Genomic DNA, 123,432 nt, shown 5'->3' on the forward strand with positions numbered 1-123,432 from the left:
TAACATAAATCTCCAAGGGGAAACTGTACGCATTTTCACGATAACTTGAAAAGTTTTTTGCGTATGGTAATAAATAAGGTATCAAATTGTTCAGAATTAAATTATGCATAACATATATTTTTTCAAGAAAATTGAAAATTTTGAAGGTTAAGAGACCTTAGACCCCTTAAATTTAAAAGAAGCACAGCTAAAAAAAGGGCAAGGGGGGTCTTACATGATAAAGTATGTAAATTTTTGGTGTGATTTTTTTTTTTATAAGTGCATCCATTTATGAGGTATTTACTGTCTTTTAAACCTGTTTCACGGAACATTTTGAAACGAAAATAAAACAATTTCATTTGTGAAATTTGTTAAAAGCCTTGTGAAAATTTGTGAAAATTTTATTTTTACAAACGTGAAACACATATGTGAAAATTTTATTTTCACATACGAAGGAGTGTTTAATGAACGTAATACATTTGATTAAGCTCAATTTGAAAAAAAATTGGCAAAACTATAAGTTGAAAAAGGAATTGGAAACACTAAATCGACTGCGTTTATGTAAAGTTAGCTAAGAGGAAGAACCATTATCGCTTCATCCTCAAAAATTATTCCAACATCATCTGCACTATGCCAAGATGTCACTATTTATATTCGTTCTTGCAGATTCAACAGTATTTTTTATTTTGTATCATCGATTTCCAACATTAGACCTACTTAAATCTTAATGATTTTCTTTCATGTACGTTTCGCAAATACATAATCACCAGCTTTAACAGTTTTTGTAGCTGAACTACCAATTTCAACAAAGTCGTTATAGTTGTCTTGTATTTCACCAATACAAATATTTAATCAGTGTTGCTTTTTATTTTGAAATCTCCATTATTATAGGGGGACCCACTTACCCCGTATAGCAAAATGTACGGGGTAAGTGGGACCCCTCCTCTTAAACACTTAATAATATTTTATGCAAAAATTATTGTTGCTGTATGAAATTTAAGTTAAACCATACGTGAAAAATTTATTATCATAAAAAATAATAAAAACTAACCTGGAAACGCTTCTTTAAAAAAAAATGTTGCTTAAACTCGCTAAAAAAATATTCATTTTTTTTTTTTTTTTTTGACTAAGTACTATGACCTAGAAAAAAATTTCACGAATCCCAAATATGTGCAAAATCAATACCAACTATGAAATTTGACATTATCTGTGCAAAAGAATTGAAAACTTTCTCCATTTCTCAGTTTTAAGGGGATGGCCCACTTCCCTCAACCAACCATACAATTATTTTTTTGCTTCATTTTGTAGGTATTAACAGCAATTTTAAGCAGATCAATTTAAAATAAAGTTATTTTTTTTTATGAAAATTTATGATTTTTTTCCCCAAGAGAATTCCTTAATTATCCTTTTTAATCATTGCCAAAACAAAAATGAATTTCATAGCTATTTAAACATTTATTGCCCAAATCAAGATACATATCAATAATCTTTAAAAGAAAAATAAATCATTTGCAGCTTTCTCATGATTTCAATTCTCCTCATTTTTATTCAATCAACCAATCATCAACTTTTGTCAATGCTGTTAAATCAACAAGAAACCACTTCAATTAAAGAATTTAAAGCCATTTGTCTATTTTTCAAAACTTAAAAGTTATTAATAATAAAATAAATAAAATTAAATTAAAAAAAATCCCTTTAAACATGTGCCTACTTTCTGTAAATATTTGCAACAAAAAACTACTTTTAGCATAGTTTTATTTCTTAAATAAAGGATCCAAATCGGCATTGATGTTAAAACACTTTAAATTTCTCAAAAATACCCTTAGAATAGCGAAATTAGACAAATACTTTTCGTACGCCAAGCTCTCTTTTTAATAAGTAAAAAATCCCTTTAGTTCAAGATTTATGTTTTTCTTTTAATTTTCACATTGGTGCTTATGTTTTATTTTTGAACCATTGGGGGAAAAGAGGGAATACGATGAACCCTCACCAACATTTTTCAAGCAAGATTTTATTTTTCAACAGTGGGGGCGGATGTGAGGGTAAGTGATCAGACCAACAGACATATTTCCTCATCTTAATACCTTACTTTCAAAATTTTTATTCTGTAGTATTCATTAGCTTAGTTATTTATTAGACTATTATTTCTTTTTAAGAACTTTTTTACAACAGACTAAGCACACATTTAATTTTTCTTAAAAATAAGTAGGGTTAAAAGAAGCTAACAGCAAATTATTCTTATTTAAAAACTTTACCAGGTTGGTAAAATTAGGCTGCAGTATTGGCAATGTCTCACTTTTTGCATTTTATAAAGAACACAGGAGATGGTGGAAAAATTCCACTGCCGATATTTTTCTTAAAATGAATTCTTCGGCAAATTCGCAGAAAAATACTGACTTGACTGACTAAATTTTGAAAAAACTGACAAATACTGACGAAGATGAAGAATACTTACTTGTACTGACCAGTTTTATGCACTGCTGCAGTTTTGTCCTTGTTATGGATTCATCAGTCTGGGACAGTCAATAAATTAGATGAAGCTTTCTACCTTCAATTTGTAAGCTGAATAACACCATTACTTGCGGAATCTCGCTGGTAGACTAAATTAGTTTTCGCTACCAGTTTCTAGAAAATCTCAGCTTCACTGAGAAAACATGTCTACAGCTCGGTTATCGAGTTCAGAACAAGAAAAAAACAGCATGCTCTGGATGTCATAACCGAGCTGATGGTATATTTCATGCACTCTTATTTTCTTTACCGAATTAAAACTTTATTAATTTGTCAGAGGAGAAAATTCTCGATTTTTTGTTAACAGATAAAGTATCATCAAGCTTTATTAACAGATGAAATTTGATCACTTTGTCTGAAGCACAGCATTCCTATTTGTTAACAATGAAAATTGTACTGATTTGTCACAAGTGAAGACTTTTTTTTTATTACCCTATTAAAAGTAGATAAACGATCATTTATTACAGGAAAAACTGTAAATGAATGAAGGTGTTAGTACCTTGTAAGGCCACCTCAAGCATGAATGAACAAGGAAGTACAAGCAAACATTAATGCATAGCATCTTAGAGCAGGAATTAGTAAATGGAGGGAGCAAGTCCAATCATTGACTTAGCTAAAGCTGAGGCAAAGACGCCAAGTCATGTGACTCAACAATGACGAGTGGTTGACATGTTTTGCTTAAAACTAGCAAAAAAAATCCAATACTTTGCTTTAAAATCTATCAATTGACTTGGGATTTTTGCTTCACGAATGAAAATCTTTACTACCTCCATTGTATCTCAGATCAATGCATAGCAGTCTCGTACGAAGTCCTACGTCATCTCGTACCAGTTATTGTAAAGGCACCACAAATTCCATCAAACTAAGAGACCGTCCAACGTAATCTCAGATAGGCTCGATTTGTAACAAAGCAGGGTACCCAAGCAATCCTCAGAAGGTGATAATGCGGAAGAGGACGGTACAGCTTATTTTCAATGGGGTACGTCACTTTAATTTTCCCATGAACATCTTTCTGGTGAATGAATTACTTACACGATGTAACATTTTCTCGAGACTATCTCTTCCCATTTCACTAATATTCAGTAGGAAACACATTTAACAAATCATGAATTTGAAACCTTGGCATTTGTAAGGGAAAAATTGGCACGAAGGAAATATTTTTAAAATGCATACTGATTTTCTGAAAATATATCCAATAAAGACAAAATCAAGTTAAAATATATTTATTTATCGTTTACATTTTAAAAAATATCACACAGAAGGAGATAAAAAAAATATCACACAGTTGATAGCATTGCGAATACTGCTAAGTCAAGTGACGTTGCAGTTTAACTTGGCATTTAGAGGTGAAATTTCTCCTGAGTAGTTACCCATCACGCCTGGTCAGTTTTAGTGATTTTTGGACTGTTACGTGAAGAATTTTGGATTTTTTAAACATCGAAGATAAACTGAAAAAAAAAAAAACAAAAACTGGCATTTAGAAAATACCGATTTTACTAAGGACAAAATAAGTGATTAACATCAAAATTAAGTTAACGGAACTTTCAGGACGCAAAATTCGTTTCTCTATTTCCACACATCATAGTAAACGTTGAGTCGAGTTACTGATTGATATTCCTACTTGAAAGATTTATGATGAGACAGATAGGGTAGACTGACCAGTGAATGAACAGTTAAGCACAATTTCATTTTTTTAAAATCCTAGTAATTTTAAATTCTATACTATACAGATCGTGATAGCTAAAACATTTTAATTGATCTATGTAAATATCTCTAAAAAATCGCGGGAACTTAAACGGTACCGCTTCCGACTTTTTTAGGTGTTTAAAGAAAAAAAGGCACAACGACCCAGTGAATGAACACCTCGAACAAGTAAATGAACATAAATTGGTCCAGTGAATGGACATGATAAATTTTGATTCAAAAAGAAACTAACTTTCTTTGAGATCTATCTATCTATCTATATAACTATCTATATCTATTTATATAACTATCTATATCTATTTATCTATTCATATAACTATCTATACCTATCTATCTATATTTATCCTTTTATATCTCTATCCATCTATCAATATACCTTTCTATCTATTTTTCTATCTACACGTCTTTCGGTCTATCTCTATGTCGATTTACCTATTTATCAATGTACTTATCTATTTTTCTATCTATCTATCTATATACTTATCTATCGATCTATCTATCTATGTATGTATCTATATATCTATCTATCTACTAATCTATATACTTATCTACTTTATCTATCTATCTATCTATATGTCTATCGACCTAACTATCTACCTATTTATCTGTCTCTACATTTAAATATCTACCAAACTATTATCCTAATCAATCTATTTATCTATTTATCTACCTGCTTTTTTACCTGTCTATCTATCTACCTATCTATCTATGTATCTCCTTATCAGTATATCTACCTATCTACTTATGTATCTATCTATCTACCTATCTATCTACTAATCTATATATTTATCTACTTATCTACTTATCTATCTATCTATCTACTAATCAATTTATCCATCTACTTATCTGTCTATCTACCTATCTACCTATTTATCTGTTTGTACATCTAAATATCTATCAATCTATTATACTAATCAATCTATTTATCTACCCGCTTTTTTACCTGTCTATCTAACTACCTATCTATCTATGTATCTTCTTATCTGTATATCTACCTATCTATATCTGTCCACCAATCTATATCTATTTACCTATTTATCAATGTACTTATCTATTTTTCTATCTATCTATCTACTTATCTGCATCTATCTATCTATCTACTTAATTTATCTACCTATCTATCTATCAGTTTATCTATCTATTTATCTACTTATCTGTTCAATTATCTACTTATCTATGTATGTATCTATATATCTATCTACTTATCTATCTATCTGTCTATCTACCTTACTATCTACCTACCTACTATCTATGTCTATATCAGTCTCTCTACCTATCTATCTCTATATTAGTCTATCTACCTATCTATCTATCTATCTATCTATTAACCACTACCTATATATCTATTTACCTCTTATTTTTTATATCTATCTCTATATCTTCCTCTATCTATTTATCTATCTATCTATATACAAACATACATACATATCTACCTATCTATTCTCTCTCTTTGTATATATATTTCTATTTCTCTACCTCTCTATCTACCTGTCTATCTATCAAGAGAGATAAAGATATAGAAAAACAGATGTAGGTAGGTTAATATACAGATAGAGATATAGATAGATAAAAGATAAAATTCAGTAAAAATTGCATTGTTTACAAAGACAAAAATAAAGAAATTATAAAATATATAATGAAATACATAAGTAAATAAGCATATAAAACTACCCGCATTACAAAGAAATACGAAAATGAAAATATCTCAAAGGAACTTCAAATTTCTTTTTAAATCAAAAGAAATTTTACCATTGTTCATTCACTGGGTTTTCGCAATTTTTCGTACCCAGTGACTGAACACCCCTCTACCTGAAAATCTACGCATTCTGCATTGACTGAAACAATTGAAATCCATAGCCTAAATATGTATACTTAATTTTTCTTTCGTAGAGTTAAAAAATAAAATTTATCGATAAAAATAATATGCATCAAAATAATTGCTAGCACGAAACCAGCTTTATTATTTTGAAAGAGAGAAAGAACGATTCACGGCAGTAAAAATTTCAATTTTTTTCCAGGAAAAAACTGCGTATCAAAAGTAACCAATCAGGTGTCAGATAGCTTAGAAGATCAATAAAGAACGCTTTTGTAGTGAATTTATTCAGAAAAAAATTTTGGAAGCTTATTTAAAAAAAAAAAAAAAATGACGCGCTGTTCATTCACTGGGTGGTGTTCACTCACTGGTCGGTCTACCCTATCTAATTCTTTTGAAGAAATAAGTTCTATTAAATCCATTCATTAATAAGTAACTCCATCTGATGCAAATAATAATGATAATAATAAACCCAGTAAATAAACCGAAAAATAGTAGAATTCGATTTACTGCTTTCACGCGACATTGAATACAATGAAACCGAGAAGGACTGAATGAAGAATCATAAACAAAATAAGAAATCACTAAAGTAACAAATTAGTTATTGTTGGCCACTAGTCATTTTCGTATTCTACTATTGCTATTATTAGTTTTATTTTTATTTGTTTTATTGTTAACTTCATTCTGATCAATTAATATCCAAATTACTCCGTTAAACAAAAATTGCTAACATTTTTGTCTACTGTGCTACTTTTTTCTAGTTAATCCATTTAGCTAACTTAGGTTTGTACTTTCCTAATATTTCGTTTCACACACTTTTTAAATATTCATGTCATTTAAAAATCAATTTACGTTCTTTCGGAGAAATGAAGGAAGATAACACTTTTTACTATAATGTATGAAGAATTACAGAATGTCAAATTTGTTTCTTGGTAAAACTGCAAAACACGCAAAATGTCTTTCGGAAATTGTAAGATTGCATGTAAAATTACAAGTTTTTGAAACAGGGAGTAATATCATATGGCTGCCTTACTTGAATTCAAAAACTAATTTACTCAAAGCGAATCTCAGTTATACTTCGTTCACATAAATTTTGAAGCATAAGCATTCTGTGACTCTGTAATTGGAATGCTATGCACCTTATCCTTTGCAACCCCAATTACATGAAGAGCTTTTGATGTTTCTCATTCTGACGTCGTGAAAGTTTTTGCTCACTTAATTCCATCCCTCAGCATTCAGTTCGATGAAAACCTTCACTTATTTTGTCTTTGCAGATGCAGAACAGTTGGTTTTGTTTTTACGTATGAAAGAATAATACTGTACGAAACATAAACTGGTGGCGAAGACAAACTAGTGGTTTAAAAAATTAGTATAAATACATATATGCATAATTATGCTTAATGTATTTATACTAATACATTAAGCATAATTATGCTTACTGAGTGGCCTATGCCACTCAGTAAGAATGCGCCTTTCATAGAGTAAAAGAATTTTTCAAATAGTTGCAATAGTTCCGGAGATTACCTCCAACATAAACTCCTGTTTGTGAAAATTGCAACACACCATGAAGGAAGCCTCATAGTTGAATGAAATTTAATACGCAGTTGAGTGGTAATAGTACAAATAAATGATTGCATTTTCAGACCAAATAAACAATAAAAAGGGATAGAAATTAGTATTTTGTGTGGTCACCACGCGCCGCAATAAGAGCTGCTACACGACTCGGCTTGGAAGGAAACAAAGTTTGAATATCTGCCTGCGGAAGAGTATTCCATATTGTTTGTATGCGTAACCGAAGTTCGTCTGCCGAAGCAACAGGACGAGGATCACGAGCGAGACGCCGCCCAACGAAATCCCACACATGTTCAATCAGTGACGTATCTGGGGTATATGCAGGTCAAGGAAGAAGCTGTACCTGCTGCGAATCAAGGTAGGATTTGACAGTCCTAGCGACATGTGGACGGGCACCATCCCACTAAAATACAGCCCGTGGCAATTCTTGCAGGAAAGGAATAGCTTGGAGCTGTAAAACTTCGTTTATGTATCGGGTACTGTTCAAACTGCTCACATTTCGCAGTAATTGTGATCATGCGTGATATGTTATAGCACCCCAGACCATAACTCCGGGTGTTCCTCCACTGTGGCGTTCGATAATGCACTCCGGAATGTGCCGTTCACCAGCATAGCGCCTGACACGAATTCGGCCATCATGGGTCCATAAATTGAAGCGGGATTCGTCAGAAAAGACGACCTGCTGCCAATCAGCACGCCAACTCCTACGCACATTGGCCCATTGTAGCCACAGGCGGCGATGATTTTGCGTGAGAGGAATCCTGTATAAAGGAATCCTTGCGCGCAGCTCACGTCTCCGAATTGATGAAGCACACGTTGAAATAACTGTAGCTGTTAACCACTGTGCTGACAATTGTCCAGAAGAAGCTGTGCGGTCCGTCAGCGCCATAGCACCAGGTGACTGTCATCGCGAGCTGACGTCATATTTCGGGGTCCACTCCCAGATTTCCGAGCTGTCCGACCCTTGTCCGTCCACTTTTTCCAAACACGAATGATTGTGCTTCTGTTATGCTGCACACGAGCGGCTACTTCATGAGGGTTGACGATTCTGCCCCGGTCAAACTCCGAAATTTGCTTAAATTTCGCTTTCTTTCGTCGAAGAAACATAGTAAAGATTAAGTTAACGTTTACTCTAGCATATAAATACCGATAATCATACACGCCTCGCTACTGCCGTCTATTTATATTCGGTTCGATCCGCCATTCAGAGGACGCTGCTCGGCATACGCATGCGCTACCGGTCTGCAATTCTTATCATTTGCATATCATGCCCTACTTCACATTTTCAGCAATTTCAGCTCACTCGCGTAAGTCCTTCGCAGTGTTGCAATTTTCACAAACAGGAGTGTATAAATATACAAAATCTGCGCTCTCTATTTATACTATTAGTATAGATTTAAGTTAGAATTATTCTTTGCGACAAAGTGCCTGAAAGATATCAGACAACATTTAAACATTGTCCAAAATTTCCGGATAATTTTAAGAATGTCTTACGCCTTATTCAAAACTTTTTTTTCATCAATCACACTTTAAATTCATATACATCCCGAGCTAAAGAAAACAGCATAAAATAAGTGCGGTATTTAATCTGAAATGAAGTGAAAGTATCTCTCAGATGTTTAACTCTTTCAGGCTCCAGAAAAACCTATTTTTGTTCATATATGTTATTTTGATGAAAAATAAATTTGAGTGTTGTGGTAGGAATCATCAGGTAACTGTGGCAGGGTTCTGGTCCTAAAAGCAATCTCAGGCTTAGTGTCAACCTACTAGTTGACATTGTATTGCAGTACTCCGATACATCTATGACACAGAATTGCAGTAAAAAGAGTTAAGAGCGAAAACGCTATTAATAAAGTCTAATATAAATAAAAAAGCCTTTAATTTTTGAAGACTGTCTCACATATATAACATGAAGTTGAATAAAATAATGGAGTCAATTGATTGTTTAAGACGGAAAAGACATCCCAGGATGTCTTTTCCGTCAGACGGAAAAGACGTTCCGACAGACGGAAAAGAGTCCAGAGGATAGAGAATTCATAGAGACTATCTTCGACTGTCAGGAAAGAGAAGAAATTTCTACTTACCCACTTTTTTTGTATTAGATTTCTTTAGGGTGAACACCAGATAGGAGAATAATAACAAAAAATTAATTTCGTAAATACTTGTATACTATTAGACAGTTGCCGCAGGAAAATTGTAATAAAGAAATAGCAAAATTAGCCTAATTGCAATATATATATATATATATATATATATATATATATATATATATATATATATATATATATATATATAGTGGTGGTAAAAAATTTGCATCAGCCGCGCCGCAAAGGAGAGGAATATCATCCCGACTGCATTCAACACACAGTCAAGCATCCCGTATCCCAGATAATTTGGGGATGTATTTCGGATCAAAGTGTTGGTGGGCTTCACTTTGTGCAAGGAACAGTAAACGCTCAGGTGTATACTGGCATTTTGGAGGAGAAATTGCTTCCTACTATCCGGGATCACTTTACTTCAGTTCCAAACGTCATTTTCCAGGATGATTCTGCTCCGAGTCATAGGGCAAAACTGGTAAGTAACAATTTAAAAACCTTTATCCTTCCATTAGACTTAAATTGACATGGGATTAAGTAATTTTTTTTTTCTCTTAACTCACACGCAGGTTCAGAAATGGAAAAACGAGCATGGGGTTAGCAGTTTGCCTTGGCCCGGAAACAGCCCCGATCTACGTCAACAATTATTGGATTCCGGCTGTTAAATGTTTATTTCATAAATTTTGCAGAATTTCATATACATTCATCGTTAATCGGTCGACCAAAATTTCTCACATAATCCCACTGTTGTGAAAATGCGAGGGTGATGCAATTTTTTTACCAGCACTGTATATCCCTAGAAAGTTACAAAGTTGTAAAAAGAGATAACTGACGTTTTGAATAAATTGTGGTGTTGAAAATGATACACAGTTGTACTTTTTTTTTGTTAGATGTAAATACAAAAATCAAATGCTACAACTTATTCAAAAAAAAAAAAAAGAGAAAAAAAAAGGAGTTTTTATTTTCATGATTCGAACTAATTCTATTCAAATAGTTTTTTTTTTTCTTTTTCCACTGAACAGTTTAATTTATCTTCAGATTGAAAGCTCTCTCGTTTGCCCCGAGCTACATACTACTTTCTACTACAACCTGAAGTATTTTAATATGAATAGACAGAAAAATCATCGAAAATACGGCACAAACTCTGAAGAAACTATTTCAAGGATGCAGATGCAACAGAGCCTATTTATGAGTGCAAACAATTCTCAGGCCTTTTGCTGCAATCGCCAGTATTTTTTTTTTTTTTAGAAAACCTAGGACCTTTAACAGTAGAGCAGTACTTTTGTCGGTAACTTCATTTATCAATTTAGTTTTTTCTTTCAACTTTTTGACCATACACTTTTGATTTTTTTTTTGTCCACTTTCTTTTATTTTTACTTTTCTGCATTTTATTTCGGAATTTCAGCAACTAATTTTGATTTCTCTCTGGCATCAAGATAAAGCTGATATGAACATTTAGTATACTAATATGATTTGCAATCTAGGCACCAAAAAGAGATGATTAATGCAGAGAAGAGACACTCAAATTTTGTTTAGCTCAATTTTTGAAATTTTTAAATCAAAGTTTTAGCGAAAATAAAAATAAATTTAATTTATTTGCCTTTTAATTAAGATTAATAAATATTGAAATGGGGAACATATCGATTTTGCAAAATTGATGCAAAAAGATAGTATTTTTCAAAGTAGAAGAAGACCCTAGAAGCGTGAAAATGTTTTTAATCATTAGAATCGTGGTTCTTGTTTGGGGAAAAAAATATTTTCTGGGGAAATTTTGCAAATTTCCCGCATCAATAATATTTGCAAAACATTAAAAATTTTGGACGGTTCTATGGTTTTCTAGTACAGTTACCATTCTGAATTATTCACATAAAAGAAACGTGAGTACTAACACAACGGGAAATCCCAAGAGTGAAAACATCACAGTGTCAGGAGAAAAATATTTAATTTTCAAGGGCTTGAGTAGGAGCAAGAAAATTTAGAACTTAAAAGTACTTTGAAAGCTCTGGTATCCCAGTTTACTTCATGTTGATTTAAGTAATTTTCCTGTTATATAACAATTTATAAAAATATTATTCATTAAGTTACTTCAACTTTCGTTTATTTCAACTGGAGGGTTAGGCATATGCAAAAACCAATCTCTTTAAAAAAAATTTAAAAAGAAAATTATAAATTTATAACTCGGAAGCTGATTAAAGTTTTAAATGGAATAGCCTTCTACTTCAAATTAAAAATTGAGCAGTTAAGAGCTCACTTGCCTAAATATTTAGTACATTCTCAGAAAATACTTAAATAAAAATCAAGTTTAATCAAACATGAATAATCTGTTGAAAAAAAGACATATAATATGCAGATTGAAATGAACATCGTTAAAAGAGCTTTCAACTGTAAAAATAGTTGAAATATTTACAAGGTGCAAAAGGATTAAAGTGTCAATCACTGAATGCAATTTTTGGCAAAGCATGTGCTCAATTTTAGCAATTTTTTATATGCATGTTTCTATTGAATTAGCTAGTTATTGTTAAAATTAGGTTAAAGGAAAATCTTAAATAGATCAGTTAATTTAATCCACTGTATTTTATGTCATTTTGTTCTGAAAAGAAAGGTCTTTCACAAAACAATGGTATTTTTTTCTCGAAAAAAAAATCATTAATGGAGTAAAAAAATAAAACTGGAAAAACTCGGGGATTAACGGAGAACCTGGCTGATATGTCTATTGAGCAAATTTATTTTCAGCCAAGAACAAAAGTAGATAATAGGTTATGTCATCAGTTAAGCTGCTCTCTAAACGCTGTTTAAACATATTGGCGACGATCGGTTCATAATAAATGAAAAAGCGTGCAAAGTCATCTAAACTTAAAAAGTGGAATTTAAATAGCATGTTGTATCAATGTATCAGTGCAGAGAAAAATACATACAAGGTTATAGCAAATAGCAATTAAAATTTCTTACGTCATCGAGAGTGAGATTTCCGATTCCATAACGATTTTCTTTAAAATAATCCATTAGCATTAGCCATCACCATCAGGATCATCATCAGCATCGCCATTAGTTCAGCATCTTCAAGGTGCTCACGCTCGACTGAGGGCACTCTTAAGATGCCGGTCATATCTGAAAGAGTTTCGTCAAAACTGAACATCTGTCGATTTTTTTCAAGTCAACGCAAAAAGTAACTGAACGCCTGTCTCTATACATTGATACATATCATCTGACTTCTCACAATGTCTACATGAAATGTGATGACCGTAGGTTAGTGCACTCTTTTCTTCCGATTTTATAAGGAAAATTCAGTGTAACATAACTTCTGGCAGATTTTTGTTCTGAACGCGCGAACTATTCACCCTAGGGTAGGCGACTTAGGCGGCCGGCAGATTTTAGGGGCGGCAAATTTCGAAAATGAAACTTTTTTTTTAAGTGTTTAATATCTGTTTCAGTTCCATAAGATACGCAGCTTTAATGTGAAAAAAAATAATAATTTAGAGCTTGTACCAACATTTGAATATGCAAAATATGTTCGGAGTTCAACTAGAAATTCAGTTTAATTTGTGGGGCGGCAAATTATGCGATTTGAAAGTCTTTGGAAAATATTACTACATGTTTCAGTGCCACAATATGTGCTACTTTAATGTTAAAAACTAGTTTTAAAAGTGTGTATCAGTGTTTGGATATACAAAAACCAGTTTGGAATTTAATAACAAACTCACTTTAATTTTAAGGGCGGCTAATTACTTGATTTATCTACTAGCGACTTTGCATGGTCTAACTCAAAAATCAAGTGACGCGGTTCAACAACTGGGCTCAAATAATAGAAAAAAAAATATACTGTAAAATTTCCCGTCAAAAAATGATTCTTAAATTTTGTTAATGGTTAATCTTTAAGTCCTGGATAAATTAAATGCAACCCTCCATTAATGCAACTAAAATCCTTGATTATCTTATGCTGGCAGTACAAAAAAACAGCCTAAAAATATGCAAAAGGGGAAATTTTTACCTCAGAGCAAAAGCAAGAATTTTGTTTTTTCATAATCGAGAAAAAATGCCAACGGATCCAAAATTACTTTATTCACGTTAATGTAAACTGAGCTTGTTGACAAACTATAAACTTCCGACTTGATATGGATATTCCATTGGGCTTAAAAATGCTTTTAACTCTTTTCTTGGTGATTTACAGACTAGGTAATTTTTTTGAAATTGGAAGGAAGTAAACCAAATTGAAAGGTATTTTTCGTGGGCTTTCGAATGAGACCTAAATCAAGAAAATCGGATCATTATTTCGGGTAGAAAAGAGCCATTTAATACAATTCTGCTTCACAAAATGTTTGTGAGATTCTTGGCGACAACAAACATACACACAAAAAATTTTAACACATATTAGTCGTAACATGTTACCATCAGGGATGTGCCATTTGGCGTCGAATGTACTCGTATTATTTTTGGCGATTTCATTGAATCCTCCGGTAAATTGGAAAAGAAGTTTTTATTCCAATATTTAAGAAATCCACTATCAATGATTATTATAACAAACAATTTTGATTATTTGTTTACAAAACTAATGAAAAATTAAATTTCGTATTAAACACTTCGTGCTGTTACAGATAAATATGCATAAACTACAGAATGAGCATATGTTGCATTTAAAACATATTCGCATTTTCTCAATCGATTTTTACAAATGCGTAACTATTCCGTATGTATTTGCATTTTATTAACAAAATCTCAAACTGGTTTCTAATTTCTGTAAATTTGAACATAAGGAACCTTTATGTACCCCAGTACAAAGTATCAATTTTCCAATGAAAAATGTAAAAAAAATAAATGAAAAGTGTTAAAAAAAAAGAACCAATCGCGACCACAACACGTACAAATCATTATTTTTGTAATACAGTTTAAAACACTAACTAACTTTATATTATGATACATACTGGTTCCTTACAGTCAAATGCATGAAAATCAAAAGCCAAAAATTTTAATTACGAGAATAAAGTGTACTGCATATATGTAAAAATGTCATACCAGTACATAAAACATTAAAAAAAATGGAAGCACATAAAACATTTTTTAAAAAAATTATTTTTAAAAAATCTGCAAACAATAAATATGTAGGGGAAAGGGGGGCACACACGTGAGCATGCTACGTTTTACTAGAATAATGTCAAGCAAAAAATCTTGAAAAATTCTCAAGTCAAGGCAGTACCAGTCCTACTTCTTGGCCAAACGTTTAGAGCAATGAACCAATTTATGCTTTCTGCGGTGACAACTACTTTGCTTTAGTAGGTGTTGCATGTAATTTTATCGCTGTATTCTTCACATTGAAACATATTATAAACTAACAAATAAGCCAAAGCAAACCATTATATACACATTCAAGTAAATTTAGGACAATATTTTAATTTTTTAATTACATTAAGAATTTTTTAATTTTGAAGATTAGTTCTAAGGTAGATGACGGGGCACTGATTAACACAACATATAGGCACACTTGTAAATAGTTCTCATATCCTCTCTGTAATACAAATAGTTGAGTAGGGTTCCGTGTTAAAAAAGGTGAAAAGATTTAAAATTATTATTTTGCAACAGTCAGTTTGTAAATTTTATTGTTAATTATTATTACATTATAAATAACTAATTATTTATTTATGTTCTTATTATTTTTATTGTTTATTTTATTTCTAAATAATTGACCAACGGTTTAGTATTATATAATATTTACAAGAAAAAAAAAGGAAAAATTTTCTCCTTTACTAAAAACGAAAGTTCAAAATAATTTTAAAATTCATCATGTTCTCTAAAAAGCTTAAATGCACTATTAATCAAGAATTTACTTTACACAATAAAATATTCATTGTATTTTTTACTCTTTTTAAGGTTTTTTTGAGCAATCACATTGCTTATTTTTCTCACTTGACTGTTTTTGGCGTTTCTATGATTTTATTCCCCCCCCCCCCCGCCTCCCTCTGCAGCACCACCGTCGACCGGCCCCTCCCGATGCTGTTCCTCTAGCGGACAAAGTCTCCAGGTTGCGTCCATATCCAACATATACATGCATTCATACACACACTCATGCCTGCACACAGACACACACGCACACACATACACACACACTCATGCCTGCACACAGACACACACTCACACACACTCATGCCTGCACACAGACACACACGCACACACATACACACAATCATGCCTGCACACAGACACACACGTACACACATACACACACAATCATGCCTGCACACAGACACACACGCACACACATACACACACTCATGCCTGCACACAGACACACACGCACACACACACTTATGCCTGCACACAGACACAAACACACACTCATGCCTGTACACACACGCACACATACACATAACCTATACACACACACACTCGTAATTGCGAAAACATAATTTGAATTCAAAAAGCCAAAATTCATTTCTTTTTTTCTTTTTTTTTTAATGTAATGATTAGAACATGCTACGAAACTATAAAATTTGACAGAGTATAGGTGACGAATCCTTTAATGTAATTAGTATGTATGTGTTTCACATTAAAGAGTTTTTCATTGAAATATGATGTTTGCTTTGAATTTTTTCAATCGTATTCATATGTGTCCCAGGCTTGTTCACGTGTATCCTCCTATAGGGGTACATGTGAACAAGTTAAGACATTTTTTTTTTAAAAATCATTAAAAAAATATTTTTTTAATAAGTAAAAAATCCAGAGCACAAAGAAAAGACGATTCAACCATAAAGACACTTTTACTCTGAGAAATTGATTTTTTTTTTTTTTTGAGAAATTATGAAAAGAAAAAAAAATGTTCACACGTGCGCCCCTTTCTCCTATCTATCTTTAAGTTTACCCGCCAAAGACTTATTTTAAGCGGGCATGTTATGCAGAATATCAACATCACTTTTTTATTCTTTAGATGAACATTAACTATCAAAAATTTTCTTTTTTGTACACTCATTATAGCTTAGTTTGAAATAATACACTTTAATTTCATCAATACAAATATTTTTTAACTGACTGAAAAAAATATTTTGTACAACTGCTCTACTAAAACATTGTTAGAGTGAAAACATTTCCAGTGATCACATAAAATCACCGCTAAAAATATGTTTATCTAAAGAAAACTTACTGCATTGGCTGTAAACCTCAGTTAGCATTTGAATGATTGCCGCTGAAAATAAACTCAAGAACACGATCGCCATGCTTTTGCTATTAAAAATTAATCTAAATATCTTCAAAAGAAATATTTCACAGCAAATATCTAATTCCAAACACAGCAATGGCGTCAATGCTTTATCTAACGTAATACTGCTGCAAACGTGGCAATTTCTCTGTGCCTCTTCTTCTCCGCTGCAACGAGACAAGGGTTTCGTTCGCATAGCGCTACCGGTCGACCACGGTTGGTTGATTAATGACGTCAGCGGATGACATGATGACGAAAGAAGATGTTTTGATTGCTTTTCATCTACCGGTAGCTCTATTAGAACGCACCTGGTTTGTTACCGGTTAAACGACCGGTCGACTAGTTGCTCTTTGCGAACATAGCCAATTTTTTATACCTCTTGTTTGCGCGTCTCGGTATCTTTTTCGAAAGGAAAAAATTATATTTTCTTTAAATTCTAGAGAAAACTATTAGAATCTCTATATTTCGTGTGAGACATTGGTGTGTTCAAATTAAAACGCACAAGTTTTTTTAATTCTATAATTAGCCCGAAATGAGTTTCTATGATTGAAGTTGGCAAAAGGCATTGTTAGATTTTTTAATGAAATTTAATCCTGCATTTCAGTTAAATGATTTTACAAAACCTATTTATTTTGACTAAAGTTTTGAGAAGTGCGCCAACTTTGAGAAACTAATTTATACGATTAAAATCAATGTAAACTTTTATAGCGCGTTGTATTCTAGTTATACGCATGACATGTCAACTACACCAAGAACATGGAATACATAAGCCGAAAGTAAACAAAGAGGTTTCCAGAAGGTTTTCCGCTATGCCACTTTTGGGGACTTTCTCCTGAATTAAAAAAAGTCAACCAATACGAATTGTTGTTGAAGGCCAAATGGGGCAATTCTTTATATAGTCTATCTTTATATAGGCTAGTCTATCTTTCCCAGAATTTTTTTTTTTCTTTTCCTAGATCCTTGCCGGGACCCTAGGGGCCCTTGCCCACCGGGCGGCAACTTCCCATATTTCTGCTTTTTTCTTTTTTTTTTTCTCCTTTGAAACTCAATGGAAAAACTTGAAGGAAGAAGGAAAGGTGCGGTCTTGGAAAAGTCGTATATTTGGCACTGACCAGTAGTAAAGATCACTAATCATGGTTTTGTAGCTTTTATCTTCACTTTAAAAATGTCAATTGAATTTTTTAGTTAACAGTTTTATTTATAATTAAAATTAAAATGCAATTCAGTTCATTTTTTTTAATTGAATTTTGAAAAAAAGTGGGACTAACTTCGAGTTAATTATGTTTTCTCAGGCTCAAAATGAGGATTGTATTAAACTATCATTACTTATAGAAGAATGTGTAGTTATTGCGCAAAGATATAAGTGCTTCCCGCTACGAATAAAACTAAAACTCAACTTAACACGGAACATATTTCCAAATTAGCTTTGAAGCAACTAAGAAGTAATATGCTTTATCCGTAATTTTTTTAACGGAAAAAGCCAAGTGCGTTAAAAAAATTTTAAAAAAAATAAAAAAAAAAACTTTCATTCAAGTTACCGCGCAATTGGGTAAAAATTTCAAGCAACTTAACTTTTAATGACATGATCACTTCAGATATAAGGATCTAAAATATAAAACATGAATCAGATTTTCAGGAAATGGAGAGGATCGATGATGAGCAATGAGCCAGTATGTGTAAAGATCGCCAAACATGTTGAACAAAAAAGTCAAATAGAAATGATATGATACTGTAGTTAAAGTCGGCGCTATTTTGAAAATAAGATGAGAAAATATTAGACAGAAACTAAATATTTTAAGTTAAAAAAAAAAAAACATTATACAAGATTCACGCTTTATGCTTTTTAAAAAAACAATCAGATTGGAAGGCAATTAATCTGATTAATTGCTTCCAAATAAGCTAGAATTAATTTCGTCTGTAATCAAGGATATTAAATGTTTCTTTGATCACATATTAATGATTAACTTCCGTTTCAATGTGATATTTTACCGAACTATAATAAGAGAGTCAAGCAATCTAAAAATCTATGTGTCTAAGTAGCATGAAGTAACACAAGTAGTAAAATAAGTAGCGAGAGAGAAATTAAAACAAATGGAAAAAAAAAATATCGAAAGGTGAACTTACATGCAATTATCTGAGGCTTGAATATTTGCCATAAAGTAGTCTTCGGAAAAACTCTTCAGCTGGTTTTATCCTGGAGATACGATACATACACACACACAGGTGGCACTATATAAGCATCGAGATTGAGAAAAACTCCAGAATTGCTCCGCTTGTAATTATTTCTGTCTAAGACCAAGATGTAGGTCTTATCTCTGAAAGTGAAACAATTTTCGTAGGAATTACGCTCCGTCACCTGAAAAGGCTTCCGTTGCAAAGTCCGAGTAGTATTCATTTTCTTTTACGCTAAAGGTGATGAGTGGTATATTTCCATCGGAATTCTTCTCCCTAGCCTGGACAGAATATTCGAAAAGAAACGACAAGCTTACACGAAGTTCGAACTTCCTTTTTGAAAAATTCAAAGCAGTTAACCATTCACAAACTGCTCTTATCTTTAACACAGTTCATCGCAACAATAAATCGTTGAAACTTGCATATAACGTCAATTTTTGATACTTCAAAAGGATTTTCCACCACCTTAATGGAAGTTCATACTTCGTGTGAAGCTAGAATTGAAAGTTTTATCAGTTTCTCTTTCGAAGCTTGAAGTTACTTGTTTTGTAAATCAAAGACAGGATAATCCAAACGTCCATATAAACATTAAAAATTCCTGGAAACCGGAAAAACAGTTAAAATAAAAAATGGTTTTCGAACTGAGTCTGGTTTTGAAACTACTGTTTATCGCAAACCTTTTGCTGTTTCTTTACCTCCTCATAGACTATCGTCTCATCCACCTAATCAAAAATATTCTGCCTTTAATGCTCTTGTTGATCGTGCTTTAAAGACTTGTTCTTTAGAGGAACTTCTTAATGTTGAACTTAACTATCTTAGAGCTGTGGCAATTGATAGAGACTATCCGCCCACTTTGATTGATTCCATTTATAAAAAGCCCAAAGTAATGTTCGAAAAAGAACTTACATCACTAAGAATTTGGTCGTACTACCATTCTTTCCTTCTGTTAGTTTTCAGATCGCTAAGATACTTAGACGTTTCCAATTCCATGTTGTGTTTTCACCAATTAATAAACTTTCGTTCTCGACTCTTAAGGATTCTATTGATCCCCTTAATGATTGTGGAATTTATAAAATTGATTGCATTTGTGGCCTTGCCTATATTGGACAGACCCGCCGTTCTTTGAAATTTCGTTTAAAAGAGCATAAAAATTATGTGAGAAAACAACAATTCAATAAGTCTGGTATTACTCAACACTGCTGGGACTCAAATCACTCCTTTGATTTCAACTCATTTAAAATTATACAGAAATGCCCAAATTCATCAGATCTTGATTTTTGGGAGTCTTTCCACATTCTGAAGAATCGTTCTAATCTAGTTAACGATCTTAAATCCATTCCGTATTTTTCTGCAGTGTGACATCCATTCATTAATTGATAGTCTTTTTTCGCCCCACTTTGATCTCATATTTTTTCTTCGTTGCGTTGTAGGTGGTTATAGACCAAGAACTGACCCCCCAAAACGCGATTTATCTCTTTTATGGCTTGTGGCCGGTTAAAATAATAAAAAAATGCAATTAAAAACTTTGGCTCGAACCCCCCCCCCACTAATTTTGGGTCACACGGCTGCGTGGGTGGATGAAAGGTCAAAAAAAAGAAAAATATTAAAGTGATGAGTTAAATAGCTAAAAATTATATAATAACATTAAATTAATAAGAAAAAACACGTAGCTAATTTCTGCCATAGCTACGTTGGGGCGAACGTGGTGCCCCCAGGGTTAACTTTCGATTATAAAACTTTAAAAAAAATGATCACTTTCGTGGGGGGGAATTTTACAGGGTATTAGTTTCATTATTTTGAGTGCCAAAAAAATTCCCCCCCAGTAACTATGGGTCAATTTGTCAAAAAAAAAATTTTTTTTGTTCCTCTTTATTTGGTCCACGTCGAGTATTATTCAAACTTACGCATGACTGTTTAAATTGCAACCCCCCCCCCCCAAAGTTTGAACGTTAATTCGATAAAAAAAAAACTTGTAGCAATCCCCCCTCCACACCTATGGAGGGGGTTGCTACGCGGTGCGCGGTTTTACAACGTGGTGCCCCCCCCCCAGGGGTGAATTATCGATTGATTAAATTAAAAATAAATGATCACTTTCGTGGAGGGAATTTTACAGAGCATACATTTAGTTGTTTTAATTGCAAAAAAAAAAAAAAATCTCCCCTCCCTCCCCCTCTAGTAATTATGGATCAATTTGTCAAAAAAAATTTTTCTTTTGTTCCTCTTTATTTAGTCCGAGTCGAGTACTATTCGCACTTTAGCCTGTCCGCTTAAATTGCAAAAAACAAAGTTTGAATGTTTATTCGTTAAAAAAACTCGTAGCAAATTCCCCCCATCTATTTGTTAGGGGGTTGCTACGCGGTGCGCGGTTTTACAATGTGGTGCCCCCCAGGGGTGAACTATCGATTGATTAAATAAAAAACAAATAACTGTCGTGAGGGAATTTTACAGAGTATACATTTAATTGTTTTAATTGCAAAAAAAAAAAAAAAAATCTCCCCTTACCCCAGTAATTATGAGTTTATTTCACAAACAAAAGTGATTTTATGTTAAAATTGCAATAACGATTTTTTTACTTGTAAATGTTAATGCGTTAATCCGATGCGTTAAATGAATATCTAAAATAATAATTTGGAAATTCATATAGATTTATTTACCTTCGGCATATTGGTTGTGATAGTGTCTATCTTGTTTGATAAAAATGTTCCTGCAATCTCGATGATATAAATCTGTTTTTGTTAAGAACTCGGAAAAATCTAAATCACGGAATTTCAGTTTTCAGTGTTTTCGAATCTTTGAAACTTTTATTCCTTCAAATAAAGTTTCTGTCATAACATTATCTTTTATCTGGTGGCTGGCTACACTTAAAATTACCCTTTAAAACACTCATAATATAAAAACATCAAAATATATTTTTGAAAAAAGGATTTTTTTACGTTTTCAGTTTAAGGATGCGGTACAGCGTGCTCCGAAAAGAAAAACCAACAGCTATAACGACTTCACTGTGTTGGCTACAGTTGATCACTGACGAAACTGCCCTCGAAACAGCAAGAAGAAAATCACCACAGGCGTATACTTCCCCCTTCTTTCTTTTCATACTGAGCCCACAATGGTAGAAGCAGATGTACGGACGCTGAATTGCTTCCTTTCATTTTGAAAAAATATTTCAAAATTTCTAATTTAAATTAAAAAAAAATTTTTTGGGGATTTTTTCCCCTGCTACAATTCAAATGTAAACTCTGAATGAAAATCCCCCCTCTCTACGAAAGTAATCTTTTTTTTATTTAATCAATCGATAATTCCCTCCTGGGGGGCAACAAGTTCGCCCTAACATAGCTGGGGGGGGGGATTTTCTACGTTTTTTTTTTAACCGAATAAATAATTGCAATTGTTTTTTACAATTTAAGAGGTCATGGGAAAGTTCGAATAGTACTCGACTCGGACCAAATAAAGAGAAACAAAAAACTTTTTTTTTTTTACAAATTGACCCATAGTTACTGGGGGGGGGGGGGAGATTTTTTGGAAATCAAAATAATGAAACAAATACCCCTGTAAAGTTGACCATCTCCAACCCCACGAAAGTGATCTTTTTTTTTTTTTTAATTTTAACACTCGATATTCACTTCTGTGGGGGGGGGGGGGCTCCCACATTCACCCCATCATAGCTGGAGGGGGGATTTGCTACGTGGTTTTTTATTAATTTACTGTTATTATATAATTTTTAGCCATTTCACTTATGTTAATATTTTTCTTCCTTTCATCCACCCATGCAGCGTGTGACCCAAAAATAGTGGGCGGAGGGGGGGGGGGGGATTAGAGCCAAAATTTTTAATTACATTTTTTTATTATTTTAACCGACCACCCGCCATAAAACAGATAAACCGTGTTTTGGGGGCTCAGCTCTTGGTCTACAGGGACGACGGGTTCGAACTGAAAAATTCATTTTGTGTTAAATAGTCCAATTATTGAGAAGGCTACAAGCTATATAACATAGCGCTTTAACTAATAGGAGTGGAGCAGCAATAAGAAATGTAATGAAAACAGGAAAATTTATATAATTGTATAAAATGCTTGGAACGCGGAATACACGTACATTTTTAAGGTAGACCGTGCAACGCCTGGCAATGCAGCTAGTAGACTCATAATTGCTGGGGAGGAGAGATTTTGTTTTGCAATTAAAACAATTAAATGTATGCTCTGTAAAATTCCCTCCACGAAAGTGATCATTTATTTTTAATTTAATTAATCGATAATTCACCCTTGGGGGGGGGGGGTACCACGTTGTAAAACCGCGCACCGCGTAGCAACCCCCTCCATAGGTGTGGAGGGGGGATTGCTACGAGTTTTTTTTTTTATTGAATTAACGTTCAAACTTTGGGGGGGGGGGGGTTGCAATTTAAACAGTCATGCGTAAGTTTGAATAATACTCGACGTGGACCAAATAAAGAGGAACAAAAAAAATTTTTTTTTTGACAAATTGACCCATAGTTAGTGGGGGGGGGGATTTTTTTTGGCACTCAAAATAATAGAAACTAATACCCTGTAAAATTCCCCCCCCCCCCCCCCCCACGAAAGTGATCATTTTTTTTAAAGTTTTATAATCGAAAGTTAACCCTGGGGGCACCACGTTCGCCCCAACGTAGCTGGGGCAGAAATTAGCTACGTGTTTTTTCTTATTAATTTAATGTTATTATATAATTTTTAGCCATTTAACTCATCACTTTAATATTTTTCTTTTTTTTTTGTCCTTTCATCCACCGACGCAGCCGTGTGACCCAAAATTAGTGGGGGGGATTCGAGCCAAAGTTTTTAATTGCATTTTTTTATTATTTTAACCGGCCACAAGCCATAAAAGAGATAAATCGCGTTTTGGGGGGTCAGCTCTTGGTCTATTATGGTAATGTCTTTCTTTGGAACTTTTTTTTCTGTCTTTGCGTTTCCATTGCATGTTTTATTTTGTACTTGTTTAACTTTTTGTTGTTTTCCAACCTCTTTCTGTTTTCCTGAATTGTGTTTATTCTTCCTTTCGCTAAATGTGGCAGTTGATTCGTAGTAAAATTTTTTCGGACATAAATTTATTGCTAATTTATTAATAAGCGGTTTCATTTTGACAGCAACATGTATTTTATGGGTCTTTTTACTGAAATTAATTGCTTAACTGTTTTCTCTGGGAGGGAATCGTGCAACAAATCTTGACTGAGTTCCGTTTTGTCTTGTTTTGCTTTTGTTATTGCTTATTTTGATATTTAAACTGTCTGCCGTCCATTTTCATTGCTTTTACTGGGTATCTTTACATCTAGTAGCTCACACCTTTGAATTGAAAAAGGGGTTCCTTGAAACCTCGAAACACGTGTATTCTGAAATCGATTTATTTGTGCTAAACAACGTTGGATATTTCCTGTTATTCCTCGGCACAAAGGTATTTATTTATTGCTTGGTTTTCGGATTGTTTGATCATGGGATTTTATTTATTTATTTTTTAATCTGAAAAAAAAAAGCTGTTGACTGATGTTCAAATAAAAGAACTTCATTAATATGCTATCTTTGACCATGGCTGGTAGGTTTTTGACAGGTGATAGTTTAAACTATGGTTTAAAATTTTCATGCCAAAAGCTTCCTTGTCAAAAGTGTTAAATACTGTCTATTTAAGTTAATGAGAAAAAAAAAGACCATTATCAGTATTATTAAACTATAAGTATGCTGAAAAGAAAATATCACTTTAAGTTGTTTGTTGGGGGAATTTAAAAATTTAAATGAAGAAAGATATTCAACGTCGTATTATCTTTAAAAGTACACATTTGAAGTAAAATGCAGTGCAGTCATCATGGTCAATATAAAATTAAGATAGTAAATTTCAAGGCAAATGGAATTGCATAACTGAACAGAAAACAACTGAACAAACCTGAGAAATGCCCTCCGAAATTTTTCGAGTTAAGTTGAGTTGTATGCTATCAGGCGTTTTTTGAGTGTAGTTGAGATGTTTTACCCCCTGGCAATTTTCGATTTGAGTTGTTTTGCTTTTAAGTGCTTTTGAGGAGAGCTTTGCTTTTCAAAGTTCAGTTATTTTTATGGCAACCTTTTGTAGTTTCGATTTTTATTCTACGCCTCCAAGCGGCGTGTAATGAAACTGCTATACCACTGTTACGGTGCTTCAATTAGAAAAAAATGATTTTTTTCATAAAAAGTTTATATTTTAGGGATGGCAACACCTTTTAGCTTTCGTTTAAGACTTGGATGCCTTGTAGGAAATGAAAAGGCGATTGCTGCGTCATCTATGAAAACAGAATCGAACTATTATGGAACTTGCACTTATTTTAGTGTTTTTTTTTTCTTAGAATTCAATTATTATTTTGTATTCGTTCTTACCTTAATTAAACTAAATTCAATCTTACAATTATTGTTTTATTGCAATTATTTCTTTATTTACAATTTTTTCTTCACACCAGTATTGGTGTTGGTACCGTCTCAACAAATAAAAACCAAGTTGTTAAGTGGCTGCTGATTACATGTTAAGAAATTAATAATGTTATACTCTATAAATTAAGCTTATCTGCACGGAATTGCAAAATTTCCTGTTCATTTTGAGTCGTTTTCTTGCATCAGAGTGTAATAATATCAGACAGGAGTTGCAATATGTGTTTTGCACTTTTTCACTTGCAAAGAAAAACACTTGTTCGTTTCGAAAATTCATTTTTTTTCTCACTCCAATCTAAAAATAAGGCGGCTCTAATCACAAGTTGAGTCGATTTGATTTGGACTCGCGTAAAGGAAGGTAAAAAATATTTTTATAATCCAAAAGTTTTAACTAGTAAAAAAAAAATATTTGCTCGTGTTCAGATTGTTTGTTAATTTGACTGCCCCCTTACTGTATAAAAACTACAAAATAGATGTTTAGCAAAACCTCTTAAATGTAATGTAATAAATTATCTGAAAAGGAAATTAAATATATAACTGATGAATAAGTTTAGATTATTAGTTTAAAAATATTTATATTGTGTGTACTTGACTTATTTTTGTTTCGCAAGGTCGTATGAAAATGGAAGGGAAAAGTTTATTTTTAGTTTATTTTGTGGCTTTTTTAAAATTTGAAGAAATTACTCGATTGAGCTGAAACTTCAAGGAGATATTAACCTTATACAGAGCTAACATTTACACTTCTAAACATTTTCAAAACTATATATTTTAAATTTCGTAAAAAGTTCAAGAAAATATCAAATTTTTGCAATTTGGGCATTTTTTGGGGCGATTTAGGGACTCAAAGATAATATCTTAGGAGCTTAATATTTTAAGGGCACCCTATTGACGGTAAAAGGTACACGGTGGTAAAAGGTGAACCGCAGTTCCTGTGATAATTAAAGATCGTTGTCTGTGGTGACATTGAAGAAGAGATACATTAAATAGAACGAAAGAAAAATGTCTTTTCTCCGAAGAAAAAAGTTACTTACATTAAAGTTACAAAAGATATAAAAGTCCAAAAAGTGTCCTTTGTGTTTCGTTATTAATTTGTCACAAAAGAGTATAACCTCTTAACTTACAGTTAATAATCAAAATTTCCTTCACTTGTTAGAAGCGCCGAAAACTATTTTTCCATTCATTACCATAAATTCCATTAATGACCGCAGCGCATAACTTTTTTTCTATTAGAGAACACTTCATTATTTATAGATATTTCCCGCCCCTCTTTTTTTTAAACCTATAAAATGTAGTCTACTAATATCAATTGCTGCAATGAACAGCCTTGTGGATTGTTATTAATCTATCGTAAGAGTAAAACCTCCTTTATTTCCACTAATAATCAAAATTTTATTCATTTGTCAAAAGCGCAGAGAAAACTTGTATTTTCATCTGATTACTACACTTAAATTCCCTTCATTATTAAACTGATTTTTTTTTTTTTTTTGAAAACCTGTGAACAATTTACTAATATAGTCAAATTCGCTTATAACGACACCTGATTTAACGAGAATCCGGATTTAGCAAGGAAATTAGAAATACTTGGTTGGCAAAGTGTTAAGTCGATTGGAGTATAACTCGCTTTTAACAAGCAAACCCCGCTTAAATAGAGCAATATTTTTGCGATTCATAAAATTTCTATTGAATTTCAGACCAGCTTAGTCATTTTTCGTAAATGTTCTTTAACATTCCAAAGTCAACCAAAGTTAGTGATAAATCATAAGTCTTGAAAACAATCGATGAAAGCACTTTTTTAAAAGAAGCATTTGAAAATTAGATATGTGTGCGTATATGTATAGTCCTCAAAAACAATGACAGAAGAAAGATACATTTAGACTATTCAAAGAAAAGTAATCGATTTCTTTGGAATACAGTGATTAAAAAGAAGAAAAAAAACTATAATGAATTTTAAAGATTTTTCTCGCGAACTCGTTTTTTACGAGCACTCGGTTATAACGAGCAAATATCACGGTCCTTCATTATAAGCGAAATCGGCTGAATTATGTACTGGAATAAAAAGCTCCGTGGACGTTAGGAATAAGAGAGAGGCTTGTATCCCAGTTAGATGGAAGGTGAGAAGCACAAGGCTAAAGAAAAAAAGGTAGAAAGTAATTCGTGCCAAATTTTGGCTCCTACCACCATCAATTGGAAGCGCGGGAGAGAAAGAAAAAAGAGTCTCGAAAGAAGCCAAATTCCTTCAGTCGCTCATTCTTGATTTGGAGTTCGTCTGTTTGTTTTTACCTCATCCCTCTCCTTTTTTCACTACTACAGTGCTTTTGTGGTTTCTGGTGTTCTTGGTCCCTTGCCTTGTGACAGTGGCGGCTACAAGTCGCTAACATTCCTCAAACGTCTTGCTGGATAAAGCCAACTGTTTGCACGAGCTCTTTAAGGATTCACTGAAACTTTTTCTCTTTGGATACGATACTTGTCATAAAGGTAAACTATTCACTAATATGTTGCTTGCGATGAATGCTATAGATTTAAGTATACTTTATGGAATATGCTCGGAAAATTGTCTGAGTCATAAGACATGAAAATATCTGATGCATGAAAATGAATAATAACACCCATGGTAAAAATAAAACGTAGAGTAAAAAGCTGATTCTCAATGAACTTTCAACTGTCAGAAAAAATAAGTCGTACACGTCAGTCATTGATGAAAAACATTAATAAACTTAGTTTCGTTTATTGACAAGTGTAAACAAAAAAAAAAACAAAATACCATATGTTAATGACGTTTTCATTCGTTAAAAAAGGGGGGGGGGGAATCTTCGCTTTTGATACATAACTGGAATTTCAACCGAAAAAAAGTATATTTCATTGAATTTTCCTTTAATTGAAAAATTTCTAGACAGGCATCAAATACGAAAACATCTGCATGAATAATAACAAAAGCAGCATAAGATGTAAATTTGATGAGCGAAACGTGCAAAGAGTACAAAAATGCTACTACAAAAAGGTGTACTAACTATCCATTTGTTTGACCACATGACCCCACACGGGGGAGGCTAGAGGCTACAAGAGTAACTAGAGACGGACGGAAAATGGTCCCATGCGATAAAAGTGAGACCAAACTACTTTTTAAATGTAACATTCACAAAACTTCAGGGAGAACCGCAGCATTATTTGTCAAAAATGAGGGAACTCCGATGTTTATCGCTTTTAAAATGAAAGTTTGAGAAACAAGTACTTTTCAGAGCCACTATGTTGGTTTCGTTTCCGTACGTAACTTGTGGCAGTGAAATTATGAATAAATAGAATTGTCTTTCTTAAAAGTGATATTTTAGACTCATATAAATGACATTTTAATTCTTTAACAAAAAAGGATATTTTTCGCTTTTAATACGTAAATGGAATTTTAACTGCAAAAAAACTACATTTCATTGAATTTTCCTTGGATGATAGAAAATTTTCTGAACCGGCATAAAACACGAAAACATTTACATGAATAATATTAAACGTAGCATGAGATGAAAATTTGATGAGTGAAAAGTACAAAGTGTATAAAACGCTACTACAAAGAGGTAAATCAGAAGTAAAGATATACTAACTATAAGTACTAAATGAATAGTCTTAATTAAAATATATATTTCAGACGCTTATTTTTCGAAGTTATTTTTTTACTTAACTACACATCTAATTCATTTTAAGAATTCGTTTTTCTTTTTTGTTTTCTCAATACAGTAGACACTCTACTTCCCGCGCTGGTCGAGGGTCAGTAAAGAAGCGCGAAATTTCCGAAAGCGCGATGTGACTGAAGCTACCAAAACATCGACTCATCTAGCGTAAAAGTAACTAATTTGCAGATCTAAAAAAATGTTAGTTTATTTTTGTTAAAATGACCTAATAAAAACAGAAAAATACAATAAATAGCTTCATTTTTTTTTCAATTTTAAACTTTAAATAATGTTTTGGTTAAACAGGAATCCAAACTTTTAAGTAAATTTACGATTCCAAATATAAACAGAAAAACATCTCAATTTCATTGGTCGTTGACATAAAGAAGAAAACGTCAACATCTTCTAGTATCTCACATTTAAAGTTTATTTTTAAACCTTTAATTGATTGGAAGGCAGAGGAAAAGCATAATACATCCGAATTAACTATATAGCGAGGAGCTATATAACGAGGGATCGCCATACATTCCATTCTTGACTATTAAAAAAATAGGTTGTATATGAGGAATTCCTCACGTTTTAAAAAAAATAAATTCTTTTAAGTCTTATTTATCTATTTATTTATTAATATGCATGTAGCGCAAAAAGTACTGTGTAGGTGATAAAAACAGCCCAAAGCAAAGCTCTCGACAAAACTCACCACTGAAAATTTTGTATAGATTATAGGTTGTCATAAATTCTGAACAAAGAACATTTCAAAAGCTCATACTTGGAATTCTATTAGGAAAGTAGTTGTTTTTGAGATTTACAGTTGCAAAGCATAAATATTAATTTTGTGAAAGATGTTGGAATCCAAAATAACTCTCAAAATTATCTCCATATAAAGTAACCTGTTCCTGCACATATGTTCAGTTTATGCAGCACAGAATCATATAATCCACCCAATCCTCCAGTGTTCAAATAAGGACATTGGAGGAAACATGGTTCAATAAGGCCTTGGTTTCTCAAATAAGGGGAACCATGGCCTTAATTGAGCTACAATTCACTTTTCTAGTATATTAAATCACAGGAATAAAACTTGTACACTACGATATTTTTCCTCTTGAATTCACTAACTACACACATTAGACTTCAAAAACCAATAAACTACTTTTTTTTGCACTAATTGCAGTGAACCATGCAGAAATAAAACTTACTGTTAAACCTGATTAGATCGATAACAATTCGTTGCCTGATCTTAAGCCGCTTGTAACGCTTCATCATCAGTAAGGCTTTCTGATGATGATAAAGTTGCGATCAAGTTATTTTTTGCTATGTCACATCAAAAAATGAGGCCGGAGGGGGTGGGGGTGGCTATATTATTTACTTCATCCCATTTGGCAACCATCTTATTATGAATAACCGTCACCATCTTATGAATAACCCCTTCTAAGTTATTTTTACGCTGCAACTTATGTGTTTCCCTTGACCCTATGCATACCATGTTAAATGGAAATTATAAAGCTTTTAAGATTTCCTTTCTTTTTGAAAGGACATATACATTAGAGTTTGATGTAATTTGAACACTTGTATATATCCTTACCAGTATTATAAATGCGAAAGGGACTTAGTTCGTAATGTTTTCACTCCTTAACTACTCAAACAATCATCATGAAATTTTGCGTAAACGTTGTCAGGGGTGTAAAATAGACCATAGGGTGTCTTTCATCCAGAAAAATCAACCGAAAGGTTCAAACTTTTTTTAAGGACCCAACAATGGCTTGAAATGGGTCTTTCTATCCGAAATAATTATCGCATCGTCTCGATTTTAGTTTTATTCGAAAGCTCGTGAAAAATACCCACTAAGAGGAATTTTCTTCTCTCGAATCTGAAACCACTAAATGCCTAAATTCATCTGGAGAATAGTCATAGGCATTTTTAAGTAAGTAAAAGTTAATTTTAAATTGGATATTTATCGTCCGTATGAGCTCAGATTAATTAGCGTGAATAAAATCATTGAGAAGAAAGATCTCTTGCCTTTTTTTCTCGTGTGTAAAAAAATAAAATTATTGCTTTTTCTTTGAGGCTTTTCCTGTAATCAGGGGATTTAAAATTTTTCCCATTTGGTTATTTGTCCCCTATTTATTATTCTTTTTTACTGCAGGCAGAAGATAATCAAGGATTTTAGCTATGGAAAGACTGTTAATGGAGACTTATTGTTAAGTTTAGTGTAATCGGGACTTTTAGATGTACCGTTAACGCTATTTCAGTATGGTTGATGCTGATGTGTACTTTGAGGGACTGACGTTCATATTCTAAAGGACTTTTAGAGAATTTGTTCAAACGGGAACTTTTTAAATTCCATCAGAATTGGAACGATAGCTTCAAAAAACCAGACTGTGTGTGTTATTTTGAAAAAAAATTCTCATACCGAGGGTGGGGGAGGCGGAACTATTGTCCTTATCCAGATAGATATTTGTGGAGGAACTGTTGACGTTATTTGAAAGCTGTAACCCTTATTCTAACAGGGAATTTTAGAAACTTATGTTACGTAAAGATGAGTAATATCAAAGGGATGTTTTCTTTGTTTTAACATTTTGTCTTAGGTAAGTATTTTTATTTATTTATTGAGTCTTTTAGGCGCCTTAAGTGTTGCAAAACACACTTACTGCATGAGGAAAAAACTGTTTAGGGTGTTTACTTATAGGGTAATAGTGAGAGAGTACCAAATAACAATTCAAAACTTTCAATCTGTACAAACAAGAGCGTTTTTTTTGGATACTTTTTGTGAATCTTAAAAGTAACGACTTTTTTTTTAACGCATCTTGGTTTTTATAGCTAAAATAAGGGTCAAGCAAGTTGCGAATCATCATTTGCTTCTTCAACAAGTTCTCTAGAACTGTAGTTATATTTACGTTCCTGCGGATCCTTAATACTTTCCAAAACAAAGTTTAAGTTTTATGAAAACTGAAAAAAAAAAAAAAACTTTTTGTTAATCTTTTTGGAGTTTTGGGAATTAAAAAGTGATCTGCAAGCGAAAAGTGTTTATACAGTAGTATCGGGTACTTTTTTTGCTTTATAGCACTGAAAAAAATCTTGATACTAAAGTACAAAATATTGGGTGAGTGCAAAAGTTCGTGCGGAGTTTGTGAAAGAAAGTTATACAGTGATTAGGCAAGCAAAACTCTTTATTCAATCAATGATATATTCTCCATCGTTGTCTATAATCTTCTTCCAACGTTCTGGCAGCATACGGATGCCCCGATCATAAAAACTGCGTGGTTTAGATTCGAAGAACGAAGACACGACGTTTTGTAAGGCATTCAAAGAGTCAAGTTTTTTTCCATTTAAATGATTTTGCAATGACCGGAATAAGTGATAATCCGATGGTGCGATATCAGGAGAATATGGTGGATGAGTTAGGACATCTTATTTCAGGCTGTTCAGTTTGCGTAGCGTCTGTCTTGAAACGTGTGGTCTGTGAAAGACTACGCCTTTGCGATTTGACAAACTTGGACGTTTCTGTTTGATTTCTCGGTTCAGATTAGTTAATTGACGACAGTGCTTGTTCGAATCAATCGTTTGGTCGGCGGGAAGAAACTCAAAACAAATTATACCCTTGCAATCCCACCAAACACAGAGCATCACCTTCACCGGGGTCAAACTGGCCTTTGCCATTGCGTCACCATGTTCACCTGCCTGTTTCCATGTGCGTTTGCGCTGAACGTTGTTGTACAGGACCCATTTTTCATCGCCCGTCACTAATCGATCCAAAAACGGCCCGTTTTTGAGCCGCCCGAGTAAAGATACTGCAGCAGAAATTCGCTGGATTTTGTTGCTCTCTGTCAACAAATGGGACACCCATATATCGAGCTTTAAATCAAATCCGATTTTTTTTAAACGCCGAAAAGCGGTTGATCGGTCAACGTTAAGTGCTGTAGCAACTTCGTCTGTTGAAATTCGCGGAGTATTCTAAACTAAAGAACGCAAAACGTCGTCATCAATATCGAAAGGTCGACCTGAGCGTGGCTCGTCTTTCAGCTTAAAATCTCCGCAACGAAATTTTGCAAACTATTTTTCCAAAGTTCGTTTAGCTGGTGCTTGATCTTGATAAACGTCTTGAATGTTTTTTACGGCTGCTGCAACGTTTATTCCCTTCCGAAACTCGTAAAGCATAACATGCCGTAAATGCACTTTATCAATACTCATTTTAAAAGTAATCTTTCTCGAAGCAGTTTGTATCTGCACAAATTATTTTGATTGGAACGAAAGCTGCACATGTCACCTTTCCAACGATCTGACTTACGTAGATAGCGGTATTAATGACAACACGTTACGCCCGTTCTAACGCCATCTATTGCAACTCCGCACGAACTTTTGCACTCATCCAATAGAAACAAAGAAACATTTATTCTCCATTTTTTTCAAATATCCAGATTCGCTGCGCAATTGGAAGATATTATCCAATGTCAATAATTTTTTTCTCCTTTTATTTTTTTAAATCTTCACCAATTACAATTTTTCCGTCTTATAGTATTCCAAAACATTGAATCAAAAGGGCAAAACAGCAGCAAAAAAAAGTAAAATTCCCATTTTTTTTTTTTTTTTTTTAATTTTGAGCTTTGTTGCGGTATTGAAAGATATTATGCGTCATTACCATTATATTATCCGTTTGTGTCACAGTCCTTGTAACATTTGAAACATGAAGGCTCGTGTCAGAGAGACATCTTAAACAAAAACCATAAAACTAATATTTAGAGTGCTGAACTAATATTAGTTAATGATATTGATACACGTACCACATTTATAAAATGAACCATCTTATTTAAGATTTATTCAATTTTTCGTGGTTTTCACTAGCCTAACTGAACTGCCTTCTCGAATTTACTTTTTTTTTTTTTAAATTCTAATGCTTTCAACTTCCTTAATCATGTCGCTTTGAGGCCATTTGCCTCAAACATTACCCGTGATTACCTTAAAAGCAAGACGAAGGCTTTAGTAACAATCACAATATAAATAACAGATGTCATTCACCACCCGAAAGATTGGTGTCACGATACTAACTGCATTATAGAGCAAAAATAAATAACACTGTCTTCTGAAAATATAGCAGTTCTAAATATGTACTGGTGGGTAAAATTACAGGCTAAAGATTTTTGATTTTGTGTCCATCATAACTTTGACTAATTTGTCTAATCTTTGACTAAACAGAGAACTTGAAGAAAAAAATACTTCCAAAATCAGCATAACTCATGAATTGAATTTTATGTTAAAAAATGTGCAACTTTGATATTTTATCATTGCATGAAACCGAAACAACAGGAGAAACTCGGAGATAAAAAAAATCTTGAGTTACAGTAAGAATCATTCGAATAAGTTAACTTAAAGTCTAATGAATAAATGTTGCATTAGAGATTCTTAAATTTTTTTTTTTTTTCAAATTTATGGCAGGCATTAAAATACACTCTTAGGGAAAATTCTAAACTCAAATAATTTTAACCTTGTTTTAATCATAACTTAACTCAGTTTAATGTTATTTTCTCTTAAGATGACGAACTGACAAATAGTTCTGAATTCAGTATAGCTCTCAAATTTGATAAAACATTTAATGCACTTTTTTAAAAGGGGCAATTTTAATTTATGCTATTAAAACCAGTGAACGTCTATCTGTGTGTGTATAGTGCAGCTCTGGTTAGTTGAGCTGTGACCTTGACTATGTTTACCTGTTTTAGGGGAGTTTAGTGAAAAATAGTCGTTTTATTGGCTCGGATTTTAGTTGGAATATTTTTGAAAAACTACTAAGAAAGTTTCTCTACTCAACTTAGCGCCAATTACCTCTCCCTATTTACCGAAACAGGGGTAAACATTGTCAGAGTCGGAGCTCAACTTCTCAAAGCCTCACAATATGTAACCCTATCTCCTCCGGACTGTGAATGTCTACCAAATCAATACTGATGGTACCGTTGGATACAAGATATCCAGGGAAAGCCATTCCGCTCCGTCTCATCTTTCTAAACCTTAAGGGGCTGGGCATCCAGGGGTAAAAGCGTTCAAATCGTCAATTGTCATCCGCCGCAGATGGCATTGAGCCACCACAGGTTGCGAACGGGGGTTGGCGAGTGAAACGAACAGAAAGAGTCCCTTAGAATCTTATTATTATGCGAGACCTGGATAAAAGCAAAAGATCTACAGTAAAACCCCTGATTACAGAACAAGTTTGTTCTATTAAATCGATTTTAAGCCAGAACATGAATCAATGTTGCCGTTAGTGATCGCTACTTGCTTTTTTTTTTTTTTTTTTTTCAAAATTAGTAAAACAATTACCATATGAATTGAAAGGGATAAATTTATGCATGCAATTCTGTATTTCTGGTTTTCTCTCCAAAATTGAGTTTTATGGCTGAAAAAAAAAACAATCAATCTTGTCATTAGGTATTGTTGGTTCCCCCTTTTTTTAAAAAAATTACATCAATTGATAAAATGGGGCTGAAATCAAAAAAGAAAAATATTTTCTGACCAACTATCGTTTACCCATTCTCTGGATAATTCAAGGAAAACTTACTGTCTGCTTTTATGTTCAGAATTTTTCGAGGTTTTTAAAGGCATGTTTTCTATTTTGTTGGGTTTCTAAATACTGTCAAACTGACATTCAAAGCAAGGTTTTACAGAACAAATGGTCAAAATTATGGGCTGAAAAAACCCTATGGCAAATTGCTAGCAAAATGCTAACTCAACAATTTTTTCTCGCTCCTTGGGAGCATTTAACTACAGCAGTAATTTGGCTTTGGTTTTTTGAAACACCTCTAAAGGTCATATATTTTTTGAAATCTTGTCGTTTTGTAAGTTAAAATTCTAGGCATTTCAAATTCTTTTGAATTTTAAAGTAAAACTAATAGTATTTTCAATAAGTTACCGCCCTCAGTCCTCGGATGGAATGATTGAGCTGGCGGTGTATTTCATGTAAAACTAATAGTATTTAACGACTCAACAAAATAGAAAGCGTGTCTTTAAAACCCTCAAGTATTCTGAACATTAAATCAGACAGTAAAATAATGTCCTTACGAAATCCAAAAAAATAAAAATGACAATTGTGTAGAAATTAGCAAATTACTTTTTTTTTAAATCTTATTTAAAATCGTTTGACATAATTTTTATTAAAAAAAAAGAAAAGAAAAATATCAAATGATTACTTGTAATACTTTTTAGCTATAAAATGTATTTTGTTATTATTGGGGAGAAAACCAGAAATTTAAACATTTCATACATAGGAATTTACATTGTCAAGTCATATTTGTATTGTTTATCATTAATTAAAAAAACAGCAACTAATGACCACTAATGACACATTTCAATGGACTTGTTCGAACAAAATTTTACTGCAATCCAAGAATTTTTACGTTTGACTTTGTACTTTTGTTCAGGCATCACGTATTGATAAGGTATTAAAGTTGCACATTTTAAAAAATTATATACATTTTTTTAATTTAATGAATGACCTATAACAAATCTAAGGCCAATTTTGTCAGTTATTAATCTTTACTTTAAAAAATATTAAACTGGGTTAGGTTGTGATTAAAAGAATCATTCCACGTCAACTGACCTGATTTCTCAAATCGTTTCTATCCAACCACCTCCGATTTGGATGAAATTTTATAGAGGTGCATATGTGCCTTTGAAATTAACCTATGCAAATTTTCAGCATCCTAGATCCAAATCTTGAGGATCTAGGATCCTTCCAAAAAAAAAAAAAAGGCTTCCAAAATGGTGGATTAGCTTTGTGAAACAAAATGCTTTATGTTTAGACATAGTTAGAACAGCTCGTTTTTTTCTCGACGTGCTTCATTCTAAGTCTTCAGTTTTCTCGTTATCGAACTAAAATACGATGCAATTTAGTAGAAAAAAACTTACTAATATGATAAAGGAAAGTATGTAGCTGAATTAAAAACCCTGCTGAGTTAATTTACTTTATTTTTCCTCTTTTCTTACTATATGAAAGTAAATCAAAATTGAGTGCTTAATTTTACCTAAAGTGTTTAGATACAGGTTTTTGTTTACTTTCCGTAGCGTGTCGGGCTATACTTTTTTTTTGGAGGCATACATTTCAGACTATTTGTTATGATATTCTGTGAAAACATCTTCCGCCATGAAAACAACTTTAAAGTTGGTGAGTAAAAAAGGCGTAATTACTTCAAGTTTGGACTTTTTTTCTTATTTCTTTGTAGATTCTTCTGAAATTGTTAGGGTTTTTTTTTTTATTTTTTTTTTTACTAGAATAGAAATATGCATGATATCCTGAAAGAATTAAAGAACTCCCCGTCCACGATAGTGGATAAAAAATTTACACTTTCAGAATAAAACTTGAGGATCTAGGGAAATGCGGATGAACTGGAAGCGGAAACAGAACACTTCATTTTGTAGGTAGGATAAGCGAGAAACGAGCAAGCAGTAACTTTTTACTACCATGCGAAATCTTTCTGATTATCCGTACTGCCAAATCAAGTATTATGCATCCGCTTCCAGTTCATCCACCATCTCTCCGTGGCGCAATAATACATTGGTTGGAAAAGATTCAGAACTCTCTGCCGTAAACTATATCCTCATAAGACGGATGTTCCATTTGAAGGGTAACTATTACGAGGGATGTTCCATACCTGTATGGAGCATGACGTTATATACAGGGTGTTCCGTTTTAACCTGCAAAGACCTCTATTTTCGCAACCGTTAGTCCTAGATGCATACTTCCAATTTCAAAAATGTCCAAAATCAGATGCAGAGTTTAGATATTGAAAGTTTGAAGTGAAAATAAAAATTAGTCAAAAAATACGAAATTTAACTTTTTATACGGGTCCTAGGTCCCTAACTTATATTTATGGAAATAATCTCCATTGAAAGATATTACTGATACAAAAATTTCACATTTGTGCGACCAAAACTCAAGGAGATATTAGAGTTAAAAGTTTTAAGGGACCATATAGAGAGATTGGACAGAGATAGATGAGATTGGAACATATCGCATTTTCAGAAGAATGAGATATTGTCAAAGTAAAAAAAAAAGTATTTATATTTTTCATTGCGATTCAAAAATAAATGCAAATGTTACGCATTAATATGAAAAAACGCTACAAAATCTCAATCAATTTGAAAAACCACACTCTATACAACCATATAATTTTAAACTCTTGTTAACTGCTATATTTTTTCCCCAAAAGTTGTTATTGGCGGCGAGTGTAAAGTGGTGTAAGTCACAAAACGCTGCGTTTCATGTCTCGGTGAATATTGGTCGTACTAATACTTTTTGTGTTGGAATTATTTTTCAGTGGATATTATTTCCCTGAACATAAGATAGGGGACCTAGGACCGTATAAAAAGCTAAATTTTGTATATTTTGACTCATTTTTATTTTTGCTATACTGGTTCGAGTATCTAAATGAAGCCTTTGCAATTTTAAAATTTCTCTTTGTGACCCCAAATAAGGTAAGTTACCCATATGTTAAGAGATGCTGCTTTCACGACTATTAATATTTATAAAACTTTGAATACTAGGAATAAAAAGAGAAAAATATTATTTTCCCGACTAATAGATTACTATTTTTGCTAAATACATATTAAAATCCAAAATTTAAATTATATCAGAATTTTAATTATATGTTTTGAAAGTTTTTCCGGAAAGGTATTTTCTATTTCTGGCAGAGTCAATACTTTTGTAGTAGCGGCAAAAAAAAAACATTCCTCACTCGACAAGTATCTTTTTATCTCTTTTCGTCTGCAATTTTGCTCGCCGTGCAAAACTTTGTCTTGGCCAAATGTTACTTTTAGCAACCGTCGTTCCATGCGAAATGGTTGTATTGTTGTTCCAAACACAGAGTGGAAAAGGGGTGGCACTGGGACCTGCTATTACTCATGCGGTGAAGCTCTCATATTTGGCACTTTTCCTACTTTACAAGCACGGACCAACTATTTATAAGACCGCACCTATTTCTTAAAATCATTTACTTCAAACGCACTTTGGCGCTCATGATAGAGTTAAAGAGTTTAAAGTAAGATTCTCTCGGACGATTTCGTCACAGGTAGACAAACCAAAGTAGAACCTTCAATACTTTGAAAGAGGAGTGCTACAGCAATAGAAATGTTTTGAAATGAAACCCCCAAACTTTCAGGGTTTTTTTTTTCAATTTCATTGCTTTTTTTATGCAACATACATGTGATTCTTTGTCACTGCAACGCACTTAAACTTTTGGGAAGACGGAAATTCTCAATTTCCCAAATGGAATTTTTAATTTTGCCGAATGTTGATACTTTTGCCGAACGAACTCCAAACTTTGCCGAATGAAACACAAAATTTTGCAGAATGAAACTCCAAATTTTGCCAATTTTTTTTTTTATTTTTTTTATTTCATAAACTATTACACTTACCTCTATAAATGATACATAAAAACAAAGATAAACTCTGAAAGTTTTTTTGAACGTAAGTAACTACGTAAACGTGCACGTTCCGCACTAGCGCAGACAGAAATTCCTTCCGGAAGGGGTTTTTTTGGTCACAGCAGTCATTTTACGTGTATTAACTACTGTATTAGGATTGGCAACGATGTTAAAACCAAGGCCTCTGGGGGGTGTTTTTAGCCCCCCTCTCTCCCCCCCCCCATCGCTGTGCCAAAACGTTCCGCAACAATGGGTTGGCCGTGCAGATGGTGATTAACCCTTTATGCGTTTGCAGCCATATCCCCAAACCTAACCCAATGTGATTTCTTTTTGTATGAGGTCTCGTCAAAGACAGTGTTTGTATACCATTATCATTGCAAGAATTGAATGATCGCATGTGTGTAGCATTAAGAAAAATCGACAATGAAACACTCCAAAATGTATGTTGCAGATGTGTGTCGCATTACGAAAGACGCACACATCAAACATTTGTGAGTTTCAAAAAAAAAAAAAAAAAAAACTTTCGCAGTTTATCTCTTTATTTTTATGTATCATTTATAGTGGTAAGTGCAATAGTTTATGAAATATAAATTTTTAAAACCGGGATAATCTTTCATGCTAACCCTGTATCAGTGGCGTCATTACGGGGGACGGGGCGGTCCGCCCCGGGTGTCACCCGACTGGCGGGTGACACCCTGAGATTAATTGCAAAATTTCGAAAAACATGAAGTTTAAATGCATTTTTAAGACTACTAATTTGAAAATATTTCGGGGATAAACCCCCGGACGCCTTATTTTGATCTGTTTTTTTATACATTAGCCGACTTAAAATTTTGTTATGACACAAATTTAGTTGTTTCATAAAAGCATGAATTTCATGTTTACGTATATATATTTTTTTTCTTTTGCGCCTGTAGAGGGGGGGGGGGGGTGACACCACAAATTATCACCTCGGGTGTCACCTATGCTAGGTACGCCACTGCCTGTGTTTTCCTGTTTTATTCATGGAACGGTGCAGATCTAGGATAAGCACTTAAGAGCAGGAAATACACCGCCAGCTCAGTCATTTCCAGCCGAGGACTGCAGTTTCGTGCTTATTAGCACTCATCAGCCCGGCATAGGAAAGTGACTGAGCTGGAGATGGAAAACCTCTTAAGGAAGCCAAGAGTGCGAAACAAACTGGTAGCTAATATAGAATTAGCAGACCAGACGAGTGACCGAAGCAATGGTTCGGTTCAACTCGAAGATTGAACGCGAGGCAAGGTATATTACAAGATACATACAGTTCAGTATTTACTGAATACTGAACTGTATGTGAATAAGCACGAAACTGCAGTCCTCGGCTGGAAATGACTGAGCTGGCGGTGTATTTCATGTATTTCTGCTTTAGCCCTGGCTAATGGGCGGTAATTTACTGAACTTAAGAGCAGTTTAGTCGTACACTGTCGTTCATAATAGTTAGAAACGATTCGGTGCTGCATCTTAATTGCAATTAGCTTTTCTTTTTCTGTATTTTACTTTTCATTATTCTGTTTCATCATTTTTCTTTAGAAAATTTAAACTCTTTGATTTTTTGCTATACTTAATAACTATGCCATAAGAATGAATGAAACAAATCTTTAAAAAAACTGTTTCTAGAAATGATTTTTAACACCACTCTTTCAAAATCAAAAAATTATACTGCTCCTATCTGCTTTCAAAACTTTCTGTGCCATTAAACGGAAAAGCGGACATTTTGTCCCGCAAGTGATATCTAATACATTTCATTAAAAATGATAATTTAAAAAGGAATTTCACAAAATTTTGTTGCTTACGAAATTACAGATGTCAGCGTGATTTCATAAGCAAAAAATGTGCTCATTATTAATTAAAATTATATACTTATTTATTGGTTATTCCTTTCACAAGTGTCTCATTTAATAATTGTTTAAGTATATTTATTTTTTTGATATTGTGTTTTAGTTCGTTTTAGTAGGACAAGGAGTCATGTCACACAATAAATTCTCACCTTTATTACCTAAACACCAAATGCCATTCCTCATTAACAAGTGGCAGTAATGACATCAAATTTTATTTTCCATAACAAGGAAGCCCCCTTCTTTATTTTCAGCCGTAGTTGAAGTTGTGAAATTTTTGTCGAAAAACAAGAAGACAGATTTTATTTTAAAAACTTAATATGATTGCTCTGACTTCTCAACTCCGTGAACTTGAATTTCAGAGATGTAAATTAATGAAAAAAAAGAGAAGAAGTGATAATGCTTTCATATGCTTAACATGTGTAGATTGTAGCAACGAAGGAAAAAAAATCCCTGGAAAATGTATCTATTAGGCCTATATTAATGGAAAATTCCTCACCTCCATGACAGACCTTATCAATATCATTATTTCTGAGGTGAAAATAAATGATGGGGGGAACTACATCAATAATAAGCATTTTACCAAAACTATAAATTGCCAGTATATCCTCAAATTTACTAAATACTATTTTTAACATACATTTGAAACTACTAATTAAGCCGTACTTTAATTGAAAGAGCTTAATATTATATTCCCACTAATCATTAAAATAGTTGATCATTTGCACAATTAACAAAATTACTCCTTTGATATAAAATTGGCCTCGATTTTTAAATAATAAAATTGTTTTTCTTTTTTTATGTAAACAAGGCATTTTTTAAAAAATTTTATGTATGAGTAAAATAATTGGAACTTAGCTGGGCCATTGTTTATGTTTACGTCTAGCCTTCTAATAAGTAACACTTTCATGTAATAATAAAAAAAAGAAAGAAAACAAAAAGGTTTCGAAATTGAAAAATATTTTCGTTTAAAAGTTACGATTTCTGGAGAATGACTCTGATACTTTAATGTCTAACATAAAACAGTCAAAATGCTTATTATGTAAATTCATATTTTGAATGGTCCAGAGAACCAGCGAATCTTTTTTTTATCCTTTTGAGCTCGTGCATTGTAAAAGATGTAGGGAAATGTGAGGCATAGCGAAATAGTTAAGATAACCTCCTTTTTATGGAAGTTTGTTTCGAAACTATAGTATATAAGGAAAGAACTATATTTTATATTAAAAAAAAACTTACATTGACATACTATTGTTCGTTTTTAGCAGTAAATATGTATCTTTAAAGGGGGAAAAAAAAGGTGAACATTTTTCACTGTGGGGCAGGTGAAAATTGAAATATTTTTCTGAGGGAATATTTTCTATTAGGTTATTAAAAATATTTTTAATTAAATGAATGAATGCATGAATAATAAATTAATAAGCTTATGAATAGTCGTATAAATTTATCTATGTATGGATAATAAGTAAATAAATGCACGAATTTTTAATACATGAATAGTAAACTAATAAATGTATGAATAATAAATTAATATATTTATGAATAAGTGTATGAATTTATAAATTCATGAATAATAAATTAATAAATTTATCAATTTATAAATGCATGAAAAAACACATTAAATAAACTAGTTATCATTGCTCTATTCACTACACCCGACATGCTCTTAACAAATAAAATTACACTGTTTAAATCGAAACTCACATGATATTTAGTAAATAAACACTGCACGGAACAGCAGCAGGATTCAATTTTATTTAAAATGTTTATGGCAAGAACGTAATCATTTTGAAGACAAATAATTATTTGTGAAATGTGTAACAAATTTTGAGAATTACTTGCATTATTATTTTCCTTTGTCTTTTGAGCAATTTATTTTCTGACTGGAATCAACTGCATGCTTAAGAACCTAGTTCAATTACTAATAAATAGGGGGCGCTGCTAACTGTGAAAATATTTCACCAACTCTCTTTTTTCCGCTATTTCACTTGAACCCACATTATCTTACCTTATACTCAGAAGACGGTTGCACCTTTTAAGGAATTGCAATCTTCCTATCTCTCTCTCTATCTTTTCTATTCATGAATGGAAGAAATAATTCTCAAAGCATGTCAACAGTCAGATCTGACAAAATATATGACCTTACTGATTATGTATCAAAATGTAAAGTAAAACTTACTATTAAAATATATAAAAAAAAGCGTTCAATAGTAAGAGAGGAAATTTACTCCGCTTAGCAAAAATTAATTCTAATTTATTCTTGTGGAAGGAGGGTGGCGGGGTAATATATACCTTGCTAGACGGACAAAATATGCTGAATATTTTTAAATGCTGCAAACGTGTGTCTGTGTCCATCCAACCCAGGTTCTCCTACTGGAAAACAAAACTTAAGGACTGATGAACAAATTGTAGACAAATTTTTAGTCATTAGCAGTAAAGTTCTGATTTTCGGGAACTAAATTCGACTAGCAAAAATACTGTAATAGCTCGAGTAAAAAGTAAATTTTTCCCTGCGATATATTTTCTGTCCTCTACATGAATCTGATTTTTTTCCCTTAACTGTGATCGGAAAACAGACAATAAATTGCAAAAATTTTCATACTTGGCATGGTCTTCAGCCATTCAGAAGGAGATTCTCTTTCGTAAGTATATTATAGATTTAGTAATTAGTGAGTGCACGTTTTATAGGCGCGGAGGAAAAACTACAAGCATAACGTCAAAGTATAAATCAAAATTATTTTTTCTTTTTGGAATTAGCACAAATAAACTACCTAAGATCAGTGAACCAATGTTCAAAAAACATACACACACTAAAAAAAAAAAAAAAAAAAAACGCACCCGTCTTAGACAGGAATGCTCTTCAAAGCTGAGCTGAGGGGAAAAAAACATGCAATGACCAAACTGTTCGTACTGATTAGTCACTGGCAGACGCCAAGTGGGATCAGAATCTTCAAAACAGTAAAACAGAGAAAGAAATAGAATGATTTTTTTTTTTTTGGTATAAAATGTTTATTGGTAATTTCTAATGTCTTATGTTTATTGGTAAATGTTTATTGGTAATTTCTAATTCCATAGTAATTACACGAGCTTGAGAGAAACATTGCTAGGTTCAGGAAATCATTAGCCAAGAAATGACGCACGAACCATTTTGTCATAACAGCTGCTGAATTGGACTTGAACCAAAATGACAAGTAGCCTTTTCATTTAAGATGTCTGAGAATCTGAGGCAAGTGTTTGGGTGGGTTCTAACTCATGAATTCACATCATAACTGAAATTCTTGTAAACGATAAAATATTTTAATGTACCTTATATAAATTACGATTTTGACAAGGCAAGTGTCATTCATGAGATTAATATGAGTTAAATGGGAGGGAATTTTAAGAAAGAAAATTTAAACATTCACATTGAAAGAGCTTTTTTTCCCACCTCTTTTAGGAATTTCTTTTGCGAAACTTATTTTCCCGGTAGCAGAAACAGGGTGACGATGCGATATGTGTCGCAAATTCTTGAGAAAGTTTGTAGTAGCGTCGCGACGTCCATGAAAAAACATCGATGTGTTTAAAAATATTGATATTCAAAATTAAAACATCGATGTTTTGAAACGAATAACGAATAATTTAACGTATATCTCTGCATAAAAAATCAACTCTAAAAAATGTTTTAATGCTAAAACTACATTCACAGTTATTAATTTATTAATTAAGTTTTTGAACCTGCTAAAGGAAAACTAACAATGACAATTATCAACATTCTAAATTAAGTAATGCAAAAGGGATAAATAACTTCTACATTAACGATACAAAACATTGAAATATCAATACAAATTGATTGGAAATGTTTTTAACCGACTTCAAAAAGGAGGTGGTTTCTAACAGCCTTTTAATTTTCACCTGAATAATACAAAAACTGAAAGTGAGTTACTCAATAATTAATGCGAATCAGTTAGTGAAATTTGTAAAATTCTTCATAGTTAACATGTACACTCGAAAAGAGAAATAAAGAAGAGAAAAGGGAGTATGATTTCTCTAGTATACTTACTTTCAGTAGAATTACACTGTAGAATTGCGCACATTATATTTAAAGCTCATATTATATTCATAGATTATTAATACTTTACAGACTTAAAAAAATTATTCTACTTACTTATTTAAAGTAAAATTACGGGTTTTTTTTCGATCAACGAATTATTGAGAGCGAAAGACAATAATATAGGTTCATAATAGAGGAAAATCATAACTAAAATGCTCATGGCTATATTTGACGAAGGTTTCAGAAGCACTCAAACTTTTCAACAGTACGCTGGCAAAAAAAAAAAGCCTTTTTAACTATTCTGAAATATATGTCTAATTCTACTTTCAACTAACAGAAAACTCTTCCTGGTGTGATAGCTCTCGCAATAACAAATTAATAATAAAGTTTTCATCATAACTGTATAGGGTAAAATTTTAAATCATACTTTTTGGTTCAAGTATGAAGCATTGACATCGAAAATGCATCGAACGCATAACATCGATGGCAAATACATAGATTTTTCGAAAACAGTCACATTACTAGTCCGCAGGCTATTCCTTAATAGTAGGCGAAATGAACTTAAAATTTTTAAAGGAAAAAATCTTAACCTTGATCGATCGAAGTTTTGTTATGGATTTCAGGGATATAATCCATAGAGATACCACGTACTTTTATTTTTCAAGTTTAACATCTTATTTTTTGTCTTTTCTAGGGGCTCATTTGGGTTTTAGGATTCATTAAATGACAATCTATCTTGCAGACTATTTTTGGGATGTTCAATTTGCGGAGCAGACTGCTGAAAGAAATTCTGCTGCCGGGCTGAGTTTTATGCTGATTTTATTAAGCTAATGCGTTTCTATGGATATTCACTTGAGACGCTTATTGTTTTAGATCTACCTAATAAAGTGAATAGCAAAATTTCTCAATCTTTGGCAAATCTTTGCGGTATTTTTCACTGACATCAGTTAGAACAGTTAGAGCAGGAATATAGTGAAACGTGTACGAAAATTTGCTTTTACGAAAAATCGTAACATTGAGTCAGTTGTGGGTAACTTACACAAGTCGATTAGGAAAATGTTAGATTAAGACGCTGAACAGGCGATCTCACTTAGTAAGAGATCTCTAAACAGAACAGCATTGAAAACCAGCTTTAGGTGTCACCATATAGCAAAATCACTGTCAGATCCGCTCCCAGTGAGGATATAGTTATTGTCGGAAGTAAACCGTTTCTATGATCTCACGTTACTGTTTCAAAAAAGATTTCATTGTTTTATTGTTAAATTCTACGACGTCTTACTTGAATATAAGTGTACATTATTATTTTTAAATGTCAATTTATTCGTTAGATGTATAAAAAATTAAATTTAGCTGTACGTTCATGCTCATATTTATTTTTAGTCTTCGTTACGCCAACCATAATGTATTAAAATTAACGTGGCAATGAAGAGTAATGGTGATCATGTGTGCTAACGTTAATATGATACCAGCTCATAAGAAGACATTGATGAGATGCAATTATGTGATGCTGATGATAATCCCTCAGATGCACTTAAGATTCCCCTGAGCTCCCTTTTGCGGAAACTTTAAGGATACATTTTTCTACCACATCAACCTTTGGCAGAAAATTCGGCAATCCTGGTTTTGGTACCCCAATATGTGGAAAGTGGTCACATAAAGCCTCAATTCGTGGTTATACATTTATGCAGTAGTGTGGACAGCTCAAGTAACAAGATATCCCACTTTTGTCGTTCTTAAATGCTTAATCTAAAGTTTGAGCGTAGTTTTTACCCTCTATCTATGGTGTATGTAAATAAACGGTAAAAGAAATCTGATGTTTTTATGGAAATTAAATGATTGCAAATGGTTTCTTATGTTTTGGTGGTCTACTCCGTAAAAAAAAAAAATATGTATATATATATATATATATATATATATTTCAATATCACAACCCGAACCACAAGACGACACATCAAACCCCATGAAGTCATGATGCCACCATGCTACACTGTCAAAACTACGGGTGCCTTTGACTAACTATTTGGCTCCCTGGGGTGAAAACACCGGGCCTCAGGGTGCAGTAGAGGCTAGGAAGTGTGATCAAGGTGAATGACGCTAATAAATGTGAAAACGGACCTCCTAAATACATGGGTGAAACGCTGGCGCATGCGCTCGCCGCTCTGACATCATTCAACCACAATCAATGGCGGACGCAAGTATAACTACGCACATGCACTTTCCCATTGAATGAAGTACGAAATTGGATTAAAACTTATAAGTTTCTGCGATTTACTCTTCAAAGTTTCGCGTAAGTACATGCATTTGATAATAGTGTAGCTTTTAAGGCTTTCGAACATATTCAAAATTGTTTCAAAGGTACGTTGATTCTTCAGTTAGCCGTTATATACATTTGCTATTCCTATCATGCATAAATTTTACCTAAAAATAGCTATCAGCACCGGATAAGTAACATTTAATAATCAAAACGCTTAAATTAGATGATATTTGAAAAGTTATTTCAACTATTAATTTTGACTATGTGGTTTTACTTGCTTGTATTATCAACAATCTTGTGGATTTTTAACTAAGAGATTCATTGTTAGCAATGTGATGCACTCAGCAAGTGAACGGAAACTCTAATTACGATGATGCAAATAGCAAAAACATAAAAGCACGAAAAAAAAAGGAAAGCGGATTGAGAAAAAGAAATTTCTTCTCCGTCTCGATTTTTTTTTTAATTTATTATCTCGTGTCTAAGTTAACTAGCTTTCCTCGGCGTTATTGCTTAAAGCGAATGACTGAACTTTTTTCGTCACTCTAGTAATAGTAAGAATGAATAACTCGTTAGAATTTGTTTTGGCTTTTAATTTATCGAAAGACTTTTGTTCTTTTATATTCTTTACGGATATTCAAATGTCGAATCATATATACGTAAGTACTAATATGGTGCTCTTTGATTAAAATTTCGAACTTGATGAAAGATTTAATTTTTCCATGATTGCAACATAATTGAATATTTATTGTTCGTGTAAATGATTTACAAATAGTACCTACGTTCTTCATTTTCGGTACGATCGTGCTGCAGTAAATGTCAATAACATATTAAAATTACTGAGCAATCCAAGTGGATGTACGAAAATTAGTGCACGGCAGACAAATTTAAGTCATGAACACTTCTAAACTATGTTCGAAAGTTGAAATGTGATCAAATGCCTTAAAGTACAAGTTTTAATCATTTTCAGAACTATTCAATGTGGAAAATGTACCAAGACTTAGCTTTTTATAACTCAAAACAATAAATAATAATGTATACAATTGTTTAAGGAAATACACACAAAACCGAGGGGGGGGGGGAGCTCAGCAACAGAAAACAGAGGGTGCCAATGTTCTGCCATAGGGTTCCGTTTTTCACCGCGGTGCACGCTGGGTGAAGGGTGCCGGTTTTTCGCCCGTGTTAAGGGTGCAATTTCGGCGCCGTAAAGAGTGCCGCTGGTGAACAAGCTTTTCACCCTCGAAAAGTGCCAAATGCAACCTGTAGTTCTAACAGTGTAGGCATTTCAACTTCGAGAAACTTGTTAAATAAGCCCATATTTTTATGCCGCTGCAGATTTGCCACACGCATGCTGTAGCATTCTTCCCGTACCTATAAATATTGATGTATTATACTTCCATCTGTCTTAAAATAAGTCTACATTAATGCATTTACCACTTTTGTCTATAACATGTCAAAAGAAGAGATGAACGAAAGACGTGTGCTGTTGCATACCATTTTACGATTTGAATTACCTGAATTATCATGACGCATGATACAGTGCAAGATTTTTCATTACCCTTTCTTCATGACAGAGGAATGGAAAAGGAAAACGCAAGAGTGTAGACATAGCTTTAGAAAAGTACGAGCATTAATTGATCAGATGCCAAAATGTTAAGTTCGACTCAAACGCTTCTTAAACTTTCGGAGAAGTAATACTTCACTCTCATACAAAGGATTTACTTTTCATTGGATGGTGGTTAGTCAAGGTAAAGTTGTAAAATAAGAACTACAGCAGTTTCACTTCCCTCAGCACTGATTACACCTTCGCTTTGCTAAGAATGAAGATTGTTTGAACATTTTTTACGTAAATTGAACTCCGGTTAGTAAACTAAACTGAAGGTCATGTACTTGTAAATACGTAGAACATGCAGTGTGAGACTAGGAAAGGATGACGTACTATGAACCATTATGACCACTGAAATGACCACTTAGTCCTCAGGTTTTCAGCTTTTTAGGGTGTAAAACCGAGATGTCGCAACAATCGGAACCCACTAAATCATAGTTTTATTTGTTTTATTTTTTTCGAAGCTTGGTAATCTCAGTAACTAAACATAGCATAATAATTACCACAATTAAAACACGAATGAATAACATGTTTTTTGACTATGTGTGTTTCAATTGTAACCGCATAATATATTTTATATCCACAACTACAAAAAGCTTGCATTCACAACTCATTTTATTTATTATTCCTAGTATGAAACACACACGGACAAACAGGGCAATTCTAAGACCGAATGAACTTCTTTCTTTGTCGTTTTCGACCACACATATGGACTAAATCACATACGATTCACCAAATTGGTATCAATTGTTTCACGTGACCAAGACGAAAACAATATCAAAGTTAATCTGAGGTGTACGAGAACTGGGCTAAAAATTATCATGCAGTTTTATAAAATCATTCAATGAAAGATTAAGACAAATTTCAAATATAAAATTAACAGCACAATGTCGTTATTTTGAACACACAAGCTGATCAGAAGGTTTAAAATGTGTGACAATACATTTATCAATTAATATCTATGCATTCGGATGTATTATTGGTAAGATTCAGTTTTGTCTAGTATTACAGTTTTAAAGCTACTTTTATGACTAGATGCTTCATTCATGTCAACAGATACCATACATCAGAAGAGTAAGAACCAAATTGAGTTTCGGATTATAATTGGATAGGCAAAATAATCTAGAGAAGATATTTCTAAAATGTTGGTTATTTCCTATTCTGTTTATTTGGAAATGCTTGAGGTAGAATACTAAAAACTTTATAAAATTCTATCGATTTAAGCAGTTTTTTGCACCATTTGAAAAGATTTTTCAGAGCAAGACACATGTATTCTCAAAGTTTCTTTGGTTAAAACAAAGTTTTAAAACTATTCTTGACTAAAACTAACTAGCAAGCATTTATAAAATATTTAGTAATCCGACTTACTGACCATTGGTTAATACAATTGTTAACACATACTGTTTACAAAATAACGATAAAAAAGTAACAGCTTGAAATATTAGAAAGATGCAAAACCTTTATTTGTGCAAATCATATATGTATGGAAATAAACTGCTTATAGAACAAAATGTACCGTTGCATAAATTTGAAGTACGTAAATTTGAATTACTGATTGCACAAAACTTTTGAAGTTATGATACCGAGACACACTTAGTGTTATTTCACTAATATCAATAATTCAAATTCTTAAGTTACTTTAAAAAGATGCAATATATATAGGCCTTATATAATAATTTGCAAACATTCATGTTTTCTAAACATAACAAATCAGATAAATTACTTACATGAATTTCGAAGTCCTCGCGCTAAAAAGTAAACATTACGTGATTATTCTTAACTGTTTCAATACACACACTTACAAACCTACTACCTTGGTTTTACTACTAACTAACATGCAAGTTCGAACCAGCATTCCATCGCGCCTGCGAATATCGCCAACAATCTTAGATTGGTTTTGCCAAGCTCCAATCAACTGGAGCCAAACTCGTATCAAAATCAAGGAAGAATTTTTGGATTAATGGCATCCCCCACTATTCCTGCTAACCTATACTGATATACCATGTTACTCTGCGTAGAAAAGTTAATGTTTACTTTGTAAACTGTCGGACGTAAAAGGTAATGGCATGTTTACTAACTTTGTTTTTAGACTTGCTTTTGCAAGGATCAAAACCAACGTAGATTAATCATGCATAATTTGATACCGTCGGTTAAACTTTAGATATAGGTACCATTACACTTAGAATATAAATTTACGTATTCAAAATAATATTTATCTACACAGTTTTATTGTGTTCTCTATAATTTTCTTTTTAATTCATTGGTTTTTATTTATTTCAAGTAAGCCGCCGCCTCCCATTTCTACTGATGTTTCTGTTTTCCGGTATAACGTTTTCCAATAAAAAAATTCAAAGTTACATTTTAGAGTTGTGAGATATATTGAAAGTAAAAGTAATTTGTCACTTGATCAGACATGTTATGACGTTCCGAAGATTCTTTTAATGCTTAATTAAATTAGTTTACTAGTAATACTTAATAAAAACTTTAAAAATAGCCTTTAATTTATGTGATTTTTTCACCTGTAAAGCTATTTTTATTAATTATTGTAGTGCTAGAACAGCTACGATCTACATCAAAAAACATTTCTCACAAGTAAACTTCTTTTAAACGTATTTTCAGACGAAAAAAAGTGTTTATTTTCCCAATAACACAGTAAATGAATGTTTTGCATTAGAAAATCATTTTATCTATAAATGTATGAGTGTTTTTTTAATCATGGAAGACTTTCGAACCAACTTTTAAAAATAGTTATTCATCTACAATAGCACAGCCAAAATTTGCCTTCTCTAGGGAGAATAGTCATATCCGTGCGTACACATGCATAAACTACCCTATTAGAGTTGGCAATATGTTTAAAAACCCAAGGTTTCTGTGGGGGGGGGGGGGGGGTTGACCTCTCCTCCTATCTGTGCCACTCTCAATAATCTTCGAATGTTTAATGAAAGGACTGCGCCATTGAAATTTTTAGGAGGGGGTGTTTTGAGGGGTATGTTTTTCATTTTTGGGGAACTCTTGCTTTTGGGGGGTTACGATCTTTAGGGGTGCGCCCTTGCTATTAGGGGGGTGGGCACCTCTGCCATCACCGTTTTCTTTCATAAGCAGTGATTGGTTTAAGTTTGACAGAGTGGCTTGTCGTTGTGTTGTCGTTGTTGCACATATAACATAGCTTCTGGCCTTAAATTTCAACCACTGCTTTAAACCTTTCTTTAAAACCAAAATGATGTACTAAATCGTCTATGCGTACTAAATGCGTCTCCTGTTGAGCATCCGTTAGTTTGTGGCTCTATGCTTATATAGCGCGTCCACAATGCCCTTGCGAGCACATCGCAACCCAGCGAAAAAAGTGACACAACTCAAAATTTCGGGAAAACGCACTATTGAATCAAAATCTAAATTAAATGCTCTCTTTGCCATAAAATTTACAAAGTTAGCTTACCTAACTAGCGCGTGGTTTGAGTAAAAACGATATAATCAACAATATCACATCGTACAAATTTCACGATTAAATAACATTGTTAGTTTTGACAACCAAAACTAAGCAGTAAGCTTCACATCATAATTTTTTTATCGTATTGTGTATTGTGATATTTGAGACTAATTCACTTTAATCTACTATTGCGTAAAGCTTGGATTTTGACTAATAGTGGTTTTTTTTTTTTTTTTTTTTTTTTTTTTGTGAGTTGTGTTACTTTCGTTGCCGAGATGCGTATGGTTCTTGCTTATTTAGGTATTTTCCAACACTCCTTAGATTTTTACCCCCATTAGTTTTGAAACATCCTGCGTACCAACCACATACAAGTGAATATTATAATTTACATAATAATCTCGTATAGTAAAGAATTTTTTAAAGCAATGAAATTTATTTATATCAATTTTCATAGATCGCTTCGTCAGGTTAAGAATGAAGGTGAAATTTGAGCCAAATATATGAACATTTTATGACGTTAGTTAATGACACAAATGGAAAAACACTTTAGTAAAATTCATTCTTTTTACGTTAAATGATTAGACGGTGGTTTCTTTAGTAACTAGTGGAAAATTTGATTTTATTTCAGTTTTTGTATTTATTTTCATCAACCAGAGGAGCAGTGGGAAGCTTTGTGGGTTAACTCCCCCCCCCCCAAAATAAAAACGTTGGTTTTTATCCATATTGGAAACTATAATGTATTTGTATATGTAAAGATTGCTTGACTTAACTTCATATCGTCCCTTTCTTCAGAAGAAAATTCTGCTATCCGTGTGAATATGATAAATTTAAAACAATGACTTTTAAATCGTTTTGGTTACTGGTTCAAGTATGGTAAGTCTCTGGTAGAAATAATTTTGGCCTTGGATGGGCTCATTTTTTACGGTTTAAAAAAGAGAAATACTTAGATTTACATAAAGCCAAAAATCGTTATCAGCAACTAATAGTCCGTATTTTGAAAAATGGAATCGTTTAAGCCTCAACTGGAGGTCTTCATGCGGATAGGAGGTCTTCTTGCCAGAGCCTGATAGTAGAATAGAGATGAGCGAAAAAAAAAAAAAAACAAAGTTTATTTTCGAGACGCTATATCGTGAAAAAGTTGCGATTGGTAAAGACTTGTTTGAATTGAAATTTATGATAGTATGAAAATGAAAATTCGAAAAATGGATAACTTTCGAAGTTTTTTTCCCCCTTTCACTTTCGATTCAATGTTTTTTTAATACTATAGAACTGAAAACTTGCTGCTGGGGACGATAGATTTATGAAAGAAAATAAGAATTATTGAAATCGGATAATATCTTTCGATCGCACAATGAACCTGAATATTTTCAAAATGGTTCCACTGTCTTTTGTAATTTTTTTTTTTAAATAGTTTGCTTCAATGTTCTCTTTAATAATGCAAGATGGAAAAATTGTAATTGGTGAACTCTTAAAATGAAAAAAATATCGAAATCTATCTTCCGAACCCGCAACGAGCCTAAAAAATCGAAAAAAGGGGAAATTTCATCGTTTCTTGGTTATAAAAACAATAATATTCAATGGTTTTTTTTTAATGCAATAGGATAAAAAAGCTGAAACTACTGTATAAGAAAAGAAATTGCTGTCTCTGTTTACATATTGCCTTTAGATTTCTTAAATTCATCTACACTAACTAAAAATTCATTTTTTAAAACATTTTCTGTAAATTTTAAAACACATTTGTATTAACCTTTTAGGATTTACAATCATGTCACTTACATGCCCAATAAAAAACACAATTACAAAAATAAATGGAATGCAAATTGTTATGTCTATTTGAATTATATAGTACTCCTTAAATTACTTGATTTTTTCTCGGATGTTTCAAGATTTTTTTTTTTTTGTATTTATTTATATGTTTATTTATTTATTTATTTTGATTGCTCACACTTTTTAAAATTTCTCGTATTTCTAAAATCATCACTTAAAATCGTTTTAAATATTCAAAATGCATATCTAGAATTCCAAACTCTACAGACGAGAAAAGTAATTCGGGATTTTTTTTTTTCTATAAAACTGATTATTATTTTTTTTTTTTTCAGATTCATAATCATCATGTATTTTCATGTTAATGAAACGATTTCTGACATTTTACTGTCACTAATTCAACGACTCTATACGTATAAGTGATAAGAAGCGAAAAACTAAGTAATATCATTCTGAAGTGAACATAATAATTATAACTCAAATTAATGTAAAAGTAAAATTACCTTATATAAAATTTATTTTTGTAACGAAAGGAAGTTTTTGAAGGTTTCAAAATTAAAAATCTTGTCTTCCCAAAAAGCCGAAGAACAATAAATTGATGATTTGCAAAACTGTCATTTTTAATTACGTGTTTCAAAATAATAATTGAATTTAGTACTTTTTTTAGCACGAGAAAAAATAAACAACAATGTTAAAATTATACATTATAACTGGATAATAGTTTTTTTGAAACCAAAATTTATTTCTTTAGATTTCTTTCTTTATCTGCATTGGCAATAAATGAGTTAACGTCCATTGAGCAATTTGGCCCTCTGGGTTCAAAAGGGATAAGTTTTCTAATTGTATCCAAATAGTAACTTTAAATTTCTTTAACGTACGATGTTTGTCTGAAAGAAGGTTACTAAAAAGTAAAGGTAGACTTCTCGCATATATTAAACCATAGACGTTATTTTACACACATTCCCAAAAAATTACTCATACTCGCTTTAAAATACAAACGTTTGCACTTTTTGCAAGACAAAGGGAAAATTACTGGTAAGTCTATTTTTTGGAATATAGATGAACCTGTTTTGATATTTGTTTATGATGGAATAGCAAATAAAAAAAAGGAAAATTTCGTATCAAATAATATGCTAATATGCAGTTGCTTGCGCAGCCAGATTGGACCTTTTGGGTGGGGTCCAATCTAATGATCAGACCGGCGCACATAGGAGTATTTGTATGAAAAAACCGGACAAAATTATTTTACGTGATTTTTTGTCATATAGTGCAATGAAACTTGCTGTTCAATCAAAATAAGGTGTTTATTTGGAGAAAAAAAGATATTTTTTAGAAAACTATTATCGTGCTTGCGTTTTGGGGTCATCATATTTACTACTTCTAGGGCAGGGGTTCTCAAGCTGTAGGACGCGGTTCCCAGTTAGGTCGCGGAATGTTTCCAGGGATGTGGCAAGATGTGGAAGAAAAGTTTAAAGAAAATTAATTTAGTGCTGTGTTTTTATTAAAAATAAGAATACACATTAAGCTTTTAATACATAGACAAGTTGTTTTTTGAGTTCTATTTGTTAGTAGGATACATGAACTTGTTTGGAGTTAACCATTTTTTTAATGTCCGGAATGAGCTTTGTAACACACAAAATAATGTCATTTTCCAATGTCAAACGATTTCTTGATTTTGCTTTTAAGTTCATCATTATGAAGAATATTTGTTCACAGTTGTAAGATGTAGAAAATGGCATCAACGTTTTTAATGTTGTTGTGAACAGTTCGGGGTATTCCTTTTTAATATCTATCCAAAATTTGTTATACCTATCCAAAATTATAAAATAATCCAAGAGACAAAAGTTCATGTGTACTCTACTAGTTACTTGTATTTCTAAGGATAGAACTTAACCATTTGTGTGAATTTTAGTTATTGTTTTAGAGTTTAGACAGATTTAAACTTTGGGGGATCGCCAAAATACTTAGTCTAAAACGGGGGTAGCAATGTCTAAAAGTCTGAGAATACTTGTTCTAGGGAAAACGAATTTGTCTTTTAGCTTATCATAGAGCTATATTTTTTAAATTTAAATCTTAAATTTTAATTCAGTGAACTCACGTTACAACGCGGTTTAAGTCATGCGAAATAGATACTACCCGAGTTTTTCACATGTAACGTATCTCAGAGATGACGCCAACTCCTCGACCGCAACGCAAAATTTTTCCAAAGTGAAGTATGGATCGAAAGTTCTACTTTGTTTATTAGATGCTAAATACTTGATGCATTGACTTCGTGAAGGAATTTTTATCGCTCTAGCATCACTGAAGGCAGAAGTTCCCACCATACCAGGCTATAAACCACGCTTTGATAGAATCTACGTATAAGAACTACGTATTTTCCATTCATTTTTTTTCTTCCTTAAAAGCGTGTAGCACTTAAAATATTGTAGCGCAATGCGCTACACTATTAAAGAGAAGTAGGTATTGTCCGTTTTTCACGAGAAGGCACTTCGCCACGCCCCCTTGAACGCAGAGGTTCATTTCACGCAGGTGTGATCGGTACACAATCCACGCGCTTCTACAGGAACAGTAGACAACTAGACAGCCTTAACTTGGGCGTGCATTTCAATATGCAAAAAAGTCTTAGTGTCCTTTACATCACTTGTCTGTTGTCATTTTAGTTACTCTTACATTTTAAAAATTGCTGCTTTTACAACAAAATGCTATGATTCGAATATACCATCTCCCGAAAACAGCGAAATAGAATCATCGGATACCACTTGACGAGGAAGGAGTCAAGTGCCTTCTTGTGAAAAACGGACAATAACTAGAAGTGGTACAAGAAGTAGATAATCGTGGATAGGGGATGAGTTGACATACATTCGAACCCGCTTAATGGAATAGCCATTTTGCCACGATAAAACATTCTAATAAGCGGGATATTCCATTAACTGGGATCAAAATGACACACTACATTGGTTTGGTACATTGAAAATTTATTACATTAAGCGCGATATTCTTTCAACCGATATTCTAATAAGCGGGCACGACTGTATTTTTGCATTTTTAAAAAAAAAAGACTACATCTCACATGAAAATTTAAATTTTCATCTATGTGTCTATACCTTTTTTTCTCACGACTGTTTCCTTCATCGTTTAAAATGCGTTTAGGGCTAAATTTACATGAGAGATCAATGCTGTTCAGCTCCCGCATTTCTTTTCAATTTCGCGATAAGTTTAAAATTTTAAATGGAATTCAGATATTTTAAAGTAAAAATATGTTTCAAAGACTACAGGGCTCCTGCACTTCTTTTGTTAGAAATTAAGCCCTGAGTGCGTGCACTGTCCCAAGAACATTCAACCAAAAAAAGAGGGGGGGATTGAAAATCTTGCAACATAAAATATTTTCTGTTTTAAAATTCCTTTTAGCAAACAGGGAGACGTTATTCCACTATGTTTTTATTCACACATAAGCGTCCCTCATTTTATGTTTCAATGCAAATGAACCCTTATTTTTTGATATTATCCCGTATAGCTGGGGTTCTTAAACTGGGTGATGTAAAAAGAGACGAGGGGTGCCGCGAAATGTCCATGGCTTCATTTAAAAATGGGTGCGCAAAATAAGGTTATATGCACTAATAAGGTCATCCCTTCTTTGATGTAGCGTAGTAAAAATTTGCTATATCGTGACTTCATCGTTATCAGAAACATTAACTAATGATAATGTGTTATTAACAAGCAGTTTCTAATTACCAGGCACTACAAACAGAAACCGGTTAACAAAAGTTATTACAAAAGAGTGATGTGAAAATTACCTGACCTTATTTTACCGTTACAATCACTGTGAGTGTGTGAGTTACTAGAATGAAAAAAATTATTTATTGTTCTTGAAGCGTAATTTATGTTCCTCATAAGGCTAAACCGCCTTTCTTTGTTAAGGGGTCTAAGGACCTTTAATCTTCAGAATTTTCGATTTTCTGGAAAAAATATATGTCATGCACAATTTTATTCTGAACAATTTGACACCTTATTTATTACCATACGCCAAAAACTTTTCGAGTTATTGTAAAAATGCGTAAACTTTCCCCGTAGAGATTTATGTTAACAGCAGCTGTTTAAGCCCCTTTTTCTCAGGTGCCGATTTCTTCGGTTTTCTCGTTTTGCGCGCATGATATTTCAGAAAGTTTTTTATACATTCCCGTAAAACTTTTAATGCATATTTGTCTGATACATCTTAACGATCTGAACCTGAATTTCAACTAAAAAATTTAAGTTAATATTTAAAAAGAAATATTTTTTTATCCAAAAGTTTGTAAATTTTCGATATTAACTTACCAAATTTCAAAAAAATAAATAAATAATTTAAAAAAAAATAAATAAATTTAGGTTCAGGTCATAAATATAAACCAGATAAACATACATTAAAAGTTTTACAGACATATATAAGAAACTTTCTGAGATATCATGCGCGCAAAACGAGAAAATCGAAGAAACCGGCACCTGAGAAAAAGAGGCTTAAACAGCTACTGTTAACGTAAATCTCTATGGGGAAAGTTTAGGCATTTTTACAATAACTCGAAAAGTTTTTGGCGTATAGTAATAAATAAGGTATCAAATTGTTCAGAATTAAACTGTGCATAACATATATTTTTTCCAGAAAATCGAAAATTTTGAAGTTTAAAGGTCCTTAGACCCCTTAAAACAGCTAAAAAACAAAATAACTTAAATTTTCACTTGTTTAGTTTTTTTATTAGTTTCTATGAGTCATCTGATGAGCATGCAAAAGTTGGAGTCAATTCAATCACAAATGAGCGAGATAATGGGTTATGAACCTCAGGGGGATCTTATTTGGTGCATTTATGTTATATAACAGAGATGGACTGGGGTGCCGGGAGAAAGGTATAATTCTTCAAAGGGTGACGAGAGTGGAAAAAGTTTGAGAACACCTGCCTTAAAGCTTTTATTTGTAAGCGTCTCCGCATTTTTTTTCTCAAGAATTACACCACTGATTTAAATTAAGCTTGGTGTTGTGAATAAATATACTATAGTCGAATGAGCTGGCTCGGTTTATTTCTGAACTCTAATCATGAATCATCATATCTACTGGTCACAGTTGAATGACGAACAATCAAACTCCGTTTCAAGACTTAAGCATATGTTTTGCTGCCAAATAACGAACCATTAAAAGAAACTATTTTCTTCTTTTCTTAGCCAAGTATAGATGGCGCTGAGGTTCTAAATGTTGTGCCTCGTAATTTAGCTCAAGATACATCATGGGAAATGGCGGTTTCAAGGCCCGAAACTTGCTGACACAACTAGAAAAACTGGGACAACTTTTTCCCGGAGAGGAAATTATCTAACTTTGCGTGTGACAGTATTCTTCATGCAAACGTCTCGCGGAGATGACATTCCACCGATATCAGTGATAACGATAACAGATATTGAAAAGGCACTCTTTAGAAATATATATGTTGGAGAGTGTAATTAGTTTTTTTTTCTTTTTTAATATACAAATATGTTTCAGGGTTTATAATTTTACTTTGTGAAAAGAACTATATTTTTCTATTAAGATGTCACCTTCTAAAAACTGGCAATTTTTCTCTTTACAGACAGTCAGACACACATTAAAATACAAAGACACACATTACAATACTTTTTTAATATACAAATACATGCAGACACACATCAAAATACAAAGACACTCATTACAATACTTTTTTAATATACAAATATGTTTCAGGGTTTATAATTTTACTTTGTGAAAAGAACTATATTTTTCTATTAAGATGTCACCTTCTAAAAACTGGCAATTTTTCTCTTTACAGACATTCATACACACATTAAAATACAAAGACACACATTACAATACTTTTTTAATATACAAATACATGCAGACACACATCAAAATACAAAGACACTCATTACAATACTTTTTTAATATACAAATATGTTTCAGGGTTTATAATTTTACTTTGTGAAAAGAACTATATTTTTCTATTAAGATGTCACCTTCCAAAAACTGGCAATTTTTCTCTTTACAGACAGGCAGACACACATTATCCCACCTCGTGATCTTTTGTTTATGTTTATTATTTTTCCATATGTTTTTTTTATCGTTAAAAAAAATAGAGATACTCTTACGATCTTTTTTTTTTCTCTTTTTTAAGAAATGTTTAAGAGAAAGTAAGCTAATAAAAGGGTACTACACTGAAACAGATAACATTTATCTACAGTTGTTCAACATGTTTGTTAGAAAATACAGCACCTGCTATTGAAACAAAATAGGAAATAATTTCACACTAAGAATAAATTAAAAGTATGTAAACAGTTTTCAATCCAACCGAATTTCCGAACATGCCTTTCAATTATGTGTGTGTGTGTGTGTTTTACCGCTATTGTTATGACCCATTTCTCATATTGTTTTAACAGTTAAGAGAGTTAGTTCATTACTATAGTTTAAACACTGTAGAAAAGGGCTAGTTAAATGATTTATCCTAGCAGAAATAGTTCAATGGTATGCGGTTAATTATATGATCAACTAAAAAAAAGACGAACAATGGTGTTTTAGTAACAACTTTTAACACTGAAAAATTGTATATTACATACGGTGCCCAAATGGATGTTAACGAACTCAGAAGAGTGACTGCACCAAGTGAGAGCCATTGAAAGCCATTTGAAAGCAGTTATGTAACAAAAGCAAAACATAGCAATTCATAACAACTGCTAAAATAAAACAAATTGCAGCAGATGGAAAGAAATATTAGCAGTCATTATAAATAGTTTTTAAATTATGCTAATGAATCATTAGTCCCCTGTAAATAAGTCGAATATGGTTTTTGCAATTACATTAATAATCTCTAATCATTCTTGCCTTGTCTTGTAAAATTTTGTTTTTGTCACTTGTCACTGAAGCGCTGCCAAGGATATTTTGCAGTCAAAACCACTCCCCCCTAGAACCTCTGGTTTCAACGCATATTTTTGATCCTAATATGGTAGTTTATACACATATAAAGACGGTTATGCTCAAAAACACCCCACTCTAAAAGTAATCTCAGTCTACTACTACGTGCTACTAATCATTTAACTATTACTATTTCTGAAGAAAATAGGCTACTACAAACTACATCAAAACTGGTTCCAGCAAAAGACTCTTATAGAGTAGAATGAGGCTCGTTCACGCGGAATTTTTTCAATGAATTTTTTAAATTTTATGTTTTAACTTAGGAAATTGTAGACAGTGCGGTTTTATGAAGCAGTTAATGGAGTCAAAATTGGTATATTCGGTTGTTGCTCAGTTTGTGTTTTTAACTGTTAAAAAAATTATTTTTGAGTCCAAGTCGGTTGCATAAACGTGCCCCGGACGCGGGGCATATTAATTTTGACACCAAACGTGGTTCTGTTAGCGTTTTGAACATAATGTCTTATCATCGTTCAAATAAAGCAAATTTATTACAGACTGAATAGTGTATAAAGTAAAAGCTGAACGGGGTTATGAAGATTGCATTACATGATTGTAAGCTATAAGATACAAATTTGTAACTCAATTAAGAATTAAGTTTTGATTTTTAAAACTAAATGGCCTGAAAATACTAAACAGTTTTGAGACATTTCGGAGCAAAAAAGCGTCAAGGCACGTTAAGAAGTAAGACACAGTAAGACGTGCTCAGACCTCAACGCGTAAATTTGCCCCGTCTCGAAGTTTGGATTTATTTTTAACGTGCAAAAAATATTTAAAAACATTTCAGTTCATACTAACACAATTCTCAAAAAAGGATAAAATTCTGCCAGTTTTTATATAGTTCTTTCTTAACTAAGTATTATTTATTCACAATAAGCTTTAAAACGTTCAACGCAAAATATACTCGACTTAGTAGAAAACAGGTTATTCTTTCTGCGTGCTAGACCGAAGCTCGACTGATACTCAAAAACTTGTGAGGATATTTGTTAGGGAGTAGCATCAATCTATATTCAGTAAGTTACACCCAAGAACATCAAGTAAGTTGTTTGGCACTCTTGGCTTCCTTAAGAGGTTTTTCCATCTCCAGCTCAGTCACTTTCTTATGCCGGGCTGACGAGTGCTAATAAGCACGAAACTGCAGTCCTCGGCTGGAAATGACTGAGCTGGCGGTGTATTTCATGTAGCATCAATCTGTTAATACTGTTGGCTCTACAGTTATAATTCGTTTTGAAAAAAAAGCACTGCGCAAACGTTTCCCATGCCTAAACGTACCTCGGTCTATCCTACTTTCTAAGCTCTTGTAGATAATAGGTAGTTAAATTTTCTAATTAAGTATTTTACTCGTGTTATCTATAACTTCCAGTGGTCAATTTAACTGACCCGATCAAAGCTACAAGATTCTTTTACTCGGACAAACCTAAGGGATTACTTCTTTAACGCGAGCAAAAACTGTTTGAGTCAATGGGTGAAATTGTTTTATTCAATGGCTAAAATTGTAAAGTTTGAATATAGGGGCCCCCAAAAAAACTATTTGGCCTTGGACACCCTAATATCTTAATTGGGCCCTGTCAGCACCTTTTTGCTTTCAGACGGAATCAAGAAGATAGGTGGATATTTTCCGCACCTGTTCAATGTCAACTTGAACTCCTTTTTTATTATGTTGACTTGGATTGTATTCACTGTGAATTGAGGAAAAACCACAATGAGTTATACATTTTGGTTTGTCATCACTAATCAGGCTGTTAAAGGATGAACTATAAAAATGCACTAACACATTAATGAAAATCATAAAAAAGAGTCAAATTGGATACAATCATTCAGGGCAATTTCAATTCGGCATTTTTCTACGTTTAACTTCCCCATTCAAAGTTTATTGCAACTATGGACATAAAATTCAAGAAAAACTCCGAAACATTGCACAGTTATCCGAAATTAAGAAATAATAATCATAAAGACTATCTAAATAAATTATCAACCTGATTAATACATATCCAGTCACGCAGTCACTTTTAACCATACGAGAAATGGGATGTAAAATAAATTATTTTTATAAAATTAACGCTGATCCGAATTAAAAAAAAACATGTTTCTTTACTTAAAAAAATAACAATCTTTTTAACTCAAAAGTAGTATCTTTTTACTCAAAAAAAGATTTTTTTACTTAATTTTTTTTTCTCAAAAGTAACTGTTTTACAAAAATAATAACCATTCTTTAACTCACAAAATTAAATTCAAAAACTGTCTTTGTTTCATAAAATCACAAGATTTCTATCATATATCGTATTGCATCGAACCTTGCTATGTAGGGAATAGAGAGATTTCAACGACTTAAAATCAGCATTCAAGAGCAACTTCCAAACAGTAACTTTATAAATACTGTAAGTGTCGGCCAAGAGTGCGGCGTTGCACAAATCGCATAGACAAATGAAAAACTGACGTTTTTGCTGAAGTGAAACGATACACCCCATGGCTTAAAGTAGATATTGTTCACCTTGATGAGTGCAGTCACCCCTCTTATTTTGCCAGGATTTTTTTTTATCATTCTGCGCAACAATAAAAATCTAGACTCAGGTAAACCTTTAGCATAATGCAACATGCCGATTTTAACTAGGGGATAAGATATTAATAAGGTAGGGGAATGTGGGGCAAAGTGAAATTGCTAAGCTGACTGAATTTTTTTTTTCATGGGGCAAAGTGAAAAAAAAAATCTAATGAAATATTTTCTATTCGATTATAAAACATACGTTTGATCAAAAGAATCAGTAAATAAAAGGTTTAATGAAAAAATGAAAAGATAATGAAACAATAAACGAGTAACTAAATGAATAAATCAATTAATATATGAAGAAAAATAAATGAGCGAGAAAAAGAACGAATCAATAAGTAAATTAGTGAATGAATGAATGAATAAATAAGTGAATTACTAAATGAAGGAATGTCAATGAATTAATTAATAAATGAAATCGTAAGTGATTCATATTAAATGATTGAATAAGAAAATGAAACAAACTATTTCACTTTGCCCCTCCACTTTGCCCCGTATGCACTTGACTAATTGTACTATTATTTTAAAATACAAATAAGCTTAATATTAACTAAAGTAATGCTGTATTGAATATTAGGAGGTTTCAATTAATATTTAAAATGTTAATAAAAATAGCTTTATCATTTTATAGTTACAAAAACAATTTTTGACTTACAACAAAATATTACAAGATGAGTATCATTTAAAAAAAAAACTTGTATTACCAAACGCTTTAATTTTCGGCGATATTTTCTTCCTGACTGGTATAGACTACAAATGGTACCACATGGTTAAAATAATACCAGATAGGTTGAGCTAAAAGCAGAGAAAATATTCCACCATTCCACTTTGCCCCATGTTCCCCTACTAGTATATTTAATATTACTATAGCAAAATTTGTGAGTTTTTTAATTTTATCCATTATGAGTTTCATTATTTCATTTCTTACTTAAATATACTATAATATAAGATTCACAATAGGTTATGAATTAAATTTAGAAGTACTCGTATAGTAAGTAAAAGGATCTCTTTTTAAAACATGATGTACAATTTCTGAGAAAAAAAACAACTAATCGCGAATTGCTGACTCTGCAATAATTAAAAATACATCACTTTTATGATATACCTCATTAAAATATCTGTTAAGAATATCGTTGTTTTACTCAACACTAGCAGCTGTAAAAGAATTTGAAGAAAAGATTTTTACTTTCCCTTTTGTTTCCCTAGTCCTGTTTCCAAATATCCGTCGTGTAAATAACTGCGTCTGAGAAACAGGATAGCTTAATCTCGTCGGAAGATTTGTTTCACTGAACTGGAAAATCTCTTATCACGCAAGAGATCGTGAGAATTAACTTCTCTATTGAAGATTCCGATTATGCGAAAAAATAATCCTTTTTACCGTCAAATTTTAAGCTTTAACTATGCCTTCAGTAGATTTCTCAGGAGTATTTTATCCATTTAGTTTTCATGTTTTTCAGTATGAGTAAACTGGGTTCCTTTTTCTAAATTTTCCTAACTCAACGGGAAGGATGAACAAGAAGAATGATTGTATCTATCTTTAACATCCAAAAATAATACATTTCGATCAATTCATTAAAATTAGAAGTTTTTATTCCTTTTACTTCTTATAATTACTTCCTTTAAAATCTAAATATGTGTATAGAGAAAATAAAAAACCGATTTTTCTTATCTCAGCAAGGAACCATACGAATTGTGTAAAAGGTTAAAAAATTGAAACATGTTGGAATTGGAAGAGTGCAGTGAAACATGTTTTTGATGCTTGGGAATCATTTTCCCTCGTCCCCTATTATCTGTTAGCGACTTTAAGACCATAAGTTTTTAAAGTCGGAGACATTTTAAGAAAAGTCATCAAATGTAACTGGAAACAGAAGGTTCTGAAAACGGTCATCAAAATGTCGATATCTTTAAATGTTAACGAAACTACAGCGGCTGTTTAAATGTCCGTTTCTAGCTAAATTTGACGATTTGTTTTTTTTTTTTTTTTTGAAGTAAAGCAAATTTAAGACCTCATGTTTCGATAGCGGAAGGGCGAAGGCACATAATTATGTGCTAAAAACATATTTCATTCGGCTTATTTAATTAATCATTATTTGAAGTTTAAATTATCACGCAAACGTAGGCTTTCCTGGTCAGAATCAAAAATTTAGGTACACAAAACGTGCTTAATATTCTGAAAAAAATTATCCAGTGTGCATTTTAAGTCATCTTGCCTAAAGATTCTCACTGATTCGCTAACTTTACCTTAGATTGACCAGTGTGCTTTCGTTTCATCACTGCTGAAATCTTCGAAGGAGCGAGCGCTTAGATGGTTAAAACCTCCACCAGTTTCCTTAGTTTTTCGGCACACTGCTCATGTCATGCCTAACTATTCCACCCTTCACAACAAAAGATATTTATAAATTGTTATGACCCCCACCCCTCCCTTTCAGAAAAGAAAAGCTGATTTGTTTTACCAACTCCCCTCAGAAGAAAACTCTGACTGCACTAAGTGTCTCGCATTGAAAGTGGAACATCCAAAGTTCACCTGTATCAGAATAGAATTTTTACGAATTAAAAAATGTTTTTATTTATGTTTTAAGACAAAAGTCTATTCTTTTAGTCTAATAAAGAAGCGCAATTTAATTGCTAAATCCGTGTTAATCAAACCAAAACATTCAGGTACTGAGTAATAAGTATAAAATAAGAAGTTTTTCTCTTTATGAAACATTATTTTGTAGGAACTTTGAAGCATTCTCTCCGAATTGAAAAACAGAGGAAGTAAAACTATTTTAATTTTAAAGTATTTTGTGGGCAGTAAACATTTAACGTATGCACTGCAAAGATACCTGATAAAAATCTTCATTGCTTTCCATTGCTTTGAATTACAGCTGTGTAGTTCAAAGCAAATTAGCCAAAATTTAGTACTGCAAACATGTTTTCAAAATTTGAGATTATAATTAATGCAATGCCATTGCTCCATACCATTTTTAGGATAATGTTTTTTTTTTTTGCTGCAGTTTTTTTATTTTTTTCCCCCTTGCTCACGTCCACATTACGCGTCTAAATAATGCTTGGCGTTTAGTTTTAATTACTGATTGACGAAAGCTATGAAATTATTTTAAGACTTGAAATAGCTATTTGATATAAAGAAGCGGGCTTCCCACCGGTGCCAATCGCAATAAAATTGATGTCATTCCCAATCTACATTAAAGTGCTTTGCACACAATGTGCAGAACAAAACTAGATCGACATAACTTTTGGTGATGTTGCTTCGAGTATGAATCCTACCTTAAATCCCATTACAATTGTTCACATGCTTTCTTTTCTGTTTTCACCCATGGTTAGCTCTTATATTCAACGATTTAATTTAAAATTGCTTTTAGAGTTGACTATTTTATGATTTTTCTTTCTTCTTTTCTTTTAGAAATACATAACTTCCAAGAATCAGTAGAACGAAATGTCCATTTATGTTGATGAAACAGATCCCGGAGAAGGTAAAATTATTTTATTTGAAGAACTAAATCTATTTTTCTTGTTTCATTGATTCTTTCAATATGGCTTAAATCTGTGGGGCAAGGTTAATTCTTTACAAACCTTAATTAACAGTAATTAATCTGTATGCTTTAAAATTTATGTATTTATTTATTTATTTTTTTACCTTTCTTCGTACATTATTCTTTGAGTTTTTGTTTGTCTTAATGCTGAGTTAGCATAAAATTTAAATATTCTTTGATGTTTAAATCTGTAAACACGCATGCATCTAGTCATGATTTCATTTGTAATTTGTAAACATACAATTTCCCAGGAATAAGAACTAAACTCGAAAGTATTTATGTACATAGGTAACCTAGAATGTAGCTACAATGCAGTTTCACTATTTTTTTAACGGGTTATTACTTCTAAAGTAACAGAACTGAGTCTCTGGCTTGTGACTGCTTAGCCTACAGCTTTTTATTAACATAAACGTGGCGTTGAAGCAATAGCGGCGTGAGTTAATTTTTTATAAATCGTATTTACACCATCAGAAATCACTTTTGATCTCATTTTATTTCATGTGAAATTGTTGAACGTCTAGTGTGTTTTTTGTGCTAATGTGCATAGGGAAATAAATTTGATTAGTGCTCTTTTTTATATAAATTCTACTAAACCATTCAGTAACTTATTCATTTTATTATTATTTTTTTTTTTGAACTACACCACACTTACTCTCAACAGCTCAAAAAACAGCCTAAACTCTGTAAAATGAAATGGCCTGTAAAAACCAAATGCTTTACTCAAAGCTCAGACAGATCCGACTTTATATCTTTATAGAAAGTTATATGGGCACGGGTGCAGAATATTTACAAAAGTACCATCCTTCAGTCAGCCTTAAGCTTATCTTAAAACATAACTAAAACGAAAATAAATCGCAAAAGAAATTGGTACAGTAGAGTCGCAAAACCTCGGAACTCGATAACCTAGCCGAATCCTGGAAATTTCGTCACATCCTGGTAAGGCCAAAAAGAACCCCTTCTTGAAAACCCGGCATTTTCACAAACTCGGTCATTTTTCGTTTTACATAGGTCCGAGTTTTTAAGATTCGACTGTATTATTAATCACATTTGCCAACCAAGTCATCTAAAATGAGAAGGTGGCCTAAAATGATTCTCTGTAAGGGTGAAACTAGTGTAAAATAGCTTAAAGGTTAAATTCCAACTTCGGAAATTTGCTGATTGGTTTTACACTATATTTTACGTTATAAACATCTTGTAATGATATTTGAAGACCTTATATTGAGTAATGAAAAAAATTGATTTTTGAACAAGTGTCCGGAGGATTATTTTGCCCCATTAAATGACGAAATGATCCTTCTTTAAAAAAAAAAAAAGCTATAGATTGTTTGTTACAAGCAATTGTAACTGTATGTGTGTAAAGGAATGTAAAAGAACATACTCCATTGGGCACAACAAGTCTTATTTCTGTACATTAAAAGCTGTTTGTCTAAAAATAGTTAGTGCTTACCTCATAACAGATGATATAAAAACTAATGTTTTCAAATAATTCTGTTCAGACGCGTAATAAAGCAATCACTTGAGTACCATCATTTCTTCTTCTTCACTAGGTATAACTAGTTTATGTGTAATCTACTAGATAGAGCTCCTTGTTTAAAGTAAAACTCGTCGCCTCAGAGCAACAGTAAGATATCTAATCCCAGAAATAATACTAATATAGCTTACTGTTGCTCTGAGGCGACAATATATGGCTCGTTTTGCCAGCTATGATCATTTTAAGACACCTTCTCTCACACATTTTTTACCGTCAAAAAAAAAAAAAAAAACGTTAATAAAATGTTTAAAAAAACTGAAGGGTCAATTTTTTGTTTTAACTCCTTGACATCAGTTGAACACTAATTTTTTTTTAATTATTATTATTGATGGTAAAAATGCTTTCTTGGTTCTTTTTTGTTTTATGATTGTTTGTTTGTTTTTCCAATTTTTAAGAATATGTTCCTGTAAATTATTACAACATCAGTTCGGGTAATTTAATGCAAAAATATTGAATTTACCTGCAGTATATTGGAATGCATTTTACAAGGCATAACACATTTTTAGTGTATTAAATCAAGTGCATTTGTACCTGTTTTTATTTGTACTTTCGTTCAGAAAATTATCTCTTGATGAACAAATAGTAGTCGTCAATCATTGCTTCTCAGAAGAATAGAAATTATTTTTCATTTCCGTCAGTACAAGTTTCTCAATTTGAAATCAACATACTTGAATGTAAGTAATAATTATTTCAAGGTATCGTAAGTTTATTTGCATCAAGAGCTGATCCGGATGTGGATCATAAGGTTCATGACTTCCACTACCTCTTATCCAACCAAATATAACCTAAAACTGCATTTTGGAGATTTCTGCTCATTAATTTGATATCTAAATCAATGGTAATGGGAAATCTTAATTAATGACCTCATATTTCTTCCGTGAGTGCTCACGAATTCACATCGAATATACATTTTTTTTTAAAGTCATTCTTTTCAGGTTATGAAACGCCATGTAAATCAATTATTTATTTCAAGTCAACTATAAAATTCATTTTGACACCTACTTTCAGATTAAACCCATCTAAATAGCACCTATCGCTCACTCTAAAGACCATTTTTCTGCAAAAACAAAACACTTTTAAAGCCTAAAAATAGCCTTTTCGATGTTTTTAAGTGAAAATATCTCTAAAATTAGAACTAACTTTACTTTTTTTCATGATTATTTTCTTAATTCTCACGTGTAGGGTTCCTTAACTTGGCTAAAAAATCTTGTTTATCTGTGTTCTCCATTATCGTTTGATTTTTCATTTCCATCTTATTTTATTCATCCATTTTAATCTTATTTTATAGATCCTGAAGCAGATTTTCAACCCAGGAATGTGATTGTGAAAAAGGGAAAAGATGTTAAGACAGACTACATATTAAACGAAGAGCTTGGGAGGTAAAATTTACTTTAAATAGATGAAAACTCTGAATTATCAAGCTGGTCAAACATTGTGACGAGACAAATGAACTCGAGTTAACCCTCCCCCCCCCCCTTGTCACAAACTCACAATTTTACGATCCGGGTCTGTGAGCGAAGCGAACAGGGAGCGGATTACCCAAGTGTAATAATAAAAAGAGATACGATTAACTTATGTAAAAGTCCATGAATACTTTGTAAATCTCAACGATCCACGACATTTAAAAAAAAAAAAATCAGGTTGTGAAACAAATAACTTAACAGTACAGTTAATGTATACGTTACATACGTTAATCAACACAATAAATTTAGAAAACAAGTACAATTAACTTATTTAACCATGCAAACCATAGGGGAAAGTAGAGCAATGACACTTAGCGGTAGGGGTGCCCCTCCTAAGAGCAAGGACGCGACCCCCCTAAATATCGCAAAGACCCCCCCCCCAAAGCAAGAGCCCCCCTAAAATGAGAAAAATACCCCTAAAAACAACCCTCCCTTAAAAATTTCAATATTGCAGTTTGCGCCATGTCTCCCCCCCCTCCAGGTGGGCACCCTGAGTATCACTAAATAGAATTAAAAACTCGCGATTGGTACCGCCATATGGCTAACATCAAGTAAATGTTTAGCAAGGATATAATTATTGATGGAAGAAATATGATTTTTGTGACCTGACGTAATTAGTGCAGCTGTTTTGTTATAAAATTCTACAATATGTAACCTGCAGGTGACTACTCTTATTTTCAAATATAAACTTATTTATTAGTGGTATTAAATATCTACTTTTAATTGGACTTTCATGGTTTTATTAATTTTAGCAGTGTTTGTTACACCGTACAGGGGGAAATGTTGCTCACATAAGCTGGTCAGTATATGAAGACACCAACTCATATTAACAAGTCTCAGCTGCGTGGTGATGATGATGATTCAAATAATTTGCTTCCAATGAATAGGACATGTTGACAGAAATATGCTGCATTGCGGTAAATTTGTGACGGATAATGAATCGTGATTGTGCTGTACTCAATATGTGGTTACAATATCTGGAAAGTAGTCGAGTAAAGTCTCTTAGTCTGGTAAAACACATCCTGGAAGGGTGTGAACAACGCTCACAACTACATTTGTGGCATAATTGTTCAATTAATGGTGTAGTTGCTTAAACGATAATAAAAATTCCTGACACGTTTATGCAAATTAGTTGATTTTGAAACTGTTCTTGTAGTTGCACGTTCAAAAAATATTCATGTTATTTTGTAAATCTGACTAGCTATTAATATTTTCCTTTAAGTGAGCGGCATTCCACTACTTTCTCTACCTAATACTGTTTTTATTTACCTCATCAGACTTCGACATTCCTACCCAATGTGTTATCAGTCGAAAGAGTGAGAAATGCTGATCTATCCTATTGCCATATTTAGTACCTCTAAATGGATTCTCAGTAGGGGAAAAGGGTGCTCATGTGACCACGGGGCACATGTGAACATGGTATGTTTTACTAAGATCACTTCAAGCAAAAAGTCTGGAAAAATTCTCAAACAAGGACAGTAGTAGTTGTACCTGTTGGACAATCATTTAGAGTAATGCGCCGTTTTATGTTTCTGTGGTGACAACTTCTTTGTTTTAACATTTGAAAAAATTTTATCACTGTCTTTTTAACTTGATAACATTTTTAAAACTAACTGCTAATCTAAATCTAAGTATTAGGAAACATTGGTATGAACATTCAAGTAAATTTATGACAATGTTTAAATTTTTTATTAAATAAAAAATTATTTTAGCCCCTTTCTAGGGGCACATGTGAACAACTGCAGACTTTTTTTAAAAATGCCATAAAGCAGAGAAATATTTTTAAAAAAATCCCCCCAAAAAAATATATGACACAAAAAAAAATGTATTCAATCATGGGGACACATTGCATTGAGAAATTGATAATACTTTTTGAAAAATAAGAAATGATAAAAAATTGTTCACGTGTGCCCCCCTTTTCCCTATGTGTTTTATGCTATTGAAAACTCGTCTCTAACTGGGGGGGGGGGACAATTTTCACATTTCCCGCAAGTTGTCACTCGATTAAACATTTCTTAAACACTCCTAAATTGATGCAATGAATGAATGTCGAAACGCGTTTGCTGTGAAAACAAACAAACAAACCAACCAAAAAATAGTCTTGAACGGTGCCCAATTCTTAAAAATAGCAGTGTATGTTTGACTGTTTTTTGCCTCAAATCGAACTTCCTCAGGTCAAGCGAAATCTCTCGATAGATGAGCGAAGAACACATCGCATCATCACTCCAATGCTTCCGATAAGATATCGGAAAAGTCATTAATTCTAAAAGGAAGCACATTTGTTTTTCATTCCACTCTGTGCAATGACCTCGTAAAGAATTTCTAAATTTACATCATTTCGCGTATTTGATACGTTTCACTGCTCAAATCCGTGCTTAACGTTCTTGTTTGATGTTTAGGAGCGAATTTTTCTCTTTCCGAAAAACAAAATACTATATGAAACAAAATCTGACTGAAAAACAAAATGCAAACGAAAAACAAAATGCAAACAAATTTGGGATGTGACAGTGAACGTAGTTTGTTTTTTTTTTTTTTAAATAAGTACAGGATTCTCTCGCTTTTAATTTAAGCAGTATTTTTTATTTTTCATTAATAAAAACATGGCATATTTTGCATAGAGCACAAGGCATATCGTCATTTGAAAAAATGATAACTTGATTACTTTTAAAAAATAAAAATTATTACCGTACATTTATATTCACGTCATGGCCTTGGCTTTTATTACTCATAACTAGTGGCCTTAACTGCTTAATTTTCGCAAGTGAAGAAAAAAAATAAATCTATAGCTTATAAATGTTATATATTAGCAGTAATAACAAACATTTTTCACATTTTCAAAACGTATTTTTTTCTTAAATTGTAAAGAATAAGTACACATTCCAAAATGTTCTTAAAATAGATTTTCATTCGACTTCTTTCAAACTGTTAGTCACTCGTGCGCAGTTTCATATTAAGGACTGATAACAACCAAAACTAAAATATGTTGCGGAAATTTCCACTTTAATTTAACTATTTTTCTACTCATTCAATCATATTTTTATTTATTTTATAGAAATAGTAAATAATGCTTTTAACAGCTAATAGAGTACAAAAGTAAAGACATGTGTCATATCGTACTCGTTACAATTGAGCTTGATTAATGATAATGTTTCAAAACAAATAAAGACACATTCATTCAGCGAAGCATTGCAAAAAGCAAACTCGACTGAGAGCATAAAAATTACCAGTTTTATAGCAAAGATTAAGAAAAGTAAACGTTTATAAATTCTGTAAATAAAAAACTACAACTGATTTTTATCCTTTCATTTCGTCATCATTTTACTCATTTGAATGAATATTTGTTGAAAAAATACAGTTTTTAATAGAACCCTAAAGGAAAAAAAACTCGTTTAACCATCGTTACAATTGAATGTGCTTGACGATAATGTAAAATAAACATAAAGAAACATTTATTCAGCGAAACATTGCAAAAAACAAGCTCGAGTGAGTGCATAAAAATTACTAGTTTTATAGCAAAGATTAATAAAAGTAAACGTTTATAAATTCTGTAAATAAACAACTACAACTGATTTTTATTCTCTCATTTTGTCATTGTTTTACTCATTTGAATGAATATTTGTAGAAAAAAAAAAAAAACTTTTTTTAATCGAACCCTAAAGCAAAAAAAAAAAAAAAAAAACCTCGTTTAGCACTCGTTACAATTTGAACGTGATTGACGATAATGTAAAAAAGCATAAAGAAACATTTATTCAGTGAAACATTGCAAAAAACAAGTATCGAGTGAGTGCATAAAAATTACTAGTTTTATAGCAAAGATTAATAAAAGTAAACTTTTATAAATTCTGTAAATAAACAACTACAACTGATTTTTATTCTCTCATTTTGTCATTGTTTTACTCATTTGAATGAGTATTTGTAGAAAAAAAAATTTTTTTAATCGAACCTTAAAGCAAAAAAAAAAAAAAAAAAACCCTCGTTTAGCACTCGTTACAATTGAACGTGATTGACGATAATGTAAAAGAAACATTCAATCAGCGAAACTTCACAAGAATTTTCACGAGTGAGTGCGTCAAGTTTTATCGACCTCAATTTGACACCTTTCACATGCTTTCAAGTAACAACAAAGATTGGAAAACCTTGAAATCTATCCAAAAATCTGGAGGTTGCAAGTTGAAGAATGGCACAAACACGTGTGACACTTCCTTTTCCCCTTGGAAATAATACTCAAGTTCAGCAACGAACGCGCACTAACAGCTAGCTTGGATGAAAAATGAGGCATCAACATTGGCTTTACTTAAGTTTTTTTTTTTTTTTTATTCTTGGAAGATACTAACAGCTGTGGTAAATTTATAAAAAGTGAAACAATAGACTTCCTCCGCAAAAACTAATTTAAAATATTTTTTATAAGAGGGTAACTACGCAGCAACATGTGTAGGGTATAGAAACCAGAAGCAGAGAGTCAAGAGAAATAAACCTGTAGATTGTCTCTAAATGCATTGGTTTAAATAAAGATGTCCGCGATTGCAATTTATTGCTCTAATTGCTCTATATTTAAACGATGAGTTAATTTATTTTTCTTGAAATCAACAAATTAGTTGAGCAATTTAGTATTATTTTACTGTTATACACAATTTGGCGATTTTATCTTACAAAATTACAACTTCGGTAATAAAAATGGCTTGTAAAAGGAAATACACGCAACATTTACTGTTAAATTAGTGATTATTCACACTTAGAATATACTGCTCAAAATGAGAAAAGTGTATTTCAAGCACCTGAAAGCAAAGGGTTGTAAGTGCCAAAACTGACACTTTGGAGAAAACTACTATATATTGTAGAAGAAACTCTCCTCTGGTTTGAGCATGTCTTTTGAGCTATAAGTATGATTTAGGAAAACTTTTCAATGAAAGCCTAGCCAGGCACTTTATTAGCATTTTACTCAAAACTTAAAGAAGTCCATATGCATCCCTCTGCTTTTCAATGCCTCGTTCGTATAGGCTTGCTTTACTGGAAATTTATGTGTCTTATTAGCCAAGCTGCAAGGATATAATTAACTAAGTTGGAGATATATTTAACAAAATTTAACCATACTTTTACTAAGCATGAAATGACTGTTGCTTCATATGCACTTCTCAATCGCAATTCTCGTATTAGATAACTGTATATTATTTCTCTTTTGGAGGTGCGAATAAATGTGACAAGTTACTTAAAAATATTTTTATTGCTATTATTTTTAATGTTATTTAGATTAAAATGCAAAACTGTATCCAAGTTATGTCAAGGTTGAAGACTTCAAATCATTGGCTCTAAATTATGTCAAAGTTGGAGACATCTTTGTCACTTAGTTCTGAAACATATTTCAGGCATCGAATTGGAGACCATAATTTTATCTATCCACTGAAATGGATTTTTAACTATTCTGTCAATTCTTAATATTCTGCTGAGAAGCTATAACTCGTTTTCACACCTTCTGCACTAAGTAGACGAAACTAAAGCGGTTTGACCATAGAAGAGGTTTGGCCCATCATCTTTTTTTCGTGTTTAAACATTTATCTCACCGATGAGCATCACATGGTATCATGGTATCATGTAGAATTAACAGTCTTTTCTGAATTCTAGCAATTTTAAAGTAGAATCAAGGAGAAAACATGTGATATATTTTTTGAGGCAATAAATGATTTTTTTCCAGTACATTTTTCCTGTACTATGCGTCGAAAACAAACATAAAAGTAAACTGAGTTATTTGTGTACTCAGATTAATGTGTTTTTTATTTATTTATTTATGTTTTGGCTGAAATGGCTAAGGGAGGTTTGACCCGGCTCATATCACCCCATTCCGTTTAATTTGATGTTGTAACAATTTGAAAACTGTACATACCATTAAATTAGTTCCTTTTCATTTTTTATTTTTACTTTTTGAAATATTTTAAATCCAGATGAAGAAGTTTCTTGTTCAAAACTTACAGAGGTAGCAAAATATCTGGAAATGGTTCTGCAAGTATAGGACGAATTTTCAAGGGTTTTTTTTTTTTTTTTTTGTCACACATTGATCGGAAAAAAGGAAATCGGATGGTGCAATGTCAGGTGAGTATGGTGGGTAAAGCAAGCACAGATCATTAATTTTTTTAAGGGTTCACCTTGAACAGTGTGGTCGCCTTTTCAAGCTCCAGAATCATTGCTTTTCTGCTGTTAATAGCTTAAATATTCTCGCCACAAATTGAAAAATCTGATTTTCCTTTCTTCTGATCACTGAAACACTTTTTTGTGAGACAAAGACTTTAAAATTTGTCTCGTAGCCAAGATGATATTTCCAGATAATTTCCTCCAAAAATTAATTTATTCTAATCTAGCTGGTATTGAAAATTTGCATACCAGATGGCAAAAGGCTGTTGATAATGTACGTCGTTGATTAAAATAAAAACTTTTAAAAACTTATTTATTTAGAAAAAAAAGACATTATATATACTTTCCAGTCTCTGTAATATTGTGAAAAAAAAACAAGAAAGAAACAAAAGTGTGAAGATTAGATTTGATCTTTTTTCCAAAATTTACTGTGTAGCAGCACCAATCAGAGTTACTACGAGTATCTCTTATCCCTAAACAGGAGACGTTCCCCTACCATTTGTACTGGTTATCTTCAAATTTTAAATTTTGTCACTTACATCCCTTTGCTTCTCACTGCCTCATATGTAATTGTGTGGCCTGTTCGCACCATTACGTATGTGTTTCACCAGCACATCGGGCTATATACGACCGCTTTCTACATATGGTACATTGAATACAATGAAATCGCGTTTCGTTATCTGACCCAAATTCTCCATAAAAGCAGCAGATTTATGTCTACATATTCCTTTCTTTTGGAAGCAAATCATATGAATCGTCATCATCATAACAACTAGACTGATCAATACAAACTGGTCTCAATGACTGAGCTAGCGTTATATACACCACTTTACGTGAGCGCTATTACCCATCATCGCCATATTAGAATTAAATGCAGTAAAATTGGCGTAACAAAGCACTACAAAAATAAATAGAAGCATGAATATACAGATAATCGTATATATTTAATAGTAGGAATGTATAAAATAACATTTAAAGTTAGGTGTAGAATTTTACAACAAAATTGCAATGCAATTAAGGGAGGTAACAAAAACGTATTTCTTCCGATAATGATTATATCCTAACTATAAATTAACATTGAACGAGTTTTCATTTATATTCTATGTTTTTAGAGATATTTGGGTGAGCGGGATTGCCCGCTGATCGTCATTGCCCAACTTTGCTCTACACCTTTTGAGAATTAATATTAGAAACAAAAACTTTGATGTTTAACCTTTTAAATGACATGTGCATCAAACTTCAAATCGGAGTAAGAGCTATGGATTCGTCTGGACATAGCACACATACGACCACAGACCGATATTGCATATTATATATGAAAATGAAGTTTGATTAATTGATAAGAAACTAAAGTCCTGCTCCATCGGAACTGCAAGATCATTCAAAAAAAATAATAAATTCCATCATCATAACATGCTTGCTCAACGTGATCTTACTTGTATTTCTCTCTTAACATCATACATTGTTTCGTTACAAGTTACTTGTTTCGATGCATTTAAAACAAAAATGAAACATTTCATTTTTATTAAAGAAAGTTGTTGTTTTGAAAGATTTATGCGTTGTACAATATCATAAGTAGCGGAATTTGGGGAAGGTGAAATGGATAACTTATCTTTCTAAAATAGAACAAGTGGGGAATTTGCTTAGAATATTGCAATATGTAGCAAAATAACAATGTATTTTATCATAAAGCTTACATAGAATGTGACTTTCTTTAACATTTTCCGCAAATAATTTGTACTTTCGAAGAAAGGGGGAAAAAGGATTTTTCGGGACAAAATGAAAGTAAAATATTTTTATAATAAAATTGTTTATATTTGATTATCAAAAATCGTTTTAACAAATGAATTAGTTAATAAAAGAATGAATAAATAAGTTATTAGATAATGGAACAGTAAAAGAATAAATACATAAGTTGATACAGAAGAAAAAACAATAAGTGAGTGAACACATAATGAATGAATACGAACATAAAGGAATAAATATGTGAATTATTAAATGAAAAGGAATGTATAAATGAAAATAATTGAAAGTAATGAATACATACGTGGTTTAATATATGATAGAATAAGTAAACGAAACGAAATATTTCACTTTGCTTTGTGTGTTTTTGACAAATTGTATTGAACATTTAATATCAAAAATTAACTAAATAAGTACTATATCAAATTTTGAAAATGACTTATATATAACCATAGACCTTCACCTTTCGAGTTGACTGGAATCAACTGTATGTTCAAGAAGAACATAATATTGAAATATTGCTAAATAGGTGGTGATTCAAACTGAAATATAATTTTAAAATTTAACTTTGCCCCGCTATTTCACTTTAAAAGAAAAAAAAAACGAAGTGTCCAAAAGTACCAATGCATCATTTTATAGAACTTTTGAGCATTTTTAATGAAAAAGGAACAACTGATTTTAAAACTAAATGTTTTCTGTTAGCTGTTTTTAGCAACACTTTTGTTGCTGTTGTCGTGTACCAGCTAGGATGGCAATTAGAGGAGCAACACTGTTAAATTATGGGTATGAAATACTATAAATGGTATCGTTTTAGGATATAAAACTGTTATTTGTTACAAACTGTGAGAGTTATTTTAATCTCCTAAATTTGTACATTATGAAATTTGACATTTTTAAAAAAATGTTTACATTATTAAACAGAAGTTCCTTATTCCCAGCAAAACGTACTGAGCTAAGGTTTTGAGTGAATTTGTTATGGAAAGTCACTGATGACTCTGAGAAATAACTCTTTTCGGATGAGAAAGGATGTTTAAAACCACAAAAATGCATTCTTAAGCAATAATTTACAATCATTGTCAAAAGTAATGAATCATCCAGCCAGAAAATATTTCCCACAACTCATTTCGGATCCTATGCCTATTCTTTGTTAACCTTAAGCCGTCGTTTATTTTGAATCAGTTTTATATTTTAAGCCTTCTGTTATACATTTTCAAATGAGCCTAAATTCATAATTTATGCCGTTTCTGATGAGTGGTTCAGAAAAAATACTAAAACATGATTATCCTTCCAAAAAAAAAAAAAATATTACTTTCATTTTACAATCCATATTTTTATTAATTGAAATGTTGGAAATTATAGTGCATAGCAAACGATATAGTAAGGTAATGGCACCAGTAACAGACAGCCGTACGTTTGGATTTAAATAATAAAAATTTTAGGCGGTTTAAACTGGTGTTGCTGAACTGCCGGTTATCAGAATGAGTTTTATGAGCCAGTTGATATTTACAAGGCAGTAGTGGAAAGTTTTGAACATCTACCACGAGGTCTGCCGGTGTTTCATGTTCATTTGAGTTTAATTAAGGTTTTAGATCTAAAAATAAAGAACTTTTGCACATTTTGAAGAGAAAAAGGGAATTCTGTCCATTACTCATCCTTTCCTCATTCTATCTGCTGCTGGGTATCATCAGAATTTTCGGCGTCTGTTACTGGGAGTGGGACCTTTTTTTGAAATTGAGCAAATAAAAATAGAATGAACTAATTCAGAGAATCCAAAAGCATCTAAACGTTGGACGAGATGTAGTTGCATGAGAGAAACATAGTTTAAAACTTTTAAATACATAAAAATGTTCAGAAAATTGAGTTAACCTGCGAGCGATGTATTAAGCATATCTGTTACTGGTACCGTTACTCTATGCTTCGTATTCTTGAAATATTGACCTAATATTACGCAAATATTGACTACTCTGAAAGACGGCATTATGATAAATGCAATAAGTTTAAACACATCTGCTTGAAAGTTTCACAATGCTCTTTAAAATTTTTCTCTCTCTAACTTTAGAGGCCTTCTGATGGTTGAGTTTTTTTTTTTTTTTTTTTAATTAAGCACCTACGAAGTAACGAAAGAAGTCATGTACACATTTGCCTTCGTGGAGGCAAACCCATGTAACCTCAGGCTGATTTATGGAGTTTAACATTGAGTAATCGCGCCGTTAAAGGTGCTAATTTATATTAGAGAAAAACAAAAAGAGAAAATTTCAACTTTAAATTTTTCTTTTCTTATTTCGCGGCTAATTCATGAGTTTTGCACCTTAATTGAAATGCAGATTCTGCACAAAATACAGAGCAATTGATGGAGAAGCTTTTCAATTTTTAAAGTGCGCTGTGAAATAATGTTTCTTGATAAGGTTGTTGTTGTTGCCGAGTGCCAGTTAGGCTGGCAATTTGGGGTGAGCTGCTTCACTTTTCCAACTGTATCGTGATTTGGTGTGAAGTCCGACTTCTACAGTACACACAGGCCATAAGGACTCGTTTATACGTTAGCAACCATTCACAGCACAACACCACATTCACGCAAAGAAAGGACAAGGACAGGTGCATGCCCGAGCCGGGATTCGAACCCGCACCTTCCTGTCACAGTCAGACTCCTCTGACCACTAGACAAGGCAGGCGGCTCTTGATAAGGTTTTTTGATTGCATTAGCGATTAAGCACTCTGAAAGCTAAAGGAGTAGTAATTGAAGATCGTTCAAAATTTAAGCTGACTATTTCACAGCGAGCAATAAAAATGCAGCTCAGAAAAAGTACTTTTTCGAGACATTGACATGGTTAACCTTAACAATAACAAAGAAACGTGAATGAAAACCATCTTTCGCTTGAATTATTAACACTCATAAGAAAAAATGGCAGTTCTTATATCAAATGTGGTCGAAATTATTAACTCAAAAAAATTTTAAAATATTGAATTAAATCCTCGGGGGTCGGAAATTTAGCTTTAAGTCGTAGTTTTTCGAGAATAATAATTATGTTTTGAAAAACCATAAAAATATAGTAAATTCTATTAAAAATCGAGCACAAATTTCATTGAATGTCTCCTTGCAATTGAATCTGTAGTTTGAAGAAGGGAACAAGCGCCAACAAAATATTTTGCCGCTTGTTCCCTTCTTCAAACTACCGATTCAATTAACTAACACTATTGTACACGTAAGTACACTCAAAAGTGCAGCCAAAACACACACACAGTTGAAAATATCAAATGACCATTTTCTTCTTTATAATGTCCAACTTTGGACTTCGAGGTTCACTGCCTCACTCTTCAGCCTACATTGTAAAAAAATAACTGCAGTACTACTAGAAAATGTCTAGGAAACTGGTTTAGTAACGATACAGCTTCTTCTCAACCAACGTTGTCCACGTTACTTGAGAAAAAGCTGTATCGTTATTAGAAACCATTATAAAAATCCAGTTTCCTAGAACATTGCCTACTAATACAACAGTTTTTTTATTTTTGGCATTTTAGTACGATAAACTTCATCTGCACATAGTTTGCACCTTTCGAAAAACATTTCTTTTTTCATAACAATTGGAGATGCTGTTTAATACTCAGGTTTTTAAAGGTTCTAGATAATCGGTGCATGGCTCAACTGTTTCGTCATCTATTTTGCACTATCATATTCCTGTTGCAATAATGTGCACTATCTAATTAAATGAGTGTTTGTGCATTCTTGTTGCCATAATGTGTACTATCTAATTAAATGAGTGTTTGCGCATGAAATATTCAATCCAATTAATTCATTTAAGGTCTGCTTGAAATGAAATCTTGTTAATTTGGTGTAGGATATGATGTGAATTCTCCGTTACATTTAGAAGACTCGATGGCGATTATTTTTATTTTTTCAGCTCATTAACACTAGGATTAATTATCCCGTCTTGCTGAAAAATTAGAAGTCAAAACAACTGGCGTGGTTGTAAAAAATATCAATTGAAAAAACATAATAATAAGCTATACAGTATAAGGCTTTTAAATTTCTGAACGAGAATGACTCGTTTTGGTTAAAATGTTTCGTAATATTTTTGTCTCTGTACAACATCATTATTGTTCTGACAAAGTTAAAAACAATCTTTCGCCGTAAATGGAAGCACAGAGAATTTTCATATAAACAAAACACTTGTCTCCTATTGAAAATTAAGAGACTGGAAGCAGTCTTGAAAACCCTTTCGACTGAAAATTGCTTTTTTGCAAAACATCTACGCTACATTTATTTCTTCGGCAGCTCATAGAATTTCATCAGTAAGTGAGGAGATTCAGAGTATTTTCCAGTTTTTGTTTTAACTTCAGCAGAAAGAGTGGAAATAATAGCTTTTACAGCAGTTGGAAGAGATGAAATTTTACACTAAGTATCCTATAATTAAAACGTTTTAAACACTAGATATGTATGGGTAATGAGAATTATTTTGGACAGATTAAGATGCGCTGTTGAGGAAAATCATAGCTTAGTTTTCTTCAAGCAAAATTAAAATGAAATATGAAATTAAGTTTTAGATGAAGCATAAGTTATTCTTATAAAAACATTCGTTTCGACGATGATGTTAGCGCTATATCACCATCATAATTTTTATCACGATTCACAATGAATTTTCAACAATTGAATAAAAAATATTCTTCTGGCGCAAGTACTTTAGGGTCTGCAGAAAAAAAAGTGTTTTTCACATTTTTTCTTTTATTTTTCTTTTTTTTGTTATTTTTTTTCCTTTGAAATTTAGTGCATTAAAAATTCAAGCCAGATATGGACGATTTTGGCAGAGGCTACAACTGTATGATGAATTCTATACCTCTAGGGATTATGGTTTATCCAGTATGCGCTCCACAAGTCAAACAAGCATCTTAGATAGATAGTTAATTGAAACTGGCACGATATCATTATTAAACGAGCTGATGTGTGCATCACATGACTTCCTTTTACTCCAATTTAATGTCATTTCCCCATTATAGGCAATTTTAATGTGAATCAATAGTTTACTCTCTAAATGTCACCAACAATGGCCAAATTGAAACCAGATTTAAAAAATAAAAAAAATCGCCAAATTTGTCGCCAAGTTGGCGGCAAAACTTGGCGACCAAAAGACTGGTGATATATCGCCAAGTGTCCGCCAAATTATAACACCACTTGAGTTTACATCGAAATTAACAATGATTTCCCCCCAAAAAGGGGCAAAAGACCCCTTTAAAAACACCCGAATGCAACCAAAAGGGGAGGTGCACAACTAGACCTGACTAGGAGTCTACGTACCAAATTTCAACTTTCTAGGACATACCGTTCTTGAGTTATGCGATATACATACGCACATACATACATACGGACGTCATGAGAAAAGTCGTTGTACTTAACTCGGGGAATGTCAAAATGGATATTTCGAGTGTTTATACGTTCTTAGGCACTTATCCGCATGTGGTCGGGCTGAAAAAAAAACTCAACATTAATTCGGGGGTGAGCAAAATGGAATTTAAGGCCGAATTTTGAGTGAAAAATTTTTCGCGAATACAATACTTCCTTTTTTGGGAAAGGAAGGAAAAATGGAATATTATGAACACTACTATGTACATTAGAAAATTTTGCGTTTTTTTTTTCAGAAGAATGTAAAGGCTTTTAACATTCTTTTAATTTTTGTTCATTTTAGTCAAAGTGCATGATTTCAAAGAAATCGATTCATTTTTTTTCTTTTGTGCATCAGTTGACAAGTTTTTTAAAATATTATTATTTAAACAGTCATGAACCTTGTCCTGAAATTTCAGACATCGAGTAAAAAAGATATTTTTAAATGTAGCAAAATTTATTACTCTGTATTCAAGAACGTCAGTAACATTCCCCATTCATCCACGAAAAAAAAAAAAAAATCTGGTGAACATGGTTTGAGTTTGTTTCCATTCATTTAATTAGCTTTTGAATTAGTTCTCAAAATTTTACACCAATGTTTAGGAAAAATGTTTCTAAAACCCATTTGACATTATTTTAAATATTTATTTATGGATACAATGCGATCACACATGAAAAGAAAATATATTACTTCTTCAAACTATTTTTCATTTTTTTTCGTTCTGCTTTTAGGAAATGGTTCTTTTTTCATAAAAAGTGTTTTAACTTTCATCAACCAAAAACTTTTGTAAAGGTGAATCTTTGTTTTGCTAATGAATTACTTTTTTTTTATTCATTGAAACACGATTTAAAAAAAAAATAATAAAGCAAAAATTTAGAGTAATTAAACTTCTACTGTCATTTTTTTTTTCTTTTAAGGGACTAATGCGTGCTTCTGTTTTTTTTTCCTACATTCACCCAAGGTTTGATGTACAAAAGAAGCATACATAATTATTTTGAGGACAGTTGCACCCAATGACAGCCCTTCTACCCCTGTAGGGTGCGTATCTTTATTAGAGGCGAAAGCTTTAGCAAATTGGAAGGTCAAACCAGAGATTAAAACATCACTTACTTCCCTCTAATACTACAAATGCATTATTTGCACCGTTTTGCATTCGACCTTTCCTAAACGTCATGGACGGCTTAACATGAAACCATTGTTTCAAACTGCCGCTACCTATTTTTCTTCGCTACTGCAGACAGCACTCGCTATTTTTAATTCGGAAACTTGGAATGCTATTTTACCATCCTCTGACATTTGAGTTGGTAGACATTATTGTGTGGGACTTCTTTAACTTGTCACTCGTCGAAACCAATCTTTTTTCTCGCTTCATTTTACTCTGCTAATTTGAAGTATTTATTTTTTTTTTTTATTTTCAGTTGAACAATGAGAATATTTTGGCGGGAGAAAGCTTAAACTCAAGTAATCATCATTTACCATCCAATAATCTACACTCTAAATTGCTTGACACGTGAAATCAGATAGACACTTCGTTGCTTTCGAAATAGGCTGAACGAAGAAATCCTAATCATATTGAAATTTTGAAGCATGGCGTTGTGAATAAAGCCTGTTTTACCTTATCGTAATTCCGCCCAAGATTTATTGAAATGAAAAAGCGTCATCAATGAATTTCTAAACCGTAAGAAAAGAATTTGACTCCAATAAATAAACTTATTAAAAATTCCAAATAATTAATGTAAGCTATTTTTAAGAAAGTATATATAGAATGGGATACACTTATTATTTCCGTTAAATTCATGAAAAACAAACAGATTCTTGAAAAAAAAAACTCTTTCTTTCATCATACACACATGATTGTAATTTTATTTTTTCAAAATAATCTAAGGGTTAAGGGTTTTGAGAAGTCTGTGTAAACAATATTTAGGTAATCCTTTTCAGCTTTTATCTATTGAAGCAAATAAATGTTTCGTACACAAAACAGGAAGAATATTTTCCTGGGTAGATAACGCGAATATTTTTCTTTTTTACGTTTTCATCTGCCGTTGATCGAAAAATAATCTTATAATGTACACTACCTTACGTATCTAATCGAACTGTTTACGGACGTATGAGGACAACAATAGTGCAGAGTTCTCTTCAACTTGTAAACAAAATGAACTGCAAAACATAACGCATTAGAGACTAACAGAAGAGTAAATAAAAGCGAAAGGATGAAATAAATTCACAAAAATAAAAGTAATCTTTAAATTTTTTAGGCTCCAATTTGTTTTCATTAACTTCAAGGGACTTAATTTGAACTGCAACTGTGAATAGTATTCTTTATAAAAATAAATGAATAAAAAGTGTTATTCTCGAATAACTGAATGAAAAATTTACCCTTTGAATGCAGTAGTTTAAAGTTTTAACAGTTTGACACGTAAAACAAACGCCTTGAGATTTAAAAATTATATCAGAAGTGCTGAATGGGGGGAAAGAGCTAATATCAAAGTTTTAGAGTTCAGATTTTTATAAGTCTAAATTCATGAAGTAAAAACCCAATCGTAAAATATATCACTCCTCCCATATACAGGGCGTTCCGGTTTAACCTGCAAACACCTCTATTTTCGCAACCGTTAGTCCTAGATGCATACTTAAAATTGCAAAAATGTTGCAAAAATCAGATGCAGATTTTAGGTTTTGAAAGTCTGAAGCAAAAACAAAAATGATTCTAAAAATACAAAATTTAACTTTTTATATCTGTTCTAGGTTCCCTAACTTATATTTAGGGAAATAATCTCCATTGAAAAATAATTCTGACTCAAAAATTTTGACATTAGTACGACCAATATTCACCGAGAAATGAAACGCAGCGTTGTTTTGTGACTTACATCACTTTACACTCGCCGTCAATAACAACTTTAAGGGGAAAATATAGCAGTTAACAAGGGTTTTAAATTATATGGCTGGCATTGAGTGAGGTTTTTCAAATTGGTCTAGGTGTTGTAGTGTGTTTTTGCGTGTCTTGGCATAACGTTTCTATTTTCTTTTGAGTAGCGATGAAAAATATAAATAGTATGTTTTTTTACTTCGACAACCTGCCATTCTTCTGAAAGGGCAATAAGTTCCAATCTCACCTTCTGTATGGTACCTTAAAACTTTGAACTTTAATATCTCCTTATGGTCGCACAAATGCCAAGTTTTTGGTGTTTAGTAATATTTTTCAATGGAGATAGATCATTTCCCTCAATATAAATTAGGGGACCTATGACCCGTATAAAAAGTTAGTTTTTTTATTTTTCAACTCATTTTTATTTTTGCTTTACAATTTCAATACCTCAACTCTGCATTTGATTTTGAACATTTTTGCAATTGGAAGTATGCATCTAGGACTAACGATTGCGAAAATAGAGGTCTTGCAGGTTAAACCGGAACACCATGTAATGCATGTACACCGGAGGATCAGAAACTGATTATACATTTGAAAAATAAATTATACACGGCATAATGTAGATAAAAATTGACACACCTGCTTGAAATGGTATGCAGCTTTATTTTACCCACAAAAAAAGAAAAAAAAACATAATAAATAAATAAATATGCGCAGGTATTTTAATCAGGATGGCATTTAACCTCATACTGCTATACGTGTGAGAGATATCTTGCGCGTGTCATTTTGTGATGATCGAGTGCTGAGCCGCCACTCGTCATGATTGACCTCTCAGTTCCCTAGATCACACTCTGTGTGATTATTGGATCTGGAGATATCTGAAGTTAAGAGTCTACCGCGATCGACCGACATTAATAGGGAGGCTAAACGATAACATCCAACGCTAATATCTCAACATTTTTTGTCGTGGTAACAATACAACACCATGTCATTTCAAGCATGTGTGTCAAATTTTACCGATCTACGCACATTATTCCGTGCATTATTAATTTTTTGAATGTATACTCATTTTCTGATTACCCGGTATATAATCCCTTGCAGAACTTGCATCTCGTCTTCGTTAAACATACGAGGGGCTGTTAAATAAGTAATAAGACTAAATTTATAAAAAATACAGAACAACTTTAATCGTCATAATTTGCATTTTTTTTTAAAGAATAACTTCTGCTGGACTAAATACCTTTATTCCAACGTTCTGTCCACTTCTTAAAAACTTGTGAACATTAAGTTTGTGAGAGCTTATTCAAACACGCCTCCACAGAGTTCTGACATGCTTTGTTGCTTTCAAAATGTTTGCCTCGTGATGGTTTCTTAAGTTAAGGAAACAGCCAGAAATCGCTGATGTAAAATTATTCTGCGATTCCCTTTGATGATAATAGCAGCAGTGTTGATCTTGTCTCTGTGATGGACATTGAAGGTTGTCCCTCACGTTCAAGATCTTCTATATTTTGCATACCTTCCTTAAGAGCTTTATGCCAGCAAAAAGTACTGACTCTAAACATTGCTTCAGTGTTGAAAACTTCACGTATCATATCAAAGATGTCCGATCTTATTTTTGAAGACAAAAACAAACTTTAATCGTATAACTTTGTTCTAACGACGCTTCCATTTTGACAACTGGATGCGTCTGTAGGCTTCAGTTCAATCACGTGATACTCAGGAACATAAGTTTGTACGCACCAACTATCGGTAATTTTTGTTAATACAGACAACAGACATTTTTCATTCCACAAAAATTAACATTCCGATGATTGGTTTCGCGACAGTAAAATTAGTCTTATTACTTATTGAACAGCCTACGTATTTTTGACAAAATTTAATAGTAAAACCTAAGGATACAAATTGACTAATCTTAAAGGCATAAAGTTTTAAAAAAACTTAATAATAATTCCTCAATTTCTTACTTTTTTTTCCTCTGTCTGTCTGAATACTCCAAATATTTGTCATTTATTACTGAAAGTTAAGAAAAAAAATTTTCTGCGCCATATGCACTTAAGATTTTTTTTTCTTTTCTTTTCTTTTTTTTAAAATAAAGTAGACCAACTGAAGTTCACTTATTATGTAATGTTTCAGTAAGTCCATTAGTAGTTCCACTACTGCTAAATCATTTGCTACTGATTTCTTTCTAAACAAAAGCACGTTGTATGAAAAACTAAGGTACGTCATAACGTTGAAACAGTTTAAGAGAGAAACAAGTTGATTGAGATAATAATAAATGCGTGATTGAAATGTCAATGCTGAAATGGCGGAATGAAATGGCGAAAAGGGATGCAATTCAGGAGGTGAACGGGTTCTAGAACTGTCAGTAACGAACAAGTGTTTGATTTAATTAAGTGTTATTTTTAACTAATTGTCAGAGACTGACAAGAAATGAATAGCTCTCGCTAAATTATTTTTGTTAAAATATTCTTTTGCAAAGAATGGATAATTTTTCTCGAACTTTTTTCTGACTCAAACATCTTCTCTATGAAGATTCGAGATCTGTATGAATGACTTATAAACACTGCAGTTGATTATTATCCTTTCTTCTTTATTTTGAATATAAAAATCTAGCTGTCAGAATTTCTTTTGTAACTTACTCGCATCTTTGAAAATGTTTCAAAACGAACATCTTACTTATGTTTCGTGTTCAACGAATGGCATCAAAATTAATTAAGTTTCAATAAAGTAGAAGAATGAGGAATAAAGTCATATGGTAAAATAATTTTGCAGTTCACCTCGCCACCTATCCAGCAATATATCAACTATGTTCTTAAACTCAAAGTTGATTACATTCAAATAATGGGTTGTTCAAAAGATCAAAGTACAGTATTAGGTACAAAACAAGGTTCAAAATTTGCTGCCAATGTTGTAATATTTTGTTTTTTATCAAAAGTGATTTTTCTTGTTATGAAATGATAAAAATTTCGAAATTAGCATTTTAAATATTAATTTATACCTTCTGATGTCTATTGTAGTACTTATTTAGCTAATATTAGGCATGCTTTAATGTTAAATGTTTAACACTACTTGTGCACACGGTGCAAAGTGAAATTGTTCATTTCATTTACTTATTCCTTCATTTTACTTCACTTAAATATTTATTTATAAATTCATTTACATTCCTTCATTTATGAATTCATTGATATGTTCCTTAATTCACTATTTTATTCAAGCATTTACATTTTCTCAATTATTAATTAATTTATCTAAGCATTTATTGTTTTATTATTTATTCATTTATTTGTGTATTTATGCATTCATTTGTGGAAAAATGTTTCTTATAATCAAATAAAAAATATTTCAAAAGGAAAACGTTTTCATTTTTTACTTTTCCCCATGTATTATTTAAGTAAAAATTTATTTACTTTTTTTCTGAAGGTACAAATTTATTTCTAAAAAGAAAAGTAATATTTCAAGTTTTAGTAAAAAATACATCCCTTTCCTAAATGTACTATAATTTTCACTGAAAATTTCAATTTTGTTCATTTTGTAAAAGGTAAATTATCTTATCCATTTCTCTTTGCCCCGCATTTTCCTTGAATCTCATTAATAAAATGAATTACGGTTCAATTTTTGCTGGAATTTCAACTGTATATGAGAATTTTTTGCAGACTGTAGGGTGTATCAAACCAAAAAGAAAATTACAATGAAAATTCCAAGTTTGGCGATGCCACATTTTTGATTTATGACCTGCTCAGTTTTATTTTTTTAGTTAAAAACACAAATTCAGGAAGAAAAAAGTCGTTGTACTAAGTCGTATTTAAACCAAAGCATTAAACTGAAAGATTCATTTTTATGGAAATAGGAGTTTTGAATTTAGAGTCGAAAATTTTGGAAACAACTTAGTGTTGTGGGAAACATTTTGAAGCAAAAAAAAAAGTCAATATTTTGTTGAATTTTTTAAGTCAAGCATATACAATGTACTTACACCTTAATTGGTTATTTCTCATCAACCTGTTTTATTGTTCATCATAGAGGCAAGTTTGGGACAGTACACAGATGTACAGAAAAAGCAACAGGGAAAGTGTTTGCTGCTAAATTCATCACTACAACAAAGCCTCAAGATCGAAAAGATGTGGAAAGAGAAGTAGAGATAATGGCAGTATTACAGCATCCACGGTTGCTACAACTTTATGATGCATTCGACGATGGGAAGAAGACTATGTGTTTGATATTAGAAATGTAATTTTGAGTTATTTTTAACATCGTTCTTTTCCCGCTCTCATTAATAGAAATTAATTATCATAAAATTATATTTCTGTAGAATAGAAGGAGGAGAATTATTCGAAAGGGTAATTGATGAAGATTTCGTCCTCACGGAAAAGGCTGTTACTATATTTATGAGGCAAATATGTGACGGTGTTCTGTACATGCATTCAAAAAATATACTACATTTAGACATGAAGGTGAGATCTAAATTACATTGCATTTCCGAATTTTGGACTGAAAATATAAAATGTATCAACTGTTTCGAATTACTTAATGTTTTTTTTTTTTATTTTAAACTGCTTTATTTGCAAGAGAAATTATTTCACGGTTATTGGAGAAGCCAGCAATATTATATTCAATGTATACGCCAGGGTGGAGCAGAATGGCTATCACTAAAAGAAATATTTATTTTTCGTTTTTTTTTTTCTTTTGCACTCGGGGGAAAAATGAAAAACCGTATATGAAGTGTGATGTAAGACAGGTAAACTCTTCAGTTTCACTAAAAATGTTTTTGACTATCTATACCTTCCTTAATAATAATTTAAAAAAAAAGTTCTTAAAATGTGATCAATAGGTGCGGCTAAATAGCCATTGTATTTACCTCCACACTCAATATTTGGAAATAAATGAAAAGGTCCAAATTTTAAATATTTCTATCATAATTAATGAAATATAATAAATGTAACATTAAAGTTTACTTTAATCACTAATAAGGTTCTACTTAATATAAACATGAATGACAAATTAAATTAATAACAAATTAAACACTACTTACTGGCGTACTGCAAAACTGCACAACTTTTGCTAAATATTAAGTTTTGCTACGCAACCACCCACTACACATACCACCCCTACCCAGTTCGACGAGGCCCTCTGTGTTTTTATCCAAACCAGGAACCGAACAATCCCTGATCCAGCACCCCTAGAGGCATTGATTTGGAATGAAACCATAAGAATGTATTGGAATAAAGCAGAATATCTGACCTAAAATTGTGCTGTGGTCTCTTTATCCGCATCGATGCTATTGCATAAATGCAACAACGAATGTAAAACCAGTTATGTCATATATTGTTAAAACTTAAAAAACATGCCCGTTCGTAAAGTCAACAGAAAGTTGTATACATTTACTATTAGCTTTAATATCAATCTACTATTAGAGGCATTTTCCTCTAATAGTGGAATTCTCTAATATGGAATTATGTTTTACTAAGTGGATCACTTGCGGGCAGGTAAACGGCAGTATATATAGAAATGAGTTTTCGAGATATTTAAAAGAAACGCGTTTTGGATTCAATACAATAAATAGGGAAATATTAGAATTTGACTTTTTTTTCGCAATTTTTTTTCCAGCGGAAATCAAATAAGTGAGGTTGCAAATTAAAACTAAAGCTTGATAGATGACAAAAATGCAAAAAAAAAAAAAAAGAAAGAAAGAAAGAAAGAAAGAAAGAAAAAGAAGAAAAAATGAAAATTTGCAGTTACCTGTCCATGGCAGTGTTGTTTTTAGTTTCCAATGAATTCCCTTGAACTCGACTGCAACTTACTATAAGCTATTGTTTATGGTGTTTTTATTAGACATATTGGATATAATTGGGCTAGTTATGATACACAATTTAAACACAGCTTAACATTTCATGTGACATTGTCGAGCGAAAGTATAAATCCAGCTTATTTTTCAAAGCAGCAAATAATATATGACTCTTACTGAAAAAGCTATAACAGCACAGTAATTACTAGATTAACATTTTCTAAACTAGATTACTCTTTTTTTTTTTTTTTTAATTTACTTTTTTTTTTTTTTTTTTCAGCCTGAAAACGTATTGTGCACCAGTCGAACGGGAAACAGAATTAAACTCATAGATTTTGGCTTGGCTAGGAAATATGACCCGAAAAAGAAGCTGAAAATTCTCTTTGGAACTCCAGAGTTCGTGGCTCCAGAGGTCGTATCCTTTGAGACTATCAGTTATCAAACAGACATGTGGAGCGTAGGAGTCATATGTTACGTTTTGTAAGTTTAATTGCAAGGCGAAATGAAGTTTCTATTGCATAAATACAAAATATGTATTGAAATTGATAATTGTTTTAAAATATAACGATCTTTTCTCGTAGCTCAACCTCAATTGCAATGAATTCGTTCTCAAACTCTCTAAACAAATGTCTACTTCTTTTAAAATCCTGAATGAGTGTCTTAACCTTTTGACTACGAATTTGAAAAATACAGTAGAACCTCATTTTACGCGGGTTTATTTTACGTAGATTTGGTTATACACGGTTTAAGATTTGACGTCCTTATTTGAATTGAAATTCTCCTCTTTTCAATTTACCAAAAACATGACACCCTGCCCTTAGATCCGCTAGCCACAACAGTCTAAAACATACTGTGGTCCCATCCAATCAGAAACCGGTAGCCACCACGGCTTGTGAATCCCATCCAATCAGGTACCAGGATCACCCAGCGGCTTGAATCTCATCCAATCAGGAACCTTATTCTACCAGCGGCTTGAGAATGCCTCCCAATCAGGACCAGCAGCGCAGCAGCAGTTTGCTTAAATACCGGAGCCACCGAAGCAAGGAATCAGTCTCACCAAACTCAAACCACTGATGATGGCTGCAGCAAAGCAAGCCAAAACGTCTGGAATTGTTACTCCAATCAGACCACGGTCAATAAGCCCGGAAATGTTATCTCCTCATATAGAGTAAACTTTCCCCTACTTCAAAATCCTAACTTTAGATATCGCAGATAACATGCGATCAACTCCAATTTGGCGTGCTAATAAGCGAGCTTAGCCCACCGGAGACATTTTTTGCTCTTTTTAGAAGTAAAGTTTTTAAACTGACTTATCTATAACATCACTAGAATAAGAGCTTTTAGAGGAGACAAAATAGGGATGAAAGCAAAGAGGATACCGACATCGATGACACACAACCAAAAACTTTACCCTTGAAAATTTTGGACCATTTCTCGCCACTAACAAATGATTTTTCTGCTTTTTAGTAAAGGTAGATCTCATCAGGGAAGTGGCAAGAGTGATCAGAGATGCGTTAATACCCTACAAACTACAGAGAAAACAATTAATGACAGCCAATAAACTATCCGAACCAGCTTTTTTTTTTTTTTTTTTGTAAACACTAAGTCAATTCATGTTTCCTTTACATACGTTGTGCATATCTGTTGAAATAAGTACACATTAAACGTTTCATATATATGTATCTATCACTAGAATGAAGCATTTTTTTTTGTGTATGGAACTTAAACCCTAATTTAACAGTACTATTAACTCTTATTTTAAGCGGTTTTTGATTTACGCAGTATTTCGTGGAACGTAACCCCACGTAAAAACGATATTCTACTGTATATGCGTATCTGTGTGTGTGTGTACCAGTCAAAATATATGAATAAGAATCAAAAAGAAGATAAATTCAATGTTTGAACTTTTTTCCAAAGAGGTTTTAATTTACCGACTTACTCATATTGTCGTAGATTCGGGGAAACATATGTGTCACGTATGGCATTCGAATTATTACAGACCCACATAGTGTTTTGTAAAACTTCATTAACGAAGGTTTAACTCCAACTAGAATTTTAAAGATAAAGCATCATACATAAATATATTGGTTTTGCGACTGGAAAATGCAAGTCCAGTAAGTAGTAAAAGGGTTCAAACGTTATTTATTTCGAAATCAAGCACATAGTAGTTTGGAAAGTATGAGAAACGTGCTTTGTTAGCATGCATGCTTTTTTCATGCTATAAGCACGTATGCTTTTATTTTCGAAATATTCTATTGTGTCGCATTTTACATCTTTGCCTTGCCTTGTCATATTGTATTCCATAAGTTTTAAATCAGATTAAAAGTTTTGTTGAACATCTGCAACAAAAAGGAATTAATAACTATTTTTTATTCGGCATAAAAATGTAATACTAAGTGTAACTGAAGATTTTTACACGAAAAATGTATAATCAATTCTGTTAAGTACTTCCTTTAAAAAATATGCAAGACAAATTAAGTTTTTACCTTTCTTTGGTACAGGTTATCTGGTTTGTCTCCATTTATGGGTGACAGCGACATGGAAACTATGGCTAATGTAACTCGAGCTGAATGGGATTTTGAAGATGAAAGTTTTGATGACATTTCTGATGATGCGAAGGATTTCATTTCAAAACTTTTAGTGAAAGATCGATTGTGAGATATTAAGTATTACTTTTCTTTTGATATGTGAAGCATATACATTAACAAATTTTAAACTATGTTTTCAGTATTGGTTTATAATTTTTATTTTTTATAAATAAATTAGTCATGCTTTTGAGGATGGGTTATTAAGTTAACAATAAACGAATTTAATGTGCTTTTTTTTAACGCTATCCGTAGAAGCATTGCTAATGGAGTTGAAATGAGTTTTTGTTTGCTGCGGTACGACATAATGTTATCGGAATTATAGTAAAAATAAAAACAAAATTTCATATGTTTTGAGAACTTTATAAACAGTATTTTTCGACATTAATTATCTCATTCTGAAATCATTAAGATATGCAAGCAGCAAAACCAGGATTTTTCTAAAAGTGGCGTGAGTAATGTGTTCAATCAAAAGCAGAAATCTGAAATTCCTTTGATGTTGGATGAACCAAGGAAATCTAGGCAATGAACGGCACTAAAGCTTTCTCAACTAGTGGTTCAGAAGATGACGAGGAACAAAGGAAATTCTATGCAATCAACGAGAAATTTTGCGACGGTTAGAGTGTCACACGTTATAACCATAAGCATTCAGAACTATACATAAAATAATTTATAAAGATCCTCAACAATGAAAGAGGGTAAGTTGCATATGCATTACAGAAAGCGAAGTACGAGAATAGTACCTATCTGGGGATAAATAGCAGACGTGCTGACCTTGAATGAAACGTGCGTTTATCTGTCAAGCTTTAACAGCTTAGGGTAATTTATAACAGAAAAAGGGTTATATTTTCTTCGAAACTAGCGAAGAATACCGTCATGATTTTTCTAAAGGTATCATGATTAATGCTTGATCAAGGGTTCCCATCCCTGTGTCTTCGAGCACCATTGCGACCGTCAATCGTCTTAAATGTGTTCGTCGTCACATGACGACGACAACAATATTCCTTAAAAAAATTCTGCGTAAAAATTAGCGTATTTTTAACTCGTGGCTGCACCCACAAAAATATAAATGGTGTCCAGCTTGAGAATCTTAGATTTTTCTTGGGGAGTTCACTAAAGGTTTATTGGTCCTATTAAACGCTAAATGCGACCAAACTCTTTTCCCTTAGCTAACCTTTCTCATATAGTATGGCTGTAAAAGGATGAAGCCCAAACTTGATTTTTTTTTTCTTGGAGAGTTCACTAAAGGTTTATTGGTCCTATTAAACGCTAAATGCGACCAATCTCTTTTCCCTTAGCTAACCTTTCTCATATAGTATGGCTGTAAAAGGATGAAGCCTAAACTTGAGAATATTTATTTTTTCTTGGGGAGTTTACTAAAGGCTTATTGGTCCTGAGATGAGTTGGATTACCTTCGCAGCAGTATTGCGAAAGTATCGCAGCTTAAGTTCATACCAATAATGTCTTTTGTTGATATTATGAAGTTCATACCAATAATTTGACCAAAATAATAATGTTTACCAATACAATGTGGGTTCAAAAAGCTAGCACTGCATTCGTAGAGAGCGCCTGGGAAGAAATGAAGACAAAACTGGAAAACAGAAGAACAGAAGAAAAAAAAAGACAGATAACGTTGATTACTAAAAAATTGTACAAGGAATGTTCAAGTGAACAGCCACCACCAATTGTAAATCAGCAGATAGAATCCATCGTTATTTTATCCGCCACTTAAGTGAACTAACACATAAAGTGGACATCACAGAAAGCGCGATGAACTAACAAAGTAAACTAACTTGCGTGTAACTTCCCTTCGTTACAGATGAAAGTATGAGAATGGATTCTAAAGAGTCTCGAGCCTTGATTATGAGTTTGTCTCCTTTTCTATATCTGTGATCTCAATTTTATCCATTGTCGTCCTCTGGTATTGCAACGCTTGGTTTTCGATCCCACATTGTGTTGCGAAGATTGTTTCAACTGGCACCCTTCTGTGGTATCGGACCTTGAAGCTGCGACCTTGAGTTTTGTAACACAACACATTGCATACATATACTCATACACACATGTTCTTAAAACGGCTTCATAAATTTTCTATATATAAGTGGGTTTTTTTTCAGAGTAATGTTTTTTGTGCTCCAATTTTCATTTAATTGATTTCTCTCGTCCTCTATTGTTTCATGCGTTTTGTGCTTTAAATTTTCAAGGTATGAAACCTTTTTCCTTTTATATTTTAGGCAAAGAATGGACGCTACACAAGCTTTGCAACATGCTTGGCTAAGTGTAAGTAAACTAGTACATATGTGTGCGAAAAATATTGATTATAAAAGATTGTTAGTCTTAAGGATTGAAATGCAACCAACTGAAGAAAGGGAAATGAAATTGTATATTCTTAGTTTCAGAAAGTCGTAATGCCACTTTGAGGACAATTCATGTTTCATTCAGGCTGTTCTAAATATTATACATGTCCAAAAAATATAATTTATTAAATAATTAAAATATATTCATTTATAGTATTTTCCTTTAAGTGTTAAATTCAACGCTCTTACGCAAGGAAATGCAGCAATATAGTTTTTTTTATATATGTAAGGAGTTTTTTTTTTTTAAGATAAAACTGCGGGTGAAATCAAGACATTGGTCATTGAAACAGCATGAACACTAAATTCCACAAGTATTTTTTTTTTTTTGCAAAAGAATGGAGACAATTGCTTGTGTGCCTATAATTGCACATTAAAAGAAACATGTTGACCTATCACTGCAGGAAAAAACAATTGTGAACTCTTTCTGAAAAAACTAAAAAATTTCAAATCCTAGAACAGAAAGTGCTGTAACTGTAATCTAACTAATTCTTAATAGTGCTGTGAATGAACTTAAAATAGTTATAATTGGCATTTTTTGTATTCTAGTAATAGACGTTTTAGTTGCATATAATCATATCACTATTGATGGCTTGATACCAGAAGCAACTGAAATAAAAGTTTTTTTTCTCTCGAGTTTCGCACATGCGCACGATGTGTAAATACAGAATTTTGAAAGCAGTGTGTAACCGTAGAATAAAAAAAAAACTGATTTTTTTTTCAGCCATTTGCACATTAGTCGCCTAAACTGACTATGCTATTTAGCTATCTTGCTTTTAGTCACATGAAAACAGAGTAAGATGTGTTTTCATTTAGCTAGGTGTTCTTATAGGTTTTCGATGAACAATTAACTGTTTGACAAATTAATATTTATTTAAATTTCATTCCTGTTTTTAATATGTACTTCGCATTATGTAATTAAAAATTTAATGCACATTTATTTCTTGTTTTTTTCCCCTTAAAGAGAGACAAAAAGAAGCAAGAGACTACTCTTGACAAAAAGAAATTAAAGAAATTCGTTATCAGAAGGCGTTGGCAGGTGAGTGAAAACTGTCTGAAATATATATCTATATATGCATTTGATTATTTTACAAAAACTGTATGTATGTACCAGTAGAGTAATTTCAACCTAGTTAACATAAATCTTTTAATAGCCTTACTATTTAGTATCGGGGAAGTAATAAACATTTACACATAAACATTTACACAATTAACATAAAAAACATTTACGCAACATAACTATACTAACATAATAATATAATATAATATAATATACTAACATAATAAACATTTACACAATTTGAAAATTTTTCCAAGAAGTTTCCCAAAAATATTAAAATAAAGACAAACAAGGTTTAACTGAAGCAAAATAATACTAAATAAGTCGCAAAACGGAATAATAATTCATTCGTCTAGTCTGACAAACTAATATCTATAAAAGATTAGTGCCTAGGACCATTTTGTGCCCTAGACCGTTTACTACCAAGATTAAAGCCAAAGCAAAATTTTCTAACTAAAGTTAGAAAAGGTATGTAGGGGACAAAAGCCATTCATAATAATTCACTTACGCTCTTCTTTTTAATTTAAGTGCATTATGCGATTTATACGTATTTTTATTGTTCCTTGTATATTTTGTGAGTAAAAAATAAAAGTAGGGTTATTTGAGGTAAAAAAAACGTATGATAAATGGAAACAAATACTATTGCCATACGTATGGTAATTTGGTATTTTTTGAGTTCTAATAATAAACTTTTAGGTTTTCTGAAATGCTTTATAAAGTATGTTCAATGTAATGTCCACCACTTTCTCAAGGCAAGTTAGGGGGCTCATACAACTCATTTTTTTTATTCGATCGAATTCTATCCATCGCTAGAGTAGAGAGAAATTTTCTTCTGGGTTTGGAGAAAGAAATTTGTGGCTGCTCTATTTGTAGATATAATTGATCGTACTGATTGTTTTGAATTCCATTAGAGTTGAGTGAACCCCTAAGTCGCATTACTCAACAGTATTTACTAGTATGCCAATTTCTCCAAATTACTCATGTTTCTTCCATTAAAAGAAATTTAAAAGAAGATTAAGGATTGATTTTAATTTTTTTCATAGCCGCTTTGTAATCCATGTTTTAATTGCTTTTTTTCGTTTAGCATTACTGCATACTCTGCCATTTACTACTGGTACTGCTTTGAAACTCCTTTTTACTAAAAAGAAATCCTAATATTTCTGGTAGATCATTACCAAACTTTTAAAACCAGATCAAAGTAGTTCTTACAGCCCTTTAAAAATAGATTGGTCTTTTAAAGACCCTGTTAGTAGAAACGGAGTGTTTTATAAATTGAAAAAAAAAAAACTAATGCCATTAAAAAATTATTTTGAAGTTCCTTTTTAGCAAAAAAAAAAACCTCATTTAATAAATTAAAATGTCTTTGAAGTCAATGCACGAATTTAAATACAGTGAACTCCATCCTTACATCCATTGGTTAATTTCAGATCATTTTTTTAACTACCTGAACGCTGGGAAATTTACAATGTTTAATAATAGTTCAGGACAATTTTTGCTTAGCGTATAAGTTATTTAACGAGGACATTAATCGCTCTATGTTATCCAAAAATTTCTATTTTCAGAAAGCCGTCAATGCTCTCATTGCTCTCATTCGAATGGGTGCTACGATATAATGCTCAGTGGTTAAGGACAAAAGGTAAATTATGTTTTTTATAAAACGCTAATTACTTTGAAATAATGACTCAGCTTTGGTTTTTAATAAACTAACAATTTTAGCAAAGTGTTGTTAATTAGATTATATAAAGAAGAATGTCCCATAAAATTAAAAAATATATACAGGGTGTCCGAGAAAGATCCGTACAACTTCAAAAAATTATTGAAAAAGAAACAATAGGGTTACAGCGAAACTAATTAGTACATTAGATAGAATAACACAAAAAGTTTTTTTCCTGTAACTTAAGTTATTACCTTAGGAAATTTCTACATGAGACCCTTTCGTAGCACGAACAATATCAAGACGATAATCCAATTCCATCCACGACCGTTTCAGCATCCTAACATCAACAGTAGCTACAGCTGTTTGGATGTTTTGTTCCGTTGTGTTTGTGTATCGGATTTTGTTTCGATAAACCACGCGACACATAGAGCTTTCTTCACGTGATGCGCCATTGAAATAACTAAAATGCTTTAATATTCCTTTGCGTGACATGTGGCGCCATATATAGTCAGAAACATACTGCAGAAAAAAAACTTTTTGAGTTATTCTATCTAATGTAGTAATTAGTTTCGCTGTAACCCTATTGTTTCTTTTTCAATAAATTTTTGAAGTTGTACGGATCTTTCTCGGATACCCTGTATATATAGGCATATATAATAAAATAATATGCATATGTGAAACAATAGATATTATTTTATTATATATATTTCTGAGGCGACAAAAAGTCATGGGGTACCTATTAATATCATGTCGAACCTCCTTTCACCCGTCAAAGTGCAACAACTCGACGTGGCGTAGACTCAAAAATTCGCTAGATGCCCGTGTAAAAAATACTGAACCATGCTGCCATTATAGACGTAAATAACTGCGAATGTGTTGCCCGCCTAGGATTTTGTGCACAAACTAACCGCTCGATTATGACAAATAAATGATCAATGGAGCTTACGTAGGGTGATTTAGATGGCCAAATCATTCTCTGGAATTGCCCAGAATGTTGTTTAACCCAATAGTGAAGGTTGCTGCCCGGAGACATGTCCCAATGCCATCCACTAAAATGCTATTGTTTGGATAGATGAAATCAAAGAATTTCTGCAAGTGATCTTAAAGTAGTTGACATCACCCTTTCCAATCAGTGGTTAGTGCAGTTGAACCAGAGGAACCAGTCCATGCCATGTAAAATCAGTCCAACCAACACTAGCTTGCACAGTGTCTTGTTGGCAACTTAGATTCATAACTTCTTGGACCCTGGGCCTCACCCCAACTCTATCATCAGATATTTTCAGATGAAATGGTGATTCAACTGGCCAGCCACGGTTTTCGAGTTGTCTGGGGTCTAGCCAATATGGTCACGAGCTCAGAAGAGGCGATGAATGCGGTGCCGTGCTGTTAGTAGAACGTAAAAAAAAGTCTTCTGCCGTCATAGCCTTTAAAGCCAAATTTTGCCAGTCTTCTAATGTACAAGTTCATCCCACGTCCCAAATTGATTTCTGTGGTCAATATCATCCAGTGATGCTTTTCTGATAACACTGAGAACTCTACGTACACGTTACTAATCTAAGTCATTATTTGCAGACGGTTAGCCCGGGCTTTGTATGTTCAAGGTAGAAAATTATGACTAAAATTACGTATTTTTAGCAAGACACTAAGGGTCTCAGATCTCAAACGACTTTCGAAGTGAAATATTCCATTCGTGTAGCTCGTACTGCTCTCCCACATTCCAAGCCTCATAATTTCTGTCGTGAGACCATAATCACTCCAGATATTTTTTTAATATTGATCATTTGACAAACAAAAGAAACTTTAAAAAAGAAAGTGCTAACGATGCATTGCCCATTTATAGTTGTTGTACTTGGAAATGTTGCCATCTGTATGTTTGCATCTCGCTATCCCGTGACATTTGTTTCCTCAGTAACAATACGATGAGAAAAGAATCCCTTTATTTCCATCTAAAAATACGAAATTCTTTATTGCAATCAAGAATGTATATCCCCCCCCCCCAAAAAAAAGCAATGGCTTACCTCTTCAAAGCCATTCCAAAGCACCCTCCAAAGCACACCCTTTGGAGAACGATAGCATCAAAGCTAAAACTTTCAATGCCACAACATGCGCATGCCCCCTCCCATCCCTCTATTTGAGCACTCCCTATTATAATTATTAAGCTTTTCAATAATTTTTTGATAATTATTTAAAAGTCTTATTTGTAAAAGTGTACAGAAATATTTTTATTCAGCTTTCAGTTCTATTCATACGAAATTTGCGAAACTTTCATCTCTCAAGATCACCAATATGTTCATTTTCTCAAAAATTACGGCTAGCGAAAATAAGTGTTTTTACAATATCAAAATTTTTCGTTAATAGTTGTTTCTCGTTTCTGTATGTATAAAGTCATCCTTCTGAAAACACAAAAAATCTTTCTTCCATTGTAATATTCAGAATATTTAGCAACACTGCAGCAACTGAAGTGAAACATTTAAAAAAAATTGAATAGCGTACCAATTATTATTTATTATAAATCTAAGTTTCATGCTTTTTTTGCCACTAAACTCGTCCAAAGTTATTTATCATAAGTGGTGTGTACTGGCTCATTAACAAAATTAACAATAGCGGCAAATCATCAAAATTTTATAACTTAGAAGAAGTGTTTACAAGATATAGGGGAGACTAAGGACAGTTGAACCCCTTTTTTGTTGGAACTTATAACTTTGGTTTCGATCAATGAAATTAAGCAATCTGGAGTTACATATTTAGAAGTCTTTTTCCATCAAAATGCTGTGCTGCTTTATTTTTTTTAATTCATTCATTGTAATGAAATATTTTTAAGAAAAACCAAAATTATGAAAACGAATCAAGGCTTCTTTATACAAGGAGACCTGATGCCAGTCTGCAATAGACTTGATTCTAGGGGAGAAAGTGACCCTGACAAGCGTTTTTAATACCAGACAATTATTTATTGTTGCATGGTAATTATTTACATGGTAATTATTTACGCGTAAAAAAATTGATCATGTCAAATTAAAAAACGAAAAAAAAAAAGAACAACAATAGCTAATGAAACTAATGCTTAACAAACAAAATCAACTCTGTAATAGGAAATAAGTAAAAATGTAAGAAAAAATTACACTTTTTCATCAATCTTGTTCAAGTATACAGTCAAAACTAAGAATAAAGATAAAAAGATATTTACACGTTTACGAATATAATAATAATGGCAAACGAAACTAGTGTTTAACTATTATGAATTCTAATACGTTTCTAAAATTGACGCCAACAGTTAGCTAAAGTTAGTGGCCTGCAAAAAAATAAAAAAATTGTTTTTCAACATTTATTTTTCCAACAGTTTTATTTGATATCCCAAAGTAAGCTTTTCAAACATGTTTTAAAAATACAGCAAAAAAAATGGTAATTTTCACTTCTTACACTTTTGACTTCATTTGAATCTATCATATCAAAAAATAATGTATGTGCTGTTTAGCTTATTTAAAAATCCTATCGGCGATTAAAACATCCCCGATCAAAAAATAAAACATATACGCTGAAAACTTACAATAAGATTAGTTTCAAAAGCATGCTCAAAACGGGCCCTGTGACACAACTTGGAGATGTAAATCTGCCATGGCTGCTCAGTAATGTTGCCAGTATTGAAATTCTGAGTTACAGCAGTATCGTGATTCGAGAGGAAGAACAAGCCTCCCTAGGGAACAAGTCCCCCACTCTAATCCCCGCATCTAATCCCCACTCTCCCCTACACTTTCAATTTAGACCACAAAAACCAACCAGTAAACATAGCATCAAACATGTTTTGCTCCTATTGTAGTATTTAAGAATAAATCAATAAAAAGTAGTACTGTATAAAACCTTTATTTTTTCTACAGCTGTTTCTTTGAGTTGTGTACTTTTGTTGCCGGAATGCGATATTTATCTAAGCAAACATGATTTAAGAGTCATTACGACTGAAGCGATCTCGAGGCAAGATCAACTGAATGTAAGACATATTCAAACTGTATATATATTCAGTAAATTACCGCCCAATAGCCAGGGCTAAAGCAGAAATACATGAAATACACCGCCAGCTCAGTCATTTCCAGCCGAGGACATGCAGTTTCGTGCTTATTAGCACTCATCAGCCCGGCATAGGAAAGTGACTGAGCTGGAGATGGAAAACCTCTTAAGGGAGCCAAGAGTGCCAAACAAACTGGTAGCACCGAACCATTGCTTCGGTCACTCGTCTGGTTTGCGCTAATTCTATATTAGCTACCAGTTTCTTTGGCACTCTTGGCTTCCTTAGAGGTTTTCCATCTCCAGCTCAGTCACTTTCCTATGCCGGGCTGATGAGTGCTAATAAGCACGAAACTGTGTCCTCGGCTGGAAATGACTGAGCTGGCGGTGTATTTCATGTATATTCAAACTGTTCAAAAGGTATCATGACCCAACTTGTGACATGCAACACCAGTCGACTCTCAAAATTACATTCCACCATCTCGCAACCCATGCCTAAAGTCCTCATGCATTGAAAATGTAGGTATGTAGGACATATAGGTAGGTATGTAGCACCAGAAGCAAAAGAATGCCAAAATTAAACATTTGGAGATAACTAGTGCAAATGGAAAACGAAATTCTGTTTTAGGAGGCAAGAGATGGTACTAGTACTCCTGGTAGGTGCTGCTATACAGCATTATCTAGAAAACGTTTTCAATAAAAACATACTTGGAGTTTGAACTTTTAACATGCTTTTCTTGAAACTTTAAAGAATCACTTAAATCCCGTCGCTTATTGTTGATTTCTTTTAAAGCACGCAAGCAGTTGGAGTAATTCGTAATTCTGTAGTCAGAGTAAACTGTGATAATTATCTAAATTTAAAGCAAATAAGGCAGTTGGGACAGATGATCCTGAAAGTGTACCAATCTTCAAAATGATATCAAAGTCAAAATTTGAATAACATAAAAGTTATGTGTTTTATTTCTAATAGTTGCTTCTTAAATTGTTTTTGCAAAAGTTTTCGAGTTGATTTTGCCAAAAAAAAAGAAAAGAAAAGAAAAGAAACATCCCTCAATCAGAGTTCAAGAATTAAAATATGAGAATGCAATGCTATGATTTTAAAACGCAGCGTACTTAAAACAATTTATTTATTTATTTTTCGAAATAACTATTTTCTAATTTTCTTTTTTTTTAATCTAAATAATTTACTGTAGCATTTCTCTTTATAGGTTAATGTCTATGAAATAATTTGAATAATTCCTATCTAATGGAGAATGACTGCGACTCAGAAGCTACTCGTTCCCCTCCTCAACTTTCCTTTTTTGCACCATCATCTTACCTTGGACAATAATGTGCAAATTGACGAAGGAATTGCATAATTAAACTGCGGACTGAATTTGAAACATAATGGAAGTTTCCAAAATTGGGAAAAGAACTCTGTAAATTTTAACTATCCATTTCATTCACTTATCAAACTATTTCCCGTAGTAATATATTTTTTAGATTTAGTGGTACGTAAGCTACAGAAGTAAATAGCATCGTATTTAATCATTCATTAGCTTCTTAAAATTTCGTTTAATGAAGTTTTAAATGCCTGAAAAATGAAAAATTTACTTGATGTCACGTGAACTTTTATAAATAAACGCAGCAAGCAAAACTAAATTTTGTGACTACACAATAGCAATAAAGTTTCATTATCTCTTGGAGTGCGGGGAAAATGTGAAAGTGTCCCGGGTTCCTATTAATGCCTTTCTCTAAAATCACGTTCCCAAGAGCCTATTTCGGCTTCAATGAATTCGTGTTTGCGTCTAATGAAACAACTTTTTCTACTCACGCGGCAAATATGTTGATGCATATGACGACATCATTAGAAACTTGAAAACCTTTTGAAACGCATTATCTGCAAGCACTTTTCTTTCCTTCTTAATTAGGATAATCAGTGTTCAACACATATTTGAAAATGATTTTTCTTCCTTCTTACCTTTGTGTATTTCTCAGCCAGTGGGCGGGACGACCTTCGGAAAGTTGAATTTATGCTTTACCACGAAAATTCCAAACTTCATTTACATCGAACAGCTTGTTCGGAATTTCTTTCGGTAGTTTATAGATAAGTTATTAGTTTAAAGTGTCTCTGGAATATATGATGCACAACAATTGACTGCTGTCTCGACTTTATTGGGGTAAAAATGATCTACATCATGCATAAAAAAAATTGTTTTTTATGCTATAAACATTTTGGTTATGTATGACTGTGATTTTGTATCTGTTTTTGAAAATAAAGTATTCGTAAAAATATTTCATTGCCTCCTTGCTGATATTTTAAAGATAAACAAAAAAATATACATAAGTTAATTTCATAGAAATGAAAAAATATTTCAATTGAAAAATATGAAAGTCTGCGGGTACCTGGAGGGCAACCGTGGCTGTACCAGGGAAAGTTACGAACTATGTAGTATGAATTCACTTTAAAGTAACTAGTTTACTCTCAAGTTTAATCGAGCTTTTTTTGAAGTAATTAACGTTGACCATTTTCAGTAATTATTTTCATTACCATATTTTGCTAAAAACGGCCAACGAGTTTTAATTAACATAATAATAGATTTCTATATATTTCTAACAGTTAGACATATTGACTAAGAAGTCTTTATAATACAACTGTGTTTTTGTCAATGCCACACCAGAGACCAAAGCCAGATTGTTGAATACTTTTCGAGGCATGCCGGGCTACGCAGTTGGAATCTGATAAAAATTTGGTTTGAATAGTTGATATATTTAAATATCTTGATTGGTACAGGTAATCAGTTTTAGCTTAGAAAGAAACTGTTAAGATAAGAAGGGTGCTCAGTGCTGTTAAGTATAAATTAATCATTTAGTATAAAAAACAGCTCAATCCAAGGCTAAAAATTTCACAGGAAAACAAAACATTTCACGCTTCACCTATTTAATTTTTTCAAAAGATGATTTTTTCGTTTGAAAAATATTCGGTGTATGATTTCATTTTTGTTTATTTTTTTTAAAATCAGCATTATTGTTTTATTACTTACAGTTAAAAATAATTTGGATTCAGTTGGTTTTGAAGTAAATCCGCCTTATTTTATTTTTATTTCTTGATTTTCCATTCCAATTCCAATTGAATTCGTGTAGTTTCACACTTTTAAGCTACGTACTAGCCTGTACAATCAAAAATGTGAATTGGTTAAGCAATTTATTTTAATAATGTTGTTATTATTACTCGTACGTTTTTGCAGCAGCGGTATGGTAAGAGCATGGATTGAGCTGGTTTTGAAATGAAACAGGATTTTTGGCAGCGATTTTCAACCTCATTGGTTTGATTCCTTCCAAATCGCATTGTGGCGTCATAGTATAGAAACAGACTTGTGAAAATTCAAGGACTAAGCTGGTTTCAATACTAAACGCCTCAAATAGATGTTTAACGTTGTTTTACGACACGTCTAAATATCTAAAATCACTTGTTGAATACTAAACCACGCTTCAATTTGCAAAGTTAATGCCACCTTCGAAAGATATATATCAACAAATAATATAAAAATCAATAACGAAAAACCCATGTAAAATGTTAACGCTTTCAAAGCTTTTCTCGGAAAAAAACACTTCCTTTTACAAAGAATGTCTATTTCTTACAGACATTGTAATGTGATCACAGTTCTTTTTCAACACGAATGAATCCTGGACTTTGGGCTAATCCTTTTACTTTGATGGCTGTCACCAAAACAGAGTCTAGATTCAATCTAAATCCGACCCTATAAATGATTGATCCAATAAGGAAGCACACCCCACCAACGATGTCTTATTCCATCTACAACCAGATGGAAGTTTTCTGGTACTACTATATAAAAGAAAGAGATGGCGTAAAAATGGTCTTGTTCACATGGCTCAGTCTGCTGACGAAACTTTCGGCAGAACATCCTGAACTCATCTGGAGATAATGGCTGGAATCATTTGTTGTCTATCAGCATTTTTGTTCTTTGCTGTTAAGTTTTCCAGTGGTAAGTTCGTTATGTTTATAGTTATCAAAATGACTGTAACTGTGATTGATATAAGCACTTAAATATAATATGATGAGAACAGGTAAGAACAAAAGCTGTTGAGTTATGAGAACCGTACAACTCTCTACGAAGTTCAACGGTTAGATATGATTTTCGATATCATGTATGTACTAATTTTAACTGAAAAAACCCTTGCTTTCTGAAGCAAATTATGAGACATAAATTTAATTTTTACCATTATACGGCGAATGAATGCAGTAATAACTTCATAATGCACACGCGCGCAAATTAAACTGCATGCATTTATGCTTCTGGTTACAAACTACTTTTTTGTCGATGAAACATATATTAGCTTCAGGGATTCAAGTCTCCTAGAGTAGCCGAATCAATACGAGTAAGATTAATTAAAAACTCAGTTTTAATAGAACCAAAACAACATTCAGTAGAGAAAAAAAAATAAAACACGTCTGTAACACTTAGAAACAGAATTTATATCAAATGAATAGAGTTATCAAAGTTTAGTTTCTCGTCCAAAAGGGCAAAATACAAAATTAATATTGTGATACCTCTGATTTTTTATACAAAAATTTCTTACTCTGTGACTTTAATCTGTTACGCCTATGTGCTCAATTATGTGCCCAGAAAATAAGTTTAAACTATTTTTCTTTTAGCCAAATTCGTTTTCTTTATCTCCTGATTAGTTTTGGAAAAGATATATGTTTCCTTTTTTACAAGTTATATATATATAACGTATCCATACTGTGTTATATGTTTGTAAAAAGGAACACATACGCTATATAACTCAATGATAACACAGGTTTTATTAATCAAATGCTTGTGCTCTAATTTTGCCTCACGCTTTTGTATCGTTACACAAACACAAGTGCGGTATATGTAACACACTTTTTTTTTAACTACATTTCTATTTAAGTATTCTTTTGGTAGCCAAAGCCTACGCATGAGTTTATTAACTTATTGCTTTAATATTTTTTCTCACATGAACTAGCCTGGCAACTTACCTTCGAAAATGCAATTCATATCTCAAATTTACAATTGTTTATGCATTTGCTAAATAGGTTTACCTTTGAGCAAATAAAAATGTTTTGGTAACATACTCTTGCTAAGAAAATGCAAGATATTTTTCAATTCCATTTTCTGAAAATGATACATATAATTAGAGTAATCATAAATAAATTTACCGAATGAAAAATGTATATTTAAAATCAATTTTCTGTGAAACTTTAAGAACCATTACAATTTAAAGCAGTATAAAATTAAAACTGAAAAATTGTTGTATGTTTTAGTGTATATAATAACAATCTTGCTTGATAAGTAAAAAATTTGGGGAAGAAAAGCTCATCTAGAATCGTAACTCCGGAACATTTTTTCCTATTTAAATGAGCTTCAAAAACAAGGCCTTCTTAGTTTCGGATTCTACTAATTAAGCTGATTGCACGGAGAGGCATTAAATATTAAATATTCAAAGAAATACGATTTAAAAATGGTGCTGTTGTTGCAAATGTCGGTAATTTTGGATCCAACTTTTTTTGAAACACTTTACTTTTCTGGAGAAATTCGTAACTTGCTACTATGCATTTTATTTTTTAAAAAACTGCTTTAGTGTTTGACAAAATTTTAACAGCAATTCAATTATTATTTTTTTAAATGTCGCTTAAAACTCTCAAGCGAGTTTAAGCATCATAGTATTACAGCTAAATTTAGAATACAGAATTAGGATTTCCAATTTCAATTTTTGTGCATGTAATTTTTCTAAATTTTATTTCAAGTCAGTGGGCTACGCAAATAGACCATATTGATCTACAAACAGATATTTCAAGGTTTTCAACAGAAAAAATAATTCATTATGCTTTCAATATTTCGTTTGTAACATGACTTCGTCGTATAGGGTCATAAAATAGAAGCATTAATCAGAGTAAGTGTTTTACTTTTTAAAGACTATCAAATGTCATTCCCTCACTTGTAACTATTTTCATCTAAGCGCATAAAATATAACAGTTCTTACTAAAAAAACTAGGGTGAGTCCAAGTTTTGTAATATTAGCATATGTAAATTTTCGCAACGTGCAGTTAAAATGTGCGTATGTTCTTGAAATTCGGAAGATAACCAATTTAAAAAACTGGTATTTAGGCTCCATTATAACATAATACCACTGTGTTTTGATGCGAAGTATGTGAAGTGGAGTCAGACGAACGAAAAAAAAGATTTTTTTTTTTTACGTTATCTGAAAATGGCTTATTTTTGAATAATCATTCCGATATTTCCTAAAATGGATCATTCTCCTGAAAGATGTGATTAACAGTGAAAATAATATTAAACTATGAAATTTATTTTGAATACATTTCTATTGATGAGTAACATTCAAAGTTTCTTAGTTTGAAAACGACTATAGTCTTTTTTCACACACGAATAACCACATATTTATTAATTATATTATTACTCATTTTTCGGGGTAAAGTCGCCATATTTCGTCCCCGTGTCGAATTATTTCCCTTAAATTTCTCTGGTGTAACACTAGGTGTCGCCATTTGTGGGTTGTTTTTTTTTTTGTTCCTATTCGAGAACACTATTTGTTTCTGAAAGTTTCAGGAGTCTAGTTCGCTGCGTTGCCTTTCGAGAGTCTAATTCAGATTTTCGTGAATGTGATTTGTTGTTATACTATTTGTAAATGCTCCGTTTGATTGATTAGAATGTGTTTATTTAGTTTTATGCGACATATTTGTTTAGGGTAAGATATAGACTGAATGATTCGAGTGTTTTGCCATGAAAGGTTCATAGGATGTTTCTATTTTCATCCCCTATCAAGATTCGAGTAAATAACGATGAGGCAGAGTATTCCCAATGAAAGAAAAACATTTTTATTAAGACAAACATTAAGAAATATAGGTGTGTTGCTCTCAATGCACCTCATGGAAACACGAAATGGGCTCCGGGGTAAAGAACAAAAATTCATTTGTGACGCTTGCTTAGAGGATTGAAAAATCAATCTTACAATTGTTAATTAAATATTTTTTACTAATAATTCGCATTTGTTATGTTTTCCTTTAACGTAACTCCTAATCGGTATTTATTTTTATTACCTGCTTTTTCAACCAATGACCTCTTTCACAAGATGCATTGGCGGGGGACGAAAATATGATAGATATTTTAATTTCTGGTAAAGGTTCATTTTCTAAAAACCTTTTTTAAAAGAAAAGAATTGCGTTTTATGTATTTAAGCTTAAATACCATGTAAAGGCTTAAATGGTGGAGGTGTATCAATTTTTCGCAACATCATAGTTGATTAAAATGTTTAGGGGGACCAAATATGGCGCTTTTACTCAAAGTATAGAAGTTTGTCGTTTTCAAATAGATTTCAAAAAAGACTTGATTATTGATATCGAATTTATAAATTAATTTTTCATTGTGACGCTTTATGAAGAAACACAAATGAAAAATTATACAATCCTGATTCTGCCTAATTTATTTGTGCGTTAGACTATAAAACTGACCCAAAACAACAAAATATGAAAACATTATGAAATAAGGAGACAATATCAGTTGTTTCTTCAGCTATAAACGTAATCAAGTCTAGAAATTAAGTAGTGTAGTCAATTTTCATTATCGTCTTAGGTTGTAATAAACTTGTTTCTTCAATTACACTATATAGTAATTAATGACTATTCACTTCAGCTTTCAGAAGATTTTCGAGGATCTGGAAAAATGCTGATCGATTTATCGTGAAACTTTCTGGTTGTAAAGAACACACAAAACCTCATGCATTTAAATAAGATTTTGCTGTGGTGGTGAAAATATTAGATCAGTAACAAATTGTAGAAAAAAATTTGGAGACTGCATGGAAAAACGTAACGCTTAAAATGCATTTTAGCTAAAATATGGCCGTGATATTTCTTTCACTTATTTGGCTTCATTTGCTCGACAATGTGTTTTTTAATAAAGCTATCTTTTAAAAATCAATAATTTTACGGTTTAAAAAAAACATGCATGCTATGTTTAGTGCACACTGGATAAACTACAGTAAAGATAACATTATGGGATTAGTATGTAAAAGATATTAAGCATTAGAAGTAATATGAATAGTTTACTTGATGATGATCAACTGCTCACACACAAGAGTTCAGAATGAAAATTTCCCAACTTTTTAACAAAATTTATTTTGCAAAAGCAATTCTTACAGCACGCTCTTGAAACTATAATGGTCCTTGAGAACGCTTTCATCAATTGAATGGGTTAAATTTCTATTGCGATCCAAAAGAAGCAAAGTGCAAAGAGTTTTCTCTCTTGTTTTAACTCATATTGCAACATAGTAACGTTATAGACATAACCCCTCACTATTTTACTTTTTGAAATCAACTGAAGTTCAACTCATTTTGTACATATCTTTCTGTATTTTCACAATATTTGCATTTGAATATTATTATGAGAGTAGTTTTGTACATTTGTGTGTGTGTGTGTGTGCGGATGTTAAAATATTATGTAAGGAAACTTAGTTAATGCTTGTGCATTTGCATTACTTATTAAACATTACTTAGTGAAACTGCTATACACATCAAATACTTAATATTTCTATATTTTTATTGAAGAACGCTGTTTCCACTTTGGTGTGTTAGGTTTCATAACATGGTGTGGCATGAACTGAAAATTCCTGAGTGTTAAGAATAGAAAAAATCTTTCAGACTTCTACACCTTTTTAAGTTTTTTTTTTCTAGAAACCTTCGCATGCATACAAATATTTGCTTTATTCTCGTGTTAATAACCCCAGATAATTAAAGGTAGTATCAATATTAATCATAATCGTTAGTTAAAATGCAGTTAAAGCGCCACTTTTTGCAGGGTGACCTCAAAATTTATTACGAGACTCCTACTTGATTTCATCAAAAACACTTGATTGATATACATGAAGTTTTAAATAATATTCAAACCCTCTCAATTTTCAGATGAAATATTTCTCTAGATATTCAAAAAATGTCTGAAATCAGAAGTGACCGTTCATTTATGGTATTATAGTGTATTAATGTACAGTGCCGGAATTTTTTTTTTTTTTTAAATTTAGTTAGCAATTAAAAACTTTACATGCAAACTTCTTTTCATGATTTTATTTGGCATGCTCCCTACTTATTTAGCCGAATACCGAATATTCGGACAGATTGTGGAAGAATATTTGGTATTTGGCCAATTCACAAGGGAGCATGCAAGTAAAATCATGACAAGAAAAAGTTGTGTACAGTTTTAAATTGCCAACCATATGTTTTTTTTTTTTTTTTTTGCCAGAACTGTACAAACAATGTAGAATTCATTTTTATATTTTTGTGAAAGTATCTCTTATACCCACGGAGATATATGCTTTTTTTATTTCGAAAATGCAAATTTTATTTTAAGGTTTTCGGCTCATAGCACGCAGAGTTTTCCGTCAACCGTTACTAAACTTTGGGAATATTTGATAGAATAAAATAGAAACATAATAATAAAATTTGAAACTAAAATATTAATTTGTTGAAATATGAACGTTTAAAGCAGTTGAATTTTCCCTGCGCGTGCGCGAAAGATATCAATTTATAACCTTCATAATCCAAAGCCGAGGTAGATCCTACACCTCGTGATAAAATTTCAGCTCGATATCTTAAAATTCAAAAAGTTATCAGCGATTAGATGAGCCGAATTACAATAATCCTTGGATAGGTGACGAATCGTAAGGGATCATTTGCAAATTGGCAACACTTGCCTGCCGTCATTCACTGTAATTCATGATAAAAACAGATTATTTGCGAACGATCCCTCACAAGTCGCCGTCTATCAAAGAATTATTGAAATTCGGCTCATTAGTTCGCTGATAACGTTTTGAATTTTTAAGATATCGAGCTGGAATTCTATCACGAGGTGTAGGATCTGTCTGGGCTTTGGATTATGAAGGTCATGAATTGATAGCTTTCGTGCATGCGCAGTGAAAATTCAATTGCTTTAAACGTTCATATTTCATCAAATTTTCAATATTTTAACTTCAGATTTTATCATTATGTTTCTCTTGTATGCTGTCAAACATTCTGAAAGTTTAGTAACGTTTGACGGAAAACGCCGCGTGTAATGAGCCAAAAACTTTTCAAAAAATCGTATTTTTGAAAGAAATGCTTATATTTCCGTGGGTATAAGAGATAATTTCCCAAAAATATGAAAAATAATTCTTATAGTGCCGGTTAAAAATATCTTTACATTTGGTTGGCAATTAAAAACTTGACATTACTTTTTCTCGTTATGATTTTACTTGGCATGCTCCCTTGTTAATTAGCAGAATATCGAATATTCGGCCACAATCTGGCCGATTATTCGGTATTCGTTCAAATCACTAGGGAGCATGATAAGTAAAATCATTAAAAGAAGTTTACATGTAAAGTTTTTTACTGCTAACCAAATGTAAAGATTTTTTTGCCGGCACTGTAGTATAATGTGCCAGTAATACTGACCAGTGTTGTTTTAAACATACCTTGTTGCGAAATAGTAATCGATCGTATTTGTTCTCAACGTGGATTGAAGGAGGTAACATAATTCAGTATTTTTTTTTTTTTTTTTTTTTGTCACGTGGATCTGCACTCAAATTAAAAGAAGACTTTCATGGAGTTCGTGACTAAAATTGCCTCACTTCGCTGATCTGCATGGTAGTTTTTAAGTCTGTTATGCTATTTTCTGCCTGTATCATAATCATTATATTTTTAATTACATGTAAAAAACATTTTAAAACAATTGCTACTTTTACGAACTAGTAATGAAATTTCTTTGTGAATTGAATAAGAGAACTGTTAACCCTAAATATTTAACAGTTTAACTTTTCTGTAAATTTATAAAAATATTTTTATCGACGTATTTGCATTTCTCCCTCAGGAATAGTCGACCTCCCTTACTTCTACGATCCATCTTCATGCTACATTATTAATGAAGAAGATTTTGATGACTTGAACAACAAACGAAATCAATTTGATGACAAACCGTCCGATGTTATCTGCTTACCACTTACCCCCTCCAATGCATTTGAAAAGAACACTTGGAAAGGATGCTTGAGGAAAAGTGACGATGTACCCGCATTCTCTGCAGTACGTCCGATGACATCTAAGCCTCACCTTGGCCTTCGTAAAAGATCTCTTGATGACATGAACAGATTTTTGGAAGATAATGACCAAATGAATTCGCTAGGAATTTTGCAGCCTATGGTACGTCTAAATCGCAACCGAGACAGCATCAAAACTGTACATTTACAATCCTCTTTTACACCACGATTGGGTCGAAAGCGATCGGAAGAAAAAATACCAAATTTAGAAGACACACTAAAGGTTCAACCGGGTGCCATCAGTAGCAGATCTCGACACGTCATCAACTTAAATGCGGGAACTGCTTTTACACCAAGACTAGGTAGGTCTCAAGAACTCCGTGCGACTTTGAAGTTCATGAAAGGCAATCCGTTACGCAATATCTGAATGACCTATTCTACTATAATCATTTATGTTCCAGTATGCACTATTTGTGTACTTTTAAACTGAATAAACCGTTCTGCGAAGAAATCGTAAAATACTTTGAATGCTGAAATTCGTGTTTGGCAAGATTATAGATTTTTTTGAATAAAATTCTACGGGTGTTTTAATTAACACAAATTGAGTTTTAGTACTTAAACTTTACTATCATCATTAAAATTCAAAAAAGCGTAACTAAAACACACAATTTTCAAGAAATGTTACATTTATAACTGTTTTCTTGCATGATTTATGCAGCTTTTTCTTGTCCAGTTTGTGCTTAATTTACTTTTTTTTATTATTATTATTTTATCATATTTAGTCACGAAACATTGTTTACCATTTTTTCATTTAAGAGTTCATTTGCACTTCTGGGGCTTATGAGCAGTTAAAAGCTAAACCTCGCATTAATATGGTATAGAAAATCTGTCTTTGTAACATTTGTTAATTTAAATAATATGAATGATAGTTTAAATTTCATATTAATCTAAATATATTTTTTCTTATTCATCGGTATTTCCAAGTATAAATATTTTAGTGACGACACATATTAATCAAATCAAACGCATACAACATTTATTGAAACGGATTTTTAAAATATCCTCTTCACTTAAAAAATAATGGATATGATGACCATACAGATTTATTCACATAGTTAAAGTTTAGACTATTGAAAAGGATTTTTAAAGTTTCGTTTATACATAAGAAATGATGGATATGACAACTATATAGTTATTTATAGATTTCCAGTTTAGACAATGGAAAAATCTATTCATAAACATAAAAATATGCATTGACTACATTGAAAGTGACGCTAAAGTTGTTTTTATTCAGTAGTACATCTCTGATATGTAACATTATAAACGCTATATCTACCAACTAATCAAAGAGAACTGAACTGCAACCTACATTTATTCCTTCTGTTAAACGTCCTTTACATCTAAGTGAAAAGCAGCCTTGGTGTAAGTATTATATACTTTATAACTTATTAAGGTAACAAGGAGTTTGCATTAGTAACTAATGAGAATTGTATGTGCCATAATTTAATTATATTACTGGAGTGGTTTAATCTGGCTTCAGATGTACTTCTTAGAAGCACTTAAATCCTTAAAAGAAAGTGTACCAGAGAAGAGCTCTCAGTTATACTCAGTTGTTGTTGTTGTTGTCATGTACCAGCTAGGCTAGCAATTTGAGCTGCGCTGCTTAATTTTTCCAACTGTACCGTAATTTGGTGTGAAGTCCGAGTTCTACAGTAAAAACATGCCATAAGGACCCGTTTATAAGGCAGGCAACCTTTCACAGCATAACAACACATTCACACAGGGGTGCCCACAAGGGGGGATTATGGCGCAAGTTGCGCCATGAAAATTGGGGGGGGGGATTTTTAAAATTGATTTTTATTTATTAATTTATTTACTTTTAATTTAAATTAGTATTTATTTTATTTTATTTTCTTCTGTTTATTTTTTATTTCATTTATTTAGTTTGTGGGTGTGTGTGTGTGTGTCATTGACGAAGCAAAGAAATTTTCTAATAAAATAATAATAATAATTAAAACTAATTAAATACATAAATAAATAAAAAATATTTAAAAGAATAAATAAATAGAAAATATTATAAAGAAAAAAATAAAATAATAAAAAAAAAACTTAACTTTCGAATTTTCAAAATTAATTTGAATTCCGAAACTTTGAATTCAAATTATGTTTTTCGCAATCACGAGTTGCAACAGGATCCTGCTCATTGGGGGCTATTGTTTCTAGAAACGGCTCCTGTCCCCCCAAGCCTGACCCTCCTCCTGGGCGGTTACGTGTGTATAGTTGTGTGTGTTTGTGTGTAGGCACGCGCGCGTGCACGTGTAGACTTGTGTGTGTGTAGATGTGTAGACGTGTGTATGCACTTAGGTGTGTGTGTAGTGTATGTGAGTATAGGTTTGTGTATGATCGTGTGTGTGTATGTGCGTGTGTGCGTATGAGTGTGTGCGTGTGTATGAGCGTGTGCGTGTGTGTGTATGAGCGTGTGTGTGTGTACGAGCGTGTGTGCGTGTGTATGAGCGTGTGCGTGTGTGTGTATGAGCGTGTGTGTGTGTGTACGAGCGTGTGTGTGTATGAGCGTGTGTATGAGCGTGTGCGTGTGTGTGTAGGACATGGACGCCACCGACCAGGAGAAACGGATTCCAGGAGGCACTGCTCGGAGCCGCGCCTGCAGAGGTCAGTGGGCGGTGGTGCTGGTGTCCCTGGTCCAAGCTGAAAAAGGAACCACAACATCAAGAACGGTCAAATGAAAGCAATAAGCAATCGTGATTGCTCAAAAAAAAGAGCTAAAAAAAGGGGGAAGAGAGTTGAGAAAATTTTTTTTGGGGGGGGGGGAATTACGCCATTGATCTTGGGGGGGATGGGCACCCCTGCATTCACACAAAGAAAAGGACACAGAAAGTACGTCCATGCCCGAGCCGGGGTTCGAACCCGGACCTTCCTGTTGCAGTCAGACTCTCCGGACCACTGGACAAGGCCGGCGGCAGTTATACTCAGAATACTTAATAAATGTGCAAAATGTGTGTGTGTGAAATTTCTAATTAAAATTGAGCTGTTTTTTATCAGTGTAAATCAAAAGCAATTCATCGAAGCATTTTACTTCAAAAGTTTTAGAGCGTTTTTTTTTCTCGCGGTCAATAAAATAATCAGGTAATCAGTAGAAAATAAAAGATTACTGAATTTACTAAAATAACAAAGTTGATATTGAGTTTCCTAAAAAAAAAAACTAATATTTTGAATTTGACACCTTTTTTCTCGCGGTACAACCAGTGGAACTCTATACTGGGTGTTCCGTTTTAACCTGCTCTATTTTCACAACCGTTAGTCCTAGATGCATACTTCCAGTTGCAAAAATGTTCAAAATCAGATGCAGAGTTAAGATATTGAAAGTTTGAAGCTAAAATTAAAAATGAGTCAAAACATACAAAATTTAACTTTTTATATGGGCCCTAGGTCCCCTAACTTATATTTAGGGAAATAATCTCCCTATTACTAACACAAAGATATTACTCACACAAAAAAGTTTGACTTTTGTGAGACCAGAACTCAAAGAGATATTCGAGTTCAAAGTTTTAAGGTGCCATATAGAGGATGAGATTGGAACTAATCGCCCTTTCTATAATGACAGGTTGTCGAAGTAAAAAAATAAAGTATTTATATTTTTCATCGTTATTCAAAAACAAATGCAAATGTAACGCCATGATACGCAAAAAGCACTACAAAACCTTAATCAATTTGAAAAATCACACTAAATGCACACATATAATTTTAAACCCCTCTTAACTTCAATATTTTCCCCCAAAAAGGTGTAATTGACGGCGAGTGTAGGGTGGTGTAAGTCTGAAAACGCTGCGTTTCATACCTGGGTGAATATCTGTGGTAATATTGTCAAACTTTTAGTGTTGGAATTATTTGTCAATGAAGATTATTTCCCTGAATATAAGTTAGGGGACCTCGGGCCCGTATAAAAAGTTAAATTCTGTATTTTTTGACTCATTTCTATTTTTGCTTTAGACTTTTAATATATTAGTTCTGCATATGATTTTGAACATTTTTGCAATTGGAAGTATGCATCTAGGGCTAACGGTTGCGAAAATAGAGGTTTTACCGGTTAAAGCAGAATACCCTGTACATGCTACCATTATTAAACATTAGGCAAAAATCAAGCAGAACTTCACGACAAAACAAATGTTGAAAATGTAAAAATTGCTTCAGACACGGTGAAAGTTTTTAGAATACTATTTGTAACAGTTGCAAGTTTATAAATTTAAAAATTGCATTGTATAATAGGGTGGTTCAAAAAAACTCATTTTGTTTTTATTTCGAAGTTGTAATAGCGCGGAAAAGTTTCGAATTATAAAGACAAACAAAGGAAAAAAAGAATTATGGAAATCGATTGACATCTTCCGATCGCGCATAGGGCTGAAGTTTGACAAAATGTGAAAAAAACATCATTTTTTAGATTTTTTTTAAAAAATTTAATTCAACGTTTTCTTAATGTATAGATTGTAACGTCTTTAAACAGAGCCTCAAAACTGGATTGCTGTGCGATTTCTGCGCATGAGAGTTTCTAAGGCTTTGCGCGACTGGGAAACATTGACTGAACCTAACAGCTTTTTTTTTTCTAACTTATTTTCAGTTCGACTGAAAAAATACTTCGTCTATTTTATTTAAATTCTCATTATTCATCAAGTACCGAAAACCCATAAAAATGTAACTTTTTCACTATTTTGGAAAATTTTGGGGCTTTAGCGCGACCGGAAGACATTAGCTGATCGAAACCAAATTTAAACACGTTTCGAGGCTCTGTTTAAAGACGTAACAAACTATTACATTAAAAAAGCGTCTAATTAACAATTTTTTATAAAAAGCTAAAAAGTGATGTTTTTTTCCTATTTTGTCAAAATTTAGGCCCCATGCGCGATCGGAAGATGTCAATCGATTTCCACAATTCTTTTTTTCCTTTGTTTGTCTTTATAATTCGCAATTTTTCCGCGTTATTACAACTTCGAAATAAAATAATAAATTTTTTCGGCCCATCCTCTTGTGTAACCTGCCTTCTCGTAACATCGTGGTAAATTTGATCAATACCTTCTTTCGAACCAAAAAAAAGGGAAAGGTTCATCTCATTTGCATGCAAACAAAATCAGCTCAATGTTGAAGAATATCCTTTTATATTAATCAACAGTCAACTCTCTCTATTCGACATAGCCCAAAATTATTCTCAAAGTTTAGATTTTGTTTTTTACATAATTTGGCCTAAGGTTTAATAATGACAGCGCATAAAATCTCTATTCTGGTTATAGAAGAAAAGCACCAGTATTCAGTCTTTTAGGGGTGTTAGGACCTTTAACCTTCAAAATTTTCGATTTTCTGGAAAAAATATACATTATGCACAATTTAATTCTGAACAATTTGATACCTTATTTATTACCATACGTCAAAAATTTTTCAAGTTATCATAAAAATGTGTAAACTTTCCCCATAGAGATTTATGTTAACAGCAGCTGTTTAAGCCTCTTTTTCTCAGGTGCCGGTTCCTTCGGTTTTCTCGTTTTGCGCGCATGATATTTCAGAAAGTTTGTTATATATTTCCGTAAAGCTTTTCATGCATGTTTGTCTGGTATGTTTTTATGATCTAAACCTAAATTTTAACTAAAAATGAAAGTTAATATTTGAAAAAAAAATGCACAAAATTTTGGAAATTTCCGATATTAACTTATAAAATTTTAAAAAAATAAATTAATAATTAAAGAAAAATTTAGCTTCAGGTCATAAATATAAACCAGATAAATATCCATTAAAAGTTTTACGTAAATGTATAGAAAACTTTCTGAAATATCATGCGCGCAAAACGAGAAAACCGAAGAAAAAGACGCTTAAACAGTTGCTGTTAACATAAATCTCTATGGGGAGAAGTTACGCAGTTTTACGATAACTTGAAAAGTTTTTTGTGTATGGTAATAAATAAATTATCAAATTGATCAGAGTTAAAATATGCATAACATATATTTTTTCCAGAAAGTCGAAAATTTTGAAGGTTAAGGGTTCTTAGACCCCTTAATAGTCATCATTTGATGGCAGAAGGTTGATTACTCTATGTCTCAGCGACTTCAAGAGCACAATTCTAAAATATTTTCACATGGAAGTATTAGTTCGAAGAAAGTGAACATTATTCTTTGCATTTTATGCAATTTGGTTTACTATGTTTTAAGTACTTTTGTTTGGGATAGTTCAATATAAATAGCAGGGGAAAACGTTGACTTATATTTTGATATTATGTCTGATATGTTCTGGATGAGTAAACTTTCACGTTGATGAGTTCGCGAAAATTTTGAAGGTTAACGGTCCTTAGACCCCTTAAGAACTCGATTGTTGATTTTCGTAAAAATATCACTTTGGACGATTAGTACAGCATTAAACCTTTGTCAAACTAAACTGTAAGCTTTTCTGATTATATTTCACTTATAATTGCTTCATAAGTGACTACATTTTTATTTAAAAAACTGAACTATTTTTAATACGTGTAAACTCTACAGCATTGGGCCATAGAAATTCAGTGCTCGGCCATGGGTGTGAATCAATGAGAAGAGATAAAATGGAGGAAGTGAAGATTTTCATTAGTGAAGCAAAGATCCCAAGTCACGAGATAGATTTTAAACCAAAGCATTGAAAGAAATCGGGTTTCTTTTGCTAGTTTCATGCAAAACCTGTCAACCAATTGTCGCTGTCGAGTCACGTGACTTGGGGTCTATGCCTCAGCTTTTGTTAAGCAAATGATCGGACTTTGATGATGATCCTTTGAAATGATTGAATTTAGTAAAAGGAGGAAGCAATCCTCCTTTTACTAATTCCTGCTCTAAGGTATGAATCCAGCAGTCAGCCATTTCATTGATATTAATCCAATGGAATACAAATGAATGAATTTATAGAGAATGTTTTAACACATCATAAAACTCAGTGCCGTAGTTGGGGGGGGGGAAGCAGAGGGAATGCCGTCCCTTGAAATATATATATATATATATATATATATATATATATATATATATATATATATATATATATATATATATATATATATATATATATATTTTTTTTTTTTTTTTTTTTTTTTTTTTGAGCAATCACGATTGCTTATTGTTCTCACTTCAGTTTTTGGCGTTCCTATGATTTTATTTTCCCTCTAGCACCCTCTGCAGCATCACCGTTGACCGGCTCTTCACGATGCTGCACCTCTAGCGAAAACAGTCTCCAGGTTGCGTCAATATCCTACACTTACACGCATACATACACGCACCTACACACATATACATATATACACCTACACACACATAAATACATACACCTACACACATACGCAAACACATACACACCTACACACTCACATACACACAACTACCCACACACTCATGCCTGCACACAAACACAAACACATATGCCTACACACACATACCCACCCCCACACACAACTACCCCACACTCAAGCCTGCACACAGACACAAACACAAATACCCCCACACACAAACACACACGCCTACATATACACACACACTCGTGATTGCGAAAAACATAATTTGAATTCAAGATGACAAAATTCAATTTTTTTTTGTGCTAAAACAACAATGTATATCTGCTTCAAATCATCTTTTCTTTTGTACAAGCACTGGTGCACTTTCCCTACTCCGTAAAAATGGTGAAAAGGCCAAAAATGACGGTTCATTTTCTGACACATCTTATGTTAAACTAAAAAAAAAAAAAAAATAGGGGGAGGGGGAGTCCAACCATTTATATATTTGGTATATCATTATTAAGAAAATTGACGTATGATATTAAACTCAATTTATGGATAGTATGAAACAGTTATCTGGAGAAATAAACTATTATCAACAGTAACTGATCAGATTTATCAACTTCAATCACTCAACATTGCAAAGCAAAAGCAGAAACACTTGATTATGTACAAATTCAAAGTAACAGACTTTTTTCTTCAGATAACATGCTTTGAGTTTTCACTAATGGTAATGAGCAGTTATTATTTTCTGGAGTAGTGATTCAGAAATTCACCAATTTTGTTCTCAAAATCAAGTTTTTAACTTCTAAATCATGTACGTATAAGAATAGAGCAGTAAAAATTTCATATTTCAATTAGCTCTACGGAAAAAAACATTGACTAACTAGTCTCAACATATCATTTGATTTAAGCTATAAAAACAAACGAGGAAAGTAAATCAATATATTTTAACTATACCTAGCTTTTTCTTCTGCTGAAAACAACATTTGAAACAGATTTTTAAAAAGGTCCATTTAGCCTGCTTTTTTTTTTCTGAGGTGAAACAAAAATTTACAATTGAAATACTTAATTTAGAACCGCTAAAATGGGGCTGAAATTCAAGGACTAAAAAACTGGACTTAAAAACACTTAAAGTAGTAT

At 32.4% G+C, this 123,432-nt stretch overlaps 2 protein-coding genes across 2 annotated transcripts; both read left to right on the plus strand.

Annotated features, from left to right (window-relative positions):
- Positions 1 to 27,691: 27,691 nt before the first annotated feature.
- Positions 27,692 to 106,241, plus strand: LOC129231441 (myosin light chain kinase, smooth muscle-like). The gene is made up of 11 exons (XM_054865756.1): positions 27,692 to 27,913; positions 67,312 to 67,381; positions 70,261 to 70,351; positions 90,557 to 90,763; positions 90,846 to 90,987; positions 92,599 to 92,798; positions 94,820 to 94,972; positions 97,135 to 97,180; positions 98,219 to 98,293; positions 99,877 to 99,950; positions 105,176 to 106,241. The coding sequence occupies exons 2-10, from the start codon at positions 67,345 to 67,347 to the stop codon at positions 99,925 to 99,927; spliced, it is 1,002 nt and encodes a 333-aa protein (XP_054721731.1). The 5' UTR covers positions 27,692 to 27,913; positions 67,312 to 67,344; the 3' UTR covers positions 99,928 to 99,950; positions 105,176 to 106,241.
- Positions 106,242 to 107,832: 1,591 nt separating this feature from the next.
- LOC129231780 (uncharacterized) lies at positions 107,833 to 115,584 on the plus strand. Its single transcript, XM_054866148.1, has 2 exons — positions 107,833 to 107,953; positions 114,845 to 115,584. Exons 1-2 carry the CDS (start codon positions 107,893 to 107,895, stop codon positions 115,432 to 115,434), a joined length of 651 nt encoding a protein of 216 aa, XP_054722123.1. The 5' UTR covers positions 107,833 to 107,892; the 3' UTR covers positions 115,435 to 115,584.
- The last annotated feature ends 7,848 nt before the right edge of the window (positions 115,585 to 123,432 follow it).

Source organism: Uloborus diversus, chromosome 10 (genome assembly GCF_026930045.1).
Source record: "Uloborus diversus isolate 005 chromosome 10, Udiv.v.3.1, whole genome shotgun sequence".
NCBI classification, from domain to species: Eukaryota; Metazoa; Arthropoda; class Arachnida; order Araneae; family Uloboridae; genus Uloborus; species Uloborus diversus.

Excerpts from the sequence above, each read along its gene's own strand:
- LOC129231780 (XM_054866148.1), top strand. The coding sequence starts at position 107,893 with ATGGCTGGAATCATTTGTTGTCTATCAGCATTTTTGTTCTTTGCTGTT. Across the intron at positions 107,954-114,844 it reads TGCTGTTAAGTTTTCCAGTG|GAATAGTCGACCTCCCTTAC; the intron begins GTAAGTTCGTTA and ends TTTCTCCCTCAG.
- LOC129231441 (XM_054865756.1), top strand. The coding sequence starts at position 67,345 with ATGTCCATTTATGTTGATGAAACAGATCCCGGAGAAG. Across the intron at positions 70,352-90,556 it reads TTAAACGAAGAGCTTGGGAG|AGGCAAGTTTGGGACAGTAC; the intron begins GTAAAATTTACT and ends TGTTCATCATAG. Across the intron at positions 92,799-94,819 it reads GGAGTCATATGTTACGTTTT|GTTATCTGGTTTGTCTCCAT; the intron begins GTAAGTTTAATT and ends TCTTTGGTACAG.